The 144,179-nt window shown below is 32.0% G+C and overlaps 1 protein-coding gene across 2 annotated transcripts; it reads right to left on the reverse strand.

The window, feature by feature from the left end:
- Positions 1–52,875: 52,875 nt before the first annotated feature.
- Positions 52,876–111,088, reverse strand: LOC127702109 (cell adhesion molecule DSCAM-like). 2 transcript variants are annotated; one of them, XM_052206164.1, is made up of 39 exons: positions 110,719–111,088; positions 91,043–91,375; positions 88,068–88,226; positions 86,935–87,081; positions 86,140–86,427; positions 85,563–85,832; positions 84,467–84,763; positions 82,228–82,338; positions 80,866–81,024; positions 80,147–80,301; positions 79,730–79,856; positions 78,878–78,997; positions 77,683–77,877; positions 76,352–76,493; positions 75,934–76,082; positions 75,304–75,435; positions 74,945–75,183; positions 74,406–74,643; positions 74,017–74,163; positions 73,555–73,710; positions 73,031–73,164; positions 72,504–72,657; positions 72,076–72,190; positions 70,909–71,063; positions 69,821–69,838; positions 69,040–69,138; positions 68,377–68,562; positions 67,839–68,014; positions 66,597–66,717; positions 65,716–65,886; positions 64,093–64,335; positions 63,706–63,824; positions 61,909–62,038; positions 60,493–60,624; positions 58,513–58,755; positions 58,116–58,272; positions 57,390–57,541; positions 56,940–57,093; positions 52,876–55,100 (listed from the first exon to the last, which is right to left on the reverse strand). In XM_052206164.1, exons 1-39 carry the CDS (start codon positions 110,774–110,776, stop codon positions 55,004–55,006), a joined length of 6,378 nt encoding a protein of 2,125 aa, XP_052062124.1. In that variant the 5' UTR covers positions 110,777–111,088; the 3' UTR covers positions 52,876–55,003. The 2 variants fall into 2 exon arrangements, with proteins under 2 accessions (XP_052062124.1, XP_052062125.1); XM_052206165.1 differs by lacking the exon at positions 69,821–69,838.
- Between the last annotated feature and the right edge of the window lie 33,091 nt (positions 111,089–144,179).

Genomic DNA, 144,179 nt, shown 5'->3' on the forward strand with positions numbered 1-144,179 from the left:
GCCTTTTTAATATCCCACACCGTACCACAGCAGAGCTCTTGGGATTATATTGGTGTCTCGGGTTGATACCGGTGTGGTATTGAAAAAGCCATATGATATTCTCTATTAATGTCATTGTACCTTTAGACTGACTATGACAATTTTTTGAGAAAAATATCTCAACAACAACTATATTTTTCTAAATCATCTTCTTTGTGAACTTGGCATTTACAAGCGACAACATAATAGTTTGCTTGGAAGAAATAGTTTTTTTTAAAAAAAGTACATATGTCAAGATGATAAAAAATCAAAGCAGATCGATAGTATGCGAATTACGAAGTTCATTTTTCTATAAAATCTTAATAGTTCGAATAGAGGAGCCTTTAAAATTTGAAATAGATCATATAAAAACGGATTTTGGTCAAAGTTATTACTGTTATACCGAATTATAATTAAGGCGAAGCCGAAAAGGATAATTATTTGAGTTCAAATATTCTTCTCAAGTAAATAAATTATTCAAGTCTTTTGGGTTTTTGTTTGTTTGTATATGGCTGTTAAATATCTCGAATTCAGATAAAATTATTTATAGAAATATGTCTTATGGTATCAAAAACTGCCGTTTTGAGTTTCTTGTGTACAAGTACTTTGGTGCTGGCTAGGTTTAACTATTTTATTTTAGTTCTAAATTATTATTTAATAACTTATGTAAAGCTATGTAGTTAAAGGTATGTTTTACCGTATTACCTTATGCGACGTGTCACCGGATTTTTATCTACATGATCAACACGACGGGTGGCACATGAGTTCACTCCTTGATTTTAATGGGGTTTGTGTTGCTCAATCCATAGCTTTCTTTGTAATATTTTGTTATTGTAGTTTTTGTCAATTTCATCTTTGACCATGGTATTGTCTTTACCAGTTTTTTAGTTTTTAATCATAGTGTTAACTGTATAATTGGAGTTTAGATTTTAATTGAACCTTTCGAATCTTGTCTCACTTACTACGCCCCCCGGGTTACGATGGGCATCATCTATCAATATAAGTCGGAAATATATATTTATGAAGTTTTCTGTGATGTTAGTATAAACCGTTCTTATTGCATTGTCATACACATATGTACTGACATGATCAGAGGTCTGATGAACCATGATAACAACATAGAAGCAGAAAAGACGATGCATGTTTTCAGGGTGGATCTTATTGACTTTTAAATAATTGCTGTAATACCAGTAAGCTCATCTAATATTCCTATATCCAATGGTATAACTGAATGCGTATTATGACATTACACATTAAAGATAGAAAGCTTTGATCACTGCAAATTCAATCTCTCTAAATTGTTTGGTATTCAACAACTAGGCATAAACTACCAGTATTTTGATATGCAGATTTATACAACAATATATACGAAGACATGGAGAATACGTCGAATATACAGCATCATAAAACAGTTAATCCAAAAACAAAAAAAAACTAAAAAGTTCATCTAATCACTGGCCATCATAACAGAAAGTGAGTGACTCAGCGGAGAATCATACCACATCTCCTTTTTTGATATTGAATGACATGCCAGACAGTGACATGAAATATCGGTTAAGACGACAATTCAAGAATGATAAGTAAACTTTCGCGTGCTGATACATGCATGACATCATTAGTATGAGTCTAGGTTTGTGCAATCCTTTTCAAATGTTTTGATCATCTTTAAAATATTTCCATTTGAATTTATCGATTATGTTGTCCAATTTCCTTGCTACGCACATTAGCAATCTTTCTTTATTACTTTTTTAAATAGCCGTTTCCGTTTTTTCCTATGTTTTTCTAAGATTCAAATATATTCTGTGTAATGCAAATAGAGTCAATATAGAGTAATAGAGTGGCTACTATTACTGTTTTAAAATACTAGGATGTGGAATATTTTTGCTGTTCCCCGAGTTGAAAACATTGCTTCTACTGCTGTTGCTCACGATAAGTTAAATAAGTGGTTTCACCTGTTAAGTGTGATCCTTTTGCTCTTGTGAAATTGTTTGTGATGATGTTGATGCAACACTAATGTTCCAGTTTATTTAATAGCGAATTATTTCACGATTCTTATGCTACTCATGACATACTGAAAGTGTGTTAATTTTTGTCTGGATGTTTTTTTTTTAATTGCTACAGTAATGGTGTTAAAAGCGACAGCAGCTTGATTCAGATAAAGTGAACTTGGGGTATAAACAGCAGAGTCGTGCTTCTCAAAATCAAAATCATATTGCTTATACTTAAATACTTATAACTAAGATCCCAAATGCTCGTCCTTTTAGACCTAAAACTTCTATTGAAGATAAGTTTGACGATGAGCACGCTTAAAAAAAGACTAAACTAGAAGCTACTACTGAATACTAGATTCAATTATGTACTGTGGTTTTCCCTTAAAAAAATCCTTATAAATTTCGTTTCATATGTACTTAAAAAAATGTCTTACTACTGAAGTTACGTTTCTTCTGACTTGTTCTCCTAGACCGTTGCGGAACATGTTTTAAAAGAAAGTGTTTATAACAGTAGAAACTATTTCCAAGGAGTTGTTCATTCTAGAAATAGTTTATACTGTTATAAACACTATCTTTTAAAATATGTTCCGCAACGGTCTAGGAGAACAAGTCAGAAGAAAAGTAACTTCAGTAGTAAGACATTTTTGTTAAGTGCATATGAAACGAAATTTATAAGTTTTTTTTCTGCATTGATATTATGCGCAAACTGGTAATTCCTATACTGTTTATGACGTTTCTGTATGAAATCTCATTTGAAGTACAGCAATCAATCTAAGAATATAGCACGACATTATTTCATATCTGCAGGTTAGGTACTTTGCGCTTGATTTCGAAAACTGTGAGCGATCTTTGGTACGGTATGCTATTGTTTTGTTATATTAGAATTAAGTGTTTTTCTTGTAATGATTTTTCTTGAAGGTACCTTATTTGTTAGGATATTGCTATAGATAAGTGATTGAGATCTAAACTAAATTAACCCCGCGATACAAAAAAGTAAAATAACAAAAAATACCGATCTCCATGGAAATTCAAAACGGAAAGTCCTTTATAAAATGGCAAAATCAAAAGCTCAAACACATCTAACGAATGGAAAACAACTGTCATATTCCTGACTTGGTATAGGAATTTCCTTATGTAGAAAATGGTGGATTAAACCTGGTTTTATAGCGAGCTAAACCTCTCACTTGTATGACAATCGCATAGAATTTCATTATATTGACAATAATGTCTATTTATTTCCCTGTCCATAATCAGAAACCTCGTCAGTGATTGTCTTATGTCAAATCATATTGTTTTTTTTTGTGTTAATTGTTGGATAATCGGGCGTTGTTGGCATTTCTGTTTAATCTGTTCATAACTTTTCAACATCTTCTGTTTTTCTTCGTTTTTGTAGTACTGGGTTCAATATTTGGGACAAAATATTTTTGTCACTTTAACTACTCAGAAACTATGTGAATAACTATTTTATAACTGTACAATTAAAATTTTATGGAATAGAGTTTCTTGAGTTGCAGCAAGCCGCAGTGAATTTATGCTAATTCTACTAAACTCTCATCTTTTATCACTCAGGCAGAGCCAAAATTTGCTTAAAAACGTGTGAGGGAATTGCAACATAACTTTATTCTTATTTCTAAATCCATTAATGTTTTACAGTGACTACAGCAACCTTCCATTTTTTCAAACGATTAAAAGGAAAATAATATCGAAATTCTTATTAAAAAAGATAAAAAGCCTGTCAAATCAAAAGATCAACACATGTTATTTGTTGATTATTATTGTCTCAATGCATTCCTTTCGGATATATTTAGTCATAAACGAAATTGATTTAATTTGCATTATTATATCTTACATTGCCTTACTAGCAACATGATTCTAGATTGGTATTGCATATCCTGCCAATTCACTCCTGTGATAAATATATCAGCAAAAATGAATCAAAACTGCATTTTGAGAAATTTAAGCAACTTATCATTTGATTAATTGTTTTACATTACAAATATGGCATACTGCTCAGGGGCGGATCCGTGATTTTTGGTAAGGGGGTGGGGGGGGGGGGGCGCAAACGTTCATATTGCATATATGAGTTTATAAAGCTTCAGTTATAAAGCTGCAATCCCAAGAGAAGCTGAAGATAATGCGAACATTTATCTTATTTTTTACAGTGCCCATAACAATGACTATATATCTATTGAATGATTCAAGTTTTATTAAGCCAATGGATTTAATAGTAACTTTGTTCTAGGATATTTCCTAGCATACATGTCCAGAACAGCTTGGATGTCAATGTCAATATCCTTGTGGCCAAACAACAGAACTGAGGCATTAACTGATCCTCACTCATAGAACTTCTGAAGGAATTCTTCACGAATAGGAGAGAAGAGTTTGCTATCTCTACTGAACTGGCCGTTACGGACGTAAGTAATAACAGATTCAAGACCTTTGTAATGTTCGGGAACAACAATGGGCATACCCTGCTGTCAACAAGAGTGTCTTTGATGTTATTAGGTTTTTTCCGTCTGTGAAGACCATTGCCTTTGCCACAAATTAGATTCTTGTTCAAAGCTTGAAGCCATTGGCAAATCTTCCTTGTAAACCGCCAAAAGATCGTCTAAAACCTCTCTGTTGGTATGCTCTAAATGAGCCGGTATCAAAGCCATCGCTTTAACTGCCTTCTGAGATAGACTACTAAATTGACTACTGTACTCATGGATCAAAGCATCAATATATGGCAAATATATGGCCCTTTTGTAGTAGACTTGCGGAGTATCTCCCGCAACGTTACTTCGCTGAGTCTGTCTACCACATCGGCGGGGTATAACAAGTTCGGTATCTACTAATTCGGCCATCTGTTCAGCTTTTTGATAAACATTATCATACTCTGTATCATTTTCTCTTGCCGATATCAACACGCTCTTAATGTTATCTACCATTGAGTAACCTTGAAGTAAGTCTAATGCAGTACCTTGCAATTTCCTACTAAACCATTCAAATAATCGTTAACCGTAAAAGTACATGGCAGTTTGAAAACATACAATAAAGGTTGTATCTGTAATACGCTTTAGAAGTCCCCGAGACTCTGTTATCCCAACCTCTTTCTGTACCGATCGCTGGTAGACAATCAATAATGTGTTGATACATTGCATTAAAAACTTGTATTGTAGTAAACTTCTCTACCCATCTCGTTTCACAAAAGATTTTAAACTTGGCATATTGAATTTTTGAATCCACTTCCCTGGTGTTGTTTACATCAGTAGTACACTTTTCTAGACGTCGACATCTTTTTGGAGAGTATCGATAAGATATCCCTTACTGTTTTATCGCATCCAGCATAATATGGATTTTTTTTTACTTTCCTGCTTTTGCATAGTACTAGGTTCAAATCATGTGAATAACAGTAGTGGTAAACGGACTATGGAGAGTGTTCACTGAACTTGGCAGCACAACCATTATATTTTCCCGACATGTTGCCGGCGCCGTCCATAGTTTGGGACCTGCAAAGTTGAGTATTTAATCCAGCATTACTAAGAGACCCTATAAGTTTGCTTGCAATCTCTACTCCAGTAATTGTTTCGCATTCGATAAATTCTAATAAGCGCTTATTTGGATGCCCATCGACAGTATAACGGACGATAAGACCCAGTTGCTCCCAATTACTAGAGTCTGTTACTTGGTCACATTGTATTCCATAATACAGGCCAATAGATTGTGCTCTAACTTCGCTGACAATCTTGTTCTGTATATAATCCCTTAAAAACAACAGTAAGTTTTGGAAGTGTAGGTAGCGTTTTTCTTACATGAATTAAGATGTTTCTCTAGAAAGGAATCACCAGCGTCGACTCTGAAATTTAGCAATTCTTTGAAATTTCCTTTGTTGGTACTGCTTTCCTTATCAATATCATCATCCCTGTGGCCACACAAGGCAAAACCTTGTCGACCGCAGAATACCAATGTATTAATTATGAACATGAGTATCTGACGGTTTTGCTCAATAATTGCTTGGTTTCCAGAAGTAAGTGTTGCATCAATTCTTGATGAAGGCTCATGATGTGTTGTACGAAAAGCCTCAAGTTTTGTCATCGATGACTGATGATAGTCTGTTGTAGCATCCATTTTCAAATCTTCTTTTGCTTGTTTCCAGTCGCTGTAGGGTTCTCGTATCAATTTGATGGGTCGTCGATGCGATGAATCCGGAAACAAACGTCAGGACAAACAATAGAGACCATCTTGAGAAACGGAATATGATATGAAGTTGAAAACGGAGAACCATTCCCGCACACATGATCTTTTAAAATTTCCAGATTTCTTTCTTTTATCTGCGTGATTTTTGGACGGGAACTTGAAGGAAATATGTGGTTTTCTTTGACAGTATAAACGGTATTTCATTTCATCTGGAGCATCATGATCATAGTCAGGTAGATCACATAAAACAGCAGCTGCACTACTCAAATGAATTTGTGTATTTATATTATCAACAGGAACGTCGTCGTTCTCTTCATGGTCACTATGATCATTTGTATTTTGCTGGTATTGAGTCACAGGTGTACTTTGTTCACTACTTGTTGCTGCATTTTGTTAATTCACTTGTGAATCTACTCCAGCTTCGACCGAAGGCTCTTGAACGCCGCGATATGGTGCACTCGGTGGGTGTACAGTATCTAGTGGATTGCATGCTATAGAAGTTGGTTCGAATGGCATATATAACTAAAACAGCGACTCACCCATTTCTCTGATATAAGTAACAAGCTGTTCTAAGGAACGAAATCAACAGCTTTCCCATCTGGGACCGATTTTCCAGATTCATCTCTGCTTTTCGAGTCCATTACCAAGTACATCTGATCATCTGTCTTTTTTGTACCAATAGTACAACTTGGATAGTTTCCAACTGTCATAAAACACATATCTGATTCCTCATAGCAGCGCTTAAGTGCTCCTCTGATACTAAAACACAAGGCGTCCAAGTCGTCTACTGATTCTGTGTTCCTATGCAAAACCAATCTACAATCAAGACACCAGCACTTGAGTTGTTGTAAACTTATTTATATAGTAATATCAGGTAATATCTAAACTAAACCTTGAAAGACATGGTGCTGGTAGTTGTGACATAAAGAGAAACAGGAACACCACAAAAAAATAATTAACCCCTGTTTTGCACATCGTCAATGTGTCTAAGCCAACTGTACATGGTTCCAATAATGTGAAATGAAACCTGTTAAATTAAGATTCACTTTAACATTCCATAACACCATCCCCTGCCAAATTTGGTTAAGACGATGAAAATGTAAAGAGTTGACAGATAGACGGATGGACCGACGGACGCAAAGTGAGACGAGACAGATGACAATAGCTCACCTGACCAATATTAGATTTTGCAAACGAAAATTTCTACTTTTACCAGCGATTTTTAATTGTCTTTTCATAATATCTGTTTTTAATTTTTTGATTTTCGGAGGTCGTGCCAGACTTTATATATACTGTTTTCGCAACAAACCACTAAAATCAGAATGAGATACTTTTACGAAGTTATGTTTATTTTCTTTGTATCCCATGTGATACGGTAGAACGGGTCGGGGGCCTTGACCGTTTATGTATACTTCGGCAAAATTTTTAGGTTGCAAGTGAGAAATATATATAGACACAGAGATATTAAATAATGATACAAATTAATAAACTAACCTCTCGCTTGAACCAGTATTTCTATCTTTCATTAAGAAAGAATCTAACCTGGACTGTTTTCTTGGCCGTGCCATGATGAAATAACCAACCCAACCACGGGTAGGGCAAATTCACCTACTTCGTTGGAAAGTGAGTTAGTGATGTTTTGGAACTTCGATTATCAAAGAAATTGTTTATAAAAACCGCAACTACAATGTAACAATTGTTTTTACTTTAACTGCTAAAAGCCTATAATATTTGTCACCAAACGCAGCACCGCGTTTGACACCTTCCTTTGAAGTATATTTATAGAACTTAAATAAACTATACCTGTTGATACTATTTGTAATGCTTTTTTTGTTATTTTATGTTAACATGGATCTTGTCTATATATCAGCTTTGATTATTTGGTATTACTACAAATTTTCACTTCTTCGTACTATAAACATCAACATTATTTCATTTCTCCTTAAATTCTTGCACCTGTACAGGAAGTTTTATCTAGCACTTATTGTATAGTTTTATTGTTGATATTCACCCAATATGTACCAAGTGTTAAATTAGTTTTATTGATATTAAAGAAATTTCTTGGTATTCCTAAACGGAAGATTTTATACACACAGTAGAAGAAGTATACTTAACAACAAAATTATTTTCATTTACCTGTGTATAATATGACGCAGGTTTTTTCAAAAGTGATGATTTTCTAAATATTGTTTAACATTTCACAGTGGTATCATACTTTAACTTTGTTTAAACCTGTTTATTTACTTTTGACCTTAATTATTTATCCCTTATAATTTTTATTAACTATGTATTTGCATTCAGGTATCACCGATCAAATTTATTTGTTCATTCTGTTTTAATTTGCGTTTTTTGATTGAGTTAAGCCTTCCAATTGATATTTTATAGTGTGTCTTTCTATGTTGTGATGTTATACTATTGTTTCAGAAAAGGGAGAAGGTTTGGTACCATTAAAACGTTTAATCCCGCTGCAAATGTTTGCACCTGTCCTAAGTCAGGAATCTGATGTACAGTAGTTGTCGGCTGTTTATGTAGTTCATACGTGTTTCTCGTTTCTCGTTTTTATATAGATTAGACCGTTGGTATTCCCGTTTTAATGGTTTTACACTAGTAGTTTTTTGGGGCCCTTTATAGCTTGCTGTTCGGTGTGAGCCAATGCTCCGTGTTGAAGACCGTACTTTGACCTATAATGGTTTACTTTTATAAATTGTTACTTGGATGGAGAGTTGTCTCATTGGCACTCATACCACATCTTCCTATATTTATATATAGGTCAGTTGATAAGTAATCACGTTGATTCTGTTTTATATACTTTGAATGTTAAAACGGATGGAATGCGACGACAATAATTTTCGTCGTCTCTTAAGATACTTTATTATGCTGAGGACAACCCATGCTTTGCAAATTTTAGGGGGGCGCACGCCCGCCACGCCCCCGCCTGAATCCGCCCCTGCTGCTAGAAGTACACACGAGCAGCTGACATATTCACCTATCGCCTTTTATTCGCACGAGGTTCGGCTATTGTGAATTTAACATGTTCTATTAAAGATTTAAGGATTTAAGACAATTATGAAATACGTTCGCTTCTTTATTTTATCTCAATCGGGGATAGGGGCACATGACTTGATCTGAACAAATATCAATTTATACATTACAAAGCAAAATATTTGTTTTATTTAGTAATCATATGATAATTTCTTACATATGACTATATATAGAAAACTTGTACATCAGGTATATCATTAAACGATTTTCGAAGGATAAAGCAACATTTAAATATGCTACTTTTGAAGTCCTTGTTGTATGCGTTACTAAGCTTGGCTAGTTCTCAAATGGTAGCCATCCACAATCAGCAAGTCACACAAACGGAATTTCTAGCGTTAAAGAAACAGCAGCAGGAGACATTTCAATTGCTTACGTCATTACAGCAAACCGTAAACACGTTACAGACTCAGGTTAGAGCGGTTGGTGCCAAAACATATATACTGGATTCAAACGAACGCGTACGAACCAATGCTGTTGACGTTTTATATAATAAAACTTTGGAAACACAAACAGTATTGAATAGACTTGAAGCTCAAACATACCAATTGAAAGAACGAGTTGAATACAACTTGAATGAAACGGCTAACCATGCGGAAACGTTACTAGAAGTAGCCCGTAAGGATGCTGCGACCCGTGACATATTAGATAAACAGGTTGCCTTGAGTAATGAAAAAGGTTTGTAATAAATATTAATCAAATTTTATAATCTTAGAGATGTTTTTGCTTTATTGGTTAACAATTGTATGGGGTGTCGATTATATAGTCAAATGTAGCAAGACTGTTTATTGTGCAAAGAACTCTTTTTTGCATAACAATTGTGATATGCATAAAATAAAATTGAACTTTTGGTTATTCTGTAGTAAATTTTGTAGAGAGGTAAAGCATCATAATAGACTTCTCAATTTTCATTACCCTTGGTATCTTGTTATCTTTACTGGTGATTTTATATGATAATGATATGATTTGGAAACAGTTTATGTATATGGCTCGTGAGGACAAAAGTACATCGCTCAGTCTTTATTGGTAAATCGGAGTCCGTTAGACTGTGTAGAATGCATACATATGCAGTAGTTTCCGCTCCTGGCGAGTCTTATGTAAACAAAACGCGCGTCTTGCTTACAAAATTGTTGGCCTGAGGAGTTTTAATATTCATGAAACTGTTCGGGATGTACATAATCACTTCCTATTTAGAACATTGACTCCAGATACAACGTTAAATTGGGCAAAAGTTACTTTCATACAAGTTGGGCGTATAGCACACTGTAAAACTTGCTTTAACTTAAAAAAAAACTCAAACAAAAACAACTCCAAAAATTTGGAAAAAACCCATTAAAAACCCAATTAAAACCCAAGGAAACCGAAAGAAGCCCGAACCCTTTCCAAAGTAGAAAAAAAAACCAATTGCATGTACACAATGTCTTGATATTTCAGTGCCTTACATTTTAGTAATTAATTTTGAGTTTTCCTCAAATGTTATTTGAACATATTTTCTTCGATATACTCTTTGTTTTTTCTCTTTCGTATACCATTTACAACTGTACAAAACACTGTAATACTTATAACCTCTTTCCATTTTTTTTTCAGTTGCAGTTACAGCATGTGTTTCTGTTGATGGTGATCGTCATAGCGGTCAGACAATCAAGTTTGACGAGATACGATCCCACTCTGGAATAATAAACTTATCATCAATAAGGTCATCTGGAGTCTTTACTGTTGAAAAACCTGGATTATATCACATATCTGTTGTGATCAATGGTAGAAAATCCAAAGCACAATTTTCAATTCATATAAATGGAAATTCATTATCTACTTTACGCATGTCAAGTGATGAAACCATAGCGACCGGCACTTCCGTTGTGGCGGTTGATTTGCAAACTGGTGACGTCGTAGCAGTAGCTGCTGATTCCTTGTTCCAAGTATATTTTCACTGGTCCTGCCTTACAGTCGTGAAAATCAATTGAATATACTTTTATTTTTACATTAAATCTTTACAATAATGAATTTTTTCTCATATGATACGTTTAAGTGGTGGTTTCTCGCACCAATAGAATCATAACCGCCAAAGTAGCTGCGCTACTGTATTGCTGTTTCTCTAGCTCTACTAGGCTGCCACTAATACTGGTGAAACCTTTGATTATTTCGAAGGGAAAACTGTGCACAACTGTAACTTAACGTTATCATAGGTAGTATTTAATACAAATCGTGCCAGTGTCAGTTTTTGAAAATATTTGATTAATCTAAAAATGAATTCACATATCTTAATTGAGTCATTACTTCACACGGATTAGGTAGCGAACTCCTGTTATTACTGCATCAAATAACTTTATAATTCAATTAACCTTCAAGAACACCCAAAATCAACCTGGTTTTTGGTGGGGTTCGGGTTGCTCAGTCTTTAGTTTTCTATGTTGTGTTCTGTGGACTGTTTGTCTTTTGGTAGTTTCTCGTTTTTTTTTTTGCCTTGGCATTGTCAGTTTGTCTTCGAATTCTTAGATTGAATATCCCTTTGGCGTCTATTATCTAGAAAACTGTTATAGATAGAGAAAAACTATAATCAGCTAAAATGATTTACAGTACAATATCTACCGATATGTCAAGCCAGTCAACTCTTTGTAGAAGGTATTGCCCTTGAATGGTGATTTTTTTCCCATTTTGTGTTTTTCGCAGAAACCAAGGTAGATGGAGAGAAACGGTTACAGCAAAAATGATCAGCACAATAGGTCTCAATCTACAAGTAAGTGAAAATGACCGAAATCAAGGAGTCGTTGCCCTAGAAAGACTTTTTATCCATTTTAAGAACCTAAAGAAGATAGAAAGAAACTGTAAATAGCGTAAGCTATAATAAGGAAACGTGTAAATAGCAACAAATTATCTACAGGACAGGACAAACAAATAATTCAACATGGCTGAAATGGTCAGTCGGCTTCTTTTATGCCTTGAATGATGATTTTTACTCATTTTCTGGGGTTTTTTTTGCGGAAGCCATAGCAAATGATCATGCCTTAAAAGGTTTACAAATGAGTCGACTTGGCTTACTCATTAGTCACTAATATTGAGAGCTGTTACCCTTAACTGACGATTTTAACCCAATCAATGCTATTTTTTGCAGAAACTCTAGAGGATAGAAAGAATGAAATTAACACTTAATAAATTTCGTGCGTCCGTAGCGCTTTTTTGAATTTACCTACATCAGGAACCTAAACATTTATTATGAGATATATATGACAAAATGAGACACAAAAGAATGACCCAATTCATCTAATGTCAATTTTGCCTGAGGGAGTTGGAAACTTTGTTTCTTAATAATTTCTTGATCTATCAACAGGGCAATGACAACTAAGCCCATTGTTAATAACTGAAAGTAACACTTTATAAATCTCGTCAAAAGCTGTTAAAACAAAAATAGAAACTCTCAATAGAAAAATTATCAGTAAACGTGGCCAAAATATTCAGTCGACTCCTAATAAGCGTTAATGTGTGCATGTAGGAATTGTGTGAAAACTTAAGAAGATAGAGCGAAACAGTCAATTACAAAAAGTGATGAGCAAAATAATATCCACAAATCAGAGGACACATCCGAAATCAGCAGTCGACTCCTTATCTGAGATAAACCCTTAAATGACAAATTTTACACATGTTGTGATCTCGCAGAATTAATAGGATATCGAGTGAAACCTCATAACAATATCTACAAACAAGTCAACACGTCCAAAATCGTCAGTCAATTTTGTATATGAAGTATTGCCCTTGAAATACCTTGAATGATGATTTTTGCACTGTTTGTATTGTGTTATTGTGTTATGGAGTTTTCTAATTAATACTAGAAGATAGATTGAAATTGTACATAGCAAAAATGAACAGCAAAATAAGATTTACAAATCAATAAAAATTATCAGACTCATTATAGAAGGTAGATGATGGTTTATGACTAATTTAAGGGATTTTATCTGACATCTCAAAAACTATAATTGATAGACTGAAACTTTGAACTGCAAAAATGTTCAGCAACTCAAAACTTCACAAATAAGTCAAAATATTGAGTTTATCAATCGATACCTTATAAGAGTTGTTTCGCCTAAATCACAATTTTATTTCATTTATTTTAATTTTTGCTTATTATGTTGAAAACTTTAATGGATAGATAGAATCTGTGACAGGTAAAATGATCATCAAAACAAGAAAATGGCCTACACAGTTTCCATTTAACACATATAGTCTTATTGCATTGAATCAATTTTATCAAAAATGCCAGGCGAGCGACACATGCTCCTTGGAGCCCCTAGTTTGTTTCTTTTAGCTTTAAAGGAACGTCGTGGCCTTGATTGTTATACAAATTACAGTTCACGATAGTCTAGTTTGTAAGTAGTTTAATTTTATCAGTTTTCCTTTGAGTATACTTTCCATGTTATGTAGTGATTTAGGCTTTCACTCTTATTGACCGTACCGAAATGTGCAAGTTTTCGTGGCATTGTAATATAATATAATTACGGAAAATGACATATCTGGTTCCATATGCGTGAATCTCATAACCACTATTGAGCTAGCATAATTGACAATTACTTTTCATAAATCCAATTAGCATGATAAAGTTACTGGTTCTGACGTCATTGCAACGAAACGACACAGCACAGGGAATTTATGCATATTAGAGCAATTGCTTTCTTTGTGATTTTCAATAAACGTCATTTGTCCAATTTTTGTTTTTCTTCTTCTAAATATTGCAATATTATCAATCCTTATAACGATATCTTCTTGTTTTGATGAAATATGAGTAATCTATTTTTATCCTCTCTCTCTCTACAAACTGAAATACAAGCTCTGTTTTTCGTGTTTGACTATTTCTGTCGTCTGTCCATTTACATTCAAGGTTCGTTATGACGTTTTATAATTAACTGAAACTTGCATCATAGTTAAGAATGTTTTCCAACGATCACGCAGGCAAGTCATGAGTAAAAATGTTAAATGTAGTTTAACTGGATGACAGACTAAACCGAAATATTTCCCTTGATTTCAAAGAGTATCCAGTTCATACCTTCTCTGCATATCATCAACGGTACCAATTTTACTGCACCAGATGTGCCTTTTAACAATTAATGTCTCTTCAGTGGTGCTCAAAACAAATTGAAAATATCTGAGAGTCAATACAAGTTTGATTAATCCAGGGCTTCAAAACAACAATTCAATCTCCTACCAAACAGAGGTTTACCGCTGTAAAGTATGACCAACAACCTATTTTTCTAATCAAACTTTATGTTCTAATATATAAAGGTGTCATACCGATTTGTATTAACTTTTATCGGATATATTAGTGACCAAATGTTTGCGATGTCAAATACAAAAACATTTGAGGAGATCAAAACCAAAGTATTTGATTGATTGATTTTTGATTGCTTAACGTCCAGTGGCAAATATTTCATGCATATTCAGGACGACCAAAGTACTTGGAATATCATAATATATAATCAGATTGAAAAAGATAAGCAGTTAAAAACGGAATATGTGGAGGTAGTTCTTTAAATATCGAAACACTTTGTCTTGTCCTTTCGCTGCTTACTATAGATAAGCACATAATTAAATAAACAGAATATATAATTGCTGTTTTTGTAAATTAAAGTGGATTACAAAAAATAAAACTTTGCCATAACTTCACTTTTCTACTACAGCAAGTAGGATCAAGAAAAAAGTAAACATTCCTAGGTTTTAAAGCGATAATCGGATAAAGAAGAAAAGATAATCATTCCTACCTGAAAACGATGCATGGTACTATAGATGAATCAACATACATATCATCAAAGTTTTATGTTTAGCTGTTACAGTTACTGTTTGTATGCAATACAAAATCTTTACGATATGCATGATCGAATAACACTATTTACCGGGTTTGTACTAACATGAGCAACACGAAATTAAGGTGCCATATGTGGAGCAGGATCTGCTTACCCTTCCGGAGAACCTGAGATCACCCCCAGTTTTTGGTGGGGTTCGTGTTTCTTAGTCTTTAGTTTTCTATGTTGTGTTTTGTGTACTATTGTTTGTCTGTTTCTTTTTTAACAATGGCGTTGTCAGTTTATTTTCCATTTATGAGTTTGAATGTCCCTCTGGCATCTTTCGCCCCTCTTCTATTGTGCATCTTGCAAAACTGTAATGCTATTTAAAAAAAAAAGGTTCTGATATACCATTTCATAAAATAGGAGGCAACAGTACTTAACCGATGTTTGAATATCCTCAATCCATTTAGAATATTAAAATCCATGGACAAAACTTGAGGAAATTGCATGAACTCCAAATGGAAGGAGACTGTGTGCATCGCCAGATTAAGCGAGCGCAGTCTTATTATCACAATAGGGAAAGGAATTTACAGATTTGACAACTATTTTGGTACAAAAAAAAAATAAAAGACAGCGACATGTCACGTGTCAGTTAAGTCACACACACGTCGTATAGGTCAACCAATTCGCAATTGTATCCGTAATTGTATTTTTGCTTTCAGTCTCTTAAGTGGAATTTGTGTCGGGAGCACATCCCTGTTAATGAAGTCTGTATAATGTTAACATTCACGCGCGTAAACGTAATCAATTGAAATGTGTTAACGCCATACATCTACTGAGGTATTGAAAGTTGACAACGGGAAAGCTGAAATTGTTACTAAGATAATTTTTGTTGTTGGATGCCATATTTCTTTACTATAAATAGTGCATGTTTGTTGATAAATTCCGTACAGAAAAAGCAATGAACATTTTTTAAAAAGGCTCAGGTGAGGAAATTTAGTCATTTGTCATCTGTTTATAATACAATTACTAAACACAACATGACTGGTTCCCTATGCTTTAATTTTATAACCACGAATAAACTAACTCAATTGACATTTACTTTCATTAAACAAATAAGCATGATAGAGTTACTAGTTCTGACGTCATTGCAAAGGAACGGCACAACACATGACATTTGATGCACGATTCGACCATTGTAATTTTCAATATACTGACGTCTTTTGTCAATTTGTTATTCCTTTTCAGCAAGATATATCAGCTTGATTTGTAATTTCTAAATATCGCAATATCATCAATCTTCATAACGATTCGATATTTTGACCTTTTGGCTCTTACATTTTCTATATAAGGAAATGCCCGTACCAAGTCAGGAATATTCGTTTGATTTGTTTGAGTTGTTTGAGATTTTTATTTTGCTATTTAAAAATAAAAATAACATTCTATAAATAGTGGGGCCTCGGTAGCGATTTTCTTAATTCAATTTCATTAAGAATGTTCAAACCCAAACATCTGAAATCCCGTGATGTATAAATATGTAGAAACGTTAGGAGCTTATCGACCAAAAGGGATAAAAAGTAAAAAAAAACAAAAAAACCGAACTCCAAGGATAGGCAAATACTGCTATGGTCAACTTCACCTGTGGGAGTTAGACCCGTAGTTTCTAAGTAATTTCTTATTTAAGCAACCGGGAAGTTTGATAAAAACATGATATAAATCATACCAGTACATAAGCTCTGACTACTGAGCTGATGATACCCTCGGGTACTTACAGTCCACCAGCAGTGGTATCGACCAAGTGCTAGAAAATGAAAATAACGCACTATACATTTCGTGGTCCGAAGCGGTTTTGTGGTTTTACCTTCATCAAGAACGAGCTATAAACCAAACATTTGACAGCCAGGAATGAATAAATAAGTAGAACCGTGAGGAGCTAAATAACAAAAAAAAATAAAAAAATAAATAAAATAAGAATAGACAAATTCGGCTAAGGTCAACTTTTCTTGAGGGGTAAGAACCATAGTTTTTTTTAATAATTTCTCAATTTATCAACCTGGAATTTTTAGAAAATTTGGTATAAATCATGTCGGTAAACTGAATGGACTCTCATATGACTTGGAGGTTCACCGTCCTAAAATACGACCAACTTTAATATTTCCTCAGGAAAGTGCGTGTACCAACATGTAAAGATATGATACTGATTTTTATTATTTTTTATCAGATACGCATACGCTAGATACCAAGTTTATGAGATATCAATTGCAGAATACATTTGGCCTATGCGGCCAAAAAAGCTTAAGATTAGAGTATTCTGAAGAAATTGCAACCTGTGTTCTAATTACAACGACTTAATTCATCAGCTGAAAATTTATAAATGAAACGTATTATCTAAATCATATCTGCATGTCATCTGTATAACTGCTTTTCAAAGTTTCGTCAGTTTAGTTTAAATTTGTAAGTTCTTTTCCTTTTTCTTAGAAAAAAATGTTATGTTTAGATGAATCAGAGACATACAATACAAGAGATTTGCAACTGTAAATCATAAATCTATTAAAATACCATTCTGCCCCCTCATTATTTTTCAAACTACTTTTTCCCTTACATATGAATTCCTTCTTTTTTTCTTTAATTCTAAGAATTTTCCAAGTTGGTTTTAAAGGCTTGAAAAACATTTCTTTCAAAATAATTGTTTTATGTTGGTGTGTTTGAAGTTTTGATAGTACAAATATTATGTTATGACGCATGGATATCGTACAAATGTCTTGATAGGGTACTGCAAGTATCATTTAATATTTTTTTTGTGATTTCAAAGAAAATAAGATATAAATTCGTACTTTAATATTTTCAAAAACAATCACGCGGGTCGTGTGATATCACGAGATTTCGCATAGTTTTCAATCTCTTATAGTATATGTCTATTGATAACTTATATATATATATATATATATATATATATATATATATATATATATATATGATTTTTTACATTGGACATGTTAGTGACTTGGGCTGTTATGTTAATTCAGATTAAAATAGATAACCAGTTAACAATGGAAACATATTGAAGTAGTTTTATCGAAACACATTATTCATGCGAGGCTAAATATAAATAAAAACACTAATAAATACCCAATTACCATGTGAACAAAATTAATTACAAAAATTAGATAGTGCCATTAAAAACAAAGAGCTGATCTTTATTTTCATAGTATACTTTACAAGATCAGACATCAAGAATGTGGGATATTGCTTTAATGTTGGCGAACAAATTAACATCTTGAATGTTTTAAAAACGTTGATGGTGTAATATGTCCAAATACATAGCAAGCTTTAATAACAAATACTAAAAAAAAAAAAAAGAGAAGAAATTACAGGATTTTTCGGATGATTAATACACAGATTTTAAACAAGCTTTAATAACAAATACTAAAAAAAGAAATCACACGTTTTTTGGGTGATTAATAAACAGATTTTAAAGTCATCAACGTTCATGTTTGGTTAACGTCAATAATCTATCATTCTGTTGTAATTTTGGCTTCATATGTTTGCTTTTCGAAGAAAAATGAAAAGTCGCTTTAAAATAATCCCCATCACAATAAAACAATTAAAATAAAGACTTTTATTGATATTTAAATCAACAGTAATACATTAATTAAAGTGTTCTTTTTTATTTATTTCAAATCCTTAGATTCAATTTTTTTGTCTGTCTTGTTAAAGTAAATAATAATTATCATAGATAAAAAGTTTTCTCTTTCTTTTATTTATATCTATTTTTAAATATAATGAGACTGATATTCATCAATTAGCGTATTCATATGACATGATAATATAAATGTTTTAAAACAATTCTTTCCATGACTGTACCTACGCAGCTTATAAAAGAAATTTGACTATAGTTTGAAGGTAGTGGCGAATCACATTTTTTTTTAAATAGCAATGACATTTGTAATCTTCAAGCTAGATAGATACTTGCATTTTAGGATAATGTGTTTCGTGTCAACACCTATAACAAAATAAGTTTTCAAATAAAACACTTGCGCCCGCTATGAGCAGGTAAATATTCTTTTTGTAATAAAGGTAGTAATAATAATAATGCCAGTGTTTAATAATCTCTTGATTTGACAATATACTAAACTTTGGTTTCATTTTATTCTTTCAGTTGAGAAGAATTGTATTCTAAGGAAAACATCTATTAGATTTAAAATTATATATCTCCCTTTTTCCCAAAGCCTTGATTCCTAATCTGGCTAAGCTAGTGAGAAAGTAACTTAAAAACATTTTGTTCGTTGAATTAAAAGTTAATTAGCCTGTACACCATAATGAATTTACCTATACACATGTATTTAATCATTATATCTATTGCAAGCATGATAATCAATCTTTTACAAAATAGAAACCCATTTTATCCTACACGTTTTAGTATGCCTCTAAAAGTTCTCCTGCAAAGTCAATGCAACCATCGATACGTTTACAACTCTATTCAATTTAGTTTTGTCAAAGGTTAAGTAATGATACATCGACGATGACGTCAATGGGACGGAGATTAGCTTCTATTTCAGTATAAAAGTCATCTAATTTTCTACTTAGAGTCTTCAAATAAGGCATAAAACGGCATAAAAGGTACAAAATAGAGAATTGTATCACGTTTGTCATGTTTGTCTTCTTAAGAAAATAAATCATTTTACGACATCACACATTTTGAAATAACTAATTGCTTTCATTTGAATTCTGTGATAGGTTATGTAGAAAACAAATATTCAATTCAAATGCACATGTCGTTTAGTAAGTGAAATGACAAAGATTACAGACAGATTAACGTTTTATCTGTCAGTGATATGACACATATTATGTGATGTACACGTTTTACTGATTTAATTTTGCTATGACAGTAAAACCTTTATCTGTTTAGATAATGTATAGTACAAATAAAAATAACTAAAACATAGATAGATAGATAGTTTATTACCGTCTCACCATTAATATGCACAATAGAATATATTCATATATCATAGAAAACATAAATAGATATTAATGCCATTCTTAAAAGAGTTATGAGACAAAAAGTAAAAATTCACTAAACATTAAAGGTCTTTATAAAACTGTGTACTTTAAATTACGCAAACTTTACAGTCTAAAAATTATCGATATAAAACGTCTCCTCCTGTCTAAAATAGATTTGCAGGTTTTGGCACATTTGTATATAACATTAACGTTTTGGCACCCCAACACAAAAGACAGTTTCTCACGATTCGTAAACATGTTAAAATTCTCATCTTCACTGTTTATGTATTCATAAAGTTCGTTCTTTAAATCATCATAAAGCGGACATTCAAGTACAATGTAGTACATGTTCCTCAATTTCCATCTTACTATCACACATAAAGCAAGTCCGTTCATGCATTGGTAAACGTTGGTAGCGCCCGGTTTCGATTGGTATAGGTGCAACCCCACACCTGAATTGTGAATACGCTCTACGTTGAGCAGGAGATAACAGTGTTTTTAAATAAAGTTCACATCTAATTTCGGTTTTGAATGTTCTATATGTCCTTAATTTGTTACCACCAAGAGATCATCCGTCCATTTATTTTTGAAATCGGTTAAAAGTTTATCTTCTATTTCAGCTTACACCGTAGTTTTATGAATGTCCGTGTCATTATACCAGTCACTAATATTAAACGATTCATACTGCTGATAAAGTCTATAATTTGAATTTTTACATGCTTTATAACGTCTAAAACTATTTTCCGCCCAGTTATGGATTCTTTTATTTAGTCGATCAGTGTTCATATACAATGATTTATAACGGTTTGCCACTGTCTTACACAAGGTGGTTTTCAGGCTGAATCTCCATTCACTGCTACGTTAGGTGTGTACCGTACGACTCCCATAAAAAATGAATTGCCTTATTTTGTATCGAATTTATACAGGAAAACGTTCTATCTCCCCACACTTCCGCTCCGTAGCTAATTGTACTCCAAACAATCGAGTCATATAATTTTGAGAAAGAATCAAACTGTAGCCCTCCAAAGGATTTATATTTAGATATCACTAGTTCTAAGGCACGATTGGCAGATGCTGCTATGTGTTTTGCCATAATTTGATAGTCCAAATGCTCCGTTAACACTAAACCTAGAAACGTATATTTGTCCGCCACATTTATGTCAAGATCCCTGCATTCAAAACTGTTTATTGTCCTTGGAGTCGAATTAGGTCGGAAATGCACAACATTTGAATTGTTACGGTTTATTGTCATCTTATTCTCCGCACACCAGAGATGAAGTCCATCTTGCAAAACTTACAAGTCTTGTGGTCAAACAACATTATGGGCAGAAAAAAAGATGGAAGGCAAACAATATTCCACCAAGCATTTCATTAATAAATGAAAATTTAGAGACAAGACCCAAACGAAAAAACGTTTAATTATGTAATCGTCTGCGGAATAGCAAACATTTCATGCTCAACAAGTAGCGACAATCCACAGGTCAAATATATTGCGAGAAGCTGCATCAGATGTTAAGCTTTGTAAGACGAATACAATTTAAAATATGTCGATCAGCTGTTTATAAAAGAGGAATGTATAGTGGGTACAACAAATAATGCCATGTCATGTCAAATATGAATCATAACAAACAAAAATCCCAACCCAGTAGAATTAAATAAAAAATTAAAATAAGAAAACATAATGACGAACCAGCACAGATATTGTTTTTTAAAAAGAATATTGTTGTTTTTTGGTTTTTGTTTGCATATGTTATCATTTTTGATTTCGAAAGTTAATGCTCGTTTAGAGTATACCCGATGTTGAGTTACAAAGCACAAGTATTACAGTGTGTTTTACTCTAACTTTTCAATGACTAATACAATTGAAGGGCGGTTCAATTTATCAATTTTGAAAAGAGAATAACTTCAATTATATTTTTTTATATTATAAACTAGTTATACATATTTCATATTTGTGAACATTCGATTATAAATCACACAGATACATGGGAACACTCATTGTCTCTCCCATTCAAAACTACATTTCTAATTTCATCACATGCAATATTCCTTTTTATATTATAAAATATTTACATAAATATACCATTTAAAGGAGCATTGCAAACGTTATCTTATGAAAATTGACATTTACATACGTTTAATTAAGTTTCGATAAATTGTATGTCCAATTCACCAGCAATCAATTGATGACGCGGAAGTCAACTCATGATCGTAAGGGCAATTACCTTTTTCATTGTGTTCAACAAAACAGTCTGACGGATTCCAGTTATTTCAACATTGACGTCATTCTGTAAAGCTTCTGTAAATTCAATATACATTGTTTACGACAGAAATGTTTATTCATTCCTATTGTAACCGTATTTTTATTACCAATCTGTTATTTAAAATAAATATTGACTATTAAATGTAAGATTAATCTTTTATGATTTACACAGAAAACGTTCGATTTAACGAACGATTTACTTCCCTTGTTTGCTGACATTCTGTATATCTATTCTCAAGAAGGATTAGACATTCGGAAGTATTAATTACTTATTTATTCTAGGTTTAAAACAGTGACACATAGAATAGTAATTTCAAGTACATGCACTATATTTAAAATCAACCAATAATAGAATGAGTCAACGACTGGACTGGTTATAATCCGAATAAAGTCAGTCAATATCAATACATATCATTTGATAAAACTTTCATTTAACCAGATGCCGACGTATCATCAATAACGTTATACTCGCTAACCATGCAAGAGTTACAATTCTATCCCCGGGACCGGATCGTAACCATAGACTAGCGGAGATGCCGTATTAAAATTATGACAAATGATATCAATAACATTTTAGACCTAGGGTCTAAGGACCAAAATATTCGAAGATTTTATCCAGTTAAAACAAAAACAGTATAAAAGGGTTTAAATGAAACAACTAACAATAAAATCGTCTATAGTCAGGTATTATGATGAACTTTTTTAATGTGAGTAAATCAAAGTAAAACGTACCGCATTTACTATGCGATGCTTTTTTTTTAGATAAACTTCAAACTGGATCGCCAATAAGAATATTTTATGAAAGTAAACATATTTAATCCAATAATTTGAAATCAAAAGCCTGAACCAGGTGTAAATGTTGACAACTATAATGCCTACCCATGTTAAAATGAGCATAGAGCATGGCATGATAAAATTATTTCGATTCTAATAGGAAAATTTAGAACTTCTGTACTTCGAAGCGGGCCTATAATACACGTTCGAAAGGCAGCCATTTTGATTTTATGAAGCCTAAACGATATGAAAAATCAACCGTTTCACGATAAAAAATGAACAGATACAGGAAAAATGTTATTTAACAAAAATTCCGAACTGCAGGGAAAATTCAAAACAGAAAGTCCCTTACCAAATGGCACAATTAAAAGCTCAAACACATCAAACGAATGGAAAACAACTGTCATACTCCTGACTTGGTACAGGCATTTCCGTATGTAGAAAATAGTGGATTAAATCTGGTTTTATGGGTAGCCAAACTTCTCACTTGTATGACAGTCATATAAAAATTTACTTCTAGAATGATTTCATTTTAATTTCCTAGCTAGTATCACCAACAAAATGTCAATTTTGTTCCCCCGGCGTTGTTCAAAAAACAACTGACGTTGCAATTTCAATTGTGACGTCAATCACGAGCAGGCCATTGCAATTAGAACATTGATTCCAAAGCGAAAGAAGGATGTCATACTAAAATTAAACAAAAACCAAATTCAATGAACAATACAATTGAAGACAATATTCATAAGGGGAGGGATGACTGTTGAGCTTTCAAAATCATGTATAACGCCACAACATTCTTTATGTACCTGTTCAATGCTAGTCATGAGCCTGTAATGCAGACTATGTGGTAGTTGTTGATTGTTGTTCGTCATATATTTTTTTCGTTTATTGTTTTCAGCATACATCCGGCCGTTGGTTGTCTCTTCTGAGTGTTCACATTTTGTCATGCCTTTTTATCTTGCTATACAGTATGGGTGTTGTCCGTAGTTGAAGGTCATACTATGAACTAAAGTTGTTCAGATCCTCATCGTTTGGTCTCTAGTTATAATAAGTATCATTGTCAATCATACCACATTTTATATGTTAAGATTTCCAGTTAAGTGGTAATACTTTTAACTGTTTTCTCTAATTTTTACCATTTGAGAAAATCATCTCCATATAAAGATTTAAAAATAATATATAGGCATTAAAATTTACACATCAACAAATTTAATGTAACATCCGTCACAAGAAACAAATAATAATGTTTATCATTTTTAACAAAATACGACTGATGTCTATTGATATAAGTTTTATGCACTTCGTTGAAAACCAAAAACCCCTCTATGACGCGAAAATTATTAAAAACGTAATAGGTTACTAAATAGAGACTTGGGTAATAGAAAGACAAATGTAAATTGTTTTTTCGACATCACGATTTTATCATAAGAAATGAAAGAAAGCCCATAAACTATAAATAAATGTCACGTTTTGGCGCTATAAGAGAGGACTTTCAAAGAACTGAACAAAAGGTGTATGTTTACTCGTAAAGATATAAGAATAGAATAATCAATATAAACATGAATAATACGAAGTAATGGAGAATTTGTTTGATATCGTGATATTTTGTGCCGTCAATCAATGTATTGTTAATAAAGGTTTTGGATAAGTGGTTTTGTTTGTTAAAAAAAGAGTCAATACTGTTACATCCTACCAACTTTTCAGTTTAAAGTTAAGAAACAATAAATAGAATCACATAGCAAAGCTGATGTAAATACAACATTCACGTCCTGTTTAATAAATTGCATGTTTACGATATAGGACAGGAATACTCTTTTCATTTAAATTTTATTTTCAAGCATACAAATTTGTCTTGTTTACCGGACCAAATCTAGAATTCATGTAAGAATTGTTGGCTGTTTCAATACCGTTCTTAACTATTAAGAAACTAATATTCCAACTCCTTCTGTAAAAGATAACTTCAGATGAAGTTTACAGGTACGGCGGGAAGCGGGCAAGTGGATGGGTGGTCGTTTTCGTGCAATAACTTATGAACCGTTTAACAAATGCTTTTCACATTCATTCTTCTAATCTTTTGTTACTGATGAAGAAATGGAGGACAAGTTCGATATTGACAATATTTTCAATTTTGCATTTTGTGAGTTATGGTCCTTGATAAATTGGAAAAATTGCATTTATGTCGTTTCCGTGCAATATCTTATGAACTGTTCAACCAATCAATGCTTTTCAAATTCTAATATGTAATTACTGGTGACGAAATGGAAGTTAAGTTCGATGTTGACTATTTTCACCTTTGCCGTTTAGGAGTTATCGTCATTGATAAATTGGAAGACAGCGCTTTTTGTCTGGACAGACACACACAGAATGTGTCAAGTCTAACAAGTCTGACAGCGCCATACATTTCATTCTTACATTCAAACTGCCCTCTAAACTTCAATTATTCAGAAAATCCAGTCAATTTGGCAGCTCATTTCTTGTTCATACTGAAAAATCTGTATTGACCCCTGCATTTTGTTGAAAACTGTCTATACAATTGACTTATAGATGAGTTTCTTTAAGTCGTTTGGTTACTGTGTTATTGAATATGCTCTATGTGTCCTTAATTCACATTAAGAACCGCAAATTGATAGTATTGTTGATTTAGAAAGTGATATTCAAAGAAACCTTCATCTCTAAACCAAATGCAACAGTAGTGCTGATAAAGAACCAAACTTAATGAAGTCGTGACTTTAGGTGTCTAATCACTTTAACTTTTAATACTACGTGTAATATCTACATTAGTGCTACTTTTAATTAAGGTTTGAATTGTACATCACCTCTCTTTCAATATTGGTTCTCGACCAGTGCTACATTTAATATGGGTTTTTAATTATCAATCTTAAAAGTAATACTAACCTAGACATTAACAATGAATTAATGTCAACGCGTAAATTGGGTTTCTAGGTCAGTGGTATACGTTTATGAGATTGATAGAGTGTACGAAATGTTCTGCTAGTGAAACTGATATTGGTATCGGGGGTAAATTCAGTAAATAAATATACGTCATCAGGGACCGCCCATTTGGGGGAGAGCTTTCAGTATAAAATTGAAGACCTGTGCTGCAATGATTGGTAGATAAAGTTTTCAATAAATGTTTTTTGATTAGATGGATCAAAACTAAGGTTAAAAAAATAAATAAATAATGCTGAATGCACTTAAATTTTTTTAAACAGGATTGAAAAGTGATGGGGTCATTGTAGGAATTAAGTGCGAAACTACAGTGTTTGTAAACAAAGCCATGTGGACGGCCCAAAAATGCCGTATGACCCTATGTTTTGATGGTTGCAAAAGATGGGGCTACATGTGTACTTTAAAGAATGATATATGAAAGCTTCTAATTTCTAAAGGTAAAAAAGTTATAAATTTAATTGAAGATGTATGTTTACATTGAAGTAAATGGGAGATTTTTTACTGAATTTACCCCTACAGGGGGAATTTGCACTGTACATTTTCAATGCCACCTGAGAACCCCAAAGTTATTTTCTGGTAAATATTATTGCAATAGACGCCTTTTGGAATCAAATAGCACTATCTTTAATGCAAAAGTCTATGTTTAATTGCGGTCGGCATGGGTGTACTGAGTGGACTGGTGGTAGAGAGCATGGAGTCTATGGGAAGAAGTCAGTTGTGTGGCCTGATGGAAAGAAAAAAATAGAAAGGGTTCACAGGCTGTCCTAAATGCATGCACATCATATTTTGAGGGATGAAATGCCAAATAAAAATGTACAGGGGAGTTGTTAGATGTCTCGCACATATGCCATAACCCCATTTGTCTGCAGCCGGGACATTCGATTCTTGAGCCACACTCTCTCAATATGGATAGAATGGGGTGTAGAATGAGACATTTATGTACAAAGAATCACCATCCACATTGTTTATTATAAATTAAGGTGAATATTATTCATTTTGAAAACCTTGTAGACTTGAGGAATCTACCATATGAGTGGTCTTTGGGGGTACATAGGACTGTTTTTAGTGACGGGTAAAAGTTTTGTATAATCTTTATCCTCCTGACGCTGTGCATGTATGTTTTCGTGTATTTCTATGATTGATACTGTTTTCTGAATATTTACAAATTTTCATTTGATCACTATGGTCTTCTAATTTTTTTTAGAGATTTTACCACTTCCATACCTGGTTGTATTGGACTTCCAGCAGCCTCACATAAGATGACGATAAAATTGCATGTACCATGATTGACTTTGTGACATGCCGTATGTACCCGGCCTGTTAAGTTTCTAGCATAGGTAACATTAGCTGGTACGGTGCTACGTATGGATCGATTTAGGGCTTCAACTTTTTGTGTATTTGCACTTTTGGCTGTTTTAGCAAGCATGCCTGCACCCAGACGGTAATTGACACATTGGCGCAGAATATTTTCACTGTTATCATTTAACTCAATTTCAAAATTATGCCTCTTTAAATATGCACTTTTGTCAATCCATGATTGAAATTTTCTAGATTTAGAACAAACAAATGAATATAGGGAACAATCTGTGTGATCTCCACAGTAACAGCCCACTATGGCATCTTAAACATATGCTAGTTTTGATTTCATTACATCAGGGGGTTTGTGATATCTGACATTAGCCTGTACGTATTCCGCCTGACAACGGGCTGCAATGTTAGAAGCAAACAAACTTTGAAGCCGGGTTCTCTGCATCTTTAACCGAGCGGGCATAATGTCACAAACTGCGGACAGATTATTTACAAATTTTCTATGGTTAGATGCCACATGTATGGTGTCAAGAAAATGAATAGGGGTTATTGAAGTTAATCCTTGCTGAAATAAACTCTCTGCTGCTATGTAAGCACTGCTGTCTGAGTCAGTAGTTACTTCATTAACCTCTAATCCATCCTCTTTCAATTCTTCGAAGCACTCTCTTGCCGACCGCTCTTCATTACCTATACTGTCTTGCATGTTAATGTTTGCGGTGCACGGACCAGCATGTTCACCTACTTTAGTACTAACTGTATGCTTTCTCTTCTTCGAACAAAGTTTAGATTTAGGTAAAGTGTTTATAATACAATGTTTGTAAGTCTCATTTTTAGCAACAGTATAAGCACACTGGGTTTCTGGTTGAAAAGGGGTCTTCCCAATGCCAGAATGAATAGCATTATTATATACACAGTCAGCTTGAATGTTAACAACATCAGGATTTTCTCTGCGTAACTTTTTTATCCTTTTGATTTTCTCCCTTTGTCGTTGTAAATCTGTCATGTTTTCTTCTTCTATCTTTTCAGATATTGCATTAGCAGTGTGTTGCATACCAGAGACAGATGGAGGAGGAATAGTTGAGGCCATACAGATTTTACGGTAACTTGTTGTACTAATGGGAGTATGATGTAGACCAACTTGTAAACCAAGATTTATTTTTGCAGCACGTCGTCCCCTTTTTATTCTTGCAACCTCTTCGTACAAGTTAAACATTTTAGATCTGTATGTGCATTTTGTACATTTTGCGCACTCTCTCCAAGCTGATCCCCACTTCTCTTCCATTGACAAGTCCCATTCAATGATTCCATTGCAATGTGGGGATACATTTTGATGCTCTGTGAACAACTCATTCCACATTTCTGAGTTTTTGCTTATTGTTACTGTTCTGTTAGTGTATTGTTCAGATCTGGAGGTAAAAAAATAATGAAAGACATTAATTAACTCCCTATTTTACATCACTGTTTAGCAACTGTTGCATATTTTTCTTTTTTATATTATGTAGTATCATGTGTAAAATTAGAATTCTCTCCCTTTGAGACTGTATTTTTCAGAGCAGTGGCTTTTAAGGCTATGATGCAGATATAGTTGCAAATAAGCACTTTTTAAGTATTTTAACATTCGAATAATTATTTGATATATAGAAATAGTATATTTATTTCATAATGCATTGCGTTTCTTCAATTCAAAAATATTCTGTATAACTTTTCAGTAGTATATACCCTTCATCTATAAAACTGTTTATAAAATGTTTGTTTATCTAATGTGATGTTTAAAATTTTCTATTAAATACTGTAAATAGTTGCTTTATTAATTGTAATGCAAAGTATGATCTTACCAAGTCTTATTTTCATTCTCTGCACATTTTTCTACTTCAGTCTTGGCTGCCTGTTTTGGACGCAGAAGCCGCCCTGATGTTGAGTGAATAGGAATTTCAGCAGAGTGTTTGATATTTACAGGTTTTGTCACAAGATCAAAGTCATCTTTGGGTAGTCTTTCAAATTTAACCACAGGGAATACAGGTATTTTAGAATTTTACAATTTAAGTCCTCTGTTATGTGGAATATTTCCCTTCTTAAATCTGTGTTTTTTTAAGTGCACAGAATAACGTCCCATATTTAGTAATTATTTTTGATGAAATAATTATTCTAATAACAATATTTGTCATTCTCTGGTTTCATTTAACAAAAATAAGAAAAAGGAAATTGTGGAAACAAGACAAATTTTATTGCTAGATATCATTTTTATGGTTGACAGTTGAAAAAAGTGTGTTTTTTCTCTGACTCTACCAGTATGATAAGACATTCTCATCTTTGATAGTAAATGACCCTTTAGTTATCTGTGTGCACTTTAAATGATCTATACAAGATATTAAAACACAGATTTAGTGTAGAGAAATATTATTGTTGACTTTTTTTTTGTATGACACTCATTTTAAAACCTTTGAAACAACTTTTTGTGGCATTTTCAGGGTATACTCATTAAAACTTCCATATATGGAGACATTAATCTCAGAATATATAATGACTTATGTTCATAAGATTAACTAGCAATATATGTTCAAGCAAACACAGAAAACAGTTCATATTTATTAAACAATATATTTTTTCATCATTTTTTATACAACATTCAATATACAACTTTATGTACAAAATACACATTGGCCGCAATATGGGCTACAGTACAAATTTTCCTTTAACTTTGACAATTTAGCCTTTATGGATCTTGTATTGAATCTTGAACTTGAAAATAGGCTTAATTACATAATTAATACAAAAAAAGTATGATTTGAGGAGAATTGTCGCTTATAGGGGTAAATTCAGTAAATAAATATACGTCTTCAGGGACCGCCCATTTGGAGAGAGCTTTCAGTATAAAATTGAAGACCTGTGCTGCAATGATTGGTAGATAAAGTTTTCAATAAATGTTTTTGATTAGATAGATCAAAACTAAGGTTAAAAAAATAAATAAATAATGCTGAATGCATTTAAAAATTTTTAAAACAGGATTGAAAAGTGATGGGGTCATTGTAGGAATTAAGTGCGAAACTACAGTGTTTGTAAACAAAGCCATGTGTACGGCCCAAAAATGACGCATGACCCTATGTTTTGATGGTTGCAAAAGATGGGGCTACATGTGTTCTTTAATGAATGATATATGAAAGCTTCTAATTTCTGAAGGTAAAAGAGTTATAAATTTAATTGAATATGTAGGGTTACATTGAAGTTAATGGGAGATTTTTTACTGAATTAACCCCTATCAGATGCTCCGTAGGGGTAGCATATCCTAATTAAAGACATACGACTTTGTAAGAGTAACATATTTGTATCTAAAAACTTCAGTTTGATTTTATTTCAAGCCAATAATAAAAGAATGATTTTTTTCCACTACTGCACCCCATGCTGGCCGACTTATTTTTACTGCACCCCATACTGGCCGACTTATTTTTGTACTCATATGAAGCAGAATTCATCAGGAAGATTCTCAAAAACAAGAAGAAAAATCATCACGCAAAGACTTCATACTAAAATCGATGACAAACATGGAGATTTCAATAGTCAACTTCCCATTTCTCGGCAGTAACAGACCGCTGTTCCTTTGCTTTGATTGTATATTTTGCTGTGCATGTACTGATTTTGTGTCATGAATGGATACCTCATATCCTTTGTTTATATATCACATGTTTCATCCTAATGATGTTACCTACTATTATTTATAATTAATGCGTTACGCTCGTGCATGTTCACACTGTACGGACTTGATTAACAAGGGTGCGCCTCTTACACAAAAACTGCTCAAACAGAATTATGAAGAAGAACGACTGAAATCAACACTACATAAGTTTTACAGTCACCATCAAAAATTGGTTGACCGAAATGACGTGTCTGTATCTCAACTCACTATCGACATATGTTTGTGGTCTGAGATCTATAGATACCAGAATACTATATAAGAATAGGGAGATGAGGTATGATTGCCAATGAGACAACTATCCACCAAAGTTGTCGTCTGATCTGCAGTTTTACCGACTGGTTCTTATTCCCAATTGTGACAACTTTTAACTGAGTGTGGATTCGCAGGGTGGGTGATGCATGCATGGAAGGAGACGCATATGTCTCGCCCTATTTTGAGTTCATGCAATTCCCTCAGTTTTTGTTTTGTTTATTTCTTGATTTGTATTTTCTTAATTGATTTATCGATTTGAGCGTCGGTAAACTACAATTACTGTTACTTTAAATCTATTTGATCTTTTGCAAAGGAATTTTGATATATGACAATTAAGATGAATGAAGGAAATGAATAAACTGATAAACAATTTGATAATGTTACGGTATCAACCGATAGTTAATTACATCCTCCAGTTCTAAAACTTGAAAGTTTGTCAGCATTTTGACGTCAATGCATTGACAGCTATGACGTCATTCGTTCTATAACGGTGGTCAAATTGATAAATTTAATAAATATAATATGTTACCGCAACGGTTAAGGCATCGATTATATGTTTACAAAGGCAATAATTTTAGCCAAAGAAGATTTATAACATAGTCTACTTTGATATTAGGATGCTTAAACATTTTTAAAGGTTTTCATGACAAGGAAATACGTCAGTTACAAAGCTAAAAGCGACTTCATCGGGTGTTATACGGTTTCTTAGATAATACATCTTAATTAAAATATTTACCAAGTTTTTTTTAATATAATCGTCAATGAATGTTAAAGCGAAACAAGGAAAAACAATAATCTATTGATCGAAGATTTATATGAAGCAATGGTTTAGTATTTCGCTATGAGGGGGATATTGACATTTTTGCCGAAAAAAGGTGTGATAGCACAAAAAATGATTTGCCGAGTGAATCGAGTTGTCAATTCATATTTTAGAAATTGACAATGAGGGTCGGTTGAAAACAACACTTTACGACAAGAGGGATGATTTCAGCTTTCGAATTGTGAACTTTCCATTTCTATGTAGCAACATTCCAGCAGCGCCTGCACACGGAGTATATATCTACCAGTTGATACGATATTCCAGGGCTTGTATTTCCTATCATGATTTCCTTGATAGAGGGTTGCTGCTCACAAGGAAGCTATTAAAACAAGAGCTCCAAGTAGTGAATTTGACAGCATTCCTTCGTAAATTGTACGACCACAATCACAAGTTGGTTGACCGTAATGGAATATCCATCTCATAGATGACAACGGATATGTTCCAATTGACGTAAATACAAACCCGTCTCCTTTTCCTCGAAACACCTACCGAATTAGACTTATCACCGGGTTTGTACTAACATGAGAAACACAACGGGTGCCACAGGTGAAGCAGGATCTGTTTACCCTTTCGGAGCACCTGAGATCACTCCCAGTTTTTGGAGGGGTTCGTGTTGCTCAGTCTTTAGTTTTCTATGTTGTGTTTTGTGCACTCTTGTTTGTCTTTTTCTTTTATCAATGGCGTTGTCAGTTTATTTTCGACTAATGAGTTTGAATGTCCCTATGGTATCTTTCGCCTCTCTTTTTAAAAATGCAATTTGAATGAAAATAATCTTTTCTGTATAAATAGGTGAAATCATAAATTCTTTGTTTAGGCTCTAATTTTCTGTGCAAATTTTAAACTGCTTTGCTATCAATGGAGTTATGCCTTATTCTAATATGACGTCCTATTATCGTCAACCAGTATAATCACAATATATCTACCTTTAGCGCAAACGCAGTAATACGACCAACTTATTTATACTACCAGATATTCTCAATTTTCTACATCAAAACCCCAAGTTTACGTAGGTCAAGATTCAGATACAATATATTTATCTCTATTTACAGCAAAATAAACAAATCAGTCCATTTCAATTTATTTTTCATGGTAAAATTTCATGAAACGAAAATTCCGCGAAATGATGTTATTGTCTTGGCATGGCAACGAAACAAGGTGAATACCGGGCGTTTTAAAGCTTCTTGTACGCCTCAGAACGAATAAAATTACATTGGAAGAAAATATGTAAGTGAAAACTGCGATTAAAAAAAAATAATCATTGAATTATGTAATATTACTAATATTATGAAAATTGGGTAAAACGGAACAGCAAAAACAATATCGTATGTATAGGGCTTTCACGGTTAACAAAATTACCGAATTTGTCCTATTAGAATCGAAATAATTCATGGCAGCCGTAGATTTGTTTTCATTTAACCATGGGTTGGGCATTTATATTCGATTATTTTACCCCAACCATGGGTTGGGCATTTATATTCGTATTTTACCCCTCACTAACGCTCAGGGTAAAATAATCGAATATAAATGCCCAACCCATGGTTAAATGAAAACAAATTTACGGCTGCCATGAATTATTTCTTAAACATTTTAACAACCTCGTGTGGGTAATATTCCGATCAACAGGGCAGTGTATTAGAATCTATGTTTCTTATACAAAAAGTTTTCTGCGTGTTCCGATATCACGATTTTATGTTCTAAAATTGGTAGATATTCTAATAAAGATGTAGCCACAATCCCGTCCTATTTTCTCCGATTGTGCCACTTATCAACTAATATGTACTTGCAATGAACACTAATACGGATGCTACACATGAAGCAGGATTTGTTCATCATTTTTGGAGCACCTGAGACCCTACCGATGGGATGGGATTTGTGTTGCTCTGTCTGAAGCTATGCAGTGTTTTGTTAACGGAATGAAAAGGAGTGGCTTTTGAACTATTACAGATATAGTGTGCGCCATTCGTACAAAGAAGGATAATTGTACATATTGTAACGAAATTCATATCAATTATTTTTAATTTGGAACTTTCTCTACAGTACTCTATGCAGAACATGATTTTCATTATTAATGTCCAATTTGGTTTGCGTTTAAAAAAATTGTTCACTCATTCAAAGCGATAAAATTATAAGTGATTCTTTTTCTTTTTTTGAAAGGATTAACCATAAATGCCAAGATCTCTGTTAAGATATAACAAGATAGTATGGAAACAATAAGCAATGCATTAACCGAAGAAGGGTAGATAAATCCATGGCCAAGAGAAAACAAAACGAAAAAAAAACAAACGAGTCAACAAAACGCTACACACTGAAATAAGAATTAGCAAGATGACGCGCACGAAAGAAAACCCAGGAAGAACTAATGTGCTCCAGAATATAGCGCTGGTAGATCTGGAATCCAATACTATTTTTTCTAAAATCTCATACGAAAAATAGCACTTAGTTATAAACCATTATCAAAAGAAATTCGGGTATCTAGAAAGCCATGTTAAAAGGAACTATAATCAAGATACACATTTTTAAAATACAACTAGCTTCACCTCATCAAATGTTTCTGTTTTTTATCAGATTTAGTTTTAAATACTGATGTGCTAATTTTGAGAAACATGTCAGTAAACAAAGTATTTACAAAATATCGAATTCCAAGATAAATTCAAAAAGGGGAAGTCCATAAAACCTGACAAGATCAAACATTAGACTTTATCAACCATCGGAACGAATTGAAAACAACTGTCATATTTCTGATTTGGTACAGGCATTTTCAGATGAAAATGATCGGTCAAACCTGGTTTTAAAGCTAGCTCAACTTCCCACTTGTATGTAAATATTTGTTACCATCCACGTGGTATAGCCTCAAACATATATGCTTTAACAAGGCTTTTGTCACACTAACTTTATGACTATGGCCATTCTCAGTACATTATAAGAACTCTTAATTGCATCTACATATATGTTCTTAATTTTTATCATGAAATTGTTGAAAAAAAATAATTAAATGAGGTGAAAGTAATATGCAAACACTGTAAATGGAATTATCAAAGTTTGACAACTGTCATACAAGACCAATGGAAGTATACATGTGTATCAGTATCTGCTTGAACCCATACGATATCACCAATTTGTAATTCTAAGGCTACAACGGAAGTTCCGGTATCCACATGACTATCACTAGAAATACTCAGCTTGGACACTGAGTTTCCATTCATATAAATAGAGAAACTAGCGTGATCCGTTGGAGTATTTATAACGACGGATATATGATATACGCCACCTTTTTCACATGTAAACTTTCCCGTGGTTCTTATTGCAGCCATATCAAGAATTCCAACATGTGACCTCACTTGGTCAAATCTTATCGCGTTGTTATGGTGAACGACCCCATCGACAGAAACACAAGTTGTTACAGCAACTGAAATAAACGAATAATATATCTTTAAAACTCAAATTTTGACCATGCAATGTAAAACATGTTATTTGTGAATATTATTTGCAATCGCATGAAATTTTATTCTTACCTGAATACTCTATTTGGCATTTCCAAACAACGAGTTCTGGTATTGGGTTTCCAAAATGGGATTATCATTTTTGTTTTTTTTTGGAGGACTATTTCATTATATTGTCATATTTACTAAAAGAAGGTCTTAATAAATGTAAATAAAACAACTTTCCACTAGAGACCAAAGGACGAGGATATACACAACTATGATAGGTTACCACACGGCCTTCAACAATGAGCATATCCATAACATATAGTAAGCTATAAAAAGGCCCCGACATAACAAAATGTGAAACAATTCAAACAGCCCAACGACAGAAAAATGTAAAAAACGATACACCAAAATCAATTAAGACAGAGAGAGAGCAGCCAAAGACAACCACGGAATAATAGGCTCCTGACTTAGGACAGGCACATACAAGAATGTGGAGGTGTAAAACATAATTGTTCACGCTGTTCTTAAATCTATTAAGAAAATGCAACTTTTATCACGAAAAAAAAAACCAACTTCCTATTGTTCCAAAAGATGACATAATATAATCAAAATTTTAATAACACTTAATTTAATATTCAATATCCAATTAATTGAAACACAAAGGGGTTAATTATTCGTAATTTGAATTTGAATAATGAACTACTAGTATTGCATTGTTCATATTTATAGTTTGAATAGTGACTAAAGGAAAGAAGAAACCTAGGGGACAATTAAACATAACTTTTTTATAATGAACTATGAACTGCATTTAACTATTCAGCATTAAACATAAATGAAAGGCTTACATCACTGACGCAGTAAAAAGACGCAGAAGATACCAAGACGGTAGTGAAAAACCGGAAGTCGGAAAAAGACAATACGGGGACCTATAGTTGCTTATCTTCTACGTCATTTGGTCTCTGGTGTAAAGTTGTCTCATTGGCAATCATACCACATCTTCATATTTTTATGTTTATAATGCCATGACCAAATATCTACAAAATACTACACAGCAACACGAACCCTACCACATACCTTGGGGTAAATTGGCAAGGAACAGTAAGGTAACAATGTTGATTGATGTCAACCTAAGACCATTTTTCTATTTATCATTACACTGCTCTTCTAAAAAAAATGTGTATTGCCTACCTTTTTCATTTGCTTGAGAAACTTTAAGCATGATCCGTTCCTCTGTTCCGTTTTGCTTAAACTGGTACTCTTGAATTTGTTTTCTAAGGGCAACGACTGTCAAATTATGGTTACTTTCAACAAACTCTATCCTTTTCCCAAGGTCTACAAATGAATGATTCTGGCTATTTGACGGACACTGATCTTGAAAAGTTTCTATGGTCTCATTTTGAATGCGTTGAAAGTTTTTAATCTCTTTATTCGTTTGCATTTCTAAGTTCATAATCAGACTGTTTATCTCCCCTGTTCTATTATAAAGTGTAAATATGTCCTGGTTCCTGACTTTGTCGTTGGAATCTAATATGAATAGTTTTGCGCCAATTGTCTTAACTTGCTCCTGTAAAACATGAAAATCTTGAGGATCCTGTGTATTTCTCAGTTCGGGAGGACTGGAAAGTATTTCATTCATTTCAAATGTCATGTTTAACACAGAGGAGAGTCTATGTTCGAGGACACTATATTTTTTTAGCAACTTATTGAAACTGGACTGTAATTTTGCATGGTTTCTTTCAAGTGCGTAGTATTTCTGAAACCATTTTATGGGCGTAATAGATTGTCGATTCGACTGACTTCTATCCATCGTGCCATGTAGTACGCTGGAACTCTCAGGCTGCAAGTGTGACGTCAGCAAGGTAGTAACCTTTTCAATTTCATTATGTTGCTTCTGTTTATATTCATTGAATTCAGCAGCCGTTATATAATTCTGATCGTGAGAATTTGGTCCAACAGGACTATTTTTGTCAACGTGAAATCCATAGGAAAGGGAAGTGATTGCAAAGAAAATCCAAATTATCATCCTGCTTAAAGTTTAATTACTGTGACATTTATTAGGATACATATATATATCTGCTTGTAAATTTGGATGTCAACTTAAATATACTATTGTTATCAAAGAGGTCAAAAGCTAACTAGGGCATTTTGCTTTATCATTTGTTTTGTTGTCATCAAAATCACATGGTTGGTGATTTACAAATATTTCATCGTTTATCAAGTCACCATGAATTTACATTTTCTTAAACAAATCAAAGTTCGTTGAAAGTGTTTTAAGTAGGTTGCTGTCTCATTTAAATGTACCCTACATATCTTTTTATTTTTATGGCAGTGTAAATCATGGTGTTCAAGCGTCTCTGGTTATTTATTTTCCCAGATTATCTATCAAAATATAAAAAGATATGGTATGATTGTCAATGAAACAACAGTCAACCAGAGACGAAGTGACGTAAAAGTTAGCAACTTTAGGTCAATGAACTGCTTTCAACAATGAGCAAAACCCATACCAGATAGCAAGCTATTAGAGGCCCCGATATGACAGAGGTAAGACTTTCAAACGTAGTAAACTGACCGCCTGATTTATGCACAAAACAATAAACAAAGAAAAAACAAAACAAATATGAGATACAGCTACCACTGAATTACACGCTCCTGACTTGGGACAGGCAGATACAGAATACGGCGGGGTAAAAGATGCTTGCGGGCTAGCATGAATTAAGAAAGAATTAACTAATATTATCAGTTACGAAGATAGAAATACAGACAAAAGTGTTGGGGAACCTAAGTTGGAAAAGGCTTTTAATTAAACTGTGAGGAAGAACACAATCATGTCCTAATGAGACTAATGCACCTTGAAATAATCGTATTAAGGTGGTACCAAACACCTTCAGTAAAATCAATTTTGCTCGTTTAATTTTCATAAAATTTTGAGGTATGTCCAGTGCACGATGTAGTGACGATATCGCCGATATTATCAACTTCGTTCATGATTTTATACCTGCTCGCAACATTGTTAACATCATCCCCTTTCCTGTCTACATCGTTGACATTGCTGACATCGTGATATTGACACCATCGTGACGACATCGTATACATCGTCCCCCTTTCCTTTCTACATCGTTGACATCGCCGACATCGTGATGTTGACAACATCGTGACGACATCGTCTTCATCGTCCCCCTTTCCTGTCTACATCGTTGACATCGCCGACATCGTGATGTTGAAAACATCGTGACGACATCGTATACATCGTCCCCCTTTCCTTTCTACATCGTTGACATCGCCGACATCGTGATGTTGACAACATCGTGACGACATCGTCTTCATCGTCCTCCTTTCCTGTCTACATCGTTGACATCGCCGACATCGTGATGTTGAAAACATCGTGACGACATCGTCTACATCGTTTTTCTTGCTGTCTACATAGTTGACATCGCCGATATCGCGATGTTGACAACATCGTGACGACATCGTCTACATCGTTCCCCTTCTCTGTCAACATCGTTGACATTGCCGACATCGCGAAGTTGACAACATTGTTACAACATCGTCTACATCGTCCTACTTGCTGTCTACATTGTTGACAACGCCGATATTACTGTGTTAGTTATACGATACACTCAGTATATGTTTCATAATTGGCATTGTACGACTTCATATTTTGTCTTTTTAGTTTATGAAACTATAACTCTAGACCCATTTTAATGGAAGAGGAATGCCGGAAAAAAGTCTAAATTGGCAATTTCGAGGACTGATCTTTTATAAATGTATCCTTAGCTAGCTTTTAGTAACTGCGAGCTATCTTTTTTAAAAAGCCCTTTTTGTATTTTATGTTTAATTGTCATGTGGCGTTTCCTTTTTGGGTTGGATACATTAAGAATGTATTTTTACTGTGGGTACTTTTTGTATTTTTCTTTTTCATCTCTGACCAGGCAGAGGGGGACTGTTTGTATCCAACAAAACTCAGTTAAACTCCACAGCATTTATATGCGCCTGTGCTAAGTCAGGAGTGTTTTGGTCATTGATGTGTCATTGTCTTATTAAACCTTTTAGTTTTAAATTAGATACTTAGATATTTGCTGTGCTCTTGGGTTTGATTCTTCTTGTTTTGTTTGGGGCCATCCAGATCTGGCTGCCTGTAAGTGTTAAGTTCCTACTCCATTGGTGTCTACTTGATAATCTTCACATGTCATAGATCATGCATACCAAGTTTTGAAAAGTTTGCTTATTCAAAAAGTTTACAGATGACATACGACGGAAACATAGTGATACAATAGATCTGATTGCCCTTCATGACCAAATGAATTAAAAATACCTTTAATAAAATTACATCGTTTAATCATGGATTACTATTTCTCCTTATTAATGATTACAATCAATAATATAATATTAACAACTTCAGATGTCAATTTACCAAAACACCCTTATGTTTATAAACAAATTATAACAGTATTGAAAGTATAAAGAACTATACATTCAAACAAATGAGCAGCGGACAATTTGGATACATGAACATATAATTCTATAAAACTAGCATATTTCTACACAATCATTATTGTCCAATTTCAGTCAGTTTTTATCTTTTTACAGGTGGAATGTTCTCATCGTTTTCTATTGAATTAACATAGTCAATATAATTTACTCCATGTACAGCCATCATTGATGTGAATACTGCTGACTCTTCCATACTTAAATTTTTGATTGTTTTTTTTCTTGAAGATCACTATCAGTCTACCACCACCCGGTGGTACCTAATCCGCAATCTGAAATTTTTCTCATTTCAAATTTAACTTGTTCAGCTGTGTGCTAATACATTGCAAGTGTTTGGGGCATCAACCATTCCCGATACATTGTAGCCAGACATGTACTTTTTGTGCTGGAAAAAATACTTAGCCAAGGTTATCGCTCTTTTTGTGTTTTGCAGATTTATTTTACAATTATTTTCAAAATTTTCGGACAAAGCTCTCTTTATGTTCTCAATGAATTCCTGGTCTAACTGCCCGGGCTTTAGTTCCTCTGCTGAAGTTTATAATTTGCACCTATCAATAATACTAACAAGGGAATATATAGAAGCCGCAATCTATCAAACTGTCCTTTGTGCCCTAGTTGTATTGGTAATGAATACTGAATCAACTTAATCGTCAATGCAGCCTGCCATGTAATTAATAAGAAATGAAGTTTACAAAGGAATAGTCAGACTGGAAACCATGTTTAACCACAAATTGTAGTAAAATATTTGTCGCCCTATACAATCATGATATTTAAGCAATTTTTTTTTTTTTAGGATGTAAAATGTCTAGATGAACAAGTAGACTATTTGCGTTGTAACACTAGGAAGGATATATGTCTAGTTAAAAAAAATAAAACATCTGGAATCTGCGCAGCAGTTTACAACTGTGGTATCATTGTAGGTGTAACTGAGTTATTTGGATGTGAATCCTTATCTCAAGTTTACATGTTTCTTGTTTGGTTAGCAAAGGAAATGTTAAATTTTCCGCATTTACTTGCTTATGATGACGCATGCCATTTGACGAAATTTGTTAATAACCCGATAAGGGCAGACAAACTGAATATTCCAAATTGTAGGCAACAATAATAATGGTTGTTGACAAAATGCACTTTGTTAATCACATTGATAAGTGGTGCAGAAGAAATGTTAATCCTTACACTGATGATCAATTTAAAGATATAAACACGGAAGCATGCGAGCAGACATTTAATTTTATTGCAAAATTCAAGTACGCTACTAAGCACATGTCGTATGCAAAGTACAATATATTCATGTTGTACATATGTACTAAGTATAATATTGATAGACTGGTAAGGAACACCAAACGATGTAAATTTGATTTATAATTGTCTGAAGAACCAGTGAATTTAATAATTGTATGTATTCGTGTACAAGTTGTGATTTTGCACAAGTTCTAACTTGTACAGAAATTGTGTACACGTTATCACAAAATTTTCAGTACCTTCGTTTGGTAATGGATTCTGAAAAAAAATATTAATCATTTAAACTAATTTAGTTTTTTTAACAGATCTGCCTGTCAATGTTATTATATATAATTGAATTATCATTTTTTTTAAATTTTGAACATTTTAACATTAAAAAAAAGCAGAGGTTTACATATTTACGTGGGTTAAATCAACGGAGCAAAGTTTGCAAGCTTATAGTATTTTATTTATATGATGTTGCTTAAAAATTATAAACAGGAAATTAATCAAAACTAATAAAGTTAAGCGCGTGTGGATTTAGGCATAACTTGTTCATCCTTTCGGCGCATTATTTAATGACATTGTTAGACGCAACATATTGCATTGGTCATGCAATAGTACTTTTATAAGAATATAACATTCGTCGTAAATTGTGATAGTATGTTTGTTTGTGTGTGTTTTTGTTTGTTGGTTTATTATTTTTTTTTAATAATTCTGGGTTTTATTCACCCTAAAGTTATGAATAATTCTGTGCTTAACGCAATTACAGTTATCAAATTAGGGTACTAAAGAGTGTGTGTTGCTGAGTTTGTCCTTGTGTCAGTATGTCCTTCTGTATGATTGTGTAGTTGTAAAGGATGTTTTATGCACTAAATTTGCGGATTTAAGTAACTATTTCATAAAGGCATAGCATTAATAATTTGATAACTAATAAATGTAAAATATGTCAAAGCAGTTGGTTGTTTGTACTGATTTTTTTTAATAAAGAAGTGTTTAGTTTATCAATTACATTTTCAAATAATGTATTTATATTACGCCTGTGTCAATGTTCTTAATAGTAGAACTTATTTGGACAGTTTTTTAATGTTTGCAAATCTCTATCCTCCTCCTCCTCCTCCTCCTCCTCCTCCTCCTCCTCCTCCTCCTCCTCCTCCTCCTCATCATCATCATCATCATCATCATCATCATCATCATCATCATCATCATCATCATCATCATCATCATCATCATCATCATCATCATCTTTGAGATGTTGACATTATAGATTACTTTGTAAAACAGTGTTTTGACATTGTCTTTTTCGCGATGTGGGCAATGCCAACCATGTAGAGACAAGTTGTTTATCAATTTCAATTTCAAATAATGTATTCATATTACGCCTGTGTCGATGTTTTTAATAGTAGAACTTATTTGGGCAGTTTTTTTAATGTTTGCAAATCTCCTCCTCCTCCTCCTCCTCCTCCTCCTCCTCCTCCTCCTCCTCATCATCATCATCATCATCATCATCATCATCATCATCATCATCATCATCATCATCATCATCATCATCATCATCATCATCATCATCATCATCATCATCATCATCATCATCATCATCATCATCATCATCATCATCATCATCATCATCATCATCATCATCATCATCATCATCATCATCATCATCTTTGCGATGTTGACATTATAGATAACGTTGTAAAACAGTGTTTTGACATTGTCTTTTTCGCAATGTCGGCTATGCCAACCATGCAGAGACAAGATGATGAAAGGATATCGACAAAGTAGTGCAACACCATGTCGACATCCTTGTATTCAAAATTAACAATTTAAACACGAGTAATGTGTTAGCGATATCGGCAATGTCAACGATGTAGACAAGAGTATGAAACAATATCGACAACGTTGTACAATATCGTGTCAACATTGTTTACCTCGTGATATCGCAAATGTCAACGATGTAGACAGAAGTATGAAACGATATCGACAACGTTGTACAACATCGTGTCGACATTGTCTACTTAGCGATATAGTCAATGTCAACTATGTAGACATGAGTATGAAACGATATCGACAACGTTGTACAATATCTTGTCGACATTGTCTACTTCGCGATATCGTCAATGTCAACGATGTAGACAAGAGTATGAAACGATACCGACAACGTTGTACAATATTGTGTCGACATTGCCTACTTTGCGATGTCAACAATATCGGAACTACTTTGTACACTGGACATGAATGAGGTTTTGACAAAATATTTACTTTGACCCTTTGACATAAAATATAAAAATTTCAAAAAACTTGAACTACACACTTTATCGGAAAATTTTCATTGGATATATAGCAGTTTGACAAACACTAATTTTGATCATTGAAAAGCTGCTTTTTACAGAGTTATCTCCCTGTAGTGTTATGTACCACCTTAATCAGTTTACCTAGTGTACATTGTGAAGGGTATTCCAGAGACACATTATTATCTTCTGTCAAATTTATCTATAATGTTAAAAGTACCATTTACATTATGTTTTGCATTCTATGGAAATGTGTCCCTTGCCAAAAGAAAGTCTACTTAGAAGATATTATGTAATACAGATGGCATGATTGACATTTCAAACAAGTATGAAATAAAAGAAAAAAAGGAAGCTGTTATGTGTCTGCACACATCATATGACATACGATAACTAAGTTTTGATTGCATTTCTAAATTCTAAATGTTCAAAATAGATGTCCCCATGAGGAATCTTTCATAATAAAAAAATGTTCTTACATAATTCGATATATGTTTATGCACACTGAATAATTAATATTTAAGATTGAATTGGAAAACGTAGCCAAATATCCATGGTAACGGATTTTATGAGATCAAAATGGTTTTTCGTGTACTGTAGCGATTTATTTCCGAAAAGGTCACCCATTATAACGTGACCAACAGTATAATATATGAATGAGGAAAAAGTAAAAGAATCGTTGATAATACTGCATCAAAAATTGGGTCAGTTATTGAAAGAGTAACTAACATAATAGAAATAAATGGTAAGAAATGAATAGATAAATGTATAAAAAGACAAAAAAAAAAAAAAATGTAATGTCGTCCTCTATGCTAACAAGTGACACAATTAAATACATACAAACGTTTCCTATACATTTGAGACTAAGAAATATTTGTCTACTTTAGGGGATAATTTCGTTTATACCTCATGAATGACAGTTTGCTGCTGTATGTCACAACGGTTCTTACGTTTACATTCTTAGCATTTATATATTTACTCGTGCTTTGTTTTTTAATGCTCGCAGGAACCTTATGTTGCTGGAAAAGAAGGGTCCAACAGCAATGATTGATTAAATATAATAGTTTTTTTAATGCAAAGTATTTCCTATGCATGTAGTTTGAAGTTGTCGTTGGTTTAACATGCTGTTAGTTTTGTGAACATATTTCATACATATTCAAGACGAGACCATATTGAAACATATCTATTGAAAGATGCGTATGCGAAAAAGGGAACTGATACTTGACCGACACCTGTATAAAAGAGACTGTTGAGTATGAGTTTATTGACGTGACGTTCCCACAGAGTCCCTAGTAAAACAATCGTACACGTCATATATGGAACCTCGAAAGAGCTTTTGCTAGAACGCCTGATTTTCTCCACCACGTGATTATTTGAAGTTAAATGAACGCTCTCCTCTGTAGAGAGTTTAAATCATGGCAAGAGAATTCAAGTTTGCCATTTATTTATACCGTTACCTTTTGACTATTTAAGGTTCATAGAATATATGAATTTGTGTGCTACAATGATTTTTGCAGCAGAATCATGCTCGAACTATGAACCGAATTGTCAACGAGTCAATTTCCGAAACAATCGTTATAAAACCACTTATCGGTTAAGCTGTGAACAATTATCTATGATCTAATTTTTGTATTCTGAAATTCAAATTTTTTGAAAATATTGTTGATAGTAGGATTTATTCTTCTTTTATTTAACGTATTTAAAGTTATGTTGTGTCTTTCTGATTATGAATTGATATCACTTTCAAATTTACTAGTGTAAATGTGGTTTACGAATTTATTCAAGGAAATACTTCTTGGTCACATTGTATTAAGAAAAAAAAAATCAAAATATATTGAACTCTTGAACTCTTTATTAAAAAAGTAATGAAGTGTGTATGAGTTACTATATTTATCAATATATGAAATCTGACAGATTCATACATATGATAAATCAAGAAAAGTTCTTTTGAGTTAAATACTACTACATAAAAATAAGAAGATGCGGTATGATTGCCAACTAGTTCAAAAGATGTAAGCAACTATATGTCACTGTTGACCTTCAACTTGTTTAAATAAAAGTGTACGATACCAATTCCCGTGCACATGTCACATGTTTCCGATATAATTCACGTCAGGTCCGTTTTAGACCAAAGTTAGGGAACCGAAACAATAAAACTATAGAGAGCACCAAAACAGAAAAACGCATAAAGAGAACCGCCAGATCATGTAAGGTTTATTTTGCTTGAATATTAATACAATGTTAGTAAAATCACCCATAATTTATCAACTGAATATTGACAAACAACTGTATTATTCAATACGTAAGCAACTGACACACTCCCATAAGTGCACCGTAAAAATAGGGTAAAAATGGGGGAAAATGTGTGATACCGACCCATTTGCATGACACGTGTTCCGGAACTACCAAAATTATAAAAGGTTATATATCTTTCAATTGAATAAAAGAAATCATTATTGAGACAGCAACACAACTCTGTTTGCCATTTGTATGAATGATCATCATTTGACAGCAGTTGTCTTTTTCATTGGTAATAGTTTGGTTAATATCTGCTGATCATGCTATATTGGCTATATGGACTTAGTTCTCGTCCTATACTAAAAACTAAATCCAGATTGATTTTTCATTACTTTAAAGGGAGGGCCTCGTTGGCTAAGTGGTCTAAGTAGTTCTACTACTGTAATCACTAGCCAGTCAACACTGAGGTTGTGAGTTTGACTCCAATCTTAATTGACTAGTATTGTCAGTTTTTCTATCAAAGGTCGGTGGTTTTCTCCGGGCACTCCGGCTTCCTCCACCAATAAAAACAGGCCGCCACGAAATAGCCCAAATATGGCGCTTAAAAGTGGCGTTAAAACACCAACAATCAATCAATCAATCATTACTTTAAAGTCAAATGACGCACATACCTTCCTGGTAATTTAAAAAAAGTATGATAAATAAATGCTTAACATAGATTTAGATATATTTCGTAGTGATGTTTTCTTTAATCTGCTGTTTTGCTTGATAACATGTTTGATGTTAAAACTATTGAAGAAAATCGCGTATGTGACCACACAAAATACATATATGCTAAAATTATGAAATAAGATGTAAAGACTTTTGAGAATGTTTTTGTCCTCAAATACCTAGTTTTGTTTAGTAAGATACAGCAATTTTAAATTGATTAAGTAGGTTCAAACTGCTCGTACAAGCGTTGATATTTACACATCAATAACAGTCCTAGATATTTTGTTGAAATTCAATATCATTTCTGGATTTTAACCTCATTTTTGCAAATGAAACATTGAGTGCAGGGGTCGAAAAAATGGATCGTTTTGTCAATGCTTGTACTATATGTTTTCGGTCCTCAAAACCAATGGAAATTTGTCTGTTTTCATTGAATTTAGTGGAAAATTATAAATCATGATATTTCTGGCGCCATTAAAAGAACGCTGGTAAGTAAATTGTGAAACAATTAGACACATTTCCTTTCTAGCCATTTAGTCTTATACATGATTTTTTTTATTTGAACTAGCTTTCATTAATTGCGAGTACTCTCAAACCTGTACCTGTGTCTATTTTGTGGTAGGGATGTATAATTACCCTGCCGAATTCGGTCTGTGTTTTTGTTACTTGTTTTTCTGCTTTGTATTGATCTAATTAGTTAAGCCCTTTTTAACTGATCTTTATAGTTTGTTCATATGTTGTACTGTTACTCCACTTCCCAGGTTAAGGGAGGGTTGTGCGCCCTCTAACATGTTTAATCCCATCCCATTCTGTATATGCCTATCCCAAATCAGGAGCATGTAATTCAGTGGTTGTCGTTTGTTGCTGTATATCTTATTTGTATTTCGTTCATTGCTTTGTTTTACAGAAATCAAGCCGTTAGTTTTGTCGTTTGCATTGTTTTACATTTGCCATTTCGGATCCTTATATAGCTGAATATGCGGTATGGGTTTTGCTCATTGTTGAAGGCCGTACGGTGACCTATAGTTGTAAACCTTTATGTCATTTGGTTTATGGTGGAGAGTTGTCTCATTGCCAATATACCACATCTTCTTATTTTTATACTGTTAAACTAAGATCCATTGATATATTTGATACGTGTGTGTGCTAGAAATAGCGGCCATATTGAGACCTTATCGAACCAACTCCTTATGAGACACGTAACCTAAACCGGTGAACCATGTGCACAGAAAGCCAAAGTCCACAACGTTGTTGATGAAAATCATTTTGAAATATTGCAAACTTGTAAAAAAAGTTATGAAAGGACATCCAAAATATATGAAATAAGCAAATATGTATCCAAAAGACAATACATCGCTATACTTTCAAAAGAATTATTGTGGATTGGATTATTGGTCCTATCAATTCTTTTAGAAATATTTAAACTTCGTAAAAATCTATAAAAAATGCAATTCAATTTGATGTTGATGATATTGCAATTTTTAAATCTATTTGGAAACTTTTGCAATGAAGGACAGCGAGATGATAGACTGCACAGTCCTTTCTTTCCGTTAATAAATTTTCTTATTGTGGTTTGAAATATCAATCCTTTATTTCCACGAAAAAAAATATCTACAAATTTGCATTTAAATACAATTAATAAGCATTCATTATTTTATTAACTGTCTATAAATACATGTATGACATTATGTTGTTAGAACCTCTTTGGTTTTCTATATTGTGTTTTGTGTACTGTTGTTTGTCTGTTTGTCTTTTTCTTTTTTAACCATGGTGTTTTCAGTTTATTTTCGACTTATGAGTTTGAATTTCCCTTTGGTATCCTTCTACTCTCTTAATGTATGGTATAGGAATTTCAGATGAAATTTGTATCTAACTTATCAACCAATATTCGTGTATTTGTTGTTATTCTCTTTAGTTCCAGTAATGCTTAAAAAGAAGAATTCTTCATGTTAGATGTTGTATCCTGTATGCTAATTTTGTTTTAAGATTTGTAAACATATGCTGAGGTGGTTTGAGACGACCAAAGTTCTATATATGTCTGTGTGATTTTCAATTTTTTATCAGTTTTTGTTCAGTGATGATCATCGGACTAAGCGGTATTACTCACACTCAAATTACAAACATAGCTGTTATGCTCTTTGTTACAAAACCAATACAAATAATGTAACAAAATTGAAAATTAGATGCCTCAAAGATATTCTAAATTTCCTTAAAGGAACAGAAGTATTCGTTTTGTCCAGTAATTTTGTGTATCAAATTAGGTAAGTTTTTTTATTAATACCATTTTACTATTCCTTTGATTTTGTAGTTCAGAATAAGTTGGAATGCCATCAAAATGAAAATAACACTTGTTAAATTTACATCATCTGGAGCGCTATTCTGGATTTATCTTCATCATAAACGCTCAAAACAACAAAATGAAAACAAAAGATGTGAGAATATAGAAATAAGGAAATGCTGTATGATTGCCAATGAAACAACTATCCATCACATCAGAGACCAAAGGTGTAAAGTAAGTAAGTTAGTAAGTAAGTAAGTACTTTTTTATCATTTATTATAGTGACACGTGTAGCATATAATTTTAAATTACACCCGGACCGTTGGACCTATAAGTCACTTTAAACTTAATGTTCATATTTTCAATTTGTGTATTTGAATAAAATTCCAGGACTTTACTAATACAAATTACATCTGTCACTTTCTTTCTCGTCAGTGATGCTCGAAATCAAAAAGTATCAAACATTGACATCAAAAAAATTTACACTACTAAAATTCAGAAAACCAATATTGAATTAAACATTCTAAAAATATTTGCAAGATTTGACTATTTGAACATACTTTACATTTACTCTTTCAGAAAATTCAAGTCTAGTATGTCATATTAGCTACACCTGTAATGACAAAACAATTATTTCAAAATAATACCATTTCGATTTTTTAATTGTCTCATTGTAATCTTGCTCATTTACCGTATTATTTTGCCATAATTCAGAGGTTATTGATAAATGAGACACCTATTAACTAGAGTCCAAATGAAGTGGATGTAAGCTGCTATAGGTCATCGTACAACCTTCAACAATGAGCAAAACCAATACCGTACAGTCAGTTATAAGACATACAAAATGTGGCGGGGTTAAACATGTTTGTGAGCGCTCAACGCTCACCTAACCATGAACAGTGATGTTACAGCGCAACTTAAGTATGAACTACCTGGTATAAAAATCAGTTGATAACTCTTGAACTAATCAGATTGACTCGAAGCACAAAAACATCAAATCTACAGACAAAAGACACAAAGTACCGAACTAAGAGTACTCGTGGTTTCTGAAAGCTAGATTAAAGCGTATTTCAACTATTTAATAAACCAAGTTTCCCAAACTAAATTATCAATTAGTACACATCCAAATGATTAATTGTAAAGAGGTTATTTATAAGAAAAGCATGACCTTGTGCAATGCCAAAATATAAGTATCGACAGGAAGATAAGAACATAAGTATTCATATTTTTTCAAAGGATCAATAATTTTGTATGGATCGCATCCAAATCTGTTTGCTGCATAAACAACACCACCGTAGAACTTAGGAGATACAGCCTAAACTTCAATACCAAATCTGTTCATCAGTCAAAGAATTAAGTAAAGCTTTTCAAAAGGTTGTTTATGTTAACGAAGTCACAGGCTTAATAATTTACCAGTTATACATAGATTACGTTTATTGAAATTTAAAATGTCACTACAGACACGGGCATATGATACAGATTTGGAGCTGATGATACGAAATCGTTATTCTTTCCGTAAATGCATTAAAATAAAAATACAATCTGTAATATCATGACAGACAGCTTAACACAGTTCCAATAACATATTAGCTATTGTCTAATCGAGAGACGTTCTTTCCACGCTCCCGTTGAATGCCAAAGCTATATCAAAACTCTTTGATCCAATTAAGGATCTTTGAACCTATATTTTTTAAGAGATTACCCTGTTTTTTTTTATAGTTCTCACAGAAAAAGATTTCCACCTACAAGGTTTTAATATGTTATACTGTCCTCATTTCGTTCATTTGAAATTTATTGCCGGATTGAGAAAACAATATATTCAAAAAGAAGTAAGACATTATGTGGAAGTTATGTTATAAGCATGATTATTTAGTGCATCACTATCGGCTTTAGGTGAAGATGCGGACAGTTTGACTCGATGAGAATAGATCTGATGCTATTTCATAATTTATTTTATTTTATTAACACAATGTTCTGTTGAATTTTTTAAACATTTCATTTGTAAGTGAGTGAAAAGCTATCACATTTGGTGTTTGTTAATGCCTCTTGGTTGATTTTCTGTCTAATCGAAAGTATAAGCATTGACTTCTAATCCATTTACATTTGATGTGTCAGTTAATATACACAAGGCTTATCCTTCACGTCATGCTGTTGCGTTTTTGATATATTCAGATTAGCTTGTGTTTGGTCTTCCTGGTATGTAACAGTTTTGAACTCTTCTTTGCTGTTAACAGAACCGGTATGCTGTTAACAGAACCGGCATGCTGTTAACAGAACTGGCATGATGTTAACAGAACCAACATGATGTTAAGAAAGTACTTGTAATCTTTCGTCTGTAATATGAGCTTTCCAACATTTCGAGCTTGTCCTCTTTCTAAATTTTCCTGCAATGATTAAATTCCTGATGCTAAAGCTTTAATGTGACGAGGTTTTACTATGGATATGGTCAAGTACTTTATAAACAAATCGTTATTGACTTGTAAAGATTTGTTATATTCTTCCAAAATTTTCATTTTTGCACTTAACATGTCAGTTTTTCTAAAGCTTTAGCAAAGTTTTTTTCCCATTCTTCCAAAAAGTTGCTCTGGTTTAAATCGTATAACATCCCTATCATTGTCAAGATAATTTTTAATGTAGCCTTTCTAATAATTTTGATAATGTGGTGTGCCACAAGTAGCTATCTGTTTTACAGCTGGCATGTCAATTTCATGGGTTACTGTTGTAACCTTTAATTTTGTCCGTTAAAGCTTAGAGTACATAAACATAAAACCTTGTGCATGTATGAGGCCTGCATTTAGGAAAAACATGTTACTTTGCACATTAGGGGATGATCTCCATATTCAGATTAAATAAGATGAAGTGGTAAGATTGCCGATGAGACAACTATCCACCAGAGACCTAATGACGTAGATATTAGCAACTATAGGTCACCATACGGCCTTCAATGAGAAAAATTCATACTACATAGCAAACTATAAAAGGGCCTGACATAACAAAACGTAAAACAATTCAAACGAGGAAAACAACGGCCTGACTTATGTTGATAGCTCAATGCAAATTGCCAAGTTACCGCTTGATTTCATACACCAGTCCTTGGGTGCATCACAACAGTTAACAACATATTAAGGTAACTTTCCAAGTAATTATTAAAACAATACATGGAAGCTTTACCTCCAGAATTCTCATCGCTTAGAAGTGACTCAAATCTCTTTCATACTGGCTTGTTCCTCGTTCAAATGTATGTCTTTTTACTCATACATTGTTCTATTTGCCTTGTCACAATTAAGTGGGTATATTTATCGGTGGATACTCTTATTTCATACTACTCATGAAGGTCATTTGATTGAGTTAAAACTTCTACAGATTTTGAAATGCCCTCCATCATGTTTCAGAAACTGTTAGAACACGTGTGTAAGAACTATTGCGGTCAGTTGATTGCTATAAATATACACTCTAGAAAGAGGTTTATGTTGAATAATTTCATATAACCTGTTATAGTTTGTGAAACACCATATCAATGTTAAGGCGGAAATCAAGAAATTTGACAGTTGTTTTGCTCACTAAAATTGCGGCTTCCATTACAAGAACAGATAACTCATAACGTTTATATAGCTATAACTAACTATACTGCATGGGGTTTGCTCGTTGTTGAAGGCCTAACAGTGCCCAAAGTTGTTTGCATCCTCGTCCTTAATGTCTTTGTTGAAAAGTTGTCTCATTGGCAATCCTACCACATGTCCTCCTATTTATTGTTATAAGCATTGGTTTACAAAACATTAAACAAAATACAAAGATTGAGCAACAGAAACAATACCGAACTAAGACAACAGTAGTTTACCGATTTTAAAATCTCGTAGATCGGGTAGAAAGAGACAAATCAAGGTAACAAATTTAGCTGAGAAAATCGCAAAATTTTTAAGAACAACAAGACCGGGTGCGTGGATAGGGTCAGCGTCTCCTGATAGGCATATATCAGCCGTTAAGCGAATTCACACTCCGTCAAAATGTCATTATCAGTAAAATTACAGGTCAGATGTCTTTACTGGTATCTTAAGATCAAAACCACACAAACATATCGCTAGTGAGTTGAGACACCAAGGATTAACATTGATGCGCCAGAAGTGTAACATGTATTATTCGTTAAAGTTTAAAATGAAAAAGAACAAATTCTATTAATTCAACTCTTTATATCAATATATTTTATAACAAAATGTCATATGTAACTGTTATATATAACTTACAAATTACATATCACCATATTACATCAATTATTCCATTGCACTTCTTCTGAATTTCAGTATCAAAGAGGTATCAATGCATCTTACATTCCATAGATTCCATTTACTTTAAAAATTAATTGTACTTATATGATTGAAAGGAAGATAAGTTTTCCAAATCTAATCTTAAGATATAACTCAAGATTATAAAAAAAAACAAATGTTCATGGAAAAAGGAATGTTGGTTGCTTTATCGGCAAAGAAATAATTCGATTCTATTTATTATGCTGATTGAATCTTTTTGATCTATTTCTTGTACTGCTATGCTTGAGTCATTTTGAAACGATAGCATTATCATTCAAACGAGTTTGAAATTAGAAACAAAAATCTGTAAAGATATTATTTGATAAATCAATTTGTTACGTTTGTATACAACAATTCTAGAATGACCTTATTTTTCACTTCTCTTAAATTTTAATCATAGTGATTTAATTTAAGACGGAGAATAACAGCTATGCCAAGTTATAACCATATGGTTTAAAAGTAAACGTACGAATTTTGAAGCAGAAAAGAAACGCCTGTTTTGCTTGAAATAATCTAATCGTGTGATTGATTAAGAGTAGTCAAAAATATTATCACAAATAGGAAACACAATTCAACATTCATAACTCACATTTGCACTACTTTATACAATGAAATTTCTCTATACAAAACAAACACATGTAAACATAACTTAGAAATATTGCACTTTTGCTTTATCACGAATCACATGAGAAAAAACGAAAACTAAATAATAAATATGACTTTGTCAAAATAAAAATAAAAATAGCAAAACTAAATAAATAAAACATGGCAGTGGTTTACAATTTGACTAGAAAAAAACAAAGATAAGTATCTAATGACAACTTATATTTATGGTATTTACAAAGACTTATTAAACATTAAAAAACATTGTCATAATGCATAATAATGAACAAGTTTTTTACTTTAACCTATTGGTAAAGTAAAACCAATATGAATATATGCCATGATTAAACATTTCAATAATGAGTGACAGGTACAAAATATGTATTTAACACTGACAGCGATGCATAAGTTTAATATAAGGATTCAAAAAGGAGGACGAAATTGGCAATGTAAACACCAGACTTCTCTTTGTAAATACTTAATATATTGCTAAAGCCGTATCCATTAAGGATAATTGAAAAAAAAACTAAACCAAAACAACAACATAACACAACCATATTAATAACAATAATGATAAATACTGTAAAGTCATTTACCTGATGGTTATCATATTTAGTGGGCGATGAGTAAGAAGCAACAGTGATTTACTTATGTACAAGAAACAGTTGTTGCTTCATTTAGTTTGATTTAAAACAACCATTCCATTCTATAGAATCTAAGCAGAATGATTAGTTTTAGTTTCTGAGAGTCATGGTTTGACTCTACTAAAAAAACCCGAAACACGATTATGAAACATATAATAATGCGTTATTGATAAAACCAAAAACAGAGAAAAAGGAAAATCAAAATGCCCAATGTCATGTTTCACATCCCAAAAATTGCTCTATAAATATCCGACATGAGGTCGATAAATTATAAATTGACAGTTCATCATGTAATCATAAAATAACATGAATATCAATATAAAGTATATTTGTAAACATAAATTATGATCTAATATTTACACATTAAACATAAATACTGATTTGATATTACATGCTAAACATAAATACTGATGTGATATTTACACACTAATCGTTTTGATCTTTAATATTTAACCAGCATTTGCATATTAAATATACAAAGGCACAATGTTTCAAATGCTTAAACATCTTATTATTTATTTGGTTACTGTTTTTGACAACTGAACTTAAACGTTTGCAAGGTTCACTTGCTTCAAGACATTCATTGTCACTTCATTAACAGAAAGACAAGTTTTGTGACAACGTAAGGGAATCATTTTACGATTTAACCTATCGCATATCAAGAAAATATTCCTCTGATACATATTAATCATCTGGCAACGACTAAATACTGATTACCACATACAATATTTTGTTTGGTCACTTAATTTAAACTATAGTAAAATCGTCTGTGTAGCCTTTGTCTGAGGACCTTGTTCTGTCTGTTAATATCACAGCACCTCCAATTTCTACAGGTCTATAATGCCTACAATGTAACAAACAATGACAATTAAAGTGTTTTTAGAAACAAAAGTTAGGTTCCCCGTTCTAATACAAACTTTTTTTTCTATTGGAAACCATGATAAATCAATTTATGTATTCGCCAATTTTTTTGGCATGGTCAAGCTACCCAATTAAATTCTTGCTGATCATAAATGAATATAGTATTGTTCACTTATACATGGTGTGAAGTCGTTATTTCAAGACTGGTTTCATTCTGATGAGAGGTACAAAAAATTTTACGTTAATATGTTTTGCGATGCACTGATACATAGATGGTAGAGAGACGAAGAGGATATGTCAAATCAAATCCCTACGTATGTGGAGAGACTCAATTCTAACGTGTAGTCCCGTTTTTCGTTAATGGTGAATTGAAATACTCAATAAAACTTGACCAATAGAAAGTTGTCAATGCATTTTGCATTTACCGATGCGAACCACTTTCTGGTATTTGTTTTTGTATGCTTCTAAAAAATTTGAAAAAGTTAATGGTCTATCTTCAATTTTACCTAGGGTAAGCCTCAATTTTCAGATATTCACTCCGCTATGCTTCACAAAAATATGGCCAACCAATGATCAAAATCTCAAAAATCAACTTACTGTTATGAATTACTTCTTAGTCAACATTAAAATGAAAATTGTTCACTTTATCCCTGGATTTTATTTTAGGGGTACTTGACAAAAGAAAGTTGGGGCATGACAAAATTGAAAACAATAAACATGGAAGACAGCAACACACGACAACCATTAAATTACAGGAACCTGACTTTTGACAGGCAAATAAAGAATGTGGCGGTGTTAAACATGTAATGGGCGCTCCACCAATAGTTCCAAAAGAAAATATGTGACCAAATCCTCTGGAATTCCGAACGTTATCTTTATATCGTTATTTTATAATGTGAGAGAAACTATGATTATGGTCACTTTACAAAAAAAAATTGTTGTTGTTGGTTGCAATTATTTTATAGTCTATTTTGAGTTTATTCACATCTTTCGAAGATTTCGGACAATAAACTACTTCACATAAGGTAAAGACGCTTATCTTTTGTTAAAAACTATATGTTGACCTCTAGATATTTAATAGTTTTTATGTCGTTGAATTGCAGTTTCATTTACGTATATCGCACATATGCTTTTTCATCAGCAGTCCAGTAGCACTTCTGTGCTAAAATGAAATATCATTTTTGTAAATTTACTATTGAGTCTTGTGTAGACAAAACACGCGTCTTACGTAACAAATTATTAAAATGGTATTACAAAAAAGTACTAACAAAAATAAGAACTCCAAGGTAGATTCAAAAAGGGGGAAGTCCATAAAAACTGACAAATCAAACGTTAGACTATATCAACCAACAGAACGAATGGAAAACATATTCTTGACTTTGTACAGGCATTTTTCGAAGAAACTGGTGGGTTAAATATGGTTTTATAGCTAGCTAAACATCCCACTCGTATGACAGTTGTTTATAGTAACGATATATTCACAAAATTTGTTGAGCAACCCAAACAGACATAACTGGTTAATTTAATAATGTTGGATTCCAGCAGCTAAAACTGTGTAAACATACAACACGACTGATTGAAAATTATTGTAGTTTATAGTTAATCTGACAAAGACGTACAAAAAGAGAACGAAGTTTTGTTCATATGTGAAGACAGAAATTTTTCGAAATCGCGAATCTCTAAAAAAAAAACAAAACGTAAAAAATATTAACAAAAAATGAGATTAAGTGAAAAGGAATGGTACATAATCTTAACAAATAATCAAATCAGTTGACCGACAGTGTCTGCTTTTTCTACGGTGAATTGACTTAATTGTATATACCTATCCAACAGTCTGACAGCTTCTTCGTCCTGTTCTGTTGAACTTGCTAAACCCTGTCTTGCAAAAGAGGCCACCAGTGGTTTGTTTTCATCACTTAATGGTGTCTGTAAACTGACATCATATCTAGTTTTTGTATGAGGTGTAGATCTGCCTACTATCAAAATATAAACATCCCTCAATTTATATTAAACGATAGTTACTTTATGTCACAAACTATCTGAGACAATTTGCAAAGTATCAAAACAAAAAAGAACAAAATTTGATTACTAATTTCAAACAAAATCTTTTTTACATCAACAATTGTTATTATAAATCACTTATATGTCAGCACTTAAGCTAAAACATGTGATACTTGTTTTCTATAAAGTAATCCTAAGTCAATAATTACTTAGCAATTTATTGTCATAGGATGTCATTTAACATCAAGAATATTAGATTAACATAGCTTACCTCTTTTACTTATGCTGTAGTCTGATTCAGGATAACTTTCATGTGGATATGAAAGATAACCTTCAGATGGACTGTATAGCGGTGGCGTTTCTTTGCCTCCAAATGTATAAGTTATCTCTTCACTGCTCGTTGTGCTATTCATACTAGGCGTTCTAAAATAAATAAGTGATTATTTCATTTACAACGACAAATGAAGAATGTTCAATGAGGATCAATTAGTAACATAACAATTGTGTGAAAAAAATAATATTTGGAGGGTTCAAATTTCGTTATTTCATCATTAAATCCTATCATATTTACTAATAAATTCGTGTTCCGGCGATTATTTAAATTTAAAATCTGTACCCACGAAATCGACGAAAATTGGCATCAAACAAAGATACATTAATCTAAAGAATAACCCTTGCAAGTGTTTTCAGTACCCTATGGTAGCATCATTGTATTATGGACCATTGGGATTCAATATTAAGGTATAGATCTTAACAGCAGGCATGTTTGTATCCGACTGATTGTCCCCGCGGGTATTTACTGTATCCAAGGACACAATGAGGTCTTTAATTTTTATAAACTTACAGATTTTTCCCAAATTGTTCTCATAAATAAAATAAAACTAACATTTCACTCATCTGCCCTTACTTTTTGTTGAAGCTATGTTTATTTTTCAAAGTAAAAATATTTTAAACGAAATCATCTGCAAATACTGATATGTAGAAAATGAACAAATACCTCTTTACATTTTGGGAAACATTTCTTTTTCCTGTCAATTGACCCCTTTGTTTAGTTTTATGTTTCCCTCTCGTTTTCCGTGGATGTACAGTAGACTGTTTTCCAATTTCTGTCACGTCTGTTTCTATGTCTATCTTCTGTCCTGTCCATTTCTTATCTGAAACGAAAAAGAGATTTGAAAAAATGCTTAGTTTGGATTAGGGTTTTTGCTAGCCTTTTTTATTTCCAGCATTTCAATATGTCGAGGATTGAAATATAATGTCTTACATTTCTCCGCGTTACACAGAATAAGACAACCCTCCCCCACCCCCCAATGTTCATTTATTTATAACCGAGAAGCCTTTTGAAATGATCGTTGTGTGTCTTATATATGCTCCCGTTGTAAAAAAAACATTACCTTGTTTAGGTCGAAATTGGCAAGCTGCCTCTCTTTGTTCATTGGGTTTAGGTGGTGATTGGGTGAATTGAAGAATACCAGGTTCACCAGGACTATCAGTAAGCTGTGAACTAGTATCCTGTTGTGATTCATAAAGGACAGACGGTGGAGGATTACGCCTAGCATTCTCTAACGCTTCCAATAGTTCATCACGGCTTGAAGATACTGTCGTAACACTTGATATAATACTATGTCTTAAACTTGCTGCAAAAAATAGAAAAGTTGAACACTGTGATAGATGTAATTCTCTCATTTTGTTTCGGTTACCTTGCTCTAGTGTTAATTTTATTGTGTTTTTAACAGATTTGTTTTAAAAATGTGTTTAATTTTGTGACTATTTTCAGATATCAAAGTCCTACCTCCCAAATTTAATTATTGCCTTTAATGATTTGAAAAGACCGTATACCCTAATGATTGCAATGTTGGTAACATTCAATGTAAAAATAGATTATTAATGCATCAAAGTCAGCTTTGGTGACGTTAATTAAAGTTTATGATATTCGCATGACGGGTGATGCATGCATATCAGGAGACCCTAATCAAGTACTGGCACCCAGTATCGCTCCGTTTTGAATGGATGCGATTCCATTAGATTTTTCTATTAGTAAGTAAATCTCAAATAGATTTTCGATAAACTATTTCTTAAATAACCCCATCATCATGGTAATGGGCCTGTCTCAAATCATCAACCCTACAAGAGGACATGAGTGGTTTTCTTTTGTCGTTTCGTAAAAGAGGGGCGAAAGATACCAGAGGGACATTCAAACTCATAAATCGAAAATAAACTGACAACGCCATGGCTAAAAAAGAAAAAGACAAACAGACAAACAATAGTACACAAAACATAACATAGAAAACAAAAGACTAAGCAACACGAACCCCACCAAAAACTGGGGGGATCTCAGGTGCTCCGGACGGGTAAGCAGATCCTCCTCCACATGTGTTGCGTCATTCGGAGGATTTGATGGGATGGCAGTTTTTTTTATAGAACCCGATAAATTTATTAACCTGTCTATTGTTGAAGCCCGTGCGTCTTTTGTTTTTATGTTTGTGTCTGGTTACTGTTTCTTTGAAAAATACCCAATATCACTGTTTATTATTTTTTCAAAAATGCAGATGTCCATTATGACAGAAATAGTGTACTTTTACTAGTATTACCTTTTAAATGAGCAATATGACCTTCATTAATGAAAGAGTTCTGTGATAAGTTTTAATTCCTAATACAGTATACGAAAAGGCTTTCTGTCAGAATTTGAATCACGATCTTAAAATACATTCTCTTATGGTAGTGGCCTGTTATCTATTTCTTGCATGAAGAGATATATCTCATATTACACTGCACGGAGTGTAATACGAAAAGGTGATACGAAAACTGCGTTACTTTGATTGGCTTATCCAGCATCATGAGACGATATTACGACATTTCCATTGGCTATTCGTTAGGTCATTGATAACGTTCAAAGGTTAAGACGATGCGCATTTCGTCATGGCAACGAAAATATGTGATTTCTTCAATAGTATACAAAACACTCACAATTTTCACTTGTAAATCTTCTTTTTGCCAAATTTTATTACATTCTGAAGCGTACAAAAAGTTTTAGAATGTCTGAAGTTAAAGTTTGACGCCGGCAAAGGACATAGGAGGTCACTCATGGTATGTGCAAAAGACTAGACCAACGATTCGCTGAATTTTTAATTTAACATAAAAACACAAAAAGAGTGTTGACTATAAGAGAAATAGGTTTAGCAACTCGTGAGAATTGGATATCGGCTTATATCAAATCTCGTTTTCTAATTTAAATAGTAATAATAAACTCGCCGAAGGTTCATTTATTATTATATTGAAATTAAATAACTCGAGTTGACATCAAGCGATATCTAATTCTCACTTGTTATGAAACCTATAAATAAATGATGTTATCTTGACATTTTGTGTTTTACCTTTATCATCAGAAGCATGATGTGGTGTATTCCTGACTTTTCCGTATAAGTTGTGTTGTCTTCCATGACTAGTTGTGAACAACGCGTGTATTTGATCTGCACTGGCATATTTACGTGGGCTCAAAGCCATACCTAAAGAAACAGATGATATCGATATGTAGGTTCGTATATGCATAATTAAAAAGATAATTTATTGCTCGTCATCAAGTACTAAACATTATAATGTAAATAAATGAGAGTAAAGCGTGTATTTGATATCTGCACTGGCATATTTACGTGGACTCAAAGTCATAACATAAAGAGACAGATGATATCGATATGTAGGTTGTATATGCATAATAAAAGATTAGTTATTACTAGTATTTGTCAGCAAGAAAAAGCCCCAAGCAACATCGTTTTAAGTGTAAATCACATTACATAAACTGCTTGATATAGGTATTAGGTATTGACAATTCACTTGGAAATTCGACATTTACCCCTATGACACTTACAAAGGAATAAATCCTGAGTAAACACAGGTCTGTTCTATGCGCCTTTGGATCCTCATTCAATGTATTAGATACCTACATTACATAAATGTCCTTACAAGCAAAGTTTTATTGCTGGGCCATCCAAGTCCTCCTAGAAACCTTTTTCTAGACTTCCCTTTTTTAAATTTACCTTGGACTTTTTTGTTAATATTTTTTTTATCTGTAATCAAAGCCGGCTCCAAAGTTCTTATGAAACTATCTACTCTAGGGGCGATGTTAATCAGATGTGGATACTAAAAGATTCCAAAGATCTGTTAGAGTACATACAGTCTAAGTCTCTTTCCTCTTGCAATAAGATTATAACATTAAGACATTTCTACCCTTTTCACAAAAATTACCATTTCTAGACTAAAAGAAAAAATTAAAAAAATGGTCCTGGTTTGTTTCATAAAAAAGAATGGCCAAAGTACATGCAAGCATCTTGTCTTAGGGAGGGATAAATCGTACGCTGTTAAAACACTCGAATTCAAACAAAATTTTTTCTGAAACTGACATTATCAAGTTGCATGATTTCTTGATTGACAACATATTTGTTATGTTTCGAGGACGTGTTTTTCAACAAACAATCGGCCTTCCCATGGGAACCAACTGTGCTCCTCTTCTTGCCGACTTGTTTCTATATTCATACGAGGCAGAATTCATACATGAGCTTCTTCAGAAGAATGAAAAGAAGCTTGTATTATCCTTTTACTCCACATTATTCAAACGAAAAAGCAATCCGTCTGATGTAGGGAACGCACTTGTACGTCATCTTATCATTTTTATACAAAACTACTAATTTTCTAACACCTTACAAGAAGCTTATGATATATCATTAATGATTTCCAATAAACAAGTCATATTAGTTGCATTTTCAAATAATCATTGTAAAATTTGAAAACCATACCTTCATTGTCATATCCCTCGGTGTTGGATGTTGGATTAATGTTTGGAGGTTTAACAGGAGGAACTGGGGCTAATTTCTCAGGATATTTTGTCTTCTGCTTATAAAATGGCACGTACGGCTCGGTCAGCATCTAAAAAGAGGAAAATAACATTGAAAGATAACCTGCAAGACAATAAAAAAACTATAAATAATATGTTGTTTCCTACTTGTAACATTCGAAAAGGAAAGAGTCAAATGAGGCAATCTTTAATCCCTGTTGCTCCCATCACTAATTCAAAAATTACAAAGCATAACAGAATCTACCATATATTATCCTCTATCCCAAAGATATGTGTCAATAATGACATATTTGAATTTTGTCTCACACACTTGATCTCGGCATTAAAAATTTCGAATAAACAACTAAAGTGAAAAGACAGAAATTGCAATAATTTGCCACAATTGAAATTTTGAATAAATTTATAAAACTAGATGCTCTAAAGAGCCTGTGTTGCTCGCCTGCATCTTCAACAATGACAACTTTACAGTAAAGATCATCATTAACGAGGAATAACTCTATTAAGGGTTAACTGACAATTTCAGTCATGTTGACATATTTGTAGATCTTATCCTGCTGATATTTTTTTCCTTTTGAAGTTTCTATTTATGTGTTAAAGTTTTCAAGAAAATAGGCAAAAATGCATAAAAATGTTAAAAATTATCATTTGAAGGACAATAACTCAAATAAAGAGTCAACTGAAGATTTCGGCCATAATGGCTTATTTGTAGATCATGTATTGATGATCATTTGTGCTATTTACAGTTTCTATCTATCTATAACAGTTTTCAAGATAACAAGTAAAATGGTGAAAATCATCATTAAAGGGCAATAACTTCAATAAGGAGTCGAATAACTATTTCGGTTATGTTGACTTTTGTGTAGAAATTGTCTTGCTGGTCATTTTAAAGTCTCTATCTTTCTATTATAGTTTTCAAAATAATAGGCCAAGAATGAAAAAAATGGGAAAAAAAAATCATCATTAAAGGGCAATAACTCTAATAAGTAGCCGACAGAAGATTTCGGCTATTTGACTTATATGTAGACCTTGCCGTGCTGAACATTCTCCCTCTTTAAAGATTCTATTTATCTATAATAGTTTTTAAGATATTAGGCAATAACGCAACAAATTGGTAAAAATCGTCATTAAAGGGCAATAACTTTAATAAGGAGTCATGTTAACTTATTTGTAAATCTTGTCTTGCTGATCATTTTTGCCCTTTAAGTTTCGAGATAATAGGCAACAATTTTAAAAATGGTAAAATTTTTCATTGAAGGGCAATGACTCCTATAAGAAGTTTTGACATACATTGACAATAGGAAGAGCTCAACATTCTGAACATTTTTACCCATATCAATTTTTTTTTATTTATAGTGATTTTCGAAATAATAGGCAAAACTTGCATTTTACCCCTATGTTCTATCTATAGCCATGTCGACCATCTTTTTTGATAGGCGATATCATCGTCAGTTTCAGAGGAGAAGATTTTTGTAAGGGTTAACGGACGACGAAGGCCAGGTGAGCTAAAAAGCATTGAAAAAGTTTACATGTTCGGCAATATCAAGAGACAAATGATGGCTCTTAGCATACTTTCGTTTCTATGTCCAATTCCGTTATTACGCATATAATAATTCCCACTTAGGACAACTTATCAAAAATTTCGTTAAGGTGTAGCAAGTGACTTGAGAAATGTTACACTTAGACCAACGTTTGATGTTTTTGAAATTGCCACGCGTTTAATGATTTTGAAAATACTTACAGCTCTTTGAGCTTCTGCCTTTTCAAGACTTATATCATCCATATCGTTTGTTGTTCTTTCTGTAAGTGCTTGCTTCATTTCATTAAACGTTGCATAAGGATTAATGTTACCATCGTCATCTAGAATGAACATAAGTAAAACTGCATGACATTTAATTTTTTTTTCAGACTTGAACTATTACTCATTAGGAAAGAGAAAAACACTTTCTTTTAATATGTACATTTAAAAACTCATAACGTTTAGCAGAAAGGCTATATATAGATGAAAGCTGTCTAGTATTTAATATCATCGTGAATAAAACTAATAAAAGTGATGTGATTATTCTCTTCAATATAATGTTTATAACTGTAATGCATCTGGTTGTGATCATAAAGACCGTTTCCATACCTGATTTTTCAAATGATCCATTTTCACTATTACTTTTACTCGTGTCCGTGTTAAACAACCACGATGGACTGTTTTCTAGTAAATTGTCATCCGAGTTCAAGGACATCAGAAGGTTTACATTTCTTTTGGTGAAAGGTTCGGAATTGCCACTGCTGCTGTCGTAGTCACAGTTTAATCTTTTGTCAAGATCGTTCATAAGGGAAGTTTCTGCTGTAATGTCTCGTCGGAGATTTGAAGATAATTCTGTAACATAATTTATGAATAAAATTGTCAAATATTAGATTTTTAATTTCTGCGGCATAACTTAACAATAATTCTTTATGAATATAAAGCACTCCGTTTACGAAAATTGTTTTATTCAAAAAACAATTGGGGGAAATACAGGCAATCAAAGTACAACTTAACCATATTTCGTATTAAATATATTGTTTGACTTATAACGTCATCAAAAGAAAGATATAATTTTCAAATGAAAATACAACTCATAGGTTTATTAAACATGCAGTTGAGATCAATTCTAACCTCTCTTAAAATCTGTTCAAGAACAGTTTGTAGAACAGTCCCCTTAACCCATGAAGAACAGCTTCTGACAGAAGTTTTTTTTATCCTAGAACAGTTTTGGGTCATCAATGCTCTTCATCTTTAGGCCTGGCACCTTTGATAACTATTAGCTTGTCGTAATGTTCTATTGTATTTTTTATTTGTGTGTTTTTCTGTTCTGTATGTTCTTCCATTTATTTGTATTGTAGTCCTGTCATGTAATGTTGTCATTTTAGTGTTATATTCAGGTTCAACCCACCATTTTTTCTTAAAATGTCCTGTACCAAGTCAGGAAAATGGCTATTGTTATCTTATAGTTCGTTTCTGTGTGTGTTGCATTTTAGTGTTTCTGTTGTATCTTTGTTCTCCTCTTATATTTGATGTGTTTCCCTCAATTTTAGTTTGTAACCCGGATTTGTTTTTTCTCAATCGATTTCTGAATTTCGAACAGCGGTATACTATTGTTGCCTTTATTGGACAATTCAAAACGAGAACAGATATTGATAGTTCTATCCTAGAACAGTTTTGGACAGTTCGACACTAGAACTGATTCTAACAGTTCTTTGACATATCTTTCTGCCAGTTTTAGAGAGAAGTTACAACAAATTCCAACTGTAATCACACACGTGCTTAACCGCTAAGCCATTGTAGGTGGACGTTTACAAATACTTCAAAACATGATGTTCATTAACCTCCTTTGCTAATTGAACTTAATATTTTGACCCTTGGAACAATTACCTGTATTTTTTGGTTACAAAAGAACAATAGTATCTTTAAATAATTTGAATTGTTCTACACATGCAAAACGCTGCCTGTTTTTATCTATCATCCTGTTTATGCTTCAGTAATCGTAGGCTTCTTTTCTGATTGGTAAAGTTGACCTTTAATAGAATGATTTGATATTTTAGCACTTGAAAATTTATATCTCATAAATGTTACGAGATAAAAAACTTGTGTTGATGTAATTATTTTACACATGCACACCGCATGTGCTTGCCAAATTAGTTAAAATCTATTCAGTTGCAATATTTGCAGAAACTGTAGCATATATAAACAATAAGGAAATATTGTATGTAAACTTACTAAATGTATCTTTGAGTCTGAGTAATTCTCTTTTCCTTTTGCAATAAAGTAAAACTCCAACCAGCAGTACACAGGTTGATACAATACCAGCACACAGAGGAATCATCACAATTTCCTTTTCATAAAATCTTCTCTCATATTTGTTAGATATATAGATAGGAGTTATTAGTTCTGAAATTAAAAAAACGTTAAACATTACTATCACATTCTTCTCACGTGAACAGTTACACATAAACAAACTCATCATTGATACCAGGATAAAAAAATTTGTATGCCAGACGCGCTTTAAATTTATTTTGAAAGGTGCTACATTGTACATGAAGTATGATTAGCTTACATTACTGTTTAGTCCAGTTTTTGTAATATCCTTTTGGCGTGGCTCGGTACTTATGCATCCTGCCATTGTATTGTTGTGCTGTGGTAATTTTTTGTATTCTTGTCTTTCAGTTTTGTTTATGTGCTTTGTCTATATGCCATTTTGTTTTTCGTTGTTGACAGATTTGTTGGTTTTTATAGTGATGAAGATTATAACACAATGTGGACTGCTGTACCCCTATTTTTGACATTTTTACCTATTATGTCTGTTTGTTTTGTTCACACATTGGTGTCAGTATAAAAAAATTTTATGCGACTGTCATACAAGTGAGAGGTTTAGCTAGCTATAAAACCATGTTTAATCCACCATTTTCTACATAATAAAATGCCTATACCAACTCAAGAATATGACAGTTGTTTTTGAGCTTTTGATTTTGCCATTTGATGAGGGACTTTCCGATTTGAATTTTCCTTGGAGTTCGGTATTGTTGTTATTTTACTTTTTTCCGTGTGACACATTTTTTTTAAATATACATTTAATTTGTAGAAGGAGAAATTGTACACACCTCCATGATAGTTAAGGGTTGCAAACTCTAAAGGACCTTCTGTAGAACCAGCGTCACTGTATGCTGTAACGATCATTTTATACCAAGTAGCTGGATGAAGGTCCAACACACGGAACAATGTCTGTAAAACAATAAAGACATTTATGTGTTAGGTTGAAATTAAAATTAGTATCAATGTTTAAAAGCCGAATTAAACTATATTTTTTGTCATACAATAGATACCTCAGCGTTAAATGATTCACTCGGCTGAGTGTTGTTTTTTGTATAATTTACCACTAAACTTATCGGAAAAACAATATAATTGAGTACTGGCAAATATCGGTTTGCAACGCAAAATCGTGGTGCGTCTGTTTGAATTAGGGAATTTTGTCAGTGGAAGTTGTATAATATGGTTTAATGAAGGAGGCATAGACGTTGCTGATATATATTATTTAATTCCTACCCAACGATTGTCCCTTAACAGAGAGGCCAAAGATACCAAAGGGACATTCATACTCATAAGTCAAAAATAAACTGACAACGCCAATTGCTAAAAAAGAAAAAGACCAACAGGCAAACAACGGTACACAAAACACAACAAGGAAAACTAAAGACTGAGCAACACGAACCTCACCAAAAACTGGGGTTGATCTCAGGTGCTCCGGAATGGTAAGCAGTTTCTGCTCCACATGTGGCACCTGTCGTGTTGCTCCTGTCAGTACAAACCTAGTTATAAGTCTATTTCGGTAGGTCACATTCCAGGAAAGGGGATTGTAGTTGCGACAATTGGAACATATCCGCAATCATCTGTGAAACGGATATTCCATAACAGTCAACCAACTCGTGATGGCGTCCGTAAAATTTACGAAGGTATAACTTGAACTTTACCACTTGAAACTCTTGGTTTAAAAGCTTCCTAGTGAGCAGCAACCCTCTATCAAGGAAATCATATTAGGAAATACAAGCCCTGGACTATCGTATCAACTGGGAGATAAATACTCCGTATGCAGGCGCTGGAATGTTGCTACATAGAAATGGAAAGTTCATAATTGGGAAGCTGAAATCACCCCTTTTGTCGTAAAGTTTTGTTTTCAACCGGCCCTCATTGTCAATTTCTAGATGTAAGTCAATATATGAGGCAGACTTAACTGTATCTGTTGTAAAGAAGTATTTTTATTGATTACTATAATGAATTGATACTTTTTCCAATTAAATACTTTAAAAAGTAAGATAAATTTTTAACGATGAATGTAAATTACTTACAACATTCCAGTCAATGTGGTTTGCGACTTCTTTCCATTTGTCATCTCCCCAAACTTGGTACTTTATTGAATAAAATTTGATTGGACATCCAGCTGTAAGCCATGATGTCATATCCAGGTCAACAGAAGTTACATTTGTTGCCTTCAGAAGCATGCTCTTTGCCGGCATTATTGGAGCTGAAACGCATATGTATAAAAAGGTAAATATAATCGGTCATATAATGTTTTTTTCAGCTTTTCTTTCGTATTACTGAAACGTTTTGCTCAAGGGATTAATATAAATTGAGGATTAACAGAAAGAATCTGTTTGTTTTTTATACTGAAATTAGATCAGATAAAAAGTGTGGTAACTAGTAATTGTAAATCAACTATCATTAACCTTTAATTTGAAAAAATACATATGGTATAAGCTGGTTTAAGAAGTCGTATTCAATAACAATACAGACTGTAACAGTTTTTTTTTGTTCACATAATTTTGTAACGGAAAAACAGAGGAATATAAAGCAATATTCTTCCCATTTGAATCAATCGCAACTTACTAGATCCATTGGTCTTAGCTGATACTACATTACTGTCAGGGCTGTCTCCGTGCTTGTTTTGAGCATTAAGTACAAATTTATATGAGGTCCCACACAAAAGACGTGATGCTGTATAAGACCTGTTACTTGACCCCAAGTCCATATGTTTCCATTCTTCATGTTCTTTTTTATATCTCAATGAAAATCCTATAAAAAAAACGAAAAGATGGATACGTCAGTTGTATTTCAATTTTCTTATCTTCATCTCTAAATACTGCAGTATATTCTCAACAATGTATACAAATGTGAGTTTATGAGGACATCTTTGAGCTGCCATATTTTTAGGGTGCAATTACATAATTTGGTTTTTAGAACTTGCCTCAACAAAATTTGTTTACAATTTTATCGTTAAAAATAACTCTGTAATCGATGATTAAATAACCTGTTGTCTTATAACGTTTTCAAATCACCGTTGCAATTAAAATTAAATGAAAATACACAGCTAATTGTTTTAATTTCGTAAATATTATCTGTGCTGTTCCATATGGTAATTAGTTACCAGTAAATTATGCAACACGTGCTTAAAAGGTGTGATATTATTTAGACTTATTAACTTGATTGGTGTACAAAGTAATAAAGCATAGGTGTGTCGCTTATAAAAAAAAAAGAAAAATAATGGCCTACTTTGTATTGGACTGCCGCCATTACTCCCAGATTTCCAGCTGACTTGTATTGTGCTAGCAGTTCCAGTAACAACGTATAATACAGGTGGCTTAGGTGGAGCTGTAAAATACATTATATTTCAGGTACAAATGCAAACAATATTTCAAAACTCATGTCGTGGAAGATATTTCTGGGAAAACCATTCTTTTTTAATTCAACTCTTTACTCATTTATATCAATATTTGTAAAAATTGCAAAACGAGTAAAAACAATAATTAGATTTAATGGTTTTGACACTACTATGTGTCATGAATATTATTCGAAATTATGGTTTCTGTTACCAATAATGTTAAATGATATAAAGTTCTTACATTTGAATGATTATCACAAACAATTTAATCTACTTTTCATCTTTAATTTTCAGATTCAATTTCGTTCGATTTACAACATTTTTACAAGATGCATAGTAGTCATGCAAATGGTGAACTGTAAACTAAATAAATGAGTAAATAAAATGTTCAAATGATTGATGGATAAAGAATAAAAAGTTTAAAAGTAAAAAAATATATGATATTTGGAACTTAAAAGGACTATATAATGATAATGATGAGAAATGGAGTTTGCTTTGCGACAAAAGTCATGATATTTGCACAATCACAATCATATTGAACACAAAGGAAACTTGCAAGTATGAATTATGTTTCGGATGATACAATTACATCATGCAAAACATTGATTCCTTAGAGATAGGTATGACAAAAATCATCAATGGAATCAATGGCATTGTGGTTATTTTACTTACTGCCGATTGTGTTACTGACTGAGTGCATTAAATATAAAAACAAAAGTATTCTAAATATAAATTATGAAGAAATTGCATTCACATATCTCTCATCGTACATTTAAGCTAGTGTATTTATATAGTATACTAGAACACACCCGCGACATTACGGGTCCGTGACTGAATTAAGGTACCTACGCCTTATTTTCAGCCTGGATTTTTAGTATTCGTATTGTCATTTTCTCTGCTTTCAAAATCTTTCTGTTTGAATCCGTTCTGGTTTTCTTACTACCAATTCCAAATACACCGTTTGGTAGTGCGCCTGACAGAGGCGGAACGTACAGATTAGGTAACAGGTAACAAGTACTATTGGTATCGGTATCGGATTCGACCAGGAACTTGTTAATTATTGGTAATATTAATTATGTTGAAAACAAAAGAGCCTGAATTGGTGTAATTTTTAATCAACACAATTGTCCTATATTAGTTATATATAAAGTTGAATCTTTGATTCGTCGTTTTTACGTCATGCCGGCTAACAAATTGGACCTCGTTATTTTAGTATTATAAATATACATTTCACCTCTATTCTTATTATTTATTAAGCATCCTTAAGACCGTAAATGTTATTACTACCACTGGGTCGATACCTCTCTTTCCTTGAGGGTATCACCAGCCCAGTAGCCAGTGCTTCGGTAATTATATGAAAATATGAATACTGTGTTGGAATTTATTTCAAACTAAGGAATATAACTCCCACATGCAAAACTCTGATTCCTTGTGAGACTATGACAATAATTTTTGTCCGTTTGGTTTTATCAGCTGTTTAATTTTAAAATAAGCTTTGGATTTTCAAATATATTGGCCTCAAGCATCACTGAAGAGAAATGTGTTGTCGACATGCACATCTGGTGCATTAAAATTGGAACCGTTTATGTTATCAAAGCATGGTTATTTGCAATCTTGATATTTCTATTAAAAACACATTTTTCTTTGGCTTTAACACGTTTTATTGTTGATCAGTAAGACATATGGACTTATTTAATAATAAAGCTATCTTTTAAGATTTGTTTGTCAGGTTTTTATAGTAACAATGAAAATCAACTCACCTTGGACACTAACGGCATACACTATTTGATCTGTTCCATGAGTGTTTTCTGCATGGCATGTATAATTAGCAGCATCAGATCCTACAACAGCATCAATATACAGTGATCCATCTGGTAAAAACTTAAATCGCTTGTCAGGAACCATAGTTTTACCTCTGAAAACAAATGTCTTATTTATAGCAAATGTATGGTTGTTTTTGACGTAGACTAAACACAAATATAATTTATGTGGCTGTTTTTAATGCAATCTCTGGAACATGTTTTTAAGAACTTATTTATCAATTATTTTTCCATCATAACCTTGCAATACTCCTGCACGATCTATTGTGTTAACCTTCGTTAAGCAAGAACTGACTGTATCAGAATTTAAAGGTTCAAAAACGATTTCAATGTTGCATATTAAAATTATGCAATTGAAATGGCTAAAATACCATTGTTTAGGATGTTTTCAGCCCGTCACAATGTTATAGTGAATGCTTTGAAGATATTGTTTAAGTATTCAAGAATGTTTAGATTGCAGAATATTCGTCTGATCTGTAACTTTACCGAGTGAGATATGTTGGCTAAGGTCGGATTTGCATTGTGGATGGTGTGTGCCTAGTAGGCGACGATTACCCTGTCGACACACATAGTCTCGCTTCTTTTAGTTTAAACAGTATTTATTAAGGAAAAATTATAATAATGAAGTAGTACAATTTTACATAAAATTCAGATATGAGATTAGAAAACAAATTTGGAAAACTTTTATTGATGTGTTTGAGCTTTTGATTTTGCCATTTGATAAGAGACTTTCCGATTTGAATTTTCCTAGGAGTCCGGTATTTTTGTTATTTTACCTTTTATAAATCCGTCTCCCGAAAAAAAATACACCTATTTAACAAACAATATGACGTGCCAACAGTATATTCAGTTTAAGGTAACATATAATAAATCTTAATATATAAATACCAAAAAAACAAAAAACAAAACAAAACAAAAGCAAAAACAACGAAGCTGTTAACTTTTATTTCTTTGATAGACAGTGACTGGAACCACCACACATGTCCGATTATATTCGATAACGGACAATCCACTCGATTTGACATCAATATATATAATTATTATACCTAAGTTATCATTTTCTATTTGCCTTAATTTATATTATTATAAGGCTAATGAATACAATACCTGATTTTCCATGCAATTTTTGGTGAGGGAATCCCTACAGCAAGACATGATAAATTCAACGGGTGATGCCATGGAATAGTCAACACACTTGAAAAACTAGCTATTTTTGCTGAAACTGTAGAGAAAACGACAGGAGTTATAATTCTGAACAACCCACCCAAAGTTTAGATATAGTAAATGAGATCTTTTTTCAAAGTTTTAGAATGTTTTTCAAGTATCAATCTCTTCAGCTCAAATAACGTATTATAAGATATCTATGATGAGTTTATTTAAACATTTGTTCAGAGAGTATTATACATCTTTTAATCAATATTGTGACATTTTGATGAAACTTGATAAATCAAAAACATATTTACAACTGTTAAATTCATTTAAAGTAGTAGTTTACGTATTGATTGTCTTAATATGAATGTAAGAATTGTTCATACCTTTAGATTGTATTGACCCCGATACAATTTGAGTTCGTTTTCCTTCTCCCATCCTTGTATTTGCTGACACTTGAAAAAGGTAATCCAAATTACTTGATAGGTTCGACAACAGAAGAGTTAACTTTGAAGCATCTAATTTCATTGGTGTTTTTTCCTAAATGAAAAGATATAAAGTACATGTATAGAAAAAAAACATGGAAGATATAATTGAAGAAGTGATAATGACAAAATTATAAAGATGTGAAGAAATATGTGCAGGTTTAGATTGCATAAAAGTTCTGTCAATCGAATATTTGTTCTAAACAGTTAAATGTTTAAATACTTTAAAGAACATGAGGAAAAGGTAATTCTACTTTTGAATTTTCAGTAAAATATGTGTTGTGCGTCTCATGCCTGCAATGTCTAAATCTGATATTGTTTCCCTATAAAAAACAATATGTTTGAAACGATTGTTATAACTTTAAGACGAACCTATTATTTTTGAAATCTTAATTGTAATAAAAAGAATTAAATATATATTTCTTTACCTTGTATGTTCCACCTGTGATGTAAACATTATATCGAGTAAGAATTCCGTTACTGTGAAGAGGGGGCTTCCAAGACACCAAAATACTACTATTGTCCACGGGCAGAGCTTTAATATCCGCTGGGCGTTCTGGAACTAAAATTATATAAAAAAATCATATTAGAAATCTTATCATCTCCCTCAGGCAAAGGTGATCTTAGATGGGTTTGACTATTATTTTAATGTCTCTTTTTGTCAAATAACTCTTCATCTTTTTCCGTACAAATGCATGTCTTCCTTTTACATTTTTGGCTTTTAGCGTTCCTGATGGAGGTTATCCAGAAAAGCGCTTCAGACGCCTAATATTTAAACAGCATCATATTTTTAGTGTTAGTTATATAGAAAGGTTAACACTATGTTTTTTATCTGCATATCACAATTCAAATAGATTAAGGTATAGACAATTTATTGAGAAATCATTGTTCTAATATTGTAGACTAAATTTAAAAAAAAAAGCAAAACAGTAGTATTTCGCTCTTTACATACCATCTTGTTGTGTAACTACATATATAGCAGGACTTCTAACTCCTACTCCTTTCCTAGTATATGCAAGTACTTGTAGGCTGTAGTTGGTATATTTGGACAATCCTGTTACAATGGCTTCCAGATTATCAGTTATTAATGTGTTAGCATCACTTTCATCTACAAGAAGTTGACTTCATATATACATGTTATACACGTGTTCTTACATATACATTCTTTAAATGTTTTTATTTTAACAAAATAAGGTTTTTTTTATATTAAGTTATGGACATAACTCATGATGTAATCAATTTTGGTCATTTTAAATATTCTATGTTATTCAAAATGACATTAAGTAAAGTTCATTTACCGTTAGTGATACTAGACGTAATATATTCAGAGATTTATTTTCTTTAATACATTGTTCAGTTAAGTAATAAATGTTTGATATATTCTTGAATGTATTACTTCGGATATGCTTCATACCTTCATCGTCTCTGACTGGTTGGTACAATATCTTGTATCCCTGTAGTATACCATGAAGGGTATATAGAGGAGGAGGTGACCATATTATTTTAATGCTTCGAGAGTTGATAGATGTAGCTTGTACTCCTTGTGGAGGCTGACTAGGAACTGCAATAAAGAGACGTAAAGTTTCATAATAACAATTAACTGTATATTATTAATTTCATGATTCATATATATGATATTTTTTCAGTGCTTTCGCTCTGTTTTTTTTATTGGCGGCAGTGTATTTAAAAAAAAAATCTTACTTTTCTTAGGTTAAAATTAAGGATTATATTTACTTGATCTTCGATTTTTATTCAATAAATTGCATGAATTCAAATATAGGTAAACAATTGATCGGTACTTACCATCTTCCAAGGTAAACACTTTATAATCTGGAGAAGAGGGACCACGTCCTTTGGCATTATAAGCTTGTATGTGTACCGAGTATTCTGTAAACTTTTCAAGATTGTGTAGTGTATGCTCTGGTTTAAAGTCTTTTCCGATAACTTTTGGTATGTATAAAAACCTGGCAGGGCTTTCTGTCATCTTATACCCAATATAATAACCAAGTATTTTACCATTGATGTGCTTCGCTGCTGGCGGCTGTAAAATACATATATTTTTTTGTTATAAAATGTTAGTATGATAACAGATAAGTAATCATGGTAATAGTGATCAAATGACATAAAATCATTTTCATAACTAGTTGAATTTTTATAGAGGCCAATACATGTGTATATTACCTATAAGTACAGTATAATACATTAAAAACTCCATTACCGGAAATTTAATATATATATATATATATATATATATATATATATATAAATAAATGCACGTTGATACAATCTGGTGTTAAACATATATGGATACATATTCCAGAGAATATTCATTAAATACTTACCATCCATGTTATTTGTAGGGATTCTGATCCTAAGGCTGTCACTTCTATATTCTGGGGTGGACCTGAAGGAGCTTCCTCTAACATTACAATGTCTACTGGTTGACAAGGTATCCCGTACCCAACTGAATTGTTAGCTCGAATTCTCACCAGATAAGGCACACTTGGCTTCAAATTTGGTATATTCACCGATAATTCTGTAGATGGTACTGTTATATTTGGAATTATTCCCTGCCACGTACCTGTAAAGGAAGGTTAAAAGAAAGCATTAAGTGTTTAACATTTTACTGCATTTTGAAAACAAAATTATTTGTTACCGTTCTAATGTTTAAAAAAGAAATGAATAAATAAATAAATAGTACCTGTGGATTTGATATATTCTATAACATAAAACAATATATCTGTGTTGCCATCATATGGTTTCTTCCATTCTATTACTGTTTCACGGCTTGTTTTGCTGACAACTGTTAAATTAAGTGGTACCTCTGGTTTTTCTATTAATTAAAAACAAAAACGCATATTGGTAATAGTTATCAATTAACTTACTCTTGTAGCGCAAACCACATTTAGTTTATTTTTCATTGTTCGGTAGACGAGTCATTTAATTATTTCAAAACTCCGTTTCATTTAGCCATGGGAAAGACTATTGTTTAACTGATGTTAATACTTTGATTTGTTCTTTTTAGAATACTCTATTAATCTAACCAATATATATTTTCTTGATTTACTTAATTTTGTACAGATTTAAAGTTATCAATTGTTTTCTGCCTCGACTTATCACCTTATATGAATTTCGATTACGTTATTTTCTTTTAAATAGGTTCCTATTTATCGTTTCAGCGTTACATTCATTAAGAGTTGGCTTAGGCAAGCAAAACACAACGTTTTATCATTGTCAGTATATGAAGTCATATAATGTAAAATGTAAAAGCGCATTACATGTCCTAAACAATCAGTTGACTAAAATAAAAAAAATCATATTTTATATTTACCAAGTACAACAAGTCTCATAGACAATATGCCATTTCCAAATTTATTAGCAGCAGTGCACACATAAAACCCGGTGTCATCTCTTCCAGATGGACGTATAACCAAGCGGGATAACATTCCTCTGTGTGTAGTAATTCTCTCTATCTGTTTCCTTTATAAAAAACAATAACAAAATGTATTACAAATTCAGCGCTTTTTATTGTTTGAATATTTTGGTCGAATGAACCAGTGAAAAGATTTTAGTGTAAGCACTTTTTATCAATTAATATCACTTCAAATAAAGTAGAGAAAAAAATTACGACTGCAACAACTGTTACTATTACTACTTCTTTGACAAATAATTACTATTATTATTATGACAATTGGGGCTAGTAATACAAACAAATGTAAATTAGATAATATCGAGACGATTAAAGATACCTGGAAGATGATGATAACGATTTTCCATTAAAACTCCATGACACAGACATTGGTTTATCTCCAACGGCTTGGCATTCTAAAGTTGTATTTTGTCCTTTTATTACAGAATAATTCTTACTGGGTTCGTCAAATCTTGCTGGAACTAGAAATAACACGAATATGCTTCAAATAATAGCAATTTATTCATGTTACATGTGAAATTTCCGTCCAACTATAATTGGTAATGACTGTATAAACAGTGCAGACGGATAATATGAATATTAGTCCCATTCTATCTTCGATATCAAACTTTGATGTATTAAATGTAACTTCAAAATGTTAACGAAGTATATTTCATGTCTTTTTTTACACTAAAGTTTCTTCTAATGGCTCTTTAATTGGCCATTTAGGACAAACACTATCTGCCAAATTTCACTTTGGAAAACTAGTTTTGTATTTTAATATATTTTTTTCTTTTATTTCAATACTTATTTACAACTGTGCTTAATAAGTCCACATGTGGAGCAGGATCTGCTTACCCTTCCAGAGCACATGAAATCACCCCCAGTTTTTGGTGGGGTTCGTGTTGCTCGGTCTTTGGTTTTTTATGTTGTTTTGTGCACTATTGTGTGTCTGTTTGTCTTTTTCTTTTTAATCCATGGTGTTGTCAGTTTATTTTCGATTTATGAGTTTGAATGTCCCTTTGGTATCCTTTGCCTCTCTTTTTCTCTCAAATCAAACTTATTGTAATTTTTTTTATACTAATAGGAGATCATATGCAATCGTCCCTTTGTTGCCAGGACTAATCATATACTAGGTGTTATATGATAAAGTGTGTTTATTGTTAAAAAAATAAAAAATATATCTAGATAGTTTACCTAAGTAGTTAGGACTTCTGTGTTGACATGAATTATCATTGATATGGCAATAATTATAAATTTTCTGTTTAAAACTTAGAATTTTACGAAATGCGCAGGATTTTTTACCCCAAAAATATTGCCTTATCTGTATTTAGCAAAACCTTTTTGAGTTTTGAGACAAAATGCTCTTCAGTTTCGAACTTCATTTGACCTTTAAAGTTTTTTTGTTCGATCGTTTGGCATGTAATATTTGATGAGTTTTGTATAGTTTTGTAACCAAAAGTCATACTTTAAGTTGATTGCTAAGAGTGAGATTTTACACGACCATGATAAACATAAGAAGTACAATTATATCATGTTCCTTAAACTGGTACCGTTTCAAATGTTAACAATTTTTACATTGCTAATTTAAAAACTACTCTAGTTAGTAAAATTTATTTCTCCTTATATTATACAATATACTTCTAATATGTGACATTTCTTGACACTTACTATGCACTGTGAGAAATATAACTTTACTGAGAGGATATCCTACATCATTGTCAGCATGACAGAGATAATGCCCATGATCCTCTTCTTCAGCATTTCTGATTACAAGTGTGCCATTACTCAACAGCTGTAACCGACTGGAATTATCACTGTTATCTTCCATGTAAGGCAACGCTTGATAAGACCCAAGGGTGTCACCTGCAAAACAATGAAAACATACATTAGCGAAAATAGTTTAAATGTTTTAATCTTTCTATGATCGCATTAGTGATTTTATAATTTCGTTTGGCGTTATTTAAAAGAATAAGAAAGGCGTCTCCAACATGATTCATTCTTGCATTTTTTCTCAGATCAACAAACACATTGAAATTTTAATGCAAAAGCACGCGCTGTTCGGGAGATTATAATAGAAGTCTGTTCTTTGTACCATTTCCTCTTCCGATAAGTGTTCAAAATTTCCGTTTTGTCTCATAAATAAAATATCCAACATTTTGATGCCCATTGATTTTCCTTAAAGTACGGACAATGAATGGAATCCAAAAATATTTCCTCCGGTACCCACATGTCAATAATAATTTTTAGATGTTTGCATACGTTTTCTCTCATGAAATTATACTCATTTTCAGTTTCTGTCCTTAAAAGAGATCTGTGAGTCAGATAAGATCTTCTTACAAATAATGTTCGTACAAATTTTCTCCCAATATAAATAGTCTCGATAGCCAGCTTAATAATTAAATCTACTTATTTAAGAATATTGTAAACCAACAAATTTTCCTGATAGAATTATTTTCTACAACTTTCGCAAGTAGAAAGAATAATTCAGATATGAATCGTCTCGAAAATGTAAAACTTGAGTCTTCTCTTAATAAATATACCAACAAAGTTTTTGAAAAATTGCAAAATTGAATCACCGCGAAGTAGTGCAGTCAGATATAAACGCCGCGATACTGTAAGAATGAAGTACGTACCAGAGATTATATATATATATATAAATGATACAGTGCTAATATTATTTACAAAATGAGGCGACTTAACATAACTTCATATACACATGAGACAACAGCCATAATGAATTAATAACGCGTAATGGGTGGATGGGCATAAAAAAAAATTCGAGTTGTCCATCTTTTACCAGAAAAAAGTTACTTTTTTTGTCATATTCAATAATAGAAAATGTGCATGGTAGTTATATATATACCTAAACCTTTCTTCCATGAAATCTTAGGCGCTGGGATTCCATTAGTAAGACAATCAAGGATTACATTTTTCTTCAGAATTACGAAAGAATCTTCTGGTTCGTTTATCCACGTTGGTGGAACTGAAAGAAAAAAAATGTTTTTAGGAATATGCTGTATTTCATACTTTATTTATACGATGTTGATATATGATATATGTTTTGTAAGATGGAATAATTGCTTTATATTGAAATATGATCATTTGAATATCACTTTGTCTTTAAGAGTATTTTCCTGTTTCCTGTTTTTTATTGAGAACGAAATCAAGCTTGATTGTTGAATATCCATATAACAAGTACCATATTTAAACGGAAAACCTCCAATATACAAACAGACTAAGGTAGAGTGTTAATAGGTGCAGAGGTCTGTTGTAGTGTCCAGTGTTTTGAGTAATTCCTGTTATCTCTCATGCATAATTAAGAACTTAGTTTTCATTTTTCTTAAGGAATGGATTTATTTGGAACATAATGTGCTGTTCCTTTTTGATGTATTCAGGGATATTCAAATTGATTAAGATTGTATTGATACCATCAATAATTCTAATTATTGAGATGAATTACGACAGCAATTTAGATATCATGTATTTAATATAAATACAATGCAACCAAGGCACATCATATTTTGTATCATACAATTTTATAAGTTCAATATCACACATGAATAAATTACCAGGTCAATACAAACAAAGTGTGTATGAAAAAATGAAAACAACTTGGCGTCATCTTACAAACTTATCAAAATCACATTCTATTTCAGAGTAATATTATAATATAACAAACCAAAACAAATATTTTTTTTTAAAGTTATTGACATACCATCCACTTGCAGTAAAGATGTATATGTCACCGTAGATGCTGGGTTACTAGCTTGACAGGTATAATTTCCGGTATGCTTGGTACTGGCATCACCAATAATGAACATGCTGGTGTATGAATCTAAAAGCTGAAGTCAACATTTAAATTATGAATAGAATCAATGTACATGCTATTGTATTGTTTTCATTTAATTTTGCAAACCATGATTGATAAAATTGATAGACATATTGAAAAACCTATATGGACAATGTTTGTTCCAGGAATTTAATTTTGTTTTTAATCTTTGTGAATATTCAGCTTTATTTCAGTAGATATAGTTTTATTATACATATGGCTTTTTATCTAAACTAAAAAAACATAACACCATGATCCAATGATTCTCTCCTTTTCGTATAATTATAAATACAAAATATTCACCTGAATTTTTATGCCCATATCTGGTGGAATGTTATGTCCATCTTTTGTCCATTTGATTTTTATAGGTTGGTCACCACTACTTACTACACATGACATAACAATTCTGTCACCCTGTTTCTTGACAGGAAAAATAAATGGATCAATCATTGGAGGTTCTGTAAAATAAAATGTATATTCAGTTACAAAGTTAACACAGTATTGATATATGTAAAAGACTGTTGTCTATTAAGGCGACAGCAGTCAACCGATGTTCACATACCGTTAATAGAGTGAAAGATACGGTCTGCTATTTGTGTTTCAAGTAAATACTACAGCATAAGCAAAAAGAATCTTAAAAGTCATCTTTATTATTATCAGAGATGTATAATAAAAAGCAAAAATGACACAGACTGGATAAAGTTAATTATCCAAGTGCCTATTTTCATTGAGAGTGTTTTGGTTGAGTTTGTAATGATGTTTACATCAGATATTGGCACTGAAGTCGTTGTTCATCTTAATTTGCACGAAGATGTCGAACCGTTACTGTGTTCATAGCACATTAAAGCCCTTGTCTGATATGTAATGATTGTATTATGCAAATGGTTTTGAACAAAAGAAGAACTTTAATCCATCTGATGCTCATTTTGGCATACATATCTCATATGAAGCAGGAATACTAAAAATGAATCCGCAACTTAAAACAAAAGCTGGTACAATGACTGAACAGAAGTAGAACTTACCGACTACATTGATATACACAGATTGATTTGATCCTTGGCCATTTGAATTTCTAGCTGTACAAACATACTTTCCAGAATCATGTCGTTTCTGAACTTTATCGATAGTAAGTGATCCACCAACAATGTGTTGTAAATGGTTATGTGGTAAAGCTGTGCCATCTAAAATATTAATTTAACATTTAGGCATATCAGTTTTGTTAAATAATCTGACAGTATTCCAGGTTTGGTCATGTAACCGGTTTTTGACACTTAATACACACGACTTCACATGGGAATCGTGTGACGGCTGATGCATAACATCAGATGTGTACATTGTGGACACACTTGATCTCACTCCCTTAGGTGTTCATGCTATTCGTATTGTTTTCCTTTGAATGTTTTTCAATTGTATTTGAATTTTTTGAAATAATAAGGATTTTCTACCACAGGAATAGATTACCTTAGTTGTATATGACAGAACCTTTAGAAATTTGAGTCCTCAGTACTTTTCAACTTATACTTTATTTGGCCTTTTTAAATTGGTTTGATTTGAGCGTCACTGATGAGTCTTTTTGTTTAGACGAAACACGCATCTATCGTACACAATTTTAATTCTGGTATCTATCATGAGTTTATTTACACCTGAAAATAACTGAATGTTAGTATACTACCTTTTTTGGATAGAGGTATATTTTGCAAATCTGTTGCTTTGTGATATCCATATAGACGTGATATTCGTCAAGCAAAGCCTACGATTTTGTATTTTAATTTATGTTGCAAAGTGCTGGTAAAACAGCCAAAATATAGCAGATGCATCAACTTCCGTTTGTATTGATTCAATACATCAGTGTCAATAATATTTGTTTAAGTGTCTTCCACAAGAAATGTGATAATGTAAACAAATGCAACAAGGCTTAATAATAATGTATTATAGCACATGATTTATCTACCTGAAATAAATTCACCCTAAATGTAGGCTTAATATACACTGTCGCTTACATTCTTGAACTATGGTTCTTCTTAAAACGTTTATCTTCAAAGCAAATGAAAGGATGGATTTAAAAATACTAGTGTCGTTTAAAATAGATTAATCATAAAAACAACATTACCATTTGTTTAATCCAGTATTTCTTTTCTTGGTAACTGATGGTATATCTTTCAAGACATCTCCGGTTTAAGTTCTATATATTTTATGCATATTTTTTCGTAAGTTATCGTATCTCCTAAAATGACCTTTTTTCAAAAGTGAATAGCATCATTATGGATATCACTAGTGAGAAATTTTATTCAAAAGAAATTACAATGAATTAACTTAAGAGTAGTCGATGTCATATATTCAATCTGTCAAAAATTGAACTCTTGTTCTGGTTATAACCATCATACCTTTAGACCATATTACAGAAGATACAGGATAACCAGCCACGTAACACGTGATAACCAATGGCTGATTAGCCGTGGCAGTGATGTTCTTCATCGGTCTAACCCATGGGATACCTGAAAAATGCAATATGTTTCCTAATAAATAATTAAAGTTATCGTTTTAAGATTCAAATTCCGTACCTGTACATATACAACAGTTGTTCGATCACACAACTAAATACTCGATCCGTAATGTATACTTTATACGTTTTGTGTTTGAAATCAACGACTTAAGTTAACAGAAAACATAAGGAGATATAATGGTTACATATTTTACTATTATTCAAAATATTATAACTGATATTATCATTTTTCGACGACTGGCAGCGGAATATACATTCAATGGACTCAGGGTAGGATACGGCTATTTTCATGCCAAACAAATGTATAATTGGTATAACTATTCATGAGAAATAAAAGGCGAATAAGTAGTATCATATAGTGTGAATCCGGCTTTCACAATTGTTGTTACTGAAAAGTTTAAGGTACAATACATAATATTGTCCCTCTATTGCAGTCGGTGTTATATCTTGTCTCTGTCAGTTGTAGCGCTTATTATGTGTGTATTCACATGAAAAGAAACGTTATTTTTTATAACTTTCTTCTTTCCTTCTGAAGACGCACAGTTATTATTGTATATTTAGTAAAACTGGATCATAATGATAAATTACATGTGGTAATTTCTAGTATTGGATTTGTTAAGAAAAATAAAATAGAATTATCCTCCCATACTATCAATTTCAATTTGTGTTATCTTTATTTTGAAAATACACTTAAAACCAAAGCAATAATCTGAAAGAAACTATAACATTAATGGTGTCACTAATCAATTTTATCAATTAAATTGGTTCGTGTAACAATAAACGCTTAAGATTTGTTTGAACACTAATACAATAGATAGAAAAATAATTCGATAACCTAACAAAAAAATTAACTTATCAAGATGTATTATGGTAATTTTAAGTTTGTTTTGAAAATGAAAGATAAGTCGCCAAAAAACAATATGAAATTATTTTAACAATTACACAGTAAAGTTTATCTAATTATACATTTCCTTTTTTTAATATTTGTGTTGAAATCAATTTTATTTAACTTTAATGTTATCGTTTTAAATGTTTCTACCGACAGATTTATTACAATTTTGCTGAAATTAATCACATCTAAACGCTCTCAATTGTAATTTAATTTCTATTCAATCAATATAAACCATTATCATCGTTGACTGAGAGTACTCTCATGGGTTTTCTCCACTGGGTTAATTCAAATTGATCTAAACACACACTTGATACTTTCACAGTAATAAAACTGTCTCCATTTCATTTGCTCAATGTTAACTACTTCTTTGGGTACAATAAGTGTTTTAAAAATGATTCGGGAACGTACAATTCCTTCTTTAAGCTGATAAGTAAATACAGTAAATAAAATCTAAACAACACAGTAATGTCCGTTTGGTATCTTTCGCCTCAATTTTTTGTTTTTCTTTATAACAAGTAATCTAAAACTATTAAAAGGAAATTATCAAATTTTGTGGATCATTGCAGTAATTCTTTATTTTAAATGCTTCAAACATATGTATATCCTGCATATCTATATTTTAATGCATAGTATACACAAGTAAAAGGGTTTTTTTTAGTCAGCGATGCTCGAAACCAAAACATTGTGAACAGACATTAACAAACGATAGATACAACGCAATGCAATGTTACACCAAAATGTATGCCTTCACCAGCATAAGAACAGCTGTGCATTAATGGTTTATGGAGTCGAAATTAACACGACAGTAGTTTACCGAAGTGCATATTCTGTAATTTAATTCCCCCTCAGTCAAAATGTCACAATCGTAGAAAACCTGTTTTGTGGATTCCTGAGGATCAAGCTTATGGTCAACCTTCAGCAGCCGTAGTTATACAACATTACATGAAACTCATCAAATACATATTTAGAGAAAATTATTTTTCTAATCAGTTGTGCTGGAAAGAAATATTGTAAATGCAGTCAACATTAAGATTTCATATTTTCACTAAATACTCTTTAACAATTTCTCTGGCTGACTCTGTAATACAAACGAATACATGGTATAAATGATCGTATTTTGATCATTATAACTTAAAGCTGTTGCATATGAATAACATGAAAAAGCAAACCATTAAATTTGTGTATACATATTTTTTTTTATCTTAATTCATATATAAGAAATACGAACCATAAACATTAAGTCTGCTAGAATGTGAAATCGTTCCAACTTCGTTAGAAACTTTGCATGTGTATTCTCCACCATATACTATATCAACACTACTTATGTTGACATAGCTGATAACTTCACCAAGGCCGTTCATGAAACTTCCTTCTTTTAATTCGTTGTCATGAGGTAAAGATTGTCCATCTAAAGTCCATGATACATTAGGTGTTGGATTACCAGCTGCGTTACACTTTATCGATGTCTTTTGCCCGATTTGAACATATTGATCAGCAAATAGATCAACAAAAGCTGGATGAGCGGCTACAAGATATAAGTATTGGTTAGATAGAAATACAAAGTGCACTGTGGTAGCTGTATTATACGTTAAATACGTTTGTAAAGTATCAGATTATCGTCATTCTGGATTAGTAATCATTTTGAATTTCGACTTAAATATTATAATATTAAACAAATGTTTTCTAGAGGTTATTGATGTGTAAACTGTGCATAAGCACTGACAATTGAACAAAAGTACTTATATGTGAAGTTTGCGAGTTCACCGGCCAATTTATATATTGATAACTTTTTAAAAAAAATGTGTTCCATCCATATAATTCTCAACTCAAATATATGTAGCTTTGACTTTAAATTTCATACATTCCTAGCATGTATATTCCACACCGGTATGTCGTTTAAGCAGTTATCCTCGTCTCATGGGTTTTCGTACATTAAGAATGCATTGTGACGTCACAATTTCCATTGAAAAAACATGCATAGTACGAATTCATATGACGTACGAAAACATATGATCTGACCATAACATTTATCCTTGTCATCGATTAAAAATCAATCCAAGGTACTCGCTACCCTATAGTAAATGAAAATAAGTCTTTATAAATTTCGTTGGTCCTGAACGCTTTTCTGAATTAGCCTTCTTCATTAATGCTCAAACTTAAATATTTGAAAGTCAAGGACGTATAGATACGTAGAAACATTAGAAGCTACAGGACCAAAAGGTCATATAAGATATATAATAATGTACAACTCACAGCACCACCAGAAAACACTTTTAACTATGTCTTACATGTTTATGATGTTAATATATTTGTATCATACTCACCACCTAGTAACAGTTGAGCAGTTCCCTGTGCTCCATCGTTATCGTTTGTTATAACACACTGGTACATTGCTTGGTCCATTCTATTGACCTCATTGATAGTCAAATATGTTTCATCCTGTATAGTCATTCTATCTTCTTTGACCAATGGATGACCATTTTTATACCATTGGATGGATTTGATTGGATAACCATTCACAGAACAGTTAAAAAATGCAGACTGTCCCGAATCTACTATTTGTTGCGGAGGATCAATTTTCACCGACAGTGGTACTGTAAGTAAATACAACAGCTAGTTCAAAATTTTTCACATTCAAAAAGTGAAAAGATCAGATCTTTTTTAAAGGTTTTTCAAACACAAAACAATGGGCATTTTATTTTGATACAACAAACTAACATTGTTTAAAAGGTATTTTACCATATCATAAGTTAAGTTTCTACGAATCATTAACGAATTATTGAAAAAAAAGTTTTATTAAAAATAATAAAACACAAAGATACATATGTTAATCCTTTAAACTATGTATTCACCGAAATACAGAATTTTATTTATGATAAATATGTATTAAGCAACTATTACATGTGACAATAAGCTGAGTCTTAACAATTGCTGATCCATGTGAGTTGGAAATGTTACAGGTATAGTCGCCACTGTTTACTGTTTGTGCATTTTTTATGAAAAGATTTCCACCTCTCTGACCATAAAGGACATTATCAATACTCAGATCTTTTCCGTGGAAGCTCCATCTATAGGTGGGTAGGGGATTCCCACGTCCGACACATGGTAATTCTACTGCTGATCCCTGTGCAACCGTCACAATCTTTGAATAGTCATCAATTTCAGCTGGAGACCAACCAGCAGGTGGTTCTGAAAGAAAAATATGTCTTTTTGTAGTAAATTTATGCAACACTTGAATAGTTCGTACTAAAACAAAAGCTATATAATTAATATCTCAGTCTGAAAGTAATCGGATTTTGAAGTACTTTTATGTTGTATATATATCTATACTGAACAAATGTTCATCAGACGGGCTTTTAAATTGTCTTTACTTTTTCCAATCTTTAATCAGCAATTAATTCATTAATATATTTATTAATATGTGTTTATTTTGTTTGACAAATACTTAAGACATTCCTTTTTAATTCTATGAACATCTTATTCAAATGAATTAACGAAATAGTTTATACTGTAAATAAGAAATTGTTAAACTCATGAACTGTTAGGAAGTAGCAAACTACAAGGTCAAAATAATTGTAAAAACGCATCAAAGATAAAACCAGGGAAACACTTTTAAAATATCGGCTAATGGAAAAAAGGAAGAAAAGACTGTCAAAGTTCTGACTTGTTACAGTTGCTTATTGCATGCTTACTCACCATGAACATGTAAATATGCAAAGGAGCTGACTTTTTCCTCTTTGGTAAGTATATTACGTGCTATACATCTGTATGTTGTGTACCGATCTTCATCTCTAACATCTCGGATTTGCAGTTTTCCATCAGGGAAAAAGCTGACTCTTTCACCTTAAATTAATTAAAAATCCATTGTAGACAACTCAATAAGTGTTTAATTGTAATTCTTAAATATGATATTCCATATTACACACAGATATTTTAAGAATTTTGGGTCCTTAAAGCTCTTCAAATTTTTGGCTATTTACCTTTGATTCGAGCGTCAATGATGAGTCTTTTGTACACGAAACGCGAGTCTGGTGTACAAAATTTTAATTCTAGTATCTATGATGAGTTTATTTACCACCACTGTGTCGATGCCACTGCTGGTGGGGTTTTTCTTCCCGAGGGTATCACCAGCTTAGAAGTCATGTTGACATGAGTTATCACTGATATGGTCATAATTATAAATTAGCTGTTTACAAAACATTGGATTTTTCGAAATACTAAGGATTTTCTACCCCCGGAATATATTACCTTAGCTATATATGGCAAAACTTTATTTGGCCTTTTTAACTTTTTTTTATTCATGTGTCACTGATGAGTCTTTTGTAGACGAAACTCGCGTCTGGCGTTAAAAATTTCAATCTTGGTTTATATGAAGCGTTTATATATAACGGTCCTTATTAGTATGCATTGTATAACGGTATGAGATGCATACAGATATTTTGTAAGTAACCAGATACAAATGGACAAAACATGTCGACTGAAGAAAGACAGACATTAACCCAAGCAGAAAAAAGCACGAAAAGACGAACAATAATCAACAAAAGATTATACAGAATACTACAGATGTTGGATTTACTGCCTCGTTCGTGTATACTCAGAATCTCTTATAGTTCATTTCAATTACACCGGAAACAAAAACGTCCAGGGGTTGTCTTTAGGACTCTTGTGAGTTGTTGAAAAATTACCTGATGGTATGAAATATGTAGTAAAGGTTAATTTGTTATTGAAGTAGTATTGAATATAAGTAGATACTTGCACGAACTATTTAATTACCATTAATTTGCACGGACTTATGTTAATCGATTTAGTTTAAGACAAAGGGTACACACCTGGTACAATTGGTTTGGTTCCCTGCGTCCAGCCTACTACTTTAATATATTCTTTAACATAAGAAGGATTGATGACACATCTAAACGTTGCTGTACTCCCCTTCATAGCCCATACATCTGTCAACTGTAGATTGTATGTCTTGTAGTCATCGATTAGAACTAGAAAGTAGAATAATGATAAAATTAATTAAAAAGATTGATAAATAAAGTTTGAGACATCACGAATCACGATCGCAATACTACTATACCAGTATTGTTTTAATACTGGAATAAAAAGTTTTTCCAGTATTGTACCAGTTAATTTTTTTTAACATAATTGGCTAATGATATAGCAATCAAATTTGCTTATAATATTGAGAATAAATAAATCCTCCCCCTAAGGTATATGACCAATAATTCGGGCCCGGTCAGAAAGAACATACAAGAAAGAAGAACATATTTTAAACAAGTGAGTTCTTACGCGTAGCTGTTATTTCGCCAATAAGTAAACTATGTGGGTAGTGTTGTTATCAAATGAAAGATTGGGGTCACTGTAGAACCCTTGTTTAAAAAAAATGTTTGAATGATGAAAAAAAATATATGAAATTAAAATAGGAGGGAATATTTGCCCGGTTGCTCTGGTAAGAAGTACATGTGTTTGTACTACCAAACTTCTTGGAATAGTCAGGTATAGTTTTGACATGGAATGCCTGTCACTTTACCTGAACTTAAGTCAAAATAGCTATGAAGTTTGAAGTTGCAGAATTAACATAGAAAGCAATGGGCTATGAATTAGTGGTATTATTCCCTAATCAGCATAGGATATCAGGAACTTTGAATATTTATCGTTCTATAATGCAATGTACGTGTAAAAGGAACCCAAAGCACTTGTTATCAACACAGAGGAATGCAAACACGCTTATTTGATATCTTCATAAATGTTTATGATTTTCTTTTATTTTAGGTACCCCAACCGTTAAAGAACAGAGACATATAATAAAAAAAAACTTCACGCTAAAATTCAGGTCTATATTTTTATGATTATACCGACTTTCAAGTCATACTTAAGAAAAAATAACATAAATAAACCCAAAAATCATTCTGAATTTCTTTGATTCTTTGAACCAGTCAACGCCGTGTGCAATTTACATAGTTTATCAACATTTAATGGGTTTATTTCTAAACAATGTCACAGAGAAAAAGACTGAATTATGAATACAAGTACTTATGGTACTTAAATATTAGAATTACCTCCACGAACTAATAACTCATTTAATTAATGTTGCTACGACATCGATTGTGTGCTTTTCCAGGAAACTGTTTCCTGTGAAGGATTTATTACAATTTTCTGTCAATGTCAAAATTGCATTGAAAATAAAATTATGTAAATATTCATACAATTATGATGAAATGAGAGGAAAATTGGGAACTTCAACATATTAATCGTAATTTGAAAAACGAAGAATCAATCAATACTTCAAACAAACTGAGCAATAAATTTTCAGTAGCGTTTTACTCCGAAAAACCGGAAGTGAAAAACTCGCATTAAGTAATTCTAGTTCTAACAGTTTCCGTTATCACACGTGTCAGTTATAATGAGAACATGTCATTAATGTAAAACATATTTAATCCATTACGCCGTTCAAGATTAAAGAAACCAAGACAGTGTATGACATTCACAGAAACACTATCGGCGAAACCGAAACATGCAACTCGCCAATAGTGATTAATAAAGTGTACAATTACAATTTTTGTTTTCAAGATTTTTTGATGGATCGTTGGACAGATTAAACATAAACATAATTAGAATTTGCATTTGACTTCTTTTCGTTTTTCTTACTGTTATCAGGAAACGTTTGAAAGATTAAGAACAACCTAAGCAAGTGGACCTGGCTTAAGAAAACATTACTAATAAAAAGCAAAATGGTGTTTAATAGAAAAATCCATTACATACAGGAAATAGAGTAGTATAACAATTAAAAATAACATGCATGCTATCACACAAATCTTAACGTTATAAATGTTATTGCTCTTTTGCATTAAAAAATCTCTTTAATATGGAATGAAAAAGGTGGAAATCGCTGTAGGTTATTATCACCAACAACATTTATTGTATATCATAATGAGTTCAATCGTTTACATTTAATGCACTGCTAGCGAAATGAAATAAAGTTAAATTGTACTTTATATGAGGTCATATAAAGAAATATATTTAATATTTCTGCACCACGTTATTTATAATATGCATTTAATAAACATTGACAAATTGATACATTTCTACCAAACCTAGATAATTTTCGTTTTACGCTAAGTTAAGCCCAATTGGGTATTACATTCTCATTTTAGGCTTTTATTGTTTTGTAAGTTCAAAAGCTTTCAGAAAATATAATTTGCATAAATGTTTATTCCGAAAAAAGCTTTCAACAAATATCTGATTTCATACGAAATCAGTTTATTTCCAAATCGGTGTGCTTGTGAATCTACCGAATAAATTGCACATAAAAAACGAAAGGTTAATTTTCAAGAATTATCTTTATTTTAGATAATACAAAACTGAAAAGTACTGTCACGTATAATTGTTCCCATAACATATTTTTTCTTCACTGGGGGCAATAAATATGTCAAATTGATGTTGCTCTTATTCTTATATTATCAATGAATTGATTTCAAAATAAGCATATTATATAGTGTAAATCAATATCAGTTTATTCATTTTCAACAATACAGTAAATGTTATATCGTATAAATAGCATCTTTGTCTTTTTGCATGAAAAGAGTTACCGTCAAAAAAAGATTAGATACGTAGACCATCATCTTGTATGTGGGCAAATATGCAAGTCATATGAGAGCTCTGATCTTTTAATTATATTTACATTCTAATGATTTAATATATATATATTTATATAGAAATAAACTGGGTAAATAGATTGTATTTAATATATTATTTTCAATGTAAAGGTAGTCAAGACTAGAAAAGTATCTGTGTATATACCAACCTGATTTAACTTGCATTGGTCTACTTAAAACGGAACCAGCAATGTTCCTTGCCAGACATCTGTAAGTTTGTGTATGGACGTCGTCCTGAAAGCTAGTATCATCAAAAGGATAGAACTGGAGAGTATTATTAGAGAGAACTTTAAGCAATCCAGGAACATCATCTACACCAGACCCGTCGTTCTTTATCCAATCTAATGCAGGTGCAGGTTTTCCATAAGCAGTGCAGGGAACAAGAGCACCGTGGGTATTTGCAAAAACTAGAGAGCTGGGAGGTTCTGAGAGAAATATTGGTCCTTGTAGCCTGTTTTCTGGTGATTGTGTCGTAGCCCATCCTGCAGACAGAAGATATAAATAAATTAAATTATTATTTTGTCAGTTTGTCGCTAAAATGCTTTTTTTTAATTCATTTTTTATCATAAAATTTTTAAATCATACTCTTTAAAATAAAATCGTTAAGATGATATTTTGATCATTTTACTTAAATGATTGCATACATTTTTTTTTCAAATTAGATTTAGAATATAACTTTTCTCTTGATTTAATGCGCACAAATGCTTTAATGTATTAGGTAACCCAAGCATATGGCACCTGATGAAGATTATTCAAGAAACATGTATAAGGCACAATGATATTGTTTTCACGCGCTTATATTTCATAAAAAAATCAATTGAATAAAAGGATATATTTGGTATATTTGAAATGTCAACCCATGGACACAAGAATACCTAAATGACAACACGCACTGGCGTAAAAACGGATATTGGTTTAATGAAATTGTCTAATGTATAATCATTTTAAATAAAAGAATATATCCCCATCCTGTATAGCCCCGATTCCTTGTCCTACTTTGGCTTAACCATAAGTTTTTTTTGTTCTTTTTTTCAGCTCTTCAAGATTTGTATCAAATTTTTGATTTTTAAATATTTGGCATCAAGCATCATCGAATACATTGGTTATTGAAATACTAATCTGGAGTGTTAAAATTCGTAACATTATTGTTATAACTAGTGGTCAACATATGGTCTTCAAAGATACAAAACGACGAGTGTCACATCTGGAGCAGGATATGCTAACCCATCTAGAGCACCTGAGATCACCCCAATTGTTTGTTGGGTTCGTGATGCTCAGTCTTTTGTTTTCCATATAGTACCATGTGGATTTATTTGTCTCTTCGTCTTTTTCGTTTGCTTTTTTTCATTATCTGTACCAGACAGCTGGTATATAAAAGCTCATTTCAGTGTTATATTTACAACTATTAAAGGCTTGACCACTGTAATAATCTCCAATAATTGGTTCATTTACTGCATCAGACTACATGCCAAGGCGAATTAATCGGCCCATCATTTATAATTATACAAGTAAATTTGTATAATAAAGTCGGTCCTCTTGGCAACAGATGTCCGTAAAACTAATCACAGAAACCTATAACTATTACTGTACAACTAATAAGTTTAATGATTCAATCTGTGTGACTAATAGATAAATATATAATAAACTCCGCAATTTACAAAAACGTTCTATTATAGAATAACCGGGAAATTCCACATTTTTACATGATATTCTTAATAGCACAAATATCTAAGGAAGTTTTCATTATTAAGCTTAGGTATTCTTTTCTTTTTATTTACAAAGTTATCTAATAAAAACCCCAAAACGGTAACACAAGAACAGAGGAATAATAGAGTGAAATCATTAGCTGAAGTTAATCAATATATCCAGTTTGCAAAGAGTTCTTTTAGATTAATTAAAACATATAAGACCAACAAGAACCAAGCCAAAATTCTTATTATAAAAATGTAAAGTTGTGTGTGGTATGATTGCGATTGAGAAAACTGCCGGCCAGAGATCAAATGACGTAGATGCAAGTTATCATAGATCACCGTATGATCTTCAACAATGAGCTAAACCCAAGCCGTAAAAGCAAGTTATAAAAGGCCTCCGACATGACAAAATATATGATTCAAACGAGAAAAACGACGGTCTGATTTATGTACAAGACAATAAATGGAAAAAAGATGATAGACAGCGACCAATGATAATCACTGAATTACAGTCTCCTGACTTAGAACATTCACATACAGAATGTTTCGGGAATTCACATGGTTGCAAGCACTCAACCCTTCCCTTATCCCCGACCACTATTAATTCATTATTTACACAAATGGAAAATCTGATGACAATTCAATGGTTCAAGCAGTGCACTTACAGCTAGTTCAAACAAACAACTGTACATATGTTTCAAAATGTTAATGCCTTGAATCTATATCTGATATCTGATATAGTTTGTCATAAAAGTTTATGGCAATGTATATTTCTCATGTGTAACAGATGTGAAAATGATATGTACTTCATTCCAATGACGCTAACAGTTTAGTCGATGAATTATATTTTTTCCCCGAGGAAACATTTTTACTCTGACTTTACGATTTATAAGTATGGCCCTATAAAATCAATACAGAACTTAAAAGGGATATGTAGGTAATAGTTTGCCTTACTGCAGTCCACAAATAGACAACTGCATTATTTTTCTGATTTATACTTTATTTAGGATAAAAAATATAGTAACTTTTGTATATATATATATATATATAAATACACTCTTGTGTAGTGTTATTGTGGATGTAAAAAAATCCCTGTTTGCATCATAAAAAGTTATATCTTGTTCAAAACTTTGTTTAAGTTTTCATTAAGCCATCTCCTATGAGACATGTTGATTTTCATATTTTATAATTCTTATATTAATCATACCGATCCTAATATTCTGTGAATTGCATGTCCGATTGTATAAATTATTTAAGGTTATAACCAGAGCTTTAAGCATATGGATAAAAAATCAAGTATTGACCTGACCGTACAAACTTCAATGAACATTTCCATAAAACATATCAGTAAAGCCACTGATAACACGCAATTAATGATTAAATGACATATGTGGACACACTATTTGTCTCTACTTAAACAGACATATTGACCCTCCTTTTGTAATCGCAACTGTGTAAATATTTGCCCACCAGAACCAGGTTAATGTGAGAGCTTTTTATTTTAAAGACATTTTTATGGTATTGGTGTTTCTTTTTATTTTAGCATTTTCATTGAATTTTCATCAGCTCAAAATTATCTGGATATTATTTAGTTTGAATAGCTTTGACATCATCAAATAAAAAAGTCAAACAAATTTGTCTGTTTGGTTTTTCTTTCTTCATTTTGTACACTTTTTCAAATCTACTCTACCTTACAACGTTAAGTTTTATTCTTAAACTAGTAGTTCAAGCTTTGTCGACGAACTCATTAAAATGCTTCCTATTCGATTATACACTCATCGACAAGATATCGTAAAATAAGTAGACCATCAATCAATCAACACTCCATCAAGATAATCTTCTCACTGTGGTAGGCACTTTAATCCTATTAATTTCTACCTAATTTGTCACATATCAATAACACTTCTATAAAAAGTTTAATTTAACCATTCAAAACATTGAACTTTAAATTCCGAGGTAAAACTTAAAACGTACCTGTATAAACCATATTCATTCTACTGTATTATACCCTATATTTACTATCAGCAGTATTGCATTTGTTTCATATATATATATATATAAAATTTTCATCTAATTTAACTTTCTTAAATTGTCCATTTATAAATTAAAAAAATCACAAAACTAAGATTTCAACTACCCCAGGCAACGTTGATCTCAGATGGATTTAGTATTATTTATAGATCCTTTTTTGTCATACAGCCCTTCATCTTATTAGGTTCTTATACGTCCTTGGCTTTCAAATATTTGGCTTTGAGCGTTCCTGATGAAGGTAAATCCAGAAAAGCGCATCGGATGTATGAAATTTAGAAAGTGCTGTTTTCATTTTTTCCTCACATTTTCTAGCTGATTTTAAACAACGTGTGTTTATCGTTACCATTACGTTAATAATCCCCATCCTCACCTTTCTCATTTATAGTGCACAGTAGACAAGGAATAGAGATATATAAATGTGACTATAAACGGATACAAATAATGATATAGTTGTCTGCAAGGAAGTTAATCTCATGAAAGCCTACAAAGTGTCCATTTAACGGAAATTAAGGTAGAACATGTAGAATAATCAACACATCTTCAAACATAAAGAAATGGGAATGCAAAAATCTTAAATAAGCATTATTTGTAGCATTAGATGTAAGGTATAGAGCTGATACATGTAGGCGCTTTATTTTGACTATTGTTTAAAATTAAAGATTGACGAAGAATATAGATTTATTCATTTTATATTAGACTGTGACAAAACCATATTCGATTTCATAATATACAACAACAACAAAAGATAAGAAAGAACAAAAAAAAAAATAGCTATAAATTCATGGATAAGAAATCCGACCTTTTTCTCGTTTGAATTGTTTCGCATTTTTTCATGTTTGGGTCTTTAAGCTAACTATACAGTATGGTTTATGTTCATTATTCAAGGTCATACGGTGGCCTTTATTTTTTACATCTAATTAATTTTTGTCTCTAGAGGAATGGTTGTCATCACTGGCAATCATATCACATTTCTTTATTTTCATATCTTAAAACAATATCATGAATTATTGCCAAAGTCTTTTTTAGGTTTACAACGAAACCAAATATTTTTAAACAGTAGTCTTTTTTTCTTCTTCTTAACGATAGTTTCTATTAATCAACGACAAAGAGTTTTGTAACTAGAATAAGATAAAAACACGTTTTGATAACAAGAGTTTACTTTTAAAAATACTCTTGGTTGAATTTAACATGTTCAAAACAGACCATCTCGTCTCCATTCATTTTTAAATATTCTACGAGTGATGACATTTATCAATATTTGTGCAAAAATCTTTTTGTATAACTAATCTTTAAAGATATCGATAACATCGCCTAATGCCAGCGATATTGCACAATGTTGTTATTACCGGAGAAAGCTGCATACTAACTTTTGGTTTAGTTGCACATGGAATATGACATTACTTTATAATATATACAAAATCATATCTATATTATTGTAATGGTATAAAATGTTATATGAAGTTTATACTTTCCTTTAAAAATGAAAATATCATGTATTTATGTGCGTTAAGCGGGACGAGTTTGAAAGATTGCGCAATGATTTTATAACAGTGAGTTTAAATAAGTTGTGTAACAATTGTTGTTATTCGGTTTGGTGGTTGGTATAATAGGTAGCTGCACGATTTTTTTAGTTATCGAGGATTGAGTAGTGACTTAACCAGCACAGTTTTATAGTTAGTTAGAAGTTTAATTTTTCTTTTACAAAATTATTTTTAATTTTTGTTTTCATATTGTTTAAGTATCTTAAACATGTTGTTTTCTACTTTGTAGGTTGTTTTGTTACAGAAATTGTTTCGTGCAGGATTCTGCCAAGCAGTTTCTTTTGTGTTAATAAGGATTTTATATTTTAGTTTGAACTTTGAGGCAGAGGGGATTTTTGTATTTGTAAATAAAAGTTTGAGCTGGTCACTCCGCCATTTAGCACCACAAACATTGTGTTTGTGTTTCGTTGTATTTAGTAAGAAAAGTGAACAGAATTGCATGTGCTCAATTATGTTCACATGGTTTCAAAGTTGCTGGAGCATTTAAGCACATAAATATTTTATGTTATTTTAAACAAAGAGAAATAAAACATAAACATGGTTATGTATTCAATAACTTTTAATAGATCGAATGGTCAATACAGTTGCTAGGCAGATAATAATCTTATTAACAGATTAGTGTCCATTCTGATTTATTATTGACATTTAATTATTGATTGTTTACAGTCAAGATAACAGTAACCTACAACAGTATTTAATGATTCAATCAAAACCCAATGGTTTAAATACGTAACAATCTAGGAACCTTTTTAGATACTTTTTTCTAAACTTTGAATAGTTATTTTCAAGAAACTAACACTAATTTGTGTTATTCATATCTCTAATAATGACTGAATCCAACATACAGGAAACATAGTTTAGTAACCTCTATATACAAACAAAATGGCATAGGAATAAAACATAATAATATTTTGAATATTAGAAGCACAGCGGTACATAATCATTACTAAGGCATTGGTCTATGATGTTAATTGATTAAAATGGATGGAAAACAACTAAAGTGAGCTGAGCGTCGTGTTTGTAAATTGCAATCTCATTGTACAAGTATACTGTAATCTTGGTGTCTACATACTCAACATATATATAGTAAACAGTGTATCAAATCTATGTTTGTTCTCTAGAAACAGTATACACAATAGAAAGTTTCAAATCTGAATTCATGAAACGAATGTACAAAGCAACCTTTGTTAAAATCTAAAAAGCAACCACAAAGATGCATCCGGTATCCAGGTGGCAATTTCTTTTCCCATACTCATAAATACTTCCGGCAGCAACTATTATGATATCTTCAGCAATGTACAGTCAATAATCAAATATGTGTTTAGAAAATTAAACATGTGGTAAAATCTTTTCATAAGATGAATAATTATTGATCACAATCTACTTAGCTAAGTCGATTGCGATCGATTTCTGATAGGGTTATTTTTCCTTACTGGAGGGTTCTGTGAGTGCACTTCTGTAAGTGTTGATATTAGAATCCACCTAAAACCGACCGGCAATAGTGCGATGGAATAAATTGCTTCTTTAATACTAAAATCAACAATAAAACGTGTTTATGGTATAAATTAATCATTGTTATTGCTCGACGATTGGCACAATTATTGACTGGTTCTTCTTACCCAAAGGCTGAATGTATGTAGTCACAGAAATAACTTTTTGCAGCTACCTTTTCATCGATTTTTCTTCACTACCTATGAACATAAAGACTTGGCATCTTTCATTAAACGGAAAATGGAAATACTGTCCTCAGTTTTGGCGATATTCCTTAATAGAAGGGAATTATGTACCAGTAATAGAATGAAAAATATCCCATAAAAGAATAAGACCGATTTTTATCAGCACGACACGTTTGCCTGCAATAAATTTCATCAAGTATACTCGGGAAGTAAGAATTAAAAATAAATCAAACATTTTAAAGCCAAATTGTCCAGTTTAACTTTGCATAAGGACAATGTTACCTAAGTTCAAGGAGAATCATATGATAAACTAGAACTATGTGATCTAGCGATCACGATTACCCTGCTTGACGAACAACTCTATAACTGTCAATGTCAAGACATAAAATTGAATGTGACCTGTATATATGTTTCATAACAATGTGTCAAAATCGAAACAAATATCATCAAAATTGTACGTTCATAGGGTATGCTTAAAACCAAAGTTTGCTAGAAAAAAATAAACATTTACGAGCATCAACATATAAAATATAATGCGTCTTCAAATCTTTATGAGCTTCTAATGACAATTCACAAATTTTTACTGAAGACCATTAAATGTTTGTAATAGTGATATATATATTTTAAAACTTAGTTGGGTTCTTTGACAATTTCATCAAAGTAATTGTTCACAACTTAAGTACGTAAAAGGCTTTGATTATTATGAGCTTCTTGAAGGTTTATTTAATGCTATATTAAACATTCTCATGGGTGAAATTTGAAATATAATGATAAAAAGCAAAGTTTACTTGAAGATGATCGATCAAACTGATTACGATTTTTATTGATGGTGTATTTTTCTACTTATTACTGTGCTTTGATCCTTTAGGGAAAAAGATTCATGTGTGGTTTCGTTTTTTTCCACATTTATCTTGTGTAAAGGGTTGTCAATTCATAACAAATGTGCATGTACACTGTACCAATTGTTAATTTTCTACCGTGCTTTGATCCTTCGAATCAGTGCATCATTATAGATTTGTAAAGGCTTGATGTGCAATGTAATTTTTCATAACTATGTGCTTTTATGACAAAAATACAAATTTTGAATGTGTTCTATTTGCTCTAAATAGTTGACATATATTTTATAGCTAATGGATTTTTAATGAGTCTAACATTTGATCAATTAATTTTTAAATTTCTTTTTGTACTGGAACTTTAATTGCAATACAACATCAAAATTGTGACAACTTTGAAGATGTGCACGTATGTACAACTGCATTTAATGATAGACTCATGCACCAATCATGTGATTTGTTTTGGTTATAGCAGATTGTTTAAATGTGCATGATTATTGATTAACTGAACAGTGCTTTAATCAAATACTATTTTTATTGATATATAAGATTCGCTTCTTTTGGAATGTCGAACTTAAAATAATGTCATGTTCTACATACAACAAAATCCTTTAAATCAATTAAGACCCCGCATCTATGTCATTATCAATATTGATATTAGAAATAGTGTCTTAATACCTCCTAAAAAAAATATCGAATATAAAGGGATAGATGGCAAATAATCATTCTGATTACAGCATTGCTTAAGGTAAATAAGTCCGTAACTTGTACAAGAGAATAAAAAATAAACAGCTCATTTTTAAAAACACGATGACAAAAAATAAAGTATGTCAATTTAATGCAGACACCTGCAAACGTCAATGGTAATGATATGTCCGACAATTCTGAAAAGAGCGAAGCATTAATTGAATCTTCCGACTACTGGATTTCTGTTCTATTGGTGTATTCCCTATATCTGCATTAGTAAACAGTTTAGTCAAACTGAGAAAGTTTAATTCCATAATAGTTTGTTATTAATAAGAAAAATAGACATAGATATAAGAACATGTGGTATGAGTGCCAATGAGACAACTCTCCAACCAAGTCAAAATTTATAAAAGTAAACCATTATAGGTCAACGTACGGTCTTCAACACGGAGCCTTGGCTCACACCGAACAGCAAGCTATAAAATGGCCCCAAAAATTTCCAGTTTAAAACCATTCAAACGGGAAAACCAACGGTCTAATCTATATAAAAAACACTTATGAACCACATCAACAAACGACAACTACTGAACATCAGATTCCTGACTTAGGACAGGTGCAAACAATTGCAGCGGGTTCAAACGTTTTAATGGTACCAAACCTTCGACCTTATCTGAATCAATTATAGTGTAACATCACAACATAGAAAGACACACTATAAAATATCAATTGAAATGGCTTTACTCAATCAAAAGACATATTAACACCAGTGAACATACACTGAACAAATAAATTTGATCTATGATACAATGTAAATACAAAATAAATAAACTAACGGAAGAATAATAAAAGTAACATGTTATACCGCTGTGAAATGTTAAACAATTTAAGAAAAACAACATGCTTGAACAAAAATACCAGCCACTTGCAATTACTTTAAACACAGGTAAATGAAAATAATTTTGCTGTTATGTATACGTGTACAGTTCAAATAGAGAAAGGAAATATTTTTACAAAATAAATAATTTTGATGTTCATAGTACGAAGAAGTGAAAATTTATAGTAATACAAAATACTTATCAAAGCTGGTATATAGACCAGATATAACCCTGAATAACATTAAATAACAAAAAAGCATTACAATTAGTATCAACAAGTCAAATAAACATGAAAGTACGATTTGAGAGTACTCGCAGTTACTGACAGCTAGTTAAAAGCCAAAAAACAATTAATAATAAAAAATCATGCATCAGAGACTTAAATCAACTAAAACACATCTCAGGGATTTAGTATTTTAACGTCATGGAAAGTCAAAGAAGACATGACTTGTGCAATGCCAAAAATAAATGTATCGACAGGCAGTAGGATAGTTAGGAGTTAACCTCTTTATGTAGATCAAAATGAACGTCGGTGTGTCTTTATACATCCCGTTTGAAAAGAATACAAATTTAGTTATGTTTTAATTTGCTGATGACAAAATCGATATAAGTGCCAATGTAAACTATATTCAAAGATCTAATTACAACATTGTAAGATAACCTTTACTAATAAGTTTGTTTAAAGGTTCGATGAGTTTACACTGATCACATAGTGATTTCCGCGCTTTAAGTACAATATTACCGTAAAATTTAGGATGTGAAATACCGTTTTTAATCAGTTTTCTACAGGTACAGCCAAATTTACTAATCAAATCTTTGTATCTATGAAAGAATTTAGTAAAAGTTTTACGTAGTTTATGGTAACGAAATCCCTGACTTAATAATTTACCAGTGCAGTTAGTGCCCATAGGAATACCTACTTCTTGTCGATACACTTTATCGCCAAAACGTACATATATGTTGTTCAGGAGAAAATTTAAAGCTTCAATCATATCTTCGCATTTCCAGTAAGTGTATCTAGCATACTTTCCTTTTTCGTTACAGAAAAAGGCTTTAAACGAATTACAGCAAATAAATTTGTTATGAGATTTTTCAAAAGACCATTTAATTAAATTTGAAAACTTTTTCTTGATAAGAATGTGTGGAAGTGTAGTATAGAGAGTAGAAAAATCATAACTGTCAACAGAATTAAAAGGACCATCAAAAGCATGTATTTTATCTAAAACCTCTAAAGAATTTTTAACACTCCAAAAGTAATTAATACCATTATTTTCATAAGCTTTATTACAAAAGTTAATAATAAGTTCTTTGGTAGTAGTAAGGGAGGTAGTTAGAAGCACCGATAGATTGGTCGTAGAACTAGATGCGGAGATAAAACGGAATTTAAATGTTTTTTTGTGCAATTTAGGTAACCAGTACATAGTAGGGACTTTCAAATGTTCGTAATACTGAATCATCTATAGTAAGCTCAGATAGTAAGAGTTACTTAAGGTAATCAAGAATATGTCTATGTACACAGGTAATAATCGTATCTTCGAGATTGAGAATTGAATAAAGCCTTATTACCATTTTAAAAATTCTCAAAATTGATGTTTTGAAAACTAACCGGTCTTATTTAGTAAAGCTAGTAATACAAATGTAAACGGTTAATAAAGGTCGGAGTAATTTGAATCTGTTGATCACAGGAAATTGAACAAATTTATAACTAAAAATGAATATACCTTCCAAAACTTCCTGAACATTGTTATTAACAATTATATGTAATACCTTTGTTCTAATGTTTAATTGACAATCATAGTTTCCCTAATTGGCTCTAGCATAGAATTTTGCGTTCAACTTATAATACATAGGCAAAAGACTTGCTGTCATTTCAGATACGATTTCGTAATAGAGAAGAAACTTTGAAAACTGAAACCGCAGAGTTTTACCATTTGGCATTTATTGTTAAAATGACATTTGTGATTATATATTTATATTTATTTTTTTAAACGATTTGAAAATAAACTAAACTAGAATAAGTATTTAAGTCTAATTATTTCTGGTTCAGATTTTCAAATCTCGTGTATGTTTTAGAGTTTTCTTAACGAAATTGCATTTGTTAATGTTTTAATTTACCACCCTCCCCATGGATATGTGCAAGATGGATTGACAAAACATAAAAATGTATTACATTCAGTAAAAGTCGGTCTATTTTACAAGAATGAATTTAAGATTTGATCATTGATTGTATTAAAATACTGTACCAATGAGAAGAACACACAATTTATAAATTTCTGTTCATTTGCATTTTAAATCAAATAAAATAGTAACTATGTTTCACATAGCACTTTTCTTTTCTTGTCTTCTATCTTGAAAATGTGCTCTTCAAAGATTTATGGAGAAAAAAAGGACTAAATTTGACGAGAATATATTTTCTTGAAAGCATTTTATTTGAACGAGTAATTTGTAATTTATAAATCGTCACAAAGAAGGAATTGCATTATAGATCGTCCATATAATCCTTTCTCACTTAGAAGTATGACTATATTGGTGGCACGATGTCGTCAGAAAAGGTAAATTAGAAGAGGTCATACTGAGATGATGATCGATCAACTTAAATAGAAAATAGTCTTTTTGGAGAATAGTAAATGTACCATAAATGCAATTACATTTAACATAGAAAAAATGTTGTCTTATTTCCAATATCTTAAGCAACATTACACAAGGGAAGATATATGAATAATGTCAATAACGAGGTGAACCCAAACTTCAACGTGTGTACAATCTGTCCGTAAAGTTTCAAAAACCTTGTTTTTAGATAATAGATGTTGATTACACACAATAGGTATCACATTTCACCTACTGAAATATGTACATACTATAAGCCGGTTTTGGACTACGTTCAACCTGTCAAAAAATATGATGGACGGTCATAGTATTGGATGTATATATCGGAGTGAATATAATGCTGCGTTCACACCTAATTCGAACTCGATTCGCATTAACTAATTCGAAAAAGTTTTAATTCGCATTCGAAACGTTTTACGTCCGAACGTAAATTTTAATACGAATTGCGCGTCAAATTCACTTTACTGTCCGAACGACGTTTACTGAGGGGCCTGATGGGTTATTTTCGTTCTTCATGATCGGCGCATTTTCGCTATCGTGATCCGTTTTTCTACAGATTTATTTTTTATTTATATTTTCGTGATCCGTGATCATGGAAATTTATTTTCTGTGAATCGTGATTGACAAAAAAATCAACTCGTGAATCGTGATGAGACCCCCTCCCCCCCCCCCCCCCATCAGGCCCCTCTTTACTTTGAATTCGATTATTAATAGACTTTTTTCATATTACCGACTTTTGACTCCGGATTATATAATTTTTTGACAGGTAACCTAATCTGTGGTAGGACATCTTAGTACTCAGTCACGTAAGAGCAGTGGCATATCCAGTGAACGAAAACAAAAGAAGATTGACTCTTCTTATGATAGAGTCGAGAAAGTCAATAATAAAATAATGCCGGTGACGATACTGATCAAAAGTTATTTCCAAATAATAATTGTTCATTTTAAATAAATTAATTGTTAAACTGTGTTATTAGAAATATACATGCAAATACACGAGGTTTTATGTTCAGTATTTATCGAGATAATTGCATTAGAAGCTTGTGAAACTGAAATTTAAAAAATGCCAATCTTTGCTGCATATTGATCAAAAAAATTGGAAAAAATCATGAACATACAAAGTCTAAAGATCTTTCGGGTCACCAATTTTCGGAGTGTTCCACAAAGTCCTTAGCATGTTACAAGTTCCCAAAGTATACTTTTTTTTTTCACACCTAAGTTATCGAGCACACCGGTCTGCTCTTGTCACATGTACATTCAATAGAGAAATATTGTCTTTTTGTGAATATAAAAATTTAAAAGTCTGTCTGTGCAGGTTAAGAAATTAAAGATAACTATTTTTATAAAGTAGGTATCTTTCTACTATTTTTTATACAATTTTAAGAAAAAGTCGTCCTGATTTTTGTACATGTATTTGCGGTCTTCTCGATCTATTCACATTCAATGTTTACATCGAGATAAGGTCCGTTTGAATTTGCTTAGTAACTTAATTTCAAAAGTGCCAATCTTTGCTGCATATCAATCGATTCATTTGGAATTTTTTCCCTGACTTTCTCTGATCTAGCTATATATATATATATTTATTCGGATAATTAGCATGTTCCAGAAAGGTATACAGCCAGTAGAAAAATAAATTGAAGTTGGTACTCCAGGCATTTATTCGCATAGCAACATTTTAAACCAATTGTACTCAAAGCATCTATAGCCTGCTGTACTCGTCGTTTGCTACTTACAGAGGAAAATGATAACATTGAGTGGAAGTTTTGTTTTTATTTCAATTTCTTTCAATTTTTACTATTTACCAGAACGTTTTCTCGTGAATCCATAATTGATAGCTTCCTTGCTAAAATGGGACAAACATTGAGAAGATCTAGTTTTCAATATTTACAGGGGAGGTAATATTTTGTCACTAGATTTCCCTCTAAGATCAACCAAATGAAGTAAAATCAAACATGTAATCAGTGTATATTTCGGGGAAAATTTTACTGTTTTCCGATGATTTTGTCGTGTATAGAAAATATCAAACATTAAATTTCCCCCCTAAATTGTACCGATTGTAAGTTTATTTTACTTCTTTAAGTTGCTCTTACTTGACCGAGTACCAGGATGTCCAACCACAGAGAAGGTAACCTGTCGAAAAAAATATAAACTCTGGAATCAAAAGTCGGTAATATGAAAAAAGTCTATTCATTAATTATGCATGTAATTTAAACCAAAACAACCATTTTAGAGCCAATAACATCTCCAAACTTACTCTCTTGATCTGATATGGCATTTATCGGAATCATTTTTCCTTCTCATTTCAATAACAGGGCTAGGGTTTTCCTATTTTTTCCAAGAACATTTTTTCCCTGTTTTCTTACATATCCATGCTCCTTCATTTTATACGATTTTGTTTTCTCGTAAACGTGCCAGTTTCTGTGAGTCCAAGATAACTCGGACTCAATAGCATCATCCGCCCAACACTCGATTAGACAGACCATTAACGACCAAGTGTTAGCCCTTTGTAAATTATTGTCGGACATGTTGGACTTGTCGGCATATACGCATATGACGTCAAAATGAATATGACGTCAATATGAATATGACGTCATGACCACAATGACATCATTATTGTTTTCGCCTATGATATTTTTGCGGACACGAATTATTAGTGTTAGTTTTTAATTTTAAAGAATAAAAAAATAATGATAATATTCTTTTAATTTGTCCGTCCAAGCACTTGTTCAAGTAATTAGAATTACAATTTAGAAAGTGAGCACACCACAGTTTAATTCGAATTGAAGCGAATTAACTAATTCGCATCAACGAAAACGTAGTTCTAATGCGAATTGGATAATGTAAATTAGCCAATTCAAATTCGATTCGAATTAAAAAAAGAAGAGTGTGTGAACGCGATTAGCGAATTCGATTCGCATTCGATTCGAATTCAACTCGAATTAAATGTACGTGTGAACGAGGCATTACTTACCAAGTAATTCTCATACATATGTGATAATAAAACGTAATATAGATCAATATTTAAGCGTCCCAATGTCTCTCGCCGATGCAAATATTTTACCTGTCCAAGGATAATAACTCCAATATATTTATTTTGGGGTTCTTTAAAATTTTTTCATACAAATCTGTAACGAATTGTAGGATTTAGAGCGCTTACAATGCTATTTCTTATAGGGACATTAATCCTGTAAATATAATTGATCAGTGTTGAATTTACAACTCGTTTCTAATATCAACGATTGATACACATGTCCTAACAATCCTACAAGAAATGTAGGTTTGCCAGCGCTTATAATGCAAGTTTTCATATAATTCATATTTCCATACTGCTTTATAATAGAATCGGCACTGATTCTCGAAATCGTCCTTGAAGTTGCTGATATAAAATACGAAATAAATTTCATAGAAATCAGGAAAGAAATTAAACACGTGTGAGTGCTTAAAACATTGGACGGACGGACTTCCGGTATTTCTTTGTCCCACAAACCGCAATGTGGCAGGGGACAATAATGAGATATTTAGAAGCTACTAAAAAAAAAACGTTTCAGACTGACAAAAACATAGCAAAAAACGACAAACAACAAAGAGACAAACAATAGTAAACAAAACACAATATAGAAAACTAAAGACTAACAATAGTAAACAAAACACAATATTGAAAACTAAAGACTCGATATTGTATTCCAACTGTTTTGATGAGTATTGTTTAGACAAAACGTGTACCTGGCGTGCTAAATTATAAGCCTTATATCATCGATGATTTTAACACCAACTGGGTAAAAAACATACAAAACACAAGTGTCTTTCTACCCCTAGGCATAGATGATCTTTGTGATACCTGGCCATTTTTTTTATCGTACCAAGTGTGTCTTCTCTCCTCATTTTTTTGTACCTAGTTTCAAGATATGTATATATATATATCCTTTTATCTAGCTAAGATAAGTAAGGACGGTTATTTCTTCCTCTTTATGAACCATTCGTTAACCATTCAATCGAGATATTAAATAAAACATTCGTTTGATACATGCTCTTTATATGTCTAAATATATCCAATACGTTGCTTGATATTATAAGATTTGAAAAGGGAACGCGGAGAGGGACGATAAAACACGCATTCTTGTTTACATAAATCTTGTTTTATTACGTTAAATTTGATGATTAATTTTCAATTTATTAGTTTTGTATTTTTTTCAGGAAAGGGTAGGATGTTTACTTTGGTTCCCATTCATTAAATTCTCCGTCTATGGCTGTCCAAACTTAAAGCTCTAGGCGTTCCTGATGAAATAAATCCAGAATTACGAATCAAACGCAACAATTCAGAATATTTCCTTTTGATTATCTTTTGAATTTCTAAGTCATGTAAATTACATGCATCCGATTTAATATGCCGTATTTGTGAATTTTCATTCATCTTACAACCATTTTTTGTCACAAAGTCAAAATTATGTCATACATGTTTTGACGAAATGGCAAAAACTTTCTATCATTGTTATTGAAATATTTTCTATGCTTTCTAAAGAAATGCTAAAAAATGTATAAGACAGGTACAATATATTTTAAACATTCTAAGGCTATCGATTTGTTAAATTACAGTTCCATTGTATCATCAACAATGGTTATTTCAAAGAGGTCGACTTTCTCCCGTCATGAGGACGGTAAAAATGTAGTTGAGAATTGAATGTATTCTTTACTACGAGTGGTATTGCCAGCAGGAGATTTTTATTAAAATATAAGCCCACATATTAAAGGTTATTTAAATTATCTGTTTGCTTAACATTTGAATAACTTAAAAACTGAAAAGAAAGATAAATTTTCGATTTACAAGTTTTATGTTGGTTGATGAGAAATTCATGCAAGTTTAACTTACTCATACCTTTATTCTATACACCGAAAAAAATAGTATCCGAACAATTATTTTTGATGTTCAGATGCTTTTATAGTATCATTTAGAAACATACAACACATTTTTAAATGAAAATGAAATATGATTATCCAACCTTGAAGCCAAATTTAAGTTCTTTTGTATAAATAACGGTGAACTGTAAATGCTATACTTATGGGCGTGCAGTTTGATTCGGTATTTATTTGTTGTAAAATATGAATTCCAGACTAATTAAGTCGTTTAAATGGGATTGATGTTATCTTGGACAGAGTTGTCTTCGGTCTGTGTTGTCGTGTGTTCTTGTTCGCCTCATGATCACAACTTGTGTTACAATTTTAAACATATATTTATTATAAAAGCATTCTAATTTACCACCTGGGTTTGAATATATATTGTAAATTTTGTGTTTTTTTTTTTCAAATGTTATTGTATCTCTGTACCGATGTTATGCATTGGTTTTTTGAGAATAAAGATATATATAAAGGCAACAGTAGTATACCGGTGTTCAAAAGTCATAAATCGATTGAGAGAAAACAAATCAGGGTTACAAACTAAAACCGAGGGAAACACATCAACTATAAGAGGAAAACAAAGGAACAACAGGAACACTGAAGTATATCATATATAATATGAGTCTTATTTTTAAGATTCGGGTCGATAAAAAGCTTGGGTTCGTATAGTTATCTCTAGACGTTTACGTATGTTCGTCCGTCCTTCCATCCATCTGTGCTTGAGTCCGTCTGTCCGTCCCATGAAAATAAATGTTCTTTGCATTTTTCTCATGAAATGAAAATCACGGATTTCTTAAAATTGGAATCAAGAACCATGTGAGCATGCTTTACCGTGTGATGCGTCTCCACATCCATTACGCATCAACTACTAGTTAACCGAATATTTACAGCAGGGGTATTATCTGTGAGTATTAGCTCACAGTTCAACTTGAGTGTGTTTGGTAAGCTGGTTATTTTATCATGCTTCTGTTGTTGATCCACAAAATTCATTTTATTTGAAATATTACTAGTATCTTGTGTGATTTAAGATTTGTGAAGATTTTGTTTGCTAAAGAATACGGTCGGCAAAAACATGCATTTAACCGGTTCCGGTCCATATGGCCTAATAACCTTCATCGAGCAATTTTTGTCAAAATCTCATGTTCGGAAGGCCCATTATATTGGATTTTCAGGCGCATCAAACAAAGTAAAAACAATTCAAACGAGAAAACCATATACAAAACAACAAACGTACTGTTACACCACTGTACCAGGTTAAGGTTAAGTCCACCACATTATGTATGTGCCTGACCCAAGTCAGGAGCCTGTAATTTAGTGGTTGTCGTTTGTTGCTGTATATCATATTTGTTTTTTGTTCATTGCTTTGTACATAAATCAGGCCGTTAGTTTTTCTCGTTTAAATTGTTTTACGTTTGTCATTTCGAGGCCTTTCATACCTGACTATGCGGTATGGGGTTTGCTCATTGTTGAAGGCCGTACGGTGACCTATATTTGTTATCTTCTATATCATTGGGTCCCTTGGGGAGAGTTGTCTCATTGGCAATCATATCACATCTTCTTATTTTTATAAAAGATGATACACATCGACAAACGACAACCACTGAATTACATGCTCGTCATTTGGAAATTTGGCGGGGTTAGACTCATTTTGATTTTAAATATTAATAAACGATTTATATACTTGGCTTCTCACACGTATCCGATGAAAGAAAATCCAAAAAAGATTTGTCATGCGCATTAAAATCGGTTTCATTAATTTATTTACCTATACCATATGTCATTCTTTGCGCTAAAAAATGTCAATTCATTAAAATATGCAGTATAACATTACGGATTGGATTTCACATTATAATTTAACTGTTATAGTGTAGCTCGGTTTCAATATAGAATAATTTGTGAATCAGATAGTTCAGTTAAGTAAATTGATCCTTGATTTTTTTGTGTAGAATTCATATGTTAAATAATCAATTGTAAGTCAGAGGATGGAGGTTTTATTTTTATTATTTTATTACTTTTTAATGTTAATGCCTTTTCACATGTTTTATTTAAATTTCATTAATTCAATCATATCATTGATATCTAAATACTTTTTATACTTCAATCACCTTTGAATTTGAGTTTTATTTTTCTTATATATCAAACATTAAAATATGTTTTGCTTTGATGCCTACATTCAAATAGTTTAGTACATTCTTAAAACCGAGCATCAGTTAAAAAAGGGGTACTACAAATATGATTAAAAACAAAACAGCATGCAAATTCCTTTAATATTTTATATTTGTTTCCTGAACTAATTTAAAAACTTCTTTATAAAATTATTTGGGTAACTGACAACTTAATATTAAACATGCTCTTTATATGATTATAACTAGTTTGAAGAAGATTTTGGTAGAATTTTCAACAGTTAAGAGCAGATACAAGTGCATACGTTTATTTTGTCTTATCTAAACCAATCTTGCATTTTGCCTTTTCAAAAATAATGTTTAAAATTATAAGATAAAATAGTTCATTCAAAAAATTGTATGAATCCGTTTCCGTTTGACTTGATCTCATACAATAAGGAATGTAGTTATTAGGTATGAAAATTACAGCCTATTACAAAATGTTTTCGTGATTATGAATTTGATCCCATGATTATAACAAAAACTAACTGCAGGTTAAAACACAATTACAGGTGTTAATTTTGTCTGAACAGGTAAAACATTCTAAAAGTCCTCAAAAAGTGATCAAGTAGCAATACGGACAAATTTATCAGAATTTGTTTGAACAGAATAAAATCAAGAATAATTCTAGAAATATATTAAGTAAATACAATCTTATCCTTGTTCAAGTTGTTGTTCTGTGTGATGAGCCAATACAGTTATGTAAAACAAGTTGTTTATTTACATATCATTTATAAATAAAATCGTTTCATTATACATGCACATTACCAGAGCATCATAAAAGATTAATATTTCTTTTGTGTTTGTTTTCATTAAAAAGAAAACCTACCTGTAATCAAAGGACTTCCGGAAATTGTCAGGAATAGAAATGTCCGAAGTAGTGACATATTCAGGTGTAAATGTCCACCTGCCGTCTGTCTGTCACCCTGGCATGATTATATTGCACTATTACATTGTTAAAATCCATTTAAAAAACTATACTTTAAGATATATCCTTCCAGCATACACCATTCCCATGAAATATTATTTACCTATGCAAAGGTAAACGAAATATTGTTAATCCATATACCGTACGTTTTTACAAGTCAGATGAAAATAATGTTTCATTGAATATTGCCATTCAAATATACCTTGTATATTAAATTTCAAATTCTTCTGTCGAAACCTGTCGTCTGCTCTTGTCAAATGAAACGGCCAGGTGACGCAGATTTGATCCATCAGATGATAATATTCTTGTACCACGTGCAACTATAATCAATATGTCAGTTTGAGGGATATTGAATGCAAGTCCAGCCTCTAAATACGGTAATAAATTGACGAGCTTATTTTATTTAATTATTTAATAAATTTTACTGTTCTAATGGGAAATTAGCGGTAGCTTGACTTCATTATAGTTAAATAATATAATTTGAGTACCGCATGCACGTGACTCGCATAGTACAAAACATTTTGAAAAAGGAAAGTAGTTGTTATATAAAATACGAATTATTTTTTATAACTTTTAAACAACATTAATCATAAGAATTAAACATTTTCTGATCAGATAATGATTCATATATATACTCGGTCTTGAATTGGAAAGATCAACAAGATTATACAGCATCGGTTTAAAATATGAACAACTTATTCCATATTTTTTTATTTGTTTTATTTTAAAATAGCGATATTTTGATGATGAACATTATTACATCATTGCCGTCGTTGACGTCTCGTCGAATTGACCGAGTCTGCTGTAAGATTAAGAAACAGTAGTTTACTGATGTTCAAATCTCATAAATCGATCAAGAAGACAAATCAAGGTTACAAACAAAAACTGAGGAAACCGCATCAAGTCCAAAACAATTGTCAACTACTTTCAGCTGCAATCAAACATGATTTGGTCTTTAATGTTGAATATAAAAAAACACACAAACACACACAAACACACACAAAACAATTCGAAAAGTAAAACACAATCTAGTTGATCTTGAGTCCATGTTACATACTTTAAAAAATGACAGGTTCTTTTTAAACCATGAGCGTCAAAATAGTTTCAGGTAGAAGAATTGTCGGAGCCAAACATTCCAATCTCCCGGATACAATTTTTTCAAAACAAAAAGACAGAAAAACTGAAAAATATGGGATCTAAAATAAGACCATACGTAAAACGACTTATTATAATTAGACGTAGAAAAATATGAAAACTACTTCTTGAAATACATAAACTAACCGTATATACTGTCTACAATCCAAAATACGAATATACAAACATGTAATTGATGTTGCAATTACTTCCAAGAAATGAAAACCAAAAATAGTCTATGGAAGTAGTGTGTTCGTGAAGAGCATATGAGCTTATGAGAATAAACACACAAATATATTAATAAGCAGAGTTTCGAGTTTTGAGCCCAAAACATAAAAATTACAAACTTTACCACCTCGACTCCCCAAAAAAATGTTAAATGAGTCTAACGTTTTACATGGTCTACCTCGAATTTTAGGCCTTACAGCTGATTTTTTTATATGTAGTTAGTATCCAGATTACTTATTTGTCAGACGAACCATTTATTCTTCTCTATCTTACTATCTATAATGAATATAGAACCAATAACTGTCGAACATGATATTGTAATGTATTATGAAATGGTGGTTAAAGTAAGAATGTAAATTTATGGGGTTATCAAAATATGGACTTCGCTTTTTTTGCTTGTATATGAAGACAGCATCCAACAAACGTTTTGGAGGACTCATCGGCTTTTCTTATGCCTTTTCATAAAACTTATAAATAATCTACTGCCTTTCCTGTTAATTCATACTTTTGTGTCATTATTATTACACCATATGTTATCTCATGAAAAAAAAAATAAGACCATTTTACTTAAATAAACCTATTTTAACCTTTTTCCTGATGTCACTGTTAAATCATTATATATCATAACAAGGAAGTCAAGATAATTTTACATCTTTTTAAATTAAATTATTACAACACAAAAAATATTTCAGAATCATTTTTCACCCTTATCTAGGAAAAATATTGACTCCCTTTTCATAAATGAAATTTTAGTACCATATATATATTAGGAGATGTGGTATGACTGATAGGAAATCGATGTAGTATGATTGTCTATCAAATGTAGCAAAATTGACAATGAACTGTAGTGTGCTTGTCCATGAGATGTTTTATGATTGCCAAAAAAAGAAACTATGTATGATTTGTATACAATTTTAGAAAGGCACAGCAAAGCAGGAAACGCGTACCCTGTCGAAACAGAGTGAGTCTATGATATTCCATCAGAGTTTTTCATCTTTTTTAATGTTTGAATATCAGTAAACTGTTGTTGCTTCATATTTTGTAGGGTTAGCTTCTTACACAACATCTGTTCGAACAGGATTATAAGGAAGAACGACTACTAACGACATGTTTTCGTTATCTTAGCTCTTTAGAAACCAGAATAGTCGATAAATCTTTTACTGATTGTGACCTATTCCCGATTTGTGACATTTTGAATGAGAGTTGACTCTCATGGCGGGTGATGTATGCGTAGCAGGAGACACTTACCCTGTCAACGTACCTGGTCTTGCCTCAATTAGGGCCCAAGCGTTTCCTTCTGTTTTTATTTGTTAACTTCATTTGTCTTCTTAATCGATTTACTAGCTTTGAACATCGGTAAACTACTGGTGCCTTAAGTTTTCAAGTATTGTAGCCTGTGACCACCACTGAAGAGACATTAAATGTCGAAATGTGCATCTGGTGCAGTTAATCAGTACCGTTAATGTTATAACCGTTAGTTCTTTTGATATAATATAATTTTTACATCTGGAAAAGTAAGAACTTTTTTCTTCAAGAATGTGAAAAGGGACAAAAACAAAAAAAAAACAAAGCATTTAGGTTGTCACACCTTGAACTTTTTCTGTTTCGTTCTTCTTTCTTTGTCAGTCGTTTGTTTGACAATAAAAATTCAAAGGAACATCGTACAAATAAAGCTTAAGATACCAACTAAATACTACTACTAAATAATTCTGTATTTATATTATATGTCATGGATTAAGTAGTTAGTTTTCTTTTGTTTTATCAAAAAAGATCATTGCAGACTTGTTCCTATTTCAACAGTGTTGGCATGATATATTTTGCTTCTTTTATAGTGAAATATTGTTTTTGAAATTTTGATCTTTTTCCTCTCATTTGACATTTCCATACTCAATGATATTTTTTTGTAAGAAGAAAAAGATATTGCTTTTGAATGTTTGCTTCCCTTTGATCAACGCCTATGGTGTGTTTTAGTTAGTAAAAGTTGTCAATAGGTATTAAATATATAAATATATTGATAAGATAAGATAAGATAGATAATCTTTATTTTACAATAAAATGCATGTACACAGAAATCAAACGGTTGAGAAAAATGAACCTCAACTTGAACCAGGAATGAGGTAGGTGAGCTAGAGGGAGTCAGCAGTGCATCAACAAGTGGTCCTCGTCGTGTTACTCTTGTTTATATATGTTGTAGAGTCATAGCCGATGATAAAGCAAGAAGTGACGATTTCAGCCTTTCGTTTTGATAACGCTTGCTTTTTATAAAAATTCACTATTTCTAAAGAAACATATATTGGTAAAACAAATCAACTCATATATGTAGATGCTATATGTGATGGCAGATAGTATGCTACTACAAGAATGGTCAATTGACAAAAGTAAAACTGAATTCATTATGATAGCCGTAGATCCTATACAGGTAAATTTGTTAACGTGAATCAAACGTGTTATGTTCATATGAATTTTTTTGTATGAATTTCACATAAATTTTCCACGTTAAAAATACATATGGTGTCTAAGTTAGTATAAACTATAATCCCAATCTTAAACTTTTGTAGATATATGATTCCTTATGATACCTTTACAGTATCCGCCTTTGAACACAATAGCTCACTTGAAAAATTACTATTTTCACGTATAAGTTTGATTCACATGAAATCCACGTGAACAAAATTTGCCTGGTTACAACTGTCAAATTTTGAGACAAATATAAAGAACGGAGCACACGTTTTCATTTATAAATTATTCATAAGTATATGAGATGTAGTTTTACCAAAATAAGGATAATTGGCTGAAATTATATTATCAGCATATCAGATATAAATTGGAAAAACTTTACTAAATATGAATAAAGACGTTACGTGGGATTTCTCTTCATATTGTTAATCGTGTTGTAGATCTATCAATTCCGAATGAAGAAGATTATGTGCGTAGTCTTCCATTAGTCAAAATTGTATAATTCAGATAAATAAAGAAGCGGAAGATACCAAAAAGACAATGATAAAAATTAGGTTGAACAGAAACCGACAAAACCCTGGCAGAAAACGACTGACTACAAAACATTTCAAAGGAAACTACAGACTGAGCTGTTAAAACTTATAGACTAGTAAATACTTTTGCACAAAACAGTATTTCTTTACAGAATTTTTTTTCAATCCTAGAATCCGTAACTTAATGGGCATGTTGGTCAAAGCTAAATTGTAGAAATTCGAATCCCGTATGGTACCCCATAAAAACCAAACTATGTATGGCATAATGTCTCAGCTTCAGTACGAGCAATCATACATATCCAAGTTTACAAAATGGGGAAGGAATGAAAAAAAACTTACTATTTTTACCTACCTTAAATGAATTACTATAATCTACTTAGTTGAATCCCGTTTCTGAACAAATTTTCATTGTACTGTATTCATAAATCTGTACTTATAGTCCCTTTTCATCTCTTTAAATCGTGTTACTCGTTGTATAAATTCTGACGTTATCGGGACATATCATCTGAGTGTAATTGTTAGTACCACTGTTGCGCTGTTTAAACACTGTCTGAGGTAAGGCGAAGGGTTGAATGATGGAAAACATTGTCAACTACGTCACATACTTAAATAGCTGTATTCCAGCTTATGTCATCTTCCTGATATTCTTGTTTGTAGAATTGGTTTTGGAGTAGTTTGTTATATGTTTTCGTTTTGGTTTTTGTTTGTTATTTTTTTAAAGGGGTAATTTTTTCAGAGACAATATACGGTAGCTGTACAATAAGGGTCTCATTTCATCGTTGATACAGTGTCTTTGTTTTAATATTCTAGTTAGGTGTGTCTCTATTTTATTATATTCATGTCTATCTTTTTAGTTAGTACATGTAGCTACTCTATGTCCCCAACCCCCAAAAAAAGAGATCTGTTTAAGTCAGGTTATATAAAGAATAAGCATGAATGCAATGTGGATAAACTAAACGAGGGCGATGTTCCTGGTAATTTTGAGATTTGATTTTTCATTCTAATGTACAGTTAAACAAATTATTTTTTGTTTTGTCGTATAAAAGTAAATGTATTGAATTTCATTTATCAATAAGATTCTTTCAAAGTGTTTTCTTATAAAAGCCCTGATCGTTTTCTCGTTTTTAGGGAAATAAAACTTAAAGTATAATAATGTTTATTATTGTAATATATTCTAATTGATTTTTTAATGACAAGTATGCTCATTTAAATGCTTTAAGGACTTGGAACAATAGAACACATCAATATACGGTTATTCAGCATTAACGATGATCATAACAATAACCCTCTTTGAAATTTCTACATAGATTTACATATCAATCCAGAGTTAATGCTTAATTTAAACCATCACTTTGAACATAAATAATGTTGAAAAGGTGAGATTAATATCTGAATATAAAAAGGACAAACCTTAAAGGTAGCATTGGATTGAAATAATCGAACGCTGCTGTGGTTAATAAACTGCTTCACATTTTCGATTTTCATTTTAATTTGCAATTTTTCATTGATTTTTGGTTTTTTCTTTAGTATTTAAAAGAATAAATCAAAAGTTTCAATGATTTCCATCGGTTGTTTTGTTAAGAATTGAATTCTGTGCCATTAGTATTCGTGAAAATAGATAAATAATTATCCGATTTTTCAGGTAAAATTTTGTCCTGGAAGAAAACCTAAGTTTACGCAAGCAATGTATATTGTCGTAATATGATCGGAAGTGTCATGTAGACCATACAAAGAAGAAAGTTTCCGTCATCGGAAGTGAAAATAATTCTGATATAAATAAAAATGAAAATACAATGATCAAATAGGGAAAACATCCCTGCAACGGAACAACACATGTAATAAGATTTGTATTCTTTTATTTTGCTTGAAACAGAAAGTTTGCCAAAGCAGGATGAGTAAAAATCATGAAGATCATGAAAACTAAACTAAAGGAGTTTAAATTCAAAAAATAGTCGTCGAATGAACTCCAAAAAGAGCGAGACCTGGTGTATCGACAGGATGTTATGCATGCATCACCCGCATTTCGAATTGAATTCAAACTCATCTAAAATGTCACATTCGGAAAGAGGACACAATCGGGGTAATTACATATCAGACGATTATTCTGGTATCTAAAGATCTAAAAAGTAAAATAACAAAAATACCTAACCCCAAGGAAAATTGAAAACGGAAAGTCCCTTATCAAATGGCAAAATCAAAAGCTCAAGCACATCAAACGAATGGAAAATAATTGTCATATATATTCCTGACTTGGTACAGGCATATCCTTATGTAGAAATGATGGCTTAAACCTGGTTTTATAGCTAGCTTAACCTCTCATTTGAAGGACCACAAAAAAAATGTCGATTGAGAGTTCAGACACAGACATATCGCATCGGTCAACCAATTCGGGATGGTGATTGTAAAACTAATGCTAAGTCGATTTCAGTCGTAATAATTCACCAGCAGTAGTGATCAAAGTATCGAGTAGGAAAAATCTTCCACATACCATACTCAAATTTTCATTATCATAGCACGGTTAAATAACTGACATATCCCTTTGAGAAAGGAGAACTTAACACACAATTTTCTGTCTGTTGAAATATAAAGAACGTTATATTTAAAATCATTGTCCGTGTAGGAAATGTCATAGAGGGTAAACTTCTTTCTTAATGACATGAATGACAATGAAGAAGGCCAGTAGATTACCAATAATCGAGGGCATAGATATAAAGCTTCTCTCAACCCTGTCATATAGGATTAAATCAATCTTAAACTCGTAGTACAACAAAGGGTAGTTTTGACAAGTATACATGAGTAAACTGTCCTTGTCCATGGGTGGCTGTATTTGGACTGTCTGCAATGATTTTTTTTTTAAATTTGTTTTGAAATTTGGGCGTTACATCTCTTCGCTGAATTGGAGAAAAATATTTACATTGTTTCATAAAATCAATATTTCATTTAAAAAATTTGCTACCTATCGTTTTCTGACGACAACATATTCTTTTTTACTTGAGAGTTAGAAGATATTGTTTGCACGATTTTTCCCATATGAAAATACTATTTTGTCACCTGCAGTTTCGTGTATGCACATTATATTACTTTGGCACACGACACAGAACAGGTAACACAGCTGACCTCTGACATAATTACTGTATGCAAACATTGTACAATTTACGTTTTTATATCATTATGAGAAGCCTAGTAGTGGAGAATGGCGTGGCACGTGCCATAGCTCAGTGGAGCGTGGAATTGAATTGGCCAACCTGTTGACAAATTATAAATAGGTTCAGATCTGTTTGCAAGAGTCTTTAAATATCATAAATATGGATATCATTATTGTTTGTCAATAGAGTGGCATGTAACACGAAAACATGAATATGAATACTGTTTTATAAGTCTTTGTAAATGGAGGTGAAATGTGTCATTACGATAAGAAAATTGACACCGGCAAACAGGTGACCTACGTCAAATACCAATTAAGCTACAATATTGTGGTAAATGGAAACCAAAACAAGCCATTCCGGACAACAATGTGCAAATCAAAATGGTCCTAGTCATAATTTCAAATAATCTATCTGATAATAGAAACTTCTGTTGCAATCACCCGGAGCGTGATGTCTTAAATGTGACCATTGAAGGTGGTCGTCGTCTTAATAATGTATGTGATTACAGCCATAATGTACAAATTATCACAGCTATAGTCATTCTGATAACTTGGTTTTCATTTATATAAATACATTATTTCTTTCGTGGATTTGGATGAATAAATTTGGTTCTATTAAAATATGTAGAACACTGAGATATCGCTAGGCTAAAAGGGCAAAGAGTTAGGGTCAATTTCCCCTCAATTTATTTCACACAAAGGGCATTTTTCAATCTTTACTAGAATTAACAGTATCTTAGATTCAAATGTGTACTTTAAAGTTTTAACAACAATTTTGGTGTATTTTTAAACATGTGACCAGACTGTATAAGTCTAAAGATGGTTCAATACTGCACTTTTTGCAGATTTGTTCTTTTTTTTCACTTATCTCAAAAAAAGTATAAGGAAGACATCTTTAACCAAAACTAAAATTATGTGGGAAGTAAAGCTATAAATTGTCTCTCGTATACAATATAGTTGATTTTAGAGACGTCCTTCGATGCAAAATTTTACAGAGACAAGTCAAAGTTGCAATATTGTCTTCAGTAGCAATATGTAGCGCTGGTAATTTATGTGAGAATACCCTGTAGAATTGTCAGTAGGTTTCAACAATCTTTAGATTTTGTGAGAGAATCTAATACAAGGAATATTGGTCATGTCTCTTTGGAAAAGTTCTAACAAACTTTAAAGATTAACGAATTTTGGAAATGAAATTATAAAGTTGTGTGTAAATAGATTGAATTATTCTCTATTTGTAAAACATATCAAATATATACCTTTTGAACGACGAGAGTGTGTGTTCATCACTGACGTCGCTACAATGTACACTGGCTGCAACACGTTGATTTTTGATGAACTTGTCTGAGTTCTGTCCAATTATCAATGTACTGCACAAAAATGATGTATCAAACCTTCCTGAATGCCCACCCCCTCCCCCCCCCCCCCCCACACGACCAATGATTTTAGCATTCTGTTGTATCAGGAATTTAGACATTTTGTTAGACATGATTTTCTATCAATCTCGTTGCTCCTTCACTCTTCTTTGTTTCTTATTAGACACGTAAAATCATAATTCTTTTCCTTGAAATTTAGATTATCATTGGAAAGTGCCGCATCACTTTTTAAAATAAAATAATTTTCGCGTTTCAAAAACTAATTTATCATTCCTAACTATACTTTCAATTTAGCTCAAAAACAAATGTTTACAAAGCAGAATATTAAGGCAACCAAAATGCATGGGAAGTGAAAACGGAAGAAACCTGATAATTTAATAGATAACATATCAACAAAATTGATAAATTGAAAATGGAGAGCTGTTTTTCGATTTGGTCTCATTTCTGTACTTTTATATTTATTATAAAACTTTCAAGTGTTAAGCTAAAGTTCTCCCGGTTTGGATATAATTGACTCTGAACCTCTCATTGGCAAACAGACAATTTGTTTTGAATCTTTAACTGCAAATTTGTTAGACCTTGGTTTTTGTTAAATGGACAATAATGCCAAGCTCTGATTGTTTTTTTATATTTGTTTTTCGATCTTTTTTCACATTTTAATGGCGTGAAAGACTTCAACTTATCAATAACAATAACAATCATCATGTATACCCATTATTGAACCCGTATGAGTAATGAAGCTAATCAAACTTAAACTGAAATACAATATTTATTAAATATAACCTGGCCATTTTGTCTGTGGATATAGATTTGAGTCTTTTATATTAAATAATAACGTGTTAATAAAATCTGAGCATTAATTGATCAATCAATTTTCCTTTTGTATGGGTAAATCTTGAAATGTGAAAACCTTTTAAATTCATTCTGAATCATAAATGGAAGCTTTAATAACCAATACACTGTAAAAGGATATAAAACTGATGCAATTAGAAACTGCCTTTTATTCTTTTATTGCTTTGGTAAAATAGCAATAAAACCCTCATAATAAACAATATTTTTCGGTAAAAAGAATAATGGACCATTACATTGTGAATGCTCTAAATTTTTATCTAATGATCATATCATTTCAATAACCAGATTAACCTCGTAAGAGAGTTTACTAAGCGTGAACTTTTCACTAAACCCTTTTCATCTCACTCCCTTTTCGTGTTTCAATACTAAACTAGCATCGATGCATACTAAGTAAGGTTATAATTTAATAGTTCTACTATAAATATTTCCTTATATAGTTTTATCTTTTTATCATCACTTCAAACTTCAAAGATTTAAATACTCTAACAGTGACCTTCACTTTTTTTTCTTTCATTTTGACCTTCATTTTTTCATTGTATGTATAATCATAGAAGTATTATGTTTAGAATATGTATAATTCCTCTGTTAACATCGGACTACAAACATGTATTTAGTAATACAAATTTTTCCGTGGAAATAATACACGTATATATCACTAGTTTCCTCGGAAGAAAAGCATTCCGAGGTTGACCATTTATCGGGAATCTTGTTATCATGATTCATTTCATCTGAGATCATCTTATTTAGAAGGTGTAATTGACTAAAATCAGTATGCAGTTTTACACAAGAATAGTAAGGTGTATATACATAAATATAAGTACAGGTTTAAACAGGAAGAAAGAAAGAATAAAAAAAAAAAAAAAACACAACACAACACAACACAACACAACACAACACAACACAACACAATTGACACAAAAAAATCAAAACTATCAATCAGACAATACAACAACAAAAAACCACAACAGCTAAAAATAAGGGGGAAACATGCTATTTTAGGATGTTGAGATTTCGAACATTTTAAGAAATGTTGAATTTGACAGAAAAATGAATTAATAGAAGCTTTAATGAAAACACAATAGTATTATTAGGCACCAGTTATTGATTTTATGTATATTTAATCAAAGTATTGGTGATCGGTTACTATTCCGTCTCTGAGGAAACGACCAACGGTTTCATATCTTTGGATTTATAGCTACGAAGGCTACAAATATTTCGCCTTTCTTTTCAAGATTCCTTTTGATTAAACATTATAAAACTGCAATTAAAAGGATTCTTGGAAATTGTGCATTAAGTTTAAGGATTTAAAAGATTAACATTAAATATAAAAAGTTGTGTTCAAATCTTTATTGGTGGTTTATCGAGCAAACATTCTTCTTTCATCAGTACAATTATCAACCATCATTTAACAGAAACATGCAATAAAATACAGAAAGTGACACGCGACTAACGTAAGGCAAAATGAAGATCTGCTGCCGTGGGAATCTTTAGATAATGCGATGTCTTTGTGCTGATTTTGTGGGAAACTCAATCCCATAATGTCACACGTTACCAGGTGCTCATTCTCACCAAGAAACCTCTTGTCTATCATTAAGGTTTTAATAATGTATTTTATGCATTTTCAATTTCATATTGATCCAGTTTCGTAAGAGTCAGTCAAAATAAGCATCCGGGATAGTTCTCAAAAAAATTACATTTTTAATTGTTTACCTATTTTGTTCACTGATGCAAAGTTGGTAATGTTTACTTTCAAGTATTGTATAGCCAATGTGTACCCCTAATTATTACTTCTAAAAGTTCTCTTTGGTGAAACGAAATATTTTAAATGGGCTATTTAAATTAATTAAGTTGCTTTAGGTTATACCGAGTTCGTTAAACTAGATGTTAGATCTCGTCGATTGCGATATTATTAATTCCAAACCGGAAATGTGAGCCTTGAAATTTTAAAACTTAATTTTAGAAGTGGATTATTATCATTATTGACAGGTTTAAGTTTAAATCAGAATATGTTCCTCTATTAGATATTTTGTCAATGTCATAGAATTAAAAAGGAGCAATTTTTTTGAAAGACCATCACTATCCCAAATACGAATTCGTATAGCCAAGAAGAACAATGCCGTGGCTACACAAAGATTCGTCATCATAAAAATCTATTGAAAAATTTAAAGAGTATTTTAAGAAAAAACAATTTGTTAAAAATACATTTAGGGCGGATTCTGCGTTCAGTTCATTATTATGCTTGGAAACAGATATATCTAGCTACTTCCTTCAAGACTTGTCATAACTAATTGTCTTTTTTTCTGACATGATAGTCGTTGTCTAAGAAACCATGTAATCGTCGATCACGAACACCATGTAGTTATGTATTGTTAACGATTAAAACGAACAAGAAATAGGAAAATCGTATGACATGTAATAGATAAGGAGGCCCATTAAGAACTAAAATTAAGTACCAACATTTTGCTTCGTTGCTATCTTTATAAAAAAAATTCTTAATAGGGGCTTCAAGTACTATTTATGACAAAACTGATGCTGTTTCATATAAGTACGGTTTATCTTTGGGATTGAAACACCCTTGAATAAATATAGTCCAGTGGCTTTTCTTGGTGATTTTTATTCTATTTTAGCAGTATCTAGCGATTCCGCACAAAATTTATTTTATCAAACGGATGAAATTCCAGGTCCTTAAGGATGTTTGCTACTCTTGTTTTTGACTTTTTGTTAGATATTCGGGATCCTCTAGTTTTATCCATGTAGTGCCAATAAAAAAATTTGCCCGCTAACCTCTACTTTTCTTTTCATAATCTTATTACATATAGTTAAAGAAGCCATTTTTGAAAATCATATAAAATCCTTGTTATTTTTTCATAGTTTTTGAGGACGTTACATTTTTCCTTTCGTCAACTACTTTTTATAAGGTTGTTTAGGAGAAAATAAATGTAAACAAAAAATGACGGAACAAATCACCGATAGTCGGTTTATCTCTATTTTATTAATGTCGAAATTCACAGGATGACTGTGTCCATTAACGCTATTTGGTACATTGTAACCTAAAAGCTCAAATACTGTTGCATTTCAAACATATTCATTGGCGTATAGGAATCCTTGTATCATATTGTATGGTAAATAATATACATGTGTTCTTGTTGTTTTATACTACAAAGTCTAGAACTTAAACAACTAAAACAAATATTAAAACAGTGTGAAGATTAGTGCTTTATGGGGTTCGTTTTTAGCTCACCTGACACGTAGGGCCAAGTGAGCTTTTCTCATCACTTGGCGTCCGTCGTTGTCTGTCGTCGTTAACTTTTACAAAAATCTTCTCCTCTAAAACTACTGGGCCAAATTTATCCAAACTTGGCCACAATCATCATTGGGGTATGTAGTTTAAAAAATGTGTCCAATGACTCCGCCTGCCAACCAAGATGGCCGACATGGCTAAACATAGAACATAGGGGTAAAATGCAAGTTTTGTCTATTATTTTGAAAACCGTTATAAATAGAGAAAATCTGAGAAGGGCAAAAATGTTCAGAATGTTGAGCTCTACCAATTGTTTATATATATGTACGTCAAAACTGTTAGACGTCTTCTTATAGGAGTTATTGCCCTTAAATGACAAATTTTACCGTTTTTTTTTTCCATTTTTGCCTATTATCTTGAAAACTATGATAGATAGGGGGAAATATATTTAAATTGCAAAAATGATCATCAAAGCAAGTTCTACAAATCAGTCTATTGGTCGAAATCGTCAGTTGACTCCTTATTAGAGTTATTGACCTGTGATGACGATGTTTACTAATTTTTTGCGTTTTTGCCTTATATCTTAAAAATTATAATAGATAGATAGAAACTAAAATAAGCAAAAATGGTCAGTAAGACTAGATCTACAATTTAGACAAATGGAGGAAATCGTCCGACGACTCCTTATTGGAGTTATTGTCCTTTGATAACGATTGTTACCATTTTTTGGCGTTTTGTCTTATATGATAAAAATTATAATAGATAAATAAACACTTTAAATCACAAAAATGATCAGCAAGGCAAAAATACTAACAAGTCAAATTTTGCCGATATAATTATTAGACTGTCACTCTTTATAGGAGTGATTGCCCTTAAATGAGAATTTTTTTACCCTCTTTTGTGTTTTGAGCAAAAACTAAAGAAGATAGAGAGAAACTAAACAGACTAAATGGTCACCAATCCAAGATCAACAAAACAGAGATTTTTGTCATGAATTTTATTCTCGTCTTCAATGTTGGAGAGTGTCCTTTGTTGAATATGCACATAGACTAAAGTGAGCGACACAGGCTCTTTAGAGCCTCTAGTTTTCTTTATCGACAGCAATATTTGATCCCTATTGACCTACGATGACAAATAAGTCATATTGAGGTTTTCTGTCTTTTTTGTTCATGTAGCTCCTCACAGACTTTGGCAATGACATGGTTTATAAAATACCTTACTTAAATTTTTCGTCGATGAATTGAGATATTAAGAAACGAAGGTTCCAACTCCCTCAGACAAAGTTGACCTTGGATGGATTTTGCTATTCTTTGTATTTCCATTTTAGTCATAATTATAGCTCCCCTCATATTCTAGTACTTTTATGTCATTGGTCTTCTAACTTTTTAGTTATAGTGTTCCTGGTGAAAGTGAATCCAGAAAAGCGCTTTGGAAGCACCAAAGTTATAAAATGTTATTTTCATTTGCTAGCACTGGTTCGAGTAAGACGCTTAAAAATAACTTTCAGATTTCAATTTTGAAGAACATTTTTCATATTTTCGCAAGAGCTGTTACACATATGTGATGTTAAATATTTTAAACATTTTCATTGAATACGTATTGGGAGATAGTGTATTGCTAAAGAAACAAAGTATACAGTATTTGATAGAAGTTGTAAATCTCTAATAATGTGAAAGGTGATGATGATAAATTTGATTCGTTATGTACTTATAGGTGTCAGACCACCAATTACTCCCTCCAATTTAGAACGTAGGCCTACTCGGACAAAAATTAGTGCATTTGATGTCATTGTTTACTTAAACTAACCAACAAATTTGCAGAAATGAAATTTTTGGTGAAAAAGAAATATATTAAGATCATGTTGAGCCAAAATTTACTTGTCTATGAGTTTGTATTAAACATTAAGGATTAATGCGCTCCATAGTATACTAATTTAAGATTTCCAGAAAACTAGGGGTTATTTTTAGTGGTACCTCAGTTCGGGAGGTCTCTTCTTTCTTATAAGATTTTAAAGGTATGTTGAAAATTGGCATGTAGAAAGGTGATACCTGTACGATTTAGGATATACCTGGTTTCTATGAAGTTAAACTTAAGGTAAAATATTTAGAAAGCTGTGAAAATTGCAAAATTTGGTTGAACATATAGTGATTTTTAATTGGTTGTCTGACACATTATACCTAAACGGGTTACGCGTTCCTAATCATTCGTATTTACCTTTCTGCACTGTAATTTCATTATCTCATTTTTTTTTAACCTTTTACAATTAGTGAACAACTTTATTATTTCTTCAGTATTTCTTGAATTTAAACCCCGACAATTTAAATCAGTTCAAAATTCCGTGTACACTGACCATCAAAGTTACAGTTCTCTATCAATTATTAATGCAACTCGATTAATGTTCTAGTTTCTTGAACTAAATACACTAAATCGGACAGTTTTATTGGAGTAGTATATTTTTTTCAATAGGTCATTAATGATATAGATTATTTATACATTTGCTAAGAAATTTACAACCTAACTGTATGGTTATATCATTAAAACACGAAACAAGTCTTTTATAGATTATTATACGGTATGGACTTTGCTTATTATTGAAGGCCGTACATTGCACTATAGTTGTTAACATCCTCGTCTTTTGGTCTCTGGTAGATAGCTGTCTCATTGTCATAGTACCTTCTCTCGTTATTTTTATATTAAGAGCATTCTTTTTTGCTTTATAATCTTTATTGACATTTGTTGTTCTAAAATCTTTACATATTGCGTGAACTTAACTTTGTCCGATCGTTTGGCTTTATTGTTTTTAATTTATGTTACTAAGGACATTGATCTATATTGTGTTTTATCGCAATATTTATGATGTCGTTACAGACAATAAATTATAAACACAACGTTTGATATTACAATGTAAGATGGCAAGATTTCATTATCTACAGATTAAATCTTTTCCGTTTGCTTTCAGAACATGCCAACTTTGTCTGATACAATATAATTTTCACCAAGATTTCAGTAAATGTAATTGGACATCCTACCTTTATCATGCTTCGTATGGCAAGCCGTGTTTATCTATATTCATTATCAAGATATCTTAGAAAGCTTTCAAATATCTTGTATTCTTTATGAAATATTTCATATACTTTAAAGTTGATAAGATATCTTATATATTTTATAAAGTATCTAATTAACTTTATAGGATATATTTCTAACTAAATTAGATATCTTACAAAGTTTAAAAGATATCCTATATCTATTTTAAAAGATATATTTTAAACCAATACTTTATGAGATATTCTATGAGCTATACAAGATATCTTATAATATATGATTGAATTATCCGATATATTATTTAGTTTATTAGATATCGTATTTAGTTATAAGCTATCTTATTTATTTTATAAGATATCCTATTTAGTTGATAAGATATCTAAATATGTAAATGAGATACACCAACCAATCGGGCTAAAGCCCTCATTGTTTTATCTAATAAACAGTATTATTTTTATCTGCATGTGCTAACATCCTCATCCATAGTAAATTTGTGTATGTTTTTTTTGTGTTCTTGTGTGGCCTTTTCAAAGTTTTATATCATTTATTCCCTCTGAGATTGAGGTAAAAGGAATCAGATTTATTACTCTATCAGCAACCCTATTTGAATGTGTGTATTGATTTTAGCTTGCTTGTTTGTTCGGTGCATTTTTTATAAGCTATTGTAAATTATAGCAACGAACTAGTCTTACATGTTTTAGGGTATACCTTCTCTACTGTCCCATGATTTGATTGGCTGAAAACCACAATGTTTATTCATTCAATAGGTAGTAACTAAGGCAACATTAATTTCATTGTCTGGAAAACAAGCAAACTTATTTTACTGTTGATTGTACACACTCAAATATATTAGCTGTAAACCAAGATGAACTTTAGTCAAGTTGATACACACTCGTAAAATCAGATGAACTTTAGTCAAGGTTATATACACTTATGTATATTAGCTGTAAAATCAGATGAACTTTAGTCAAGGTTATATACACTCATGTATATTAGTTGTAAAATCAGATGAACTTTCATGTATATTAGTTGTAAAATCAGATGAATTGTAGTCAGGTTTATACCACTCATGTTTATTAGTTGTAAAATCAGATGAACTTTCATGTATAATAGTTGTAAAATCAGATGAACTTCCATGTATAATAGTTGTAAAATAAGATGAACTTTCATGTATAAAAGTTGTAAAATCAGATGAACTTTAGTCAAGTTTATACACACTCATGTGTCTTAGCTGTAAACATAGATGGACTTTCATGTATATCAGCTGTAAAATCAGATGAACTTTAGTCAGGTTAATACACACTCATCATCACGGTATATAAGCTTAAAATCAGATGAATTTTAGTCAGGTTTACACACATTCAAGTAAATAAGCTATAAATTCAGATGAACTTTAGTCAAGTGTAAACACACACTTATGTATTTTAGTTATAAAATCCGATGATGCATCTTATTCAAGTTTATACACACTCAACTGTATTAGCTGTAAAATCAGATGAATTTTAGTCGAGCTTATGTTTCTTTTTTATTCGTTTTTCATGTAAGAAACATTCTTAATATGTCTTGGCTGAGGGTCAGGTTCAGATTGAAATTCAAATATGGTTTAGGTGTTTGCAACAATGACTAGACTATGTTCCATTTATCTATAGTTTAAATCCCATATTCCTTTAATCATTCCTGACATACCACCGAAAAGACATCAATGTGGTTTTGTTTGTAGTGACCAACATGAAGTGTACCAGTAGTGAAGCAGCATTTAATTGCTATTCCGAGCACCAAAATTCACGCCCAGCTTCGAATGTTTTGACAATTCGTTTGCGTGACATCGTCAATAGAATCGACAACAGAGCTTTTTCAAAGTAATTCTATGAAAAAATCACCAGAATGTATACCAGACAAACGACATTGACATTATTGGAAAACAATTCCATAAGTAAGAAAAAGTGTCCAGCCTTCATTCCTCCCAACCCTTCTTTCTTCGACCCATAAAAAGCGAGTGCAATAATCACTGAATAATACATATTCACTATGACTACATTATTACGGTATTTCAAGCTTGCTTTTTGAAGCTTATAACGTTCTTAAATATATTTTCATATCAGATTTTCTTCATGTGAATGTGTTGTGTTCATATTGAAAAACTAAAATGTAACTATTCGAGTAATTTTTATTTTAATTTTACTGTATATCATTTGCACATGAATAGATTGAGATGACATTGGAAGCATTGAATAATAGTACTCATTATACATGCATTAAGATTGTTACATGCTTATATACCTGTCCTAGATAAAAAATATCTTTTGTTGTTATTCTTTTGTGATTTTATCTATTTATTAATGTAATCTCGGTCGGCTTTGTTTGTTGAATTCATTAAAAACTTGTTTAATCTTAATCGGGGTGTTTTAAAGTTTGGAATATGGTTTGAGTGAGTGTCCGCGCTGTTCGCTGTATGTGGTATCTAAATGTTAATAGTGTGTGAAGCTGTGTTGTTGTGTTGCTGTCATATCGATCACCCACCTCTGCAAACAATCACATAATCTTTTGTTCATATCAGCTTATTTTATCCTGAATTGTATAATGCGGACAAGTGCGGGATTATTTTGATTACACTTCTCAAACTTATCTGACAGATTGAAAGGAAATTAGCAATAGAATGCAGGATATTGGAAAAGTTATACAGCGTCATTGCTATCACTTCAAAGATTTCAATAATTTACTTCATAATAAGAAACAAAAGATAAGAGGACTTAGCAAAATCCATAAAATGAAGCCTCACATTAGTAACAATTTGAAAAAGATGTGGTATGATTGCCAATGAGACAACTCTCCACCAAAGACCAAACGAAGGAAGTAGAAGTGTTCAGGTGTAAAGTAAAACCAAGTGTCGTCTACAGGAAATGTTTCATTTATTGGTGCATCAATTTGAACATTTTTGGTTGTTTTACAATTTCAAAACATAACGACCTTATAACAATTGGTGGGAAAGACCAAGCCATAATTCCTACTACTACGATAGTATACATGTGCAGTACATGCAATGTCTTGTCAAGTACCAGTACAAAATATGATACTAGAAAATACGGCCATGTATTACTGAAGATACTGGTGCAAAACACGAAGTTGGTGTGAACTATTAAATGGCACCGCAATGATCATGAATTAACGCCACATACCTAAATGTGAGGCCCCATAGGGTTCAGAATGTATAACTTATTTTTATGAGCTAAAAAATAGCTAGACAAACTTTTCTTTCTTGGTTTGAGGTCATGCTGATTAATTTTGATTAAAAAGGCGCGTCGGACGCACGAAATCATATATATTTATACATTTCGGAATACATATTTATAATATATAAATATATAAGTAATACTCATTTTTTTGTCACCACTCTCCATATATTTAAGAAGGTTACATATGTATATATATTTTGAAATGCCTTTTTTTATTTTGCTTTTTTTTCTATCCATACCTTGTTTGTTTTAACAGCAACGTTTAGCGGATATATATAATGTCGTCTGAAAAATATAAAACGACATATGTAAGAGCCAGTACACGGCGCCTCAATACCAATTGAAAGTTGATACTTTTGAAGCGAATTTCTTCTTTACAATGCTTCAAATTCTAATATTAAAAAATATCAATATTAATCTAAATCTGTGTTGAGTTGCTATCAACTATCAATTTAGCTAACATGCCAAGCAATGAATTATTAACCTTTAACAGAAGTCATATACTGTAGTTTTTGTAGCAATAATTGATTCTCCTCAATTATTTAAACATTCAATTTGTTCTTTTAAAATCCAATGAACAGAAAAGCGAATTTATTTATTGAAAATGCGATATATTTCTTTTAATTTGTTTCATGTCAGATTAAATGTCACAATTTTCCTCTTAAAAAATCAGATGTTATGTCAGATCTTGCACCGCAGGAGTGATTTAAGAAGGTTAATTAATACTCCAAGAGACAATTTAGCAAAACTGCATGGTGGCAAATATAAGCTTCAAGTTACAAAATCAGAAGTATTATAAGTTTGCATTGCAATATTTGATGATAAAAAGCCTTGGTGTTTATTCGGTTAAAAAACCCTTAGGTTTTACTGATTATTTTCATAATATTAATTGGAGTTTTAAAAAACTTGTTGTCAATCGGCATGCTTTCAAAAGTCTTTTGTGGATGTAAAAATCGACCTGACCTAATATAGTGTTAGGTTTTCTTTTGATTTGATAGATAAGAAATAAATGTTATACTCATCAATTGTGACAGAAGCTGATGCAAACATTAGTAGTCAGGAGAATGCAGTAATATGAAAAGTACAGGAAATAAAAAAAGAAAAAATCTAAGACTGCAGACAAAGGTATACCATGTAATTCCCCACAGCTCCATGCAATTCCCAGCACTCTACAGGTACATGTATATATATATATTAAATTGGACGCCAATTTTGAACTTCACGATTTTGACGATTATTTCAAGAATTCAAGACAAGCCACACCCGTAGCCAGGGGGGGGGGGGGTGTTCGAGGGGTACGAACCCCCTTGAAAACAAATAAGCACTGTTAAAGTCGACGTTCTGCTTGAATTGTAACTGTTAAAGTTGAGTATGATTGTATCGATCCCCCCTTTGGATATTCCTGGCTACGGGCCTGCAAGCCTTTTGATATTCGAAGAAAAAAGATACTGAATGATCTATGGAAGAGCGGTTTATTTTCAGTCCGCCCTTTCTCCATTTAATTCCAAAGGATGCACTATAATCCTTAGCGTTTCATATCTTTGACCATACAAGTTAACATATGAATCTTTTGTTCCTGTTGATAAACATTATTTTTACATTATTTTTTTTAAATTTCTATTATTTCCAGTTATTTCTTTGCGCGTTGCAATTTTGCTAAAAAAATCAAACAAAATGGAATTCACAGGTTTCACAACTTTTCTTTTCTTATTGTGTTCATTGCAAAAGGTTTGAGATGGTCTGTATACCACTTCGATAAGAATCGTATTTTTTAAATAGTTTCGAAAATCTTAATATATCGTCCTGAACATGCTTGAATTATTTGCCACTAGACGTTAAGCAACCAACAATCAATCAATCAAAGTATTATAAAATAAAGATATAATGTGCTGAAGAAAGGGTACACTCAGTATTAACATATTGTTATAATGCATTGCTGTTGTAATTAGCAAATATGACCAAAACAATATAAGCAACAGCCGTGGCAATTTTTATATCAAGAGAGACCCGTTTGTGAAGACTTTCAGTAACTGCTAGTAGTCATTTGTTAAGTTATGTTGACCATTGTCATTTGCTTAGTTTCTTCGGTTACCTATTCTAACATTTGACTCGGACTGGACTTGGACTTCTTTTAAACTGAATTTTAATGTATTGCTGTGTATTTGTTTATTCCACATTGGCTAGAGGTATTAGGGGAGGGTTGAGATCTCACAAAACATGTTTAAGCCCGCCGCATATATGCGCCTGCCCCAAGTCAGGAACCTCTAGCCTCTGTTAGTCTTATGTGTTTTTTAAATTTTGGTTCATTTATATGTTTCGGAGTTCAGCGAGGCGTTCATTTCGCTAAACTAGTATACACTATTGTTCAGGGGCCAGCTGAAGCTCGCCTCCGGGTGCGGGATTTTCTCGCTGCGTTGAAGACCCATTAGTGGCCTTGGACTATTTTCTGCTCTTTGGTCGATTGTTGTCTCTTTGAAACATTCACAGTTTCCATTCCCAATTCTATTTACTCCTTTAAAAAGTAAGACTGAACTATTGTTGGTTGCAAAGTTTTCTCTTTTTAACAAATGTACATACTATATTTCTACTTCACATCCTACATGTTACTGGTAAAGATACATAAATAATACCTTATATGTATCCAATGTTACCTAATGATACTATATACTTTTCTTCTGTCACAGTTTAAAACGATTAAGTACACCCGCATTCACAATATTGAAGACATCTCATTGGGTTTATTAGAACTTCATGAAAGGTTAAAAGATTCATGAACATTGTGTATCATTATTGATCTGTAAGTTTATATTTATAATCATGATTAATGTTTCTCTCTTTTTTCTTCCAAGTTCCATTGATTACGATCGTTTAGGGTATTTAATTTGATAAGCTAAAGTTCCAGTTTCCGATTTTTTTGCTATAAAAAAAAACCAGTTTCATTTACTTATTTGACAGCATTTTTGCTGATCATTGATTGAAGGCATGACCACTGACTGATAATAGGGGAAGGTCTAAAACGCGGAAGTGCAAAATTAATATAGTATAAGTGATTTCCCTGGAACTGCTTAAGAAAAATTAGTAATTGAAACGGATTTTGAAAGCTTGTATGATAGTCTATACTTCAAAATAAAAAATAGTGATTTTGAAATTCATTATTACCAAAATGTTGACCGAAAGCCTTGTTAAGCGTGACTGTGTCAATCCAATTCCGAACCTTTTAACTTAAATTTACGAAAAAAAATATAACCCGGTCAAAACCTTAAAAATTATTCTAAAGACAATATAATAACAAATAATATGAAATAAAATAAATTCGAAATACATTAGGTAAAAATGGCAAAATCTTGACCGGAAGCCTCCCTTGTATATAAAGGAAGAAGTCAAAATTTCAACTTTGTACTAAAATTCACAAAAAAATATAAAGCCCAGTCAAAATCGTGAACATGATTTCTAAAGACAATTTAATAATAAGTAATATGGTATAAAATAAATTAGGAACACATTAAGTTAAAAAGGCGAAATCTTGACCGGAAGCTTCTCTTGTGAATAAATGAAGAAAAAAAAATTTAAAATATGAACATAAATTCACAAAAAAATACATTACCCGGTCAAAATCTTTAATATGATATTTAAAGACAGTTTATTAACAAATAATTTGTCATAAATATATTCAGGAGTTCCACAACAACAATCGCGTGTTAAACTAGTAGTTCAAACAGCACCAATACGTTTATGTTCTAGTCTTTACATCGCCGATAGAAGCTCCTTTGTCGTCCTATTTTTTCGAAAGTCGCATTCGGTGGTGTCATTATTGAGGGAAGAAGGACATGTTTGTTCTTTTGACATGTGGAACATATCTGCAGTCATCTGTGATACAGATATTCCATAACAATCAACCAAATCATCGCGGAGTCTATAAAACTTTACCATTAAGAGCACTTGGTTTGATAGCTTCATTGTAAACAGCAACCGTCTATCAAGGTAATCACGATAGTAAACTCCAGCCGTAGAATATCGAATTAAATAGGAGATACTCAATATGCAGGTGCTGGTGGAATATTGTTTAAAATGGGAAGTTCGCAATAGGGAAATTGAAATCATCTCATTTGCCATAAGTATAAAAAAAAAATGAGATGTGGTATGATTACCAATGAGACAACTTTCAATCCGTGAGAGACCAAAGGACGTGGATTTAAACAACTATCAGACACCTAACGGCCATCAAGAACCCCCCCCCCCCCCCCCACACACACACAGTATAGTAAGCGATAAACGACTCTGGCATGACAAAATGTGAAACAATTCGAAAAAGAAAACCAACGGCCTAATTTATGCTAAAAAACAATAAATGAAACACAAATATGTCAGATACATATAGAATATGACGGGATTGAAGATGTTTGTGACCGCTTAACCCTCCCATAATCTAGGACATTGGTTTAAAAACACAACAAAAGAACAACTTATAAAAGTCCGTTGAAAAGTACTTGACTGACCATATCGGCACGAAGTACAAAAAAAAAACACAGAAAGAACACAAAAACACAAAGTACCGATCTAAGGGTTATTGCATTTACTGAAAGCTAGTTGAAATTCAATGTCAACTAATAATTGAACCTTGTTCTCCCAGACTAAAATGTCAATCAGTACACATCCGATGGATTTAGTGTAAAAATGTCATAAACAGTATGAGAAAAGCGTGACCTTGTACACTGCCAATATATAAGTATCGACAGGATATAGGAATATAAGTGTTCATAACTGTAGTGTATATAGAGACATAAAGTTATGTTAAAATATATTAAAAACAAAATAAATGCTGGTTCCGATAGATAACTTTTTCAAAGATCATACTAGAGTGTTAAATTATTAACATTTAAGAATAGTAAACTCATTTAAGGATGTTCGCTCATCTTGTTATTGAATTTTTGCCAGATATTCGAAATCCTCTGGTTTTATCCATGTAGTGCCATTAAAAAAAAATTGCCCGCTAACCCCTACTTTTCTTTTCATAATTTTATTACAAATAGTTTAAAAAGCCATTTCTGAAAATTTTATAAAATCCTTGTTATTTTTTCATATTTTTTGAAAGAAAAAAGGTACCAATGTTAAATGTAGGAAAAATCAAGAGAGAATCATTTCCCGCAAACTTTTCAAAGGCTTATATCTCGAAAACAAGCACACGGACCCTTCATTGTTTACGCTTTTTTATCTCCTTTATTTGTATACTATCAATTTAAAACAGTTTTTTAAAAAGCTTGTTATTTTGAAACAGAGCAGCGAACATCTTAAAAGAATTATTAAGTTTACGTGGATCGTATCTAAATAACATCACCGTAATCAAAGCGCGAGAGCGCTGTAAACACAATTGCCGTCTGGTTAATGTTTGTGTTACTTTAAGTTTTCATTCTTATGTAAAACAATTGCGCCTGACCAGAGACTACATTGATCAAATTCAGAAAAGACTATTGGCTATTGAGATTTAAAAATTAAAATTTGAATTCAATGATAACAAAAATAAGAATTCTTAAAACGTCAAACGTTTACTTTTATTTTCTATGCAATCTGCATGTCTGCTAGCGTCCCTCCTTTTATTTAACAAGTACACACTTAAACCCATTATCTGAAAAGTAATGAAATAATTTCATAACAAATAACATTCGTAAATCGATCATCAGACTGATAAAAAACTGTACAAGAATTAGGAGATGCGGTATGAATGCCAATAAAATCGAACAGATCACAGAACCAGAATGTAACACCTATATATCACCGTACGTGGTTTTGCTCATTGTTCAAATCCGTATTCTCTATTCTTGATTTTTCATAAGCTTCTGTCCAACTTCAAGTTCCGTTTAAGTTTTTACAAAGTAATTGCTGTTTAAGACTATAACTAAACGTGAATTGCAAAAAAGTCCACGCATCAATTAAATGTTATCTCTTGAACACATAAAAGTTTCTGTCCAAGTCTCATACTCATGAGGTTTTGACCAAATTATTGATGTCTAAAAAATATTAATATAAGACTATATCTAAATTTTTACTGCAAAAAATCAAGTCTATTTATATGTTAAATCGAGAAAACTAGTCTTCAGGACACGGAGTAGCTTACATGTATGTCCAAGTTTTATCAAATTCAATGAAGGTTTGAAAAGGTTATTTTGGTGTATTCAAAAACTTGAACCTGGGACTGAACCTAAATATTGCCGATGCAAATAGAATGTATCAATGCTATGTCTCGCTTCCATGATTTTCTTGGACTTTATCGAGACTTTGCGCACGGTATTGATACCACTAAACGTTACAAGACGTTCACAATATATATAAAAAAAAGAAGATTTTGTCGTTCGAAAGATCTTTTTAATTTTAAAAACGCACAAGCTATTTGCCAATGCCAAAATGCCGTCTTGCTCATGTAAGTACAAATGCGTTTGTCACATTAGAGATTAAGCGTACGGGATTGTGGTTACGATAATTGGAACACGTACATAAGAGAATCACCAGAAGCTGTAAGTGCTCCAGGTTATTAAATTACTCACTCCCATGTAATCCCAAACTTTACTAGCATATTTAAGTGAGATCCTCAAAGAACTAAACTTATTAAGATATTATTGATATGGGCATTCCATTGAATATCATTGCTAAATGTAATCCCCGAATGCATGTGCAAATTTGTAACTGTTATGCTTTTATCATTAAGGGAAATTCCACTACTAGTATGATCTAAGGTAAAATTTATTATTTATTGTCTATTTTTCAGACGGTGTTGCGTAGTCAGGTCTATATTCTTTTACCAGGTACTACTCTGACATATAAGTATGGAATAGGAGTCAGGTCTATATTCTTTTACCAGGTACTACTCTGACATATAAGTATGGAATAGGAGATTGATTAACCTCATCATTGCTATTTCCTACCATTAAAATTGGTAAATTCGATCTATGTCCAGAGCTCTACTTCATTTAGTACGAAGTCAGTAAAGTGATCACGTCTCTTGGTGATTAGATGACAGTTTTAATTTTTCCCGTTCTGATGAATCTCTATGGTGATCTTCCACTTCAGAAAGATGTCGTTAAGGTTAATGTCTTTTAATTAAAGAAAGATTGATAGTGCAAATAAAGATGAGCATATTTTAAAGGTTTCTTACATGTTGGGCGACCAAATTCATCGGTGATACAACTCTGATCTTTGAATATAAAAAGAGAATGATTTAAATAAAGCAATATACAGTAACACTAGAATTATCCATAAAAAAATTCTTTATTTCCATTTGGCAATCAATGGACCATGATAGTTAATGGTTTCTCGTTTCATTAAAAATATATGCATTAAAACATTGAACGGCGATTTGTTTGCTTTAATCGTATTGTAAGAATATTGACCAAAATCAAATAAAATGATAAAGAAGCAAGAAAAATAAAATGAGAGAGAGAGAGAGAAACGATCGGTTTTAGAACAAGTGGTTCCTTTTCGGCCACATATGAGAAGTTTAGACTTAGAAGCCACATAACTACAAAATTGACATTGCATTCTATATTCACATTGTTACATTACACAAACATGCATACAAATGACCTTTTGAAAAGTATACAGCAAAATATATTTAGATGTTTAAATATTTCCTGCCGTTTTTTTACGCAAAATTGTCTAAATTTGTCGGTACATCACCGAAGTATCTGTCCGTAACAAAAACCACAATTTCACTAAGACCGAGTGCCATAATTCAAACAGAGTTAGGTTAACCAGAACAAAACGCAGATTCGATTTGAATCTTATCAATATACAACTAAATACTGAAATTCGGATCAGTATCTGAAACAATAAGTGCAAGTGCAATTTTCATGAAAGATTCTCGACAAAAGTAAATCAAAAACATGATATAGTACGTGCTCATGCCATTGCATTGCAGTAATTGATAGAAGCATAAGGGAAATATATTTATAATATTCTAAACTGAAATTACAGGGGAAAGGAGGTCAAAATTCTTACCTTGTATATATATATATACATAATACATTGTAGTTCAACACTTGCATTGATTTATCTCTGCAATTATTCAGCTTTTGGAGATCAGAGTCTGTGATATGATCTTATGATAAAGCCATTGAAGAATTAAACAAAAAGATATCCGACGCCTTCAGACGGAAGCATATGTTTAAAACGTTACTTTTTAATGACAGTTTGAAATTAAGATAAAATAATATATATATAAGGTAACATTTTCCTCTTATAAATATTTTCTATTCTTGTAAATAGGTATTTATCAAAAGTAAATTATAACATATACCATTGTTAAATAATAGATTTTGTTTCAGATATATATATATATATATATATATATATATATATGTTTTCAATTTAGACTTGTATATATATATATATATAGGGGGGGGGGTCTAAATACAGCACAAACAACATTTTCCAAAATACCAAAAAAGTGAAAAAGTATATTTTAACAAAACGCATTTGACTAACAGGTCGAACAACAAATGTTCTTAAACCCTGCTGACTGCCATTGGCGATTGCCAAATAAACGATTCACCGATGTAATAAATGTATCTTAATTATAAATTTAATACTAAACAGAAAACAATAAACTTGCGGAAAAGATGTTATACCGCAAACAAAAGGTGCAAAGGTTTTTGTACACCATATCCGGATTTCGACAATTAATGTCTCTTCAGTGATGTTAAGAATCGAAACGGTATTTGGAAAGTCATACAATTTACCTCAATTTAGAATAGACTCTTGAATTTTGAGTAGTCAAAATAAGATGAACAGATCATATAAACCCGAAGGCAAATATAATACAAGCCCAAACGAAAAAATATAAACAAGTCTAAATTGAAAACAACGTTCAAACCCATGATTGCGTTGGATAAAAACCGCAATTTTTATACGTGTGCATGCAAAACAAATTTCTTGGTAGATGGGTCTAAATACAGCGCAAACAACATTTTCCAAAAGACCAAAAAAGTGAAAAAGTATATTTTAACAAAACGCATTTGACTAGCAGGTCGAACAACTGATGTTCTTAAACCCTGCTGACTGCCATTGGCGATTGCCAAATAAACGGATCACCAGATGTAACAAAATGGATCTTATAATAATCTATTACCAAACAGAAAACAATAAACTTGCGGAAAAGATGGTATACCGCAAACATGAAGTACAAAAATGTGTACACCATATCCGGATTTCGACAATTCAGTGATGTTAGGAATCGAAACGGTCTTTGGAAGGCCATATAATTTACCTTAATTTAGGATAGACTCTTGAATTTTGAAATAGTCGAAATAGGAAAGCGGATCATATAAACCCGAAGGCAAATATAATAAAAGCCCAAACGAAAAAATATAAACAAGTCTAAATTGAAAACAACGTTCAAACCTATGATTGCGTTGGATAAAAACCGCAATTTTTATACGTGTGCATGCAAAACAAATTTCTTGTTAGAGGGGTCTAAATACAGCACAAACAACATTTTCCAAAAGACCAAAAAAGTGAAAAAGTATAATTTAACAAAACGCATTTGACTAACAGGTCGAACAACAAATGTTATTTAACCCTGCTGACTGCCATTGGCGATTGCCAAATAAACGGATCACCGATGTAATAAATGGATCTTAATTATAAATTTAATACTAAACAGAAAACAATAAACTTGCGGAAAAGATGATATGCCGCAAACAAAAGGTGCAAAGGTTTTTGTACACCATATCCGGATTTCGACAATTAATGTCTCTTCAAGAATGTTAGGAATCGAAACGGTATTTGGAAAGTCATACAATTTACCTCAATTTAGGATAGACTCTTGAATTTTGAGGAGTCAAAATAGCATGAACGGATCATATAAACCCGAAGGCAAATATAATACAAGCCCAAACGAAAAAATATAAACAAGTCTAGATTGAAAACAACGTTCAAACTTATGATTGCGTTGGATAAAAACCGCAATTTTTATACGTGTGCATGCAAAACAAATTTCTTGTTACAGGGGTCTAAATACAGCACAAACAACATTTTCCAAAAGACCAAAAAAGTGAAAAAGTATATTTTAACAAAACGCATTTGACTAACATATATATATATAAGTGCCTAGAAAATCAACCTAACGACGTTAGAGTAGATCTGTTTCTATAAACAAGTCTATAAATTGAAAACAACGTTCAAACCTATGATATCACATGCTGTTCCTCGAAAAATGAAACAAACTCATGTTCGAAGATTAACAATGACATAATGTTCGTCCAATTAGAGAACAGATCGGCGTCAGCGCCCAAACTATTATAACCATAATTTAGCATCATTAAGGTTACCAAATCGAAACTATACTGATTGCGTTGAAAAAGATATCATACGAATTCATATGGGAGCATAACTTTAAAACCATCATTTTAATGACTTTTTTATTATATATATTTGCCAAAATTGTGACAGCTGAAGTGTAACGATTTTTAAAATTTAGCACATATCGACCGTTTGGTAACTTTTTCACAAACATGGGAGATAGAACAAAATATTATATAGTGAAAATGCATAATAATAAAGGGTTGAAATAAAAGGTTCAAGAGCCGGGAAGAAAATGTTCGATGAAGCAGTATCAGTTTCAAAATAGTATAAACTGTTTGATATCATATACCAAACATCGAAGCTACATCTAAGATACATCTTGCAAAACCAAATGCAAGAAAGAAAGAAAAGTGGCGGAATTATCAGAAGAAATCATATAGGTCTTTCCACGGAAAGGTAAAAAGAATTAACCTAATAATAATCAGAACAAAATATAAAGGTCCTTCCACGGAAAAGTGAAAAGACCTAATCAGAGACGCAAACAAACCCTTTCGACATGTATAACGGACACCGAAAAATGGAGATGATCTATAATAACACATCTTTTACCAGGTAATTAAACTTGCGTGACAGTATTTATTTCAAGTATTATATTTTGCACCTAGAATTATTGGGAGAAATCTGTTTGCGCCAAAAATGCGTCCTTTTGCACCAAAACTCATTTGCGCCAATAAAACGTTTGAACCACTCGTTTTTACAATACGGTAACCTAGTATTATTTACGACAAATATTGAATTAACGGTTGCGCCGATTCTTAGATAAACTATATGATCTTCATTTTATTAAAATTTACTCCGTCCTTATATTCGAGCTAGGCACAAGCAATTTTCACTTGCGAAGTTTGAGTCATTAAAGTTATTTAATGGAACCTTTTTAAAGGATGCAGTTAAACCTATTTCTTCCAAAGACATAATCATAAAACTAAAATTTGCAGCTTCACACGCAGGCTTAGTTCTTTTTTTCAAACTCCTGGAATGTTTCAACTGTTAAAATGTTCTGAATCATATGTCTGCGGATGCTGCATTTGTACTCCATATGATAGAGATTCAATTGAACCACCAATGCAATGCTCAACCAATAAAGCTATGTTATATAACGCCATTTTATTCCTCCTCTCGTTTTATTCTTTATGCACCGATAGTCAGATTGTTGTACTTAAAATACCATAACGTACTAAGGACTGAAATATGTAAAAGGTAAACACAGATAATTTATATTTTATGCTTAAAGGTAATTTGGCGCAATTGATACCGATGAAAAATAAAATTTGTCGCCGATTTATTCATCTATCGATTTTTAATTAATATGTCAATAGAAGTTTCATTTGCAAAATGTCATGGGAAGATATTTTTTTTATTCTAGTAAAAAGCTATTTTTTTTTTACAAAACTTTAAATTGCACCGGATTGTTATAAGATGGATTTTTATCGCAGATAAATACATTGCATATATTCATAACATCACGACATTTTAAACTTAACTATCACGATTTTCAAACGTCAACAATGACATTATATTCGTCCAATCCCAGCACAGATCGACGACAACGCCCTAGCTGTCACCATGTTTAAGCATTATTATGCATCTTCCCCATAAGCTAAAACCGAAATCGAAACCGAGACCGATACTGAAACCGAAACCAAGCACAGCTGAGTGAGTTGAAAATTTTATGTGTAAATGTTAGTGTTATTAAGTGTTAAAGGGGCATGTATAAAAAAAAAGATGATTTTCTTCTGTTCAATCATTAATTAAAGTGAAATAGTGAAATAATAATTCGCTTTTAGCAGCCAATTGGTTCGACTTTGTCAAAAATAAGCTAAGAAACATCGCAGATGAATTATTCACTTGCAAGTGAATAATTCGACTTTTCAACATTAAAATTGAAACAAGTATGAACCATTTAATCGACAAAAAATCATTCTTATACAGGTAAAAGTGATGATAAACATACTTTTTAACCTATAATATGAAATCAAACAGACTAAGAAAATCCAATTTCACATGGTCACTATCAGTTTATGTTTATATTTATTTCTATATGTGGTTATATAACCGTCGGCAGTCTTCTGAGGTAGAAATTTCGATGGTTAATTAGATGGCGTCTAGACAAAAATACACACGAAATGTTGATACATATTATCGAGTCCATGCATTTTTAATTGTTTATATCAGACATTTTGTAAATTGGATATACGTTCTAGTACGTTATAAATCAAATATGAGAATTTGAGTCAAATCGGTGAACATGAATTTGACAGATAATGCCCCTTTAATGAACTCAACCCGAATATTCATTTCATTTTTTTTCTGAAGCTGAGAATACCACATCGCTGGTAGAGGTTTCCTCCCCGATGGTAGTACCAGCCTAGTAGTCAGCGCTTTTGTGTTGAAATTAATCATCATTGATATGGTCATAATTATAAATTAAGTGCATGCTGTTTAAAAAACTTAGAACTATCGAAATACCAAGGAATTTCTGCCATAGGAATAGATTACCGTTGTTGTATTTGCCACCCTTCGAAATCTGGGGTTCTCAATGTTCTTCAACTTCGTACTTTATTTGGCTTTTATTAAACTGTTTTGATTCGAGCGTCACTGATGAGTCTTTTGCATCTTTTTGATAAGCTTCGGATTTTCAAATATTTTGGCCTCGAGCATCACTGAAGAGACATTTACTATCGAAATGCGCATCTGTGCAGAAACATTGGTACCGTTAATGTTACTGTAGACGAAGCGCGCATCTGGCGTACAAATTTTAAAGCCTGGTATCTATGACGAGTTTATCGATTATTACATGAAACATCAACCCATACGTATTTATTTGAAATAGTGAAGATTGTTATCTCAAACATTACTGAACATATTACAAGGTAATATACAATTAAATATATGAGTTTAACTTTTCTTATGAAGCACATTAATCTTGAAGAATGTTTCGACGATGGGACAGAGCTGCACATAGTTATACAATTGGTGCAATATCATTTACAATTATACACATTTTTGTTCGTTTACTTGGATATGTAAATTAATATAAAGATAAAGAGATGCGGTATGATTGCCAATGAGACAACTATCCACCAGAGTTCAAATGAAGTGGATGTAAACAATTATAGTTAAATCTTCTTTCTCAAGTGTGCGATGATCGTGATTATCGTATCTTGATAGCATAACCGTCTTGAAGTATATGATTTAACAATGGGGTGTTCAGACAGATGTATGGTGTCAACAAGCAAGCGAAAATCACGAGGAAATGGTAACGTCCCCTCTGGACATATGGAATGCATCAATCTGAGTAAGTCATTGCGTCATTGTTGTGACATAGAAAGCCATATTTCAGTTTCTTATTTTCATAGAGGTATTTACCATAATCTCAGTATGAATGCAATGCATTTAGTATCTGATGATGTCAACTAAAATACAAAGCCTGGCTTTCTATTAGAGGTGCAATGAATAGATCTATCTGTTTCTTAAAATGCCTGTCAATTCTCTATTATATTGTATCATTCTTCAGCAGAGGGATTTAATTATCTTTCTAAAAATCTGATGAATAATTGGCCAAATTTGGTGGGTAGATGCACTAAAGTTTCGTTAAAGTTCCGTTTAATCAAGCATGAAAAGTAGTTGTTGAAACGTAGGGTAACATCTTAACCATATCAAAGGCATCACAAGTTTATTCTGTCAGCTTAAAGGACCTGCTGCTTTATTCGTCAGGATTGTCCTCTTTAGTTCTCTTGTGAGAATCCAATATATTTCTTTAACACTATCGAT

The sequence above is a fragment of the Mytilus californianus genome, unplaced genomic scaffold (genome assembly GCF_021869535.1).
Source record: "Mytilus californianus isolate M0D057914Y unplaced genomic scaffold, xbMytCali1.0.p SCAF_5, whole genome shotgun sequence".
Classification (NCBI taxonomy): Eukaryota; Metazoa; Mollusca; class Bivalvia; order Mytilida; family Mytilidae; genus Mytilus; species Mytilus californianus.

What these genes read in the sequence shown, in the direction of transcription:
- LOC127702109 (XM_052206164.1), bottom strand. Translation starts at nt 110,776, where the DNA reads ATGTCACTACTTCGGACATTTCTATTCCTGACAATTTCCGGAAGTCCT. An exon ending in TGCATATTTACATGTTCATG is followed by an intron (nt 86,428 to 86,934) that starts GTGAGTAAGCAT and finishes TTTTTCTTTCAG; the next exon opens with AACCACCTGCTGGTTGGTCT. An exon ending in AACCCTTAACTATCATGGAG is followed by an intron (nt 65,887 to 66,596) that starts GTGTGTACAATT and finishes TTTTAATTTCAG; the next exon opens with AACTAATAACTCCTATCTAT.